Below are 140,570 nucleotides of genomic sequence, written 5' to 3'. Positions count from 1 at the left end.
CTTTAAAATCCTTCAATTAATTGTGATATTTTACTCACTGCCTGCTTGTTATTGTACATTTTATGGTTCCTTATTTTGATTATTACTTTTTGTCTGCAAACAGCAATTCCTATAGGTGAATATGCTGCAGTGACACTTTTGATGTTCTTTGGCCTCAAATCAATCAAAGATGCGTGGGATATTCCATCCAATACTGCTAAAACTGGAGAAAAGAGCAGCAATGAGCTTGGTGAATTTGTCGAAGCCGAGGAGCTTGTAAAGGAAAAGGTAACTTTTAATCCAGTTCATTGCACTAATGGGGTTTCACAAGATATCTCTTATGGTCATGTTTCTTAAAATTTAAAAAGATGATCAGGTTAAGATTGCTATACGTGTATTTAATTTGAGCTTCTTCGAGCTTTCAAATGGAGACACAGACTCTCTCTCTAACCCCCTGTTCAGGCTGTTCATTTTTGGTGTTCTCTAACACGTGTGATAGCTGCAGGTGTCAAAACGGCTTACTAATCCTCTTGAAATTTTGTGGAAATCATTCAGCCTTGTATTTTTCGCTGTAAGCATTATCTCGCTTTGAGTACTCCTTTCTAGATGATCAGTTGTATGCACTTTTTTATGTTTTTCTTACAAATAAACACGCATGAGACACTCTTATATGATCTTAATCTGGTGTTGCTCTATGCCTCCTCCATATCAGCTTGTGGAATCTAATTCCTCTTATTTAGTACCTGCATTTTTTGTTTCCCATTTTTCATCTGTGTACTCAGTTGACTTATTTGTGGTGACATATTCAGATAATAGTCCACCCATAAGCTGCGAGGAGCTCTGTTTTGATGAAGCATTTAAGAAGTGTAATGCCCTTGTGTGCATGTCTAAGTTAATATGCTGTTTGTTTGCTTTTCAGGAATGGGGAGATCGCTCTATGCTTGCAACAATAGCTTTAGGGGCAGCGCAGGTGTGAATTCTGAAATTCATCTGAGTTTTTATTTTTATATTTCTCGCAAATAACTTATACGTTTCAACTGCTGTATCCGGTCAGTCTCCTTGGGGTGTGGCAATTGGAGCCATTGTCGGACACCTAGTTGCCACGACTCTTGCCATACTGGGAGGTGCATTTCTGGCCAACTACATCTCTGAGAAGCTGGTAAGACCATATAGTCAGTCATACACAGTCTATTGAAGAAACCCAGTGATTTGGTTTGTATATATCTTACTGGTTTATTGTGAATCAGGTTGGGTACTTGGGTGGAGCTTTGTTCATTGTCTTTGCTGTTGCCACATTTTTTGGAGTCTTTTAGTGAAGCTTTACATTGTCGACGAAGAGAGATTGTTTCTTACAGCCTCGAGGATCAAAATCAACAGTGACAATTGTTTTGGAGAGAACCCCACAGGACTACCAGTTGCTCATGGACCAGCCCTGTGGGTGCTCTATTCATTAGCTTATAGGTTTAAAATAATGTACTATTTTTTTGTATATTAGATTAGAGGATCCTCTGAGAGTCTAGAGAATACCTGCAGACGCCAGTGAAACATGCAGCAATAACTACTAATTGCAGTTCCAAGAATAAGTATTTGGTTCATGATTGGAAAATGCATACCTGAATGGTAGTATGGAGAAATAGTTGAATTCACCCACAACAAATAAATATTAGACAAATTCTAAAAGAAGACTAGTCCCAAGAACAGATAATGAATGCAAGTCTTTAGTTCAACTCCACCTTTTTTTTTTGGACAAAAATGAACCCACATTAATGTGTGTCTTAGCAAGTACTCGTTAGATAAACCCATTAAAAATAAAGCTATTTTACTTGACTCAATGAAGCATAATCAGAGACCAAATAAAATAAAATGTTATGTAGCATTCAGGCACCTATCAATACCTTCCGCATCTGCATTCAAATTTAACACTGGAATATGGACCCAGAAATACCCTTAACTTGGAAATTCCTGGATGATAGAGCGGAAATGGGATTGGCAATTACAAAAATGAAGATTTCATTGATGATGAATCCGTGTTGCTGGAAAAATTGAAGAAATATCTTCAGCAACTGTGGACATATTTTCTCCTTTCAATATACAACAATCTCGAATACTGTAAGCTAATTGTACAACACCTGAACTAACTACAAAAGAATCATACCAAGTAAACTAATACACAACAAAATTTCAAAGTGGCATCTGTCATGTGAGATAAGTCATCCTGTATATTATGCCTTTTCTCTTGATTCGTTCTTCACTTTACCCAAATTAAACTTCTTTGCATTATCATTCTTGCTAATAATCAATTGACAACACATTGTTGAGACAGAAATGTTTCCTTCGAAAGAAGTTCAAGAAGACGATTTTCAAGCCGTTTTGCTCCTAAACCAGGCTTTAAAATGTCAGCATCTCCCCACACCTTACATGAGTCAAGTCCAGACTCACCTAGACACCATCCACCAGGTACTGGTTTCCTGGGTGCTCGATGGAGAATTTCTTTGTCTATTCTGTCAAGAATTGGATCATCTGGACGAAAACGGGAAGCAAATGCTGCTCCACTTTGGACTAGGTCAGTGTAGTAACTAGAATTGAGCAGGTGGGGTTCCTTTCTCAGGTTTAATGAAACATACTGCAAATTGTGGTTGATAATTGTTCTATTGAATTTCTGAGTGTTGCACAAAATGGTTGGAAAGTAAACAGAATTTGCTGAGGGAGTGTTTGCCAAGTACATCAACACTGTCCGGGGTAGATTATCTGTACCTAAGATGCAGAATTCGATAAATTTGCGACTCAAAATAGCTGATGATGAACCTGTCCAGAGAAAAAAATTTGAACTCCTCAGTTAATGATCTACAGAGACTTTCCTGATTCCGTTTGGCAATCTAAGAAATATGCAATACAGAGCTAGTAAATATCTTGCATCAACAGGATGAAAAAGAACCACAATTTTTAGCCAATCACCAGAATGTTTAGTAACTGACATGAAAACCATCGCATCCTTATCATGACAAAACTTCCTCAATCATGAGCCAAGAAAAGCCAGGTGCACGACCATCATATCGAAATAGACTGAATTGAGCAAATCGACAGGACATTAGTTAATGACAATTTAATGCATCTCTAATCCCTCCAATATTTTAGCAGAATCAATCATTAGTAAAGCTGTAAAATCAAGACCAAGAGGACAATCTTCCAGCTGCAAGTCTGTAGTAAGTTGGTTATTTTATCCAAAAATTGCTTTATCCTGCCGTCTCTAAGTCTCTTTGAAAACCATTAAAGCAAAACAGAGCCAAGACATGTCTTCCATTAACAAAAGATGGCAAGAACCACGTTTACGTAAGGTCGAAAGCTTCCAAAAAATAAGTTAAGGTTGTTTTCTGAAATTAAAGAGGCATAGATATTTATTATATGCAGCTACACCTATCATTCCATTTTCAGCACTTTGTCCATCAGTTTGGACAAGATTACACAGCCAAGGTTTTCCAAGTTAAGTCCTTGAACTAACCCAGTGTCTTCATCCCATTGATCATAAATTTCCAAGTTATTAGAAACATCATAAATGATTTTGGTCCAATGCTGAGCAATGACATATTTTAGTTAATCTCATAATTATGAAAACAGTTAGCCAAATCATACCATCCTCGGAAATATACCTCTTTCAAACCTGTAATTTGGAACTTCTCATGTTAAACACCTTTTTTGTCTTCAAATTCTTTATAACTAACCAAGTAGCCAAATTGTTGATAAATCCACCTTCATTTGAGCCTTGTTATATCCAGATTCTTTAGCTAAAATAATATAATAGAAAGCATATGAATTCTTGCTGTAGTTATCCAAAGTTTCTCTTACTAAACCCTTAACTAGATTAACCCTGATGTACTTGAACTGCATCTTATAACCAAGCTCCATTCCTTAATTTAAGGCACAAGGATTCGTTACCTTCTTCCAGCGATGAAGCTTCTTACCACCACAACCACCACCTTCCCTGACCTCCTCCAACCCCCCCCCCCCAACAAAAAAAAAAGCACCCACCCCAATATTGAAGAAGAAAAAAAAGGACCCCAACCGCAAAACTTTATAAAAGGGAAGGGAAAGAATAAATTTGTTTAACATCATAGAAAGAGAGAATTTAATATTTCTTATGCTGATACTGGCAACATTAATGTGCTTTGGAATCAGATTTCTTACAGAATTAGAAGATAGCCAATATGTATGCAATTATTTGAATTCAAGAAAATTCAAACTCATTCAACATGATAAATGCCTCTATCAGTACAATAGGCAACATGCAATATGCAAAACCCAAAAACCAATATCCTATTCACTGTGAAAAATTTTGCTGTTATGTCCATGTTATAGTAGCATACTTAAAGACTCACCTGTGAACAAACGAAATGCATCTGGCAGGGGCCTTTTTTGAGTGGCAAAAAACACCTCATTTTCCTCCAAAATATAGAGCCCGGGATCAACTATTATCGGTTTCAATTTCCGAGATCTACCACATTTAATGTAGAGACATATTACTTCCATTGCAAAGAATCAAAAGTGGAACTGTCAAGCAATACTCTGTTGAGTGTATGTACATGTGTGCCTGTGCATGTATTTGGGTGTCTGTATAAATGCATTTCTTTATCTAGCAAAAGTGGTGAAAATAGATATCCTTACTCAATCCAGCCAATATAGCTTGTGTGATTCACAAAATTGAGATCCTTAGGCAAGTATGACAATATGTGCAGAAGATCTGGAAAAGAAAAAAAAAAACTCATATGACTAAAAAGCCGATCAACAGATTTCCCATGGTACAAATACAGCAACATCAGTAAACAGAGATACACATTCTTAGAACATATAGATTTACAGTTACGATTTGAACAGAAAAATCATACAAAAATGCACTCTTTGACAAACTTCGTAGGGTAGAAAACAGTCAGATCACACATAGATCACAAGAAGGATTCGGCCACACTTTTCATCCACACTTAAGCTCTCAACTAGCAAACTAACAATCCCCAACACAAAGACACAATCAGCAGAACACATAAGAAAGAAAATTAAGCAATATGTCAATCAGCAGGACACATTTCAATGACCAGGTAATCTCAGAATCCAACATAAAACCACGTAATAAATGGACATTAACATTAATCATCTCTTAAAAAAAAAAGAGCAAAAGATATCCCTTTGAGTTTTGATCATCGTAATAACTACCACTATCCAATGACATTAAGACAATACTCTTTTTGTTTTCCTTTCATTTTTCTCTCATTTCCTTCGTTTCCTTCTCTTTTTTTATCTTTCCCATTCCTTTCCGTACTATAATGCAACCAACATCTAAAGCCAAGCAAAACCAAAAGATCAACAAACTTTCACTAAATTACTCGAGAACCAAACACAAAAGTCCAACAAGCACACGTATATAACAGTCCTATAAATTTTGAAATTACAAAGTTACCATCTTGAGTAACAAGTGGATAATCATCAACAGAGAGATTGATGAACCAATCCCAGTTCTTCGAAATACGTAGGAAAGTAGAAGCCCCATGAAGTATAGCTGATATGGTGGACGACCCTTGTTGATAAACAATATCAGCTTTTCCAACAACATTAACATTCTGGGCAGCTTTAAAAAGTGGGAAAGATTGGATTTTGACCGCTAAATTATCACGTTCAGCTTGGGAAGCTCTGGAATCTAGGTGGAGGAGATAAATGTTCTTGGGGTGGTAGATTGAGAAGAGGAGGCGTAGGATCCGACCCGTTTCATTTGAGGATCCTGAGATGAGGTAGGCTATTGACGGAGGAGGGGGAGGGGAAGGTGGATTTTGCTTGGATTTGTGTGACGTGGTGTTGCTGCTGCTGAGGAAGAGGTGGCGGTGGGGGGAATCAGGTGGGAAGAGTGAAGGGTCGAGTGGAGGAAGGGATGGTGGAGGATGAGTGGAGGTAGAGAAGAATAGTATAAGGAGGAGGGAAAAGAGGATGGTGGAGAGGAGGATGCAGGGGGTGGAGGGTCTAATGCCGGGGGTGGTGGAGGGTGGTTGATGGTGGTGGTTGGGGTGGTTTAGCATTGTGTGTGTGTGTTTTTTGCTTTGGTATTTCAGTCTTGGCTTTAGACACTCCCCGCTACTCTTTTGGGAGTTGATGGCACGATGAAACTGGGAAAGTAAGCAAGGAATATTTGTATCTAGAAGGAAGAGAAAATTGACATAAATGGTTTATTCAGGAGATGGCCTAAATGCCTAATACACTAATGAAACTCTGAAAATTATAGGATATGTGACTCCGCCCTACAAGATTATTATGCCTATTTTCAAATGCAAGCTTATTTGGAGTTACTATAACCAAACATTTCAAATTACATAAACAGATAAGAATTGCTTGGTTTAGTACTGAATGCCTCTGTTGTATCTTATAGCAGTGAATGTTTTTTACATGTGCTTGATTTGAAATCAAAATACATCATTGACATTGAATGCAGTCATATCCATTCACTTGTCTTCAATGCCTTTATGCAACTATTGATCACTTATAACACTTTTGTAGTTTGTTAAAGAGGCATTCTAAGTGTCTGTTTGATAACATAAAAAAGTGCTGAAATCGAATTCATTCAGACATTCAGATGTTTTGAGTATTTGATAAATAAAAATTTTTTTGCTGAACTTATTAAATGGTGCTGAATTTGTATGCATTTTTTTCAGCACAAGAATCATAACTGAATGCTTAATTTGATAAGAATCAAGAGATTTACTTCAACTACTTTATCTTATCTACCAAATCTATTCTTGTTTGTTAATTACATTCAAAATCCTTATCTAATTAAGCAACCTAATATTTTCTATCCAAAATCTTTATCTAATTAAACAACCTAACATTCTTTGTCTAATGGCTTTCTACTTCTATTTTCTCCCTATTTAATGATTTTTTTACAATTTCTCCATGCTACTCACATCTGTCTACTCCTTATCTTTTTCCATCTTTCTACTCTTTCATAATTTTGTCATTTTTTTCCTCCCAATTTTTTTTATTGCTACCGTACTCACCGATCTCAAATTCATTATTTCCAATTGATTATTTGTTGTTTTACGTCAACATTTTTCCATTGAAGTAATTAAATTTCTATATAATTTGGTGTGAATTTAAAACTTCTTTATTGCAGCTTCCTTTTGCTTATATTTGGACTTTTCTTATCAAACTCTGATTTAAAAATATATTTGCATCGATATTTGGACTTTTCCATAATATATTTCTTCTTTTATAGTACTTTGATTTAAAAATAAATATTGTCATTTTCATACCAACAATTTTAAGCGAATTAAATCATAGGTTCTATTTCCTTTTTGGATTAAAAGATAGAAGGGCAAAATTGTACAATTTAGCTTATTAAGCATTAAGTTATAAATGTTTATCAAACAGTATAAATATGTTCAGCATTAAGATTCAGATATTCATATATCTCTTTTCAGTGCTTAATATTCAGCAAATTAATTGTTTCAGTATTCAGAATTCAGAATTCAGATTCAGTTTTATCAAATGGAAACTCTTTATATTTGTATAAGTTAATTCATATTTTAACACAATTAGTTCTAAATTTTCGACTTACACAAACACTAGCAAATAAGTGGTAAATGTGAAAAGATTAGGACTAAATTAAGACAAGTATTTAAACAAATAACCAAACATGTCCATCAATACTAAACATAAAAGATTAAAGCAAGTAAATACTAGGTAATTGCGAAAACACAAATCATCACAATAAAGTAAGTTATCACGATTGATCCTAAATCCCTAGAAATAAATATAAACCATATTCAGTTGTCTGGATAATAAATTATTTCTAAAAATTTATTTGTTTACATGATGAACATATTTTTAATTATATTTTATTTCACATATATAACATCAAAAAAATATTATAGTATTTTTTTAAAAATCATCCCAAATAAGCTACTATCCAAACACACTAAAGCAAACTATCTCTTAGATTTAAAAGACTTTATTTAAAATGTGTCATATGAAATTTAAAATTTGTGCAATGCTTTTGCATGTTGTGTATAACGTATAATCATTTCATAAAAGAGCAACCAATGAAGTGTGAAGTGAATTTAATAGGCTAAAACAAACTAGTGCACAAATTGAGGTCCTGCAGTTGCAATATCCCCATCAAGGTCTCTCTTTTCTATTCTCCATCGGATTATCTCCCAAAATCAAATAGCTAAAAACAAAAAAAGCAGCAAAAATATGGACAACCCAGAAGAATGGAGGCAACAGGCATGGGCCCACTTGACAAAACTCCGGCAAGAGTGCCCATTAGTCCAGTGTATCACGAACTTTGTATCAATGGATTTAATGGCCAACGTGCTGTTATCCGCCGGAGCATCGCCGGCCATGGTTCACTCAATTGATGAAATCCCTGAATTCACTCCTAAAGTTCACGCGCTCTGCATTAACGTGGGCACACTCACTCCTGACTGGCTACCGGCCATGAAGGTGGCTGCAGAGACTGCGAATAAAGAAAGGAAGCCTTGGGTTCTGGACCCTGTGGCAGCTGGTGCTTCCAGTTTCCGGTTGAAGGCTTGTCTTGAACTTCTTGGGATGAAGCCTAGTGTTGTTAGGGGTAATGGGTCTGAGATTCTGGCACTTGTTAAGGGTTCTGTCGACCCCAATTCAAAGGTCAGTTTCAAGATTGAATTTTTTGAAAATTTCTTGAGTTCGCAATTATTGTTTAGACGTGCATTGGTGATGATTAATACACTTTGGTGTTTATTACGTTGGCTGTTTTATTTATGATATGATTCAGAGAAAGACTGGGAGGACAATATAGAAGGCTTTTACTTTGAAGTAATTATTGTTTCATCTTTTATGCATTTCTTGAATGAGTTTCTCTGTGCTAAAAATTATGGAAATTTCGGAAGAGATTTGAATAGTCTAAATCTTTTATGCATTGGAAATAGTTATAAAGTATTCAATTTTCTTAGCTGCTGTTGCTCCATTGTTGATGGATATGAAATCCATGCAAAGTTAATACAAATGGATTTTTGCAGCCTCGTCCTATTTTCAGTGGGAGATAATGCCCGAGTACCTTGCCATGAAAAGGTTGCTGTGCTCATTACAAATCCCTAAAATAGGAGAAAAGGGATAAATTGAATCTTTCATAGGACATTCATGTCCTTTGAGTTTGTTTTTGTTAGTTTTACTTTATCTTCTGACAAGTTTACCCCGGATTATTGGGTAGGTAAGGTCCTGCAGGATTTCTAGATGGGCTATTGTGTTCTTGTATTCTTGTATGAAACTTAGAAGTCAAGCTTCTTTCTTATTGGCTTTGAGAGGTACAGCTCTGTAATCCTATCATATGTCAATTATCTGTCTTGCTTTTGAAAGGGTGAATCTTTATTGCAAAAAGAAATATTGTTTCTGTGGATGTCTGTACACGAACTATACGTCCTTTTTATATATAATTTTCATTGACTTATTGATTTTTAAGTTCTTAGTCTTGTTCAATCTGATGCTGAGAAGAATGGAAAAATAAAATAGATTACTGGTGCTTCATGGAAGCAATGTTTCTAATAAATATGGAACTTAGATGGATCGGTGCCTGTGTACTTTGCATATTTGCTGTATTTTGCTTTGCAAAAAAGACCAAAGTTGTTGTTGAATAACTTGGTTCATAAATTTCACCAAAGCAATGCACGTGATTGGAGCACGGAGTTCATATTCGTGTCTTAGGTGAGAGTGGACTGCAGGAGCAATTTAAGGCCCTCAGTTTCTTGGCATACTTGACTTAAGATTAGAAGCATTTGGCGGTGCTTATAATTCCATACTTGTCTCCCAGACTGCTTGACTGAATGTCATGCTAGATACATTTTGGATACTGATTTTGCTGAGAGCCTGTTTGATTTTGCGATAGGCAAAATATTTTTCTTTAAGGATCATCAATCCCATTTTACTTTCTGTTAAGCTGAGAACTCTCAGCTCCTGATTACTTGGACCTTCACCTTGATGTAACTAAATTAATGCATCAGATAAGTTGGTTTTTAGCCATATTACCCTTCCTTTGGTATCTCCTGCAAGAGTACACGGATTTGAGTGTTTCATTGAGGTGACAGCTGATCCTGGAACATCCAGTATCATGTAATGCTTACCATCTAAACAAAATAAACATATCTGCAATTTATTTTGTGGTTCTGTTGTCTTTCTTGGCTTCCAGTTCCTTTCTCTGGCAAATGATAATTCCAATCTGTGTTCTCAGATGATGAGTTTATTCATTGAATGTAATACAGGTTGTGGAAATGGAAGTCAGATTAGGGCTTGTATGAAGATGCTCGTAATAAAATCCCTATTTTCAGTTTTAGCTATTTAGTTTATTTTGTGAGTGACAAAAATCTTGTTGAAGAGTCATAGCAAGGGTGACTATCTTTGATGTTGAGTTAACTAAACTTCAACATAACATAGTTGGTTAATTTTGAGTTCTAATACATTTTTCTTTTGTAAAAGGGCGTGGACAGCAGACATGAATCTATAGATGTAGTCGAAGCAGCAAAATCCCTGGCTCAACTGAGTGGAAGTGTGGTAGCAGTGTCTGGAGCTGTTGATGTTGTCACGGATGGACAGCAAGCTGTCGGCATACGAAATGGAGTAGCAATGCTGCAGAAGATTACAGCAACAGGGTGCTCGGTCAGTGCTCTCGTTGCTGCGTTTGTTGCAATTGATCCTCTACATCTAGTCGAAGCCACAGCTTCTGCATTGTCTTTGTTTGGTGTAGCCAGTGAGATAGGGATGGACATGGCAAAAGGTCCAGCTTCATTGCGGATGCACTTGATTGATTCACTTTATGGGCTTGATCAAGGTACAGTTTTTAATCGAGTGAAGATAACCAAGTTGTAATAATGCATTAGGTGCAATAGAATGTACATAGGCAATAACTAATCCACCTACTTGTCATTTTTGCAGTCTGTATTGAGCACATGATGCTTGATCATTCTTAGGGATCTGACTTCTTGAAAACTAGATTATGATCATCTTAAGGTCTGTACTACATGAAAATCAGTTCTAGATCATTAGTAGTAAATAATCGAGCTGTATTGTTTTATGCACTTACTACTGTCTTCCATCTTTGAATATAATTTGCAAGCTATTGGAATAGAATTCTCTATACTTAGTTTCAATATCATTGGGCTTTGGTAATATCCATCTTGAAGCTGTTTACATTGAACTTTATCTTCTAATGTATGGAAAGCAAAGCTGCAAACTCAATAATGGAGATCACAGTCGAAAGATGATCACCTTCTAATTACTTTTAGTTTACTCTCTTTCATTCTGTTTATGGAGCAATAAATGAATTAGTTTCCATTTATTACTATGGTCATTATGTTAAGGAAGGAAATGATTAAATGTTGTTTTGGAAACAGTAACTTTAAATATACTGTTATTCCTTCTTCGTTGACATTCTTATTTCTGGTTTCAGTGTTTTACTGTCTCTCTCTCTCTCTCTCAGGCTGCAACATAGGCATTTAATTTTAATGTGAAAATTATCGTTATCCACGATTTTTTGTACAACAAGCAATTCTTAATTTTCTTTGCCAAGTCTGCTGATACAGAAAGCCATTGACAACAAATTCATGAATAGATAAGATGGAAACATAATTTTTTGTTTCTTTTTGAGCAATGGTATGTTGATATGATGAAATGCACAAGAAGCTCACTCAATTTTCACACAAACAAAGCAACATGTTTCTGTTGAGTAGCAAAACAATCTCAATAAGTAAGATGGACTGTGAGCCTCAGCAATGTCTCTGCACCATCTGTAACATGCTGCCCAGATGGTATGAGTGATCGGACTTCCGCAAACCCACAAGCATTCTTGAACTTGCCAGTGCCTCCTGTAACTGACAGACGTGACATGGTACTTCCAATCTTGTAAACTCCAAAGAAGTTCAAGCTATCACCATATTCCCCCCCTTCCATCATAGCTGTGAATGCCATCATCTGTGTACTCCCATCAGCAGAGCTTGCAACATACACTCCCTGGGCTTGCCCCAATGGCTGGGTGCCAAACTCAGGTGAAGAGGTTAAAATATCATCAATCACCGTTATTGTTCCAAAGCCGAGTCCCAGGCCATCAGGTCCAAGTTGGGTAGTGATTGGATTACCATTGTTATTGACATTGTTTTGACCAGCAAAAGTTGTACCTGCTAAGCCAGTACCCAAGGGAATGCCGTTGATGTTGACGGTTGGGATTGCACCATTGGCGTTGGGGATGACAACACCATTCTGAGGTGGAACGAAACCTAGAGGCCTTGCGAAAGGCACTTGGCCACTGTATATGTTGCCTAGCAAGCCAGTGATGGGTCTGGCTGTGGGATTGCTGCCTCCAAGAATGTCATGCATGTATAACTCAAGAATTGGCTCCCCTACCGGTGCAGGATCAACTGCATCTACAATAGTTGCAGCACGTATGGCTGCAAATACCATTGCAAGGAAAATGGATATTGAAGATTGCTTGAACATGTTGAGAATTATGGATTTCAACCTTGGATTTCAAGGGACTTTCTGATGTACGATGAAGAAGAGGATGTTTTTATAAATTCAGGATGCACATTTGTTTATGGTCTCCTGTATATATAGTGATCAGAGAATGTTAGAGAATTTCGTGGAGTTGTTATTTGGCTGGAAATGATAGTGAAGTTGTTGTTTGGCATCATAAAGAAGAGAAAAATGGTGCAGTTGTTGTTTAGCATAAAAAAGAGGAAAAAAAAAAATGGTGAAGTTGTTGGAGATTGGAATATCTTAAACTAGAACGCTTCCACTTCTCCCCAGGTCATCCACAGAGGGAGGAATATTGCATTTCCTGTGTTTCTTTTAGGAAATTTGAGGGCTTTGTTTAGAGATATCATTTTTTGTTACATCCGAGTGAATAAGGCCCTTTGTTGAGTTTATCCACTTTGGTAAATATTTCAAAAGCTATATACTTAGTTCAATCAATTTTTTGGCTATACCAGATTATTGCCTGGTGATCTATTCTTTGCGGTAAACTGTAATAAAAAGGTTCCATTTGGATTGTCACTATTCTCAGGGGGGAAAAAAATTTTGAGAACTGCGTCGTTCTCGTTTGTTTTAAATTATCCAAATTTTGATTATAAAAACTAACTATAGAGAATAATGCCAATTTATAATCGGAATACAATGTTAAAAGAGAACAGTAAAGATTTTGATTTTTCGAAATAATCAGGTAAAATGATCAAATGATAACAAATCCAATACCTCTATTACACATTTCCCTGTGCTCAGTACAGGTAAAAACTGTTTGTTTGCTTGTCTGTTGTGCAGGTGCTGGAACTCTTGCAGGATGAAGTTAGAGCTGTAGCTTAAAGTTGGAGGGGAAAGAAGGAAAAGAAAAAGGAGAATAGAATTCAAATTTTAAGTCCCTTATGAATTTGTCACAATATCTGTTTTAGTTTTGTACTTCTGTTTAGATTCTCTTCTCTAGAGATCGATTAGGTTTTATCCCATTAGTACAAACTAATCCGTTTCTGAGGGTGGAACAAAATAGAGTTGTGACCTCTTAACTGCAGCAAGTTAATGACCACACATGAAGACTAGAATTCTTGAATATGAAGGGGCCGGGGGATCTCAGAACACTCGAATGGTTTTAGTGAAAAGTGCTTATGGAGCCGAGATTATGAGATGTAAACCAAAGCCAATGTTTGACCCAAAAAAAAAAAAAGCCAATGGATTCTGGTCCTTACATGGTTCTTTAATCATATAATTTAGATGGATGTTTCCTCTGTCAATGATTGTTTCTTTACTTCCATATCTGGATGTCATGGTTCTAGCTTCAAAGGACTCGCTTTTAAATTCTGCATTTTTTTTTTGTACGTTCTCAAGAATTGGGTTAGATCTTACACTAAATCTATGAGTAAATCTTATATATATTGATGGTGTATACACTATCACGGTTAGATATACGATGCGTATGTAAAATTTGAATTATGTGTTATGTATCTAATGGTAAAAGTGTATATACTGTTAATGTATAGAACATTAATCTAACATTAATCTTCAATTCTATATTTGCCCTGGAACTTGGGAATTTTGTAGAGGAAGAAGTCGACAAATTCATGAATTATACTTTTGAATATGTGGATTTAGTTTCAGAGTTTACTCTTTAAAGTTTGTTCCCTAATTGCTAATCATGCATTGTACCCTTGACTTCACTTTAATAGGTGACTTTGAATTTAGGAAATTTATGTATTCAACATCCTTAATCCGGTAATAAGCCAATTCCTACAAGACTCCTTATAAACTGTATTAAACACAGCAATAACATATTAAGCCTCTGCAACAATAAGCCTCTGCAACAATATCCAATTTGTGAATTTTGGTTAAGGTAAAACCTTGGTCCTTCAAGGGCAAATTTGTTTAGTATTTGTAATTCTCATTTTTTGCTTTGGTGAAAATTGAAGTGCAACAGTATCCTAAACAATGCTCTCCATAAAGGCGTGATCAAGAAAATGAACATATTAGGACTTCCCTAACATTCCAATCCAAAGGCGTGATTCTGACAAGGGAAAGAACAGCGCCTTCATTTTAATTGAATCTCCTATCTTCGGATCAAAAACCCCAAATCCCATCCTTGCTTCTTTTTGGCTTAGGAGTTAATACCTCTGTAGCAATTTGATGAGGTCCTGAATCATTTACAGCAGTTAAAATCTGCATATAACGGGAACGGGGGTGAAATTTTTGGAAGCCAATTGAAAAGTCAAATCCAGGTCAAAATTGGAGAAGTTTATTAAACTACAAGAAACTCCAAAATGCCACCGCCGTGGTAATTTCCTAAATCCTGATCCCCCAACAATTGTTGGAAACATCAAACGCAAACCTACATCTTCGATTCCTTTAAGAATTAGGGAAAGACGAACTCGTATAACTATAGAACTCTTACGTTGTTATACTTCATATATACAAGTCCCTCTTCAATCAAACCTTTGCTACTCGTGAAACTCTATTATTCTCCAAAAAATTCAGCGAATTAGGGAAAGACCAACTCGTATACCTATAGAACTCTTACATTATTATGCTTCATATATACATGTCCCTCTTCAATCAAATCATTGCTACTCGTGAGACTCCATTATTCTCAAAAAAATTCAGCGAATTAGGGAAAGACCAACACGTATAACTATAGAACTCTTACATTATTATGCTTCATATATACACGTCCCTCTTCAATCAAATCTTTGCTACTCGTGAGACTCCAATATTCTTCAAAAAATCAGCCGAAAAATGACTGGGAATAACAAGAAATCACGGCCAAATTGGTCTGAGCTGAATCAAGAACTTCTTGGAATTATAGCTTCAAAGCTGTTATACCTAGATATCATACGTTTCAAAGCGGTTTGTTCTTCATGGTTTGCTGCTGCTGAGAGATACTCATCACCAGGGCCACTTCTACTTTGTCCTTTAACTCGAGAAACTGACGCTGAACATGTAAGACTTGGTGCATGCAGCATAAAAGACGGAACAATCTACGATCTCAACTTGGAATTCGAAAAACCTGAAGATGTTTTTTCAGCATCTGATGGTTTTCGATTTATAGGTTCCTCGCATGGCTGGATGGTGGCTGAAGACAAGGGTTCGGAGCTTTATTTGATGAATGTTTTCTCCAGAACCTGCATCCCACTCCCTGAAAAAGGCACCATTCCAACAACACAAAGTTATGGGCCTAAGTTTTCTATGATTCAATCTCCCACAATGATTCAGAAAGCAATATTAACTGCTAATCCATCATTAGATGAGAACTACAAGGTCATCATCATATACGGTTGTCGCGAGAAACTTGCTTTTTGTGGCTTTGGAGATCAAGAATGGGTGAGATTTAGCAATTCTGATGGCTATGATGATGTTGTATGCTATGATACGCTGCTATATGCATTGAGGGAAGGGCAAATTGAGGTATGGGAAATTTCTGATTCTTGTTCTCCGACCAAAAAGATATGCCTGGAATGTTGTTACACAACAGACTCGAGTTATCCAAGAGAGATTTGTTGTACTCAATGGTACTTGGCGCCGTCACTGGGGGAACTTCTGCTCATTGAGAGGTTTATCGGGGAGTTCGTGGATGATCAAGGGCAGCTTCATCCTGAGGGAGATCTTCTGACAGATGAAGATAGCCATCCTCTGCTTTTTCCTTATAAAACGTTCAGCTTCCAGGTTTACAAGTTAAATATGATCGAAAAGAAATTGGAAAAAGTGACATCCTTGAAGGATCAGGTGATCTTTTTGGGTGGAAATCATGGGATTTCACTCTCTGTTAAGGATTATCCAGAATTCATGCCGAACTCGATTTATTACACTGATGATTATTGGGATCGGATGCATGAAGATTACTTGTATGGAGGTCATGATTTTGGCTCATACAGCTTAGAAGAAAACAGCATTGCTTCACTTGTGCCTTATTGTGTGGAGAGATTTGATCCAACACCCTTTTGGGTTTTTCCAAATTAGTGAGGCTTGTAACTAGTAGTAATGGACACGTACAAATGAACTTGATGATTTTTTTTCCCTTCCCATATTATGAAACATTTTCTTACTTTCAAATCAAAAAAATTAATTATTAGAAATAGCATCCCAATTTTTCCTTTTTTGTTTAACTAATTGTCTTCAGAGCATATTTCTGTGATGCATCCACAATCTTCAGACCTTAAAACTGAAATGTCAAATCTTGATCAAAACAAGGCCTCAGTTGCATTATCAAAGAAATATTGCTCTGTGATGTTACCTCTCTGTCTGAGTGAAGAACTTGGAAACAAATGTAACAGTCTAGTGGTGTAATATTTGTATAGTATTTCTGGATGGCTTCTGAGATTTCAAATCTCCAAACTTCTTACAGAACTTGATGTCACCTTCTTCCTTCTTCTCATTCCAATTGACCAAAACAGGTATCAATGTAGTATGCAAGATTGGTGAATTCGCAGGAGGCAAGTTTGGCACCTTCTTCCTGTTTTAGGTGTATTAAATTCTTGTCCCTCATTCCATCCAATCTCTTGCAGCCCCCGTCTTCATTCTTGAATTTGCTAATTTATTTGGCCTATTTATGAATGATAACTCGAACAGAAATTTAACAGGAAAAAATTACAGAAGTGAGGATTTGAAAAAAAATATCACTGCAATGAAGTTAATTGCAAGAATGCAAAATGGTTGAGGATTTTGAAAAGATGGAAACAGTGAAAATGATAATAACTATAAAGCGATTGCTGCTGAGATGACATGAGATATAATCCAAAAACAAAAACTTATTGGCAATTTGAGAATCTGAAACTCAAAATAAATGAAATTAATGATTACATTTTTTAATGAGTGTCATTTTATTGAGCAATGTTGTGTTATATTTCGCGCCTTCTACTTAAACGAGTAAAGATTGATGAAAGGCGTGGCAGGATCATCTGCTTGCCCTTCCTGAAACGAGTAAAGATAGATGAAAGGCGTGTACGAAGCATGTTCTTTATTTGCTTTGCTTATTAGGGACATTAAATACTACGTATTGTTTTTCAGGGGTTATCTTTATTTTGTACTCTGACACACAATTTGATTGCCACAACAAATGAAGAAAAAATAGAGATACAAATCTGCCAAAAAAAAGAACTTGTGCTAGATTTATACATTCGTGGAAGAACAAAATCCAAAATCCTGAAGCTAGATTTTATACTCCCCGCATAGGCTCTTCATGGTGCATAACTTTGTTCTGTCTTACTACGGGGGAAATCAATTTCCACACTGCAATGAAAAATGTAAACACTATCAGAAATAGCAAGAATTGCCTAGCATGACAAGGCTTATATTACTTATCTCCAAAATCTAGACTCTGCTGAATTTCAATTTTATGGTGGCATGCAAATCTGTCATTCCTCCTGTTGGAAACCTGTACAGATTATGGGGTACTCTTATGTATTGTCAGTTAATTTCACCAAGTGGCTTGGAACTGGGAAAAGGTAAAGAGAAGCTTTGCAAAGGCCATGATCATGGGGATCAGCTGTGGAACTCCAACAATGGCTAGATGCATACACAAAGTAAATCTGAAACAGAAGCTTTGATCACAGAAGGAATTCGGAAGTTAGGGATAACAGTTAAAATTAACTCACAGTATATTGTGGCTGCAAACCATTCATTGATGATCTTCACCCATGTACTAGCCCAGCCAACATCAATGCACCATCTGTTGTTTGAGATTGATTCATGAGGAGAGTAGATCAAACTTGAGCAGGAAAAGAGGTCTATGGAGCATTGAGAGCATAGTTGTTACCTTTTTGTCAAGCTATCTAGATTCCAACTGATGAATAGCATTGCAAAGTACATGGCCCCCAGGGAGAACACCAAGTGGAAAAAGCCATACTTATATGGGATATCATCCTCCGATTGAATGTCGTCTTTACGAAACTGGAAGACAATGAAAGCAAAATCAATAACCCCTCCGGAAGATGAAGAAATTATCTGCTAAACGATGCCTGGTATTATCAGAATAAAGTGCGCTTCTGGTGCAACAGAATGACTGCATCTGTGGTTTCATTGATAAAGAACCTCAGTTCACCTGAAAGGTTTGTGAATCAATTCCAGTGGAAAAAGTTGCCATGACAATTGCACAAACAGCTATAAAAAAGCCCTGGAAGCAACAGAATGGAGATGTGCACTTCAGTTGAATAGTTGAAAGCAAAGTAGGAAAGTTTTCTTAGCTCTCCATTTTTGGCAGTTACGACTGATAGGGGATTAGGTATATCAAAAGGATGTTTTCTCTTACAATTACAGTTGTCCAACCTCCATGTCCGCTATCTTGGGTCTGAGGGCTACATTTAGCAGTAGCTGGTTCACTGGAAAACATATAGGCAAAAGCAGAAAGCATTAAGTTAGTTTAAAACAAAATGTCAAAAAATTTGAAGATTTTCTTAATCCACATTATAAGTCTGAAGTAACTGTAAATGTTTGAGCTGGAATGAATATAGTGATTTGTCAAGTATCAATCAAAGCTACTATCAAAGTTTGAAGGGAGACTTGATAAAAGTGAACATAGGAAATTCTAACCAAAATCTTTCAACTGAAACAGAAAATAATCGATGCTTATTCAGAATATTTGGTTGCTTTTGCTGGTGAGAAAAGGGTTATTTTTATATATATAGAATTAGATCTTGTTCAAAATCATCAATTTCTAACTAGCAATACTCTCTCTTTATCCACTATGCTAATCCAGCAGAATTGAAAAAATGAAGAAATGCCTACACGTTAAGATTTAAGACGGAAATATTAGGCCGGACAACCTATAATGAGCTTAATATATTAGCAATGTACATGTAGAATTCTCCAGCAAAGAATCTGAAACTCAGAACTTCTTCACAAAATGCTTGTTCTATCTGTATAATTTTCTGATTACTTTCATGCATGAAAACTCTCACCTTCTGATAGCACTCCAACAAAGGAAAACAATATAAGAAGCCATAATCCCTGAAGACAAAAGACCTCTATTCACCTGTCCTAAGCATGGAAATAACCATGAATTAGATGTAAGTATGGCACATCAACATCATAAATGAAGTACACACACACACACACATATATATATATATATATTTTGGACTGCAAACATGGTGTAACTTTGAAGTGAGAGCATATAAGAGAATCTGCACTTTAGTTCTATAGTTGGCAGACAGATTACATGCAATGTATGGGCTGTAACTTAAATTTGGGCATGTACAAGTCAAATAATCTTTCAATGAAGTAACTTCATTATTAGTGGAAGCTTTGTATATCGATGAAGTTACAATACTTGGAAATGCATTCTCTTGGAACTTACCTTAGAATGCAAGGATATAAACATCATTACGGCTAGCAAAATTCCTGTCCAGGAGATGAAGAATATGTTGAGAGTGCAGGATGCCTTAGAGGCATAGAGCACAAACATCAAAACAATCCCGCAAACTGAACCAATGTAGAATAAGGTTGACATGCATATTCCCAGAGAGCAGCTGCAAGGGATGTTAAGTGCAATGCAAGTTAAACATCATAATGGTCAATATATGTGAAAAAAAAATAAAAAAAGGAACTTAATTCCCTTGAGCCAGTGGGGCGCCTGGAGTAAAATAAGCTCCATAGCTGATGTTTGATCTAGGATACAGCCGTTTAAGTCATCATAGTCTTTCAAAAGTTCCCTACTTTTAATTCGTATTCATTTACAAAACGACAGATGATATGAGCTTAGATAGGACTATGTTTACTGCAAATCAAGATCACATACCTATGTTTCTTTTTCTCATCAGGCATCCAGTAGTCATTCCACCACGTGATGAACTCAATAACACTTACAAGTTGGAGAAGAAGAAATATCCTGCAGCATATGAAGTAAAATGTGACTCCAGGAGCCCAAAATCAACAAGGAGCATTTGCTATAATTGAAGCCAAAAGGCGACAATTTCTCACTATATAAATCCAGCAGGCCTAAGATAATTGAGACTCGTACTTAACAAATATATTTGTTAAGGACATGAACAGATATGGTAAATTCTCAGGTTCATTGTGCCAATGGGAAAAAGCTGTAATTCTTTGCTAGGCTTTGGATGTGTAAGCCATCTTCTTTATGTAATATTCATGTGGAAAGATATGCAGAACCAATTTTTGACACATTTAAGAAGGAAAAATACTTGGTACGCTGACTGATTTCAGACATGCAGTTCCAATTTGTGTATAAGAAAACACTGCCTAGAATGATTATATTACAGGACTTGAAGGAAAAGCTCCATCATTAAAATGTGAAGAATTTTGAAGTGGACGTGCAGTTCTAAACAATCAGATTGTTCTAGTGAAATTTTAAGGTAGGAGAAGTTTTGAAGGCTACCCCGCGCCAATGCGAGCAATTTCACCTGCGAGAAGAAGCAAGTAAACTAAATTAGTTCTTGACTAAGAAAGAAAAACGATATAAGACTGGAATTGACTTATAAAGGAAAAGCTTCATGTTCGAAATGTAAGAATTTTGTGTTGCATTAGGTTTAACAACAAAATCAAGTGGTCATGACTCATGAAACAAATCTTTTATATTCAAATTGGATTTCAGCGGACGTACCATAAACTTGAATATAATCGGACGGGACAAAGAATGGAATCACCAAGGAGATAATCAGTATAACAAACTTCAGAGCCCACCATCCAGAATGCCATTGGTTGCGGGCTTGATGCAACTTCTTCGTGTTACATGTTGTAAGAAACATTCCGAAAAAGAATATCTGAATTTCATGTCAAGGTGTCCACTTTTGATATTACGCAGAAGTATGCAATTTAGATAATTTGAATTTTCTAGTGAAGGATGAATAACTGCTGTTCAGTAGCCTGATAAATTCTCATGGGTATACAGGCAATGAGGAAAAAATCCATGCAAGAGAAAGAGAAGTTGGAGCCCAATAGCAATTCTGGAAAGTATTAACTCCTGAAATCATGCATCAATTCTATCTAGACATGATATATTACAGGATCAAGCTAGATGGCCTATGATAATTGTCTAACTAAGACAAAGGTCGCTTTATCTGGCATTCATGCTCCAAAGTCTAACCCTGGTATCGAAATTGAACTCACATTTTTCCAGTAAACACCTAAACAGAACATTTTCAATAATTCACTTACTCAAATATAAGCTGGGAGGCCTTCCCGGTTAAGGCTTTATGCAAACTCAATTAATTCTCAATAAGCAGAATTAAGCACTGATGACTCTTTCAAGAAAAAGATACAAAGCATCCTAAACTGACACGAAGAACACCGAGCGAGTGAAAGCAACCAGTTTGTCCAACTCTACATGCTTTTGAATCTGCAGAAAAAGATGGAAAAGGGGTCAAAACAGATGATACTATAAACGCTTGTTCTCTTATACATGTGTTTGCACATGAATGAGGGTAGTCAAATGTCATGAGTGTATATGAACTACTTCATACGCTTAGATTAGAGGGAAAAAATTGAATGACAAAATCATGCTGTCTTTTCCTGTAATATTCTTATCAAATATGACTTAAATGAGTATATCAGGGACATTCAACACATATATGAACATTCTATGAACATCTGGTAGAAAGACAGAAAAAATGATAGCATCCATCATGGTAAACTTCAAGTAAATTATCCTTTAGAGTTGACAGTTCTTTAAAATAAAATCAAAATAATTAAAAAAAAAAAAGAATGAATTCATGACAACGTGAAACAGGACTCTGGACTTACAGTGAAGTAAAGGGAGAATCTTTTCTCCATAGTCACGAAAGAACCAAGCTGTAAGATTTATTATCAAGAAAACCATGCCATAAGCATAACGGGCTCGAAGAGATTTCTTTTTTTTTACCAAGTTCTCGTAACTCTTCTGTTCCAGTTGTCCGAGCTTTTCTCCTGGATGTATAGCCACATCATCACTTAATTTGACTTCCACCATGGTGGCTTCATCTGGTGCAGCAGACTCAACCATCCTACAATTCAGGCTGCAATTTTCTGAACAGGAACTTCAGATACAACAATCTATAATCATCCAAGGCAAAATGCTCTGGCTAAGTCAATTATCTGCCAATGCCATTGTATCCTGAGCCCAGCAAGTAAAAGTATGCAACAGTGAGCTCAGGCTTCCGATTTTGGAAATCCCTATTACGCTCAAGGACAAATAATGACTTAAGGAACACTTTTTCCACTTGATAATGCAGCTTAGATGTGAAATGAGCAGTTCTTTAAATGGTATGCAAGTTTAGATGTCCAAATAATTATTCTCTGGTAAATTTATCAGCATGCTTCACCAACCAAATCCAATTTTGGAAATCCCTATTACACTCAAGGACAAATAATGACTTAAGGAGCACTTTTTTCCATTTGATAATGCAGCTTAGATGTGAAATGAGCAGTTCTTTAAATGGTATGCAAGTTTAGATGTCCAAATAATTATTTTCTGGTAAATTTATCAGCATGCTTCACCAACCAAATCCGATTTTGGAAATCCCTATTACACTCAAGGACAAATAATGACTTAAGGAGCACTTTTTCCATTTGATAATGCAGCTTAGATGTGAAATGAGCAGTTCTTTAAATGGTATGCAAGTTTAGATGTCCAAATAATTATTCCCTGGTAAATTTATCAGCATGCTTCACCAACCAAATTCAATTTCGCCAAAGTCACAGTAAGGATGTTAAACAAGTTAGTATTAGTTCTCCATATGTAAAAGAAGTTTCAATTGCAAGAACAAAATGTAGCAGAAAAATGAGTCCTAGAACAATGCAAGCTGACTAAAGAATATGTCTGACATAGCTAAACTTCTAGAGGAGGATTGGATTAAATTAAATCTCAGTTTGAGGAATGTAGATTGACTACAAAATTAATACACTACCAAAACCTTGAATTGCACGATTACTTGTAAAACACTCCTAGAATGACAGCTAGCACTAGTCTGATAGTGTTGCAAGCAACTGATACAGAATAGCTGAAGAAGTGTCAAAATGATAGAGTAAATGGCTAACCTTTCTCTGTTTTGGTTTTGGAGAGAGGACTGGGTTGAGGCTTGAGACTTGAGAGTCGCACTTCTTCAGCAAGAAGTTAGTGAGGCTCCTCACATTTAAATATAGAACCAACAAGACTCTCAGCTTCTGATCTTCTAGACAAAAGGCCAAATGGAAAAAGCAATAAACAACAGCCCACATTTGGTCACATGCCTGCTAATTAATCAAATCTCACTAAAGAAGAATATCCTCCAAATTCTGCACCCTCTCTGCCCTTATTTTCAGAACCTTAATTAAGGCATAATTGTTGTCAAATCTTAACAAGGACTCTTGTTTTTAATTACTCTGAGAAATTAATTTAGCTGATATATAATAGTCCACATATAATTGTAAACTAAACCAAGAAATTCACTGAAAGTTGTAGCCTAAAACCAAGTCCATTTATCTAATTTCAAATCAAACGAATTCCCACCATTAAGTGCAAACTACCATCCCGTTAGTATTTTTCCTCCTTTAATAAAGAGTAATTAGCTAAATCCAAAATCGAAGTTTTCCAGTGGTTTAAAATCATTCAAGACCCTTATTCCTCTCATGTTTGTGCTTTACGTACTTACAAGACAAGCCCGGAAGATAAAAAGGAAGCTGTTTTTGCTGACTTACTAAAATAGAAAAATGTAGTTGCATGCAACAACAAATAGAAGAGGACATGTTTGGTTGGGCCAAGCAGGTTGACTATGGATGCCTGGATGGAAACCTTCTTGATTTCTTGAAAGCTGGGGTCCCCATAACGCGTTTAAGGGGACTCTATAGTAACCGTTACAAGAAAGTAGCAACAGGACGGTGCTCGAGAATTGGTGATTAATTATTTAACAAACACCATCACCATTCGGCCATAAGCAATCATCAGTTTCACTGCTGAAACAGAGTAGAGCAAGAAATTGAGGTCCATTGTCTTTATCAAATGAAAGGACCAAAATTAGAGGAGGCATTGATTGCTAGGAATCTGTCTGTTCAAGAAATAATTTTTGTGACCAAGTGGCAAAATCAATTGTTTCAAATGCTATTCTGATGGGTTAAGTAACATTTACAAAGAAGGTGACTACCCCAAAATAGCTAACATTATTGTTATTTCATAGCCGAGAAAATGCCACTTTATACACAATACTCGACTTCGCACGATAAAGATAAAGTAAAAGATGGCACACCTTCTTTATAAAGGATTCTCACGTTTATATCTATCTATCGTGTAAATTTTTATAAGTGAGCTCATAGTTTCCTACATACTATGCCACAGAATATGCAAAAGTGAATATCATTCCACATTGTGGTACAATTTGCGCTTTACTAACACTACTAGCTATAGTGGTGCTACCAAATTATTTGGCAATCTTATGCAAAATATCTGGAGCATGATTGTTACTTAACCCTTTTGAACTTTTTTGCTGTTTTTGTTTTTACACTCGTTGATTATGGGATGAGTTGGTTCACAATTCATAACACTGCTGTACGTGTTGTTGTGTGGTTAGTTGGCCTTATGATTGGATTTAGGTGTGTCCTTTAGGGTGAGTCATTGAGCCCTCTGTCTTTCTGGGCAGGAATCAATGCCAAAAGAGAAAGGCAAAATGGATTTGGTGGAAGTTGGCGGGATTAATGCAGTGAGCCTCCTGAGTGAGGACTTCTCTCAACTCCTTCCACAAGATTTGGAAGAAACACAGGCAAGAAACAGGCAATTCTGCCATGATGATGATAATAAGCTTACAGTAGTGTTAATGCATAAACATCTTAGTTTCTATTTTCACGATAATTTTGCATGAAATGTTGAACCTGCCCTTCCCACATCCAAATGCAGTTTGAACTTAAAAGAGTATTAACAAAAGTTGTAATAGAAATAAAATGTGGGTTATTATCATTTGCCTCCCAAACTAGAAATTTTCTTACATTGACTGGATCACAAATTCAGTTTTAGTTTTTGGTAGACAAATTAGATTAGAAATTGAGTCATGGAAACATCGAAATTTCATTAACTTCCTAACAAATCAGTCATTAGAAATGGCACAGCAAAATCTGGAGGACCTCTCCTTTAAAAAACATGATCATATATGAAGTTTACACTCTTTAATAGCACATTGGCAGCTTTATTATGATTCCTACTCACTCAAGAATTATTAAAGAATGCACATGAGCAACTTTATTATAATTCCTAATCACTCAAGAAATATTAGACACCTCTAAACTTGTTAGCTCCCTTGTAATGTCCTCAATTAGAGGGCCTAAACTGAATACTAATCATGAAACATTTTTGCACTAGAAAGTGAAATTATAACAACATACAACTAGTACTCTCACCCATGGGCCTTTCATTCATTATTGGGTTATGAAGTGCAATCCAGCTTGTTATTTACCAAGAACTAGTTTCAAAAGGTCCACTTAGGTATAACACTTCTGGATTCAGATTTTTTTCTACTTGAGAATTAAAATGAAAATTATTACAAAATTTGAATGCACATGAAGTATAACTTTATATCCTTTTTTTAACAAAAAAAAAAAAAAAAAAAACTTCCTCGGTAGAAAGAAAGGATAATTTCGGACCAGTAAGATGCGTACTTGCATATGGAGGAATTTTTTTTGTTTATTGGTTGAAGAAGTGTTCACCTAGTCGTATGAAACCTTTTATTCTCCGTTCTCGCAAAGAAGGATAAGAGTAAATCTTATATTATTCGTCAAAAACTAACAGTGTATACATTATCAGTATAGGAAAGATTAATTCTAAAATAAAAACTTTTGTTTGATAGAACCCATTTTGTTCCTAAGATTCTTTTTGGTCCATCCCAATGAAAATGTTTATCTTTTAAAAATAAAAATTATGGAGTAAAATATCTAGACGTCATTGAACTATCTGCATTGTCTTTTTGTGGTCACTTCACATCAGAGATTCAACTTCTAAAAGTTTATATTTTGAAAATAAAATTTACAGGGTAAAAACATAGATGTCACTGCTAAACTATGTGCATTATCTATTTGTGGTATACCGTTGATTGTTCCATCTAATGTTGGGTTCCAATAAAACATAAAGGACCAAATTTCCTGCTTAGGTTTTATGACCAACTCCTAGAGTTTATTGAGTGATTAGAGATTGTAATGTTGTTGCAAAAAATTTTTACCAGAGGCAATGGGATAGCGATATGCATGAAGATACATTTTTGGGTTCAAGAGCGAGAAATCACACTAAAGGAAATGAAGTAACATTACCTCTTAGGTAAAAGAGTCTTTTTTTTTTTTTTTTCGACATAGCTCTTGCTTACGTCAAACTAATCCTCTACGGTTATGCAGAATCTACCCAAGATACACAGCATTTTACCAACAGGGGTCGATCTGGTGATCTCAAATAACTACTCAAAAGTGATTACCATACGAGTTACCTATTAGAAATTAGGTAAAATAATTAAAAGTGTAAAATTTCAAATGAGATTTTAATCATTCCCGATCTCTGCCGGCTAAAAAGAATTCAATTGATGATACTACAATACCTTTAGGGCAAAAAATCTATCCTAATGGACTAAAAATATAATAAGAGAGCATCTAACACCATATTAAATGAGTTAATTATATATCAACTGTTTAGCGGTTGAAATAATAAACTAGATATGGATACACATATATGATGATACAGAAATATATCATGGTCAATTTGTGGTATAAGAAACCGATCAAAGTGGGGATGATGGGCTTATTTTATTTGCCTTTTGAACCGACAAAAAATCCAACGTTTCAAATTAGTCTAGTCTTGGAAATTTAGGATGGCCGTGGTTTAAAAAGCACACTTTTGAAAATTTGGGGCTTTCTTGCAATTCTAAGATTTCAAAAAATACCGCCAATGTAACGAACTCATGGCATTCTCGTAATACCAGAAAATGAAAGCCTAGTTTTGTAAATTCAAGTAACTCCATTATCCCCAATCCTATAGTTAGGGCTCAAATCCTAATCCTTCGTGGCTCCAAGCATCAGGAATTTTTTACAAATACGCGAATTATTGTGCTAAATTGCCAACCCAGTCCCAGGAATACCCGGAAATTCCTTAATTATCTATACAATTAGATGTCTTTCATAGATGATTTTCAAGCTAGTATGCCCTTCAACAGCGCCGTTGATATTACTTCACTAAAATTCTCTTCTTTATAATTGTCTGGGGGTTTTTTTAAGGGTTATTTTATTTATTTTACTAATATTATTATTTGGATTTAACAGATTTAGAGGTGCTGCCGAATATTTTACAGAAGAAGTATGCATTGTTGCGGGATTTGGATAAAAGTTTACATGGTAAAATATTTTCTTATCCATTTTCATTTTTAAATCTGTTTTCTTGATTCTTTTAATTTTCTGTTATGAAGTTGATAATAAGTATTCTTTTAAAGGGAAATGGAACAAATTTAAAATAAAGAAAATTAATGAGTTTGAATTCTTGAAATAGCCAGCTTTATTGTTGGGGTTTTTTTTTTTTTTGTTAATTATTTCTTCCTTTTTTTTTTGGAGTGCATGAGCTGTAAGTTGTCCTCAAATTGCATCAACATGATGATAGTGATGTACATTATAAATTGTTGGAAATTTTAGCAGGAAAGGGTTGAGAAGGAGCTTAATGTGGAAAGGGGATTGGAGATGGTGTAACCAAAAACCTCAATCCAAGATGAGAAATAAAGACCCTTAACCACATAGCTCTTTGGTTTGGGAAAACAGGATTGAATGCTCTGTTGTGCAATGTTCCTAACAAATAGGTTTTGTATACCAGCGTAGGTGTCTGTCTGTCTGTGCGCGTGTTTTGCTTCTTCCCAACATAGCTACACTTCTTTCGTATGTGTTTGTTTCTGTGTGTTCCTGAACCAAGGGTTCTAAACATCAAAGAATGATAGCTTTTGGTTACATCCTTATTTCTACTTAGCATTATTCTGACGATATCACTATCAAGTCATTTCTGTTTTTAGTTTGCTATGTAGTAATTAGGTTATTTTTTCCAACTTGAATATGAACAGAAATCCAAAGACAGAATGAACAGCGTTGCGGACAGGAAATCGAGGATATGAAGAATCGTATTAAGGATGGTGGTGTTACGCCTGATTCTTCATTTATGAAATTTTCAGATGAGGCACTTGATGAGCAAAAGCATGCCATCAGGATTGCTGATGAGAAAATTGCATTAGCTCTGCAGGCATATGACTTGGTAGTGAAAATGAAGTTCTGTCACTCCTTATTTTAGTTTGGTTTTGCATAACTATTTTTCTTGTTGCTTTTAGTTTAACTGGAAATACTATGAGAATCATTGAAGGAGTTCTGTATTAATGTATGATGAAAAAATTGCTGGGGAAAAAGAAAATTTTGTTCAAATGGTTGAGGCAACAAACTAATGTAGGGTAAAGATCACATTAGATGGGTCTCCTGAATTTGAGATGAGGTATGAAGGAGTTGTGTGAGGTGGAGTGGGGAGTTAAGTGATTGGGTTTAAAAGCATCTCCATAAACATACTAGGAGAATGTTACAGAATGTGGAGAGGATAAAGAGAGAAAAATAACAGCATGAGCGAAAGAAAAGCCTTTACTTTCTGATTTTAGTATGAAAACACAGACTAGGGCAGAATTGTGTAGTATGAACTTTCTTGCTCATCATATGACTTATTTTCTTCTTTTTGATAGGATTCTGCTTGCTTTGTTGTAAGTTTTCTTTTTCTTTTTTTTTGGGTAGTTTGTTGCAGGATGATAATGCTACCTACCTGTGTCTGCATTGTGCCTATTTTGCACAAAACTTCAGTTTAAAGGAAGGAACCTTGTGGTTTAGTTAATTTTGTGGGCACAATGCCTGTGATAGCTGTGGTTTGTTTCTTGTTTTATCTAGATGGGGTTTGATTTTCTTTGTCATATTCTTTTAACTGGTGCTGGAGTGGACTATTCTGTCCCTGATTTGAAAAGTTCTATTTATGGTGTGATTTTTTGACAGGTAGATGCCCATATTCAACAGCTTGACCAATACTTGAAAAAACTCGATGAAGAGATTCGTCGTGGTAATGTCTTTTGCTATCTTTTTCCTCTGTCCCTGTTTAAGAGTTGTGGTTAATCATTGCTTTTCTTTCTATATGGAGTATCTCCATTCCATCTTCTTGTTTTTTACATCATTCTCATTTTGACCTGTTGCAGAAGGAGATACTGTGGCTTCAACTGGATCTGCTGCTCCAGCTGTTGATAACAATGTGAAATCTGGAAAAGCTGGTGAAAGTAGTAGAGGGCGTAAAAAGTAACTTTCTCTTCTCATGCGCGGCCACCACTTTCTTTATTCTTTTTGTGGAACCTCTGTCTTCTTGCTGCTGTCTGAACCATACTATGTGCTAGGTTTAGCATGAAGACCAACAGTCTGTTAACATCAAAGTTTCATTTTGGCACTCTGCAATTTTTTTTGCCTGTAAAGAATATGACATTTAAAATAGGATGTCTAAAAGCTAGTTTATATCATATTTGACTTTCTACTTGGTTCTTTCCTCCCTTTTTTTATATAATGGGTTAGAGGGATCTTATTGTCATGTTGTACGTGATTGGAGAGGGTAATCTGCAGGCAAATATAAGACTGGGAATTTAATTATAGTCTGAAAATTCAGATGACATTAGAGATCCTTCACCAAGAGAGTGTCCTCTTGCTGCTCTGTCTAGATGCACATAAGGTGTTAACTGTCTCTTAGTTAAGGACATTAGAGTTACATTGAATTACAAGCAATAGATTACACAATACAGTCAAATTGGCAGGGCCTTGAATTTGTAGGTAGACAATATAACAGACACTAATAGCTTCTGTATGGATTGATACGATAAAGTAGCATGCTGGGCTTGGGAAGGAAAACATAGGAACGTGTTTTTGCCATCATATTGATGATTCAAAATGCTTCGTACTCTGGATGGCATCAGGAGAAAAAACCTGGAATGCTCTTAATGACAATTTTTCAGTTAATTAGACATTTGGTTCTCTCTGTGTGGACTAAAAAGCATTCCTTTAGTTGTTCATGTTGTGCTTGCTCACTGAAATTTGGGACATTTGATGCGGTGGCATTTATATCTGCAGGACCCGCCTTGCTACTGCAACAGCAGCCGCTGCCGCCGCAGCAGCAGCAGCTGCAGCTGCAGCCACAACAACATCAACAAATCCTACAGGTGTGGAGTTGGATCTACCAGTAGATCCCAATGAACCAACATATTGCATCTGCAACCAAGTTAGCTATGGAGAAATGGTTGCATGCGATAACCCTGGTGTACGTACCGGTGCCCCTTCAGCTTTTGATTTCTTTTCCTTGTTTCATTTATATCGGTTTGGATTTTGTTCTAATGGATATGCATCTTCAAACAGTGCAAGATAGAATGGTTCCATTATGGCTGCGTTGGTCTCAGAGAGCCGCCCAAAGGGAATTGGTACTGTCCAGATTGTGTTGGAACACAAAGGCGTCGCAAAGGCAAATCATAGAGTTTGATATAACGCCTCAGGCTGTATTCAACTCTCTCTCTCTCTCTCTCTTCTTGCTTTTAGTAATGTTGTATCATTGCATATACGTCCATGTGACTGAATATTGTGAGGAAATTCTTCTATTTCTTGGCCAGTTTATTGTTTGGCGACAAATGCTAATATTTGCAAGTGTGGGAAAAGCTGAATAACTAGGAAAGAATTTGGAAGAAAGATTCATTTTTTCTTACATTTGCATCTTGTTTTTTGGAGAAAATGTCAACCAATAATGTTTTGAGAGAAGCTGCTTAGTGCAACTCAGATGTTTCTGTTTGTATACCACCATCAAAGATCATTTCCTGATTACTTGGAGTAGAAGTTGAATTTCGAATAACTTGAAAAGGTGTACGTCATCTCAAAAATTAACCAAAACGAATTAGTAAGTGGAAAAAATGGCTCAATTTGAAACAATATTCTCAACAATTGTCTAGCGTACTTCCATTTTAGTTAATTACTCTCATCATTGTTCTGATCATATAATTTTTATTTATTAAACTATATGATAAAACAAATGGTGAAAGTGCAAACAACAAAATATAGAATGCAAATAACATTTCCCCTTTTCTATTTTTTATTCTTGTTTTTGTGGTAGTATCTGCCATATTTAAGAAAACAAGACATTCGAAGGAAAAAAGGATAATAAACCCACAGGAACACAATACACGGACGTACTGCATGAGACACTTTCAGTGCTCTAATGGTTACCATTTAAAACAGTTTCTTCATGCACGCGTATTACAGGAAAGTAACTGTTCTTGTTTCTGTTTTAGTTTACGGTAATACATTTTGGCTTGACAAGCTATGATAGTAATTCAATTTTATATAGCATATTCTGCCCCTTCCCTAGGGGGGAAATTTTCCATTATCAGTTTATAAACAAGGTTTTCCTTTTTTTTTTTTGGGACAAAGTGCATAACCGGCTTGAAGAATAGTCAATGTCCAATAAATTGACAGTAGCCAACATATAATCCAACTAAAGGAGAACTCATTTCCTCAAAATCAAGAATGGCAATCCCGTACTGAGATAAAGCAACTACCAATTCTCCCGGTTCCTAGAAGTAATGACTCTTCACTATGATTACAGGGGGGGATGCGTTTGGTCCTACACAGTTTCGAATGGCAAGAACTCCTAAAACTTATTTCAGTGTAAGTCAGCCATTTAGGATAAGTCCAGCGATCAGTAGTCCATATCACCCATGCCACCACCCATGGCAGGAGCTGCCTTCTCATCCTTGGGGAGCTCGACTACCACGGCCTCAGTTGTAGTGAGTAGAGAAGAAACACTGCATATGCCAAAACAAGCAGGCAGATCAGTCTTAAGGCAGCAAACACAACCAAAATTGGAACCTTGATTATGTTATCGGCAAAAAGGGAGTGGTTGACTCAGTTACCTTGCGGCATCAACCAAAGCTGTTCTTAATACTTTCAATGGATCAATAATTCCTGCTTTTACCATATCTACATATTCACCTGTTGTTTACCACAAACACCAGAAATTGAGTTTATGGGATTAGAAGAAAGCAGAACATCATGTTGTTTGACAATATATGACAATCTAGATTAGGACCTTTAGCAGCATCATATCCGAGATCAGGGTTATCTTGCTCCAACAACTTGCCGACAACAACAGCACCCTCTACTCCCGCATTGGAGGCAATTGTATGTACTGGGGTCTGCATCAAGAGGTTCCATGTGCATAGATTAGCAGATGGGATACATTCAGGAATAAGAAGACAGAAACAAACAAAGAGATTCAAGGCTTTAGCCACATGCAAATAAATTTAGTAGTAGTTCCAAACCTTCAATGCATTCTGAATAATCTGAACACCAATCTTCTGATCAAAGTTGGCTGTTTGCAGTTTTTCCAACTCTTTAGAAGCATAGAGAAGAGCTACGCCACCACCTGGTAGAATTCCTTCTTCCACAGCAGCCTTGGTGGCATTTAGAGCATCTGTAACTCTGTCTTTCTTTTCACCAACTTCAGCTTCACTAGCCCCTCCAATCTGCAATAAATTAAAGCTCACTCCTGTCAAACTTGAAGTGGGAGGCAGATGACATGAATCAAGCTAGCTCGACCAATCACAGTCATCACTCTAGGATAGCCAAAAAGGAAAACAACTGCACACCTTCAAAACTGCCACACCACCAGAAAGCTTAGCCAGCCTCTCTTGCAGCTTCTCCTTGTCATAGTCAGATGTACTCAACTCGATACCAGATCGAATCTGATACATGCAGGACAGGGATTGAGTAAATTTAGCTGAAGCATATAAAGAATTGAAAAGTGCTGAATAACAAAATTAGAACAGTAAATATGCAAATAGAGGTAATTCAAACCTGTTCGCATCTTTCCTCTATTGCCTTCTTGTCTCCAGCACCATCAAGGATCACAGTGTCATCTTTGGATACAGTGACCTGAAAGCAAAATCAATTCAGATTCACCATTATTCAACATAAAAGTGAGAATCATCTATGATATTAACAGAAAATAAGAGTTCATCATGTGTTAACTTTTACTGAAAGGAAAACTTGACACATAGTTGGGCAACTTACCTTTTTACATGAGCCTAACATGTCCAATTCAACATTGTCAATGTTCAATCCAAGCTCTTCAGTTATCACCTACAATTACGCATGAATCAACTTGTAAACATCATTCCGACACATCAAATTCATAAAAGCTCATAGAAATGTGGTCTTACTTGGCCACCAGTTAGAGCCGCAAGATCCTGCAGACTGGCCTTTCTATTTTCACCAAACCCAGGAGCTTTTATTGCACAAACCTGTGTTATCCATCTGTTATGAAACCAATCTACAAGTCTAAAAGGAAAGGGAGAATTCAGACTCTGATGAGTAGAGAAAAACCTTGATTCCAGCACGAAGCTTGTTGAGAATCAGAGTAGCAAGGGCTTCACTATCCACATCTTCAGAAACAATCAGAAGGGGTCTTTGTCTCTGAAGGAATAGAACAAAACAAGGTCAATACTTTCAAAACAAATTCTCAGGGCTAGGATATTCTAAAAGGTGAATATCAGTGAACAATAAGGCAAATGATAGTACCTTTAGAGCCAATTCTAACACCTTTACAACAGCATTAATGCTTGATATTTTCTTCTCATGGATCAGAATCAGGGGGTCATCCAACTCCTGCAGTAAGTCAACAACAGTTACAAGTATTCATTTTTCATGCAATAATAGGTCTTACAAAGCAAACAGATCATGTGAACCCAAGAAGAAGAAGGATATTAGGGGAAAAAAACTTACACATTTCTGGGTCTTCGTATTTGTAATGAAATATGGTGATATGTAGCCCCTCTCTAACTTCATTCCTTCAACAACTTCAAGCTCATTAAAGAGTGTTTTTCCATCCTAAAGAGGAGAAAAGAAGTTTAATAGATTTGTTCAGGAGATTTCAGGTACCTACCAACCATTACTCAAAATAGTGATTTATGCAAAAGATAGATGAGACATATTGCATGCATATTGAGAAAATATATAACAACACATACAATAAATGTCCCATACGGATAACATCACTAATAGTATTTTTCTACATGTACTAAACTAAAGATCACTCTTTCAGTACTCCACCTTTAACTTTAAGAACTGCAATATTTTTTACCATTTAAAGCTCTCCGTGCACACAATGTTTGCTAGATTTATACCCACCTAATGCTACTTGACAATCCGAATGTGACAAATGAAAATGGTAACATCACTGAATTTCATTTTAGAACATTAGCATATTCTCTGTATATGAAATTCGAACATAAAGCATCCACATCTTCAGAATGATGGTTGACACTGTTAATAAATCAGGAAGCTCGTGTTATTCAATTGAAAATTTGAGATAAAGACCATTGTGACCCTTCTTTGCAACCACAACCAACAATGTCAAGAGACCCTTGCACAAGACATAGAATACTTACTTGAATAGTGATAACTCCCTCCTTGCCTACTTTCTCCATTGCCTTAGCAATCAACTCGCCAATTTCTCTTTCTCCATTTGCAGAGATTGTCCCTACCTATTTAGATATAAATTGCAAGAAGATCAGTGTACTTGCAAGGGAAAAGTATAGGAGACAAACACTTCTCCACACCCAGGCATTGTGATTTGTTCCCCATCACCTTCAATTCTCTCTTTTGTTTTCGAGGAGTTGGGGTGGCAGGTGAGGGGAAGAGATAGGCAAGGTATAGGCGAATTATCCTAGTACTTGGATGATATGGGCAAGTGATTCCAGGCCCTAACTAGCAATGGCAATTGGAGTTTAAATCCCAAACTCCCAATAGGAGGACAGATAGCGCACGAGGTTAGCATCGAAAACACTTCTGCATCACGGATGAGAGAATCTCACTAGGGCATTGTAGTAAAAAGCCCTTGCAGAAGCAGAGTTCAATTTTATAACATTACTCTAGCATCCCAAGCTAGCAAACAAACCTGTGCTATTTCTTCTGATGTGCTTATCATCCTTGCCCTGCTCTTTAACGTTGTTACTACATCATCTACAGCCATATTGATTCCACGCCTAAGGTCCATTGCATTCATACCAGCTGCAACAGACTTGCAACCCTCCGCAAATATTGCACGGGTGAGAACTGTAGCACAAGTAGTTCCTACAAACACATAATGGAAGTGCTCAATTCACTTTCATGGAAAATACACAATAAATTAACTGGAACAGATTCCATAACGAAACAGCAAGATTTTTATAAACTCCTCCCTTAACAAGAGAACAGAAAGTAATCAGCTCACCATCACCAGCTGCATCATTAGTTGCATTTGCAACTTGCTTAACTAGGCTTGCACCTATGTTCTTGACTTTGTCCTTGAATTCAATACTTTTTGCTACCGTTACACCATCTTTTGTTACTTTGGGAGCACCCCAACTTTGTTCAATAACCACATTACGGCCCTGTACAAAAGATAGTGACAAGAAGGCAATTATCACCAACTCTGCCAATCTTCTGACATTCAAACAATCAACCAGATAAACAATTGAACCACAATACAACAAGGTAAAAGCAACAACTTCTTCCTATTCATTCTGCTTCTCTCCTTTCCATCGATCCTAATTCATCTTTTCCTACATTCTTTTCCTATATTTTAGTGCTGGGCAAGTAATAGATGAAACGGCCAGAAGGAAAATGGCAGTAAGCATATTACTCTGGTCAGTCATAGGCAGCAGCAATAATTAAAAGGACTGCCCTAAGCTCATAGGTGGAATAATAAATTATCACATCACACGTGCACCTTTGCAATTATAGCGCGCAATCAAACTTTTACCAGAACAAGTCAAAGTAAACAAAGAACAAAGCACATACAATTATATCAGTCCCAGTGTTTATGATGGATAATAAAATATTTAAAAGATGAATCTAAAATCACACTAACTTGCGTGTAAATTTCGCTCAAGAGCTTTATAACCAAATCATTGATGTGCACGTCTTCACAATTGAACTCAAACAGGAAAGTGAAACAAATTCCAGACAAGCAATTTGAAATTCAAAACCAAATCAATATTAAGAGCTCCATACACTCAGCTTTAAAAATCCATAAACCCATCAATAATGCAATAGAAAACAATGCTAACCACAAAGATTGATCAAAACAGAAAACAAAATGTCACCTTTGGACCCATAGTAACTTTGACAGCCTCAGCAAGATCCTCGACGCCCTTTAGCATCAAAGCCCTGGCGTCTACTCCAAATCTAATATCTTTTGCCGCATAATTTCTGCTCCATCCCAATCGACTAGAAATCTGCACCAACCCAATTCCACAAATTGATCAACAACACCAATAAAACAATAAGAAGGCACCAGAAAAATCAGTCCTTCAAAATTTCTCACTCAAAATAAATCACCTGTTGGCTGCTGTTTCTGGCAACCCTGCAAGAAAAGACAAATGGGTTTCTCATCAAACAATGATTGGACAATTGGGTTCAATAAAGTTGAGAAATTTAATAAAATTGAAGTGAATATTGCGACTTCTTTGAAGTTGAAAAAGGATAAAGTACCTGGCTTTGGAGGCAAGATTTGCTGCAAACCGATACATGATTAATTGCGAAGACTAATTGGGACTTGGGAGAGCGAAGAACGTTTGTGTGTGAGGGGGAAAGTTAGCGAGTGTATGTACCTGTAATGGAGTAGGGGAAGGAGAAGAATACAGGAGAAGTGGTGGTAATTTTAAAGAAGGGAAGAGAAGGGTCTAGAAGGAGGAACTTCTAGGGTTTTAGGGTTTAATGAGAATTATATAAACCTTCTACCAAAGGGTTTAAGGGTCAAAATAAGTCTTTACATTGCAGGCCAAATAAGTAAGACAAAGGAAAGAAATTAGTAGTGGTAATTTTTAATTTTTAACCTTTTTTTTTTGCTCTTTTCAACTCTAGCCCTTGTCACAGATATTTATAATTTACTCTTTTTTTTGTTTAACTCTATTTCCTTATTTTTTATTTTATTAGTTTGCAGCTTTGAACCCCTCAAATTTTGGCTACTCCTCAATTCACAAGGATTTTTCTTTTTTTTTTTTTGAAATTTTAATTTAAAAAATGACTCTTAACTGTAAAATGAATATTTGAATGAATTTTCAAGTGCCCGATTTTACATAAAATAGTTGAAGTTTCAGAATACTATGCTATGAAAAAGATGAATGGTAAATTTTGTGTTCTGATAACTAAGTGCAAATTGTAATGGCGTATTGGTACCTGGGCTGGAAATTGATTGAATATCTAAAAAGGATGAGTGGTTGAATTTTCTTGATCACCTAAGGAGGGCATAATTATAAATAAAAAAAAGGAGGTAAGAAAGGAGGGCATAATTAAAAGTTTAATTTGGAAAGATGAGTGTGATTTTTTCCAAAATTGGCAAGAAAGGTGAAATGCATTATATCAAATTACCTCATAACGTTAATTAGAGAATAAGGTTAGAAAATGACATTCAAGAAGGTTTATAAGCCTTTCAAAAAAAAAAAAAAAGTGCATAAGCACTATATTTCATTTCATATAGTGAAACGAGGAATAATATAAATTATTTGTTGTAGTTAAAAGGTACACTGATATAAACTTTGCACAATCATGTCTTCACTAATCTTAAAACCTTACCATTTTCTCCTTGGCAAAGAAAGATTTGTAATCTTGAAAAGAGATAATTAATCACCAAGTTGGACCAAAACAAATACAAATGCTTCTGCTTCTTTTACTTAAGAAGAAAATTGACTAAACCATAGAGGAAGTTAAATAAATTTGCCAGAGGTTCTTTAGGAGGTTTTTTATGATAAGCTCCCTTTTTTAAACCTTTTTATGTAGTCATTGCAGTGGAAATTTGTTGCTTTGGTGCAGGTTAAATCTTAAAAATCAGCAAAAGGAGTGCATATCAATTTCCACACGAAGGGTTCAATTCTCATTGCACTATGTAACTGATAAACATGCGTTTCATATACAGAACCCAAACTCTATTTTGAAGTATAGAAGATGCCATATAGCATATTGGTTTTTCATTTTCTTTACAAATGATAAGACATTTGAAGAAGCAGCAAATGAGGTGCTGTTGAATTATGGTTTTAAAAGCAATTGAGAACGTGTGCAACTAAACTTGACAGGTTAGCTAGAAAATCATCATCCCATTTTAGCCAAGAAAGAACATCTTTTTTTTTTTTTGCGTCTCACAAGATGAATCATGCCATATTCAGAAGCCTTTGCTTCTTACTTTTCTTGGCAACTTTCAGTTTCCAGGCAGGCAAAGTGGTTGGTTTCTTCGGACGATATTATCTCTACGTGCACAATGGCCTGCCTGACGATTCTACCCCGTTAACAATTCATTGCGCCTCAGGAAATAATGATATTGGATATCATAATCTTACTATTAATCAGGATTTGACATGGAGTTTTTACATGAATTTCTTTAGGAATACTTTATACTTCTGCCATTTTTGGCGGGGCACAAAATCTGCAATGTTTGATGTGTACAATGACACCTGGGCTTACTATTGTGGTCATTATCATCAATCTGACAAGTATTGCTATTGGCTAGTAAAAGAAGATGGTTTCTATTTTACGGGACAACAACATCACAACGTCCCTGGTCCTTTTGACAACCATCCAGCTATAGGCTGGAGCTGAATATATAATTTTTTTTAGTCTGGGAGCTAATAGCAATACTCCTGCAATTGTTAATGACATTCGCTTCACTTTCTGATCATGTTGTGGGCACGATCATAAGAGTAAATATGACTGCTACAGTATCATTTCCAGTAGAGAACAAGGCTCTACTGGCCTCCTCAAATTGTGAGCTTGCTGAGGTAGTTTTTATGCAATGCGAAGTAGAGAGAAGGGCCACTATAGGGCTAGAAGGTGTTTTTCCTGTTCAGTTTGTAGTTATAGCAAATTGGCAAGTTGGTAAAGGTGTTTTTCTGTTCAGTTAGATGTAAGTTTTTTTCCACTATATAGAGTTATGTTGCCTAACACAAACCTTTGGTTTCAATGACTCGGTAGCTACCAGACACCATTCTTGATCATGGAGATGTTCAAGTACATTAATGTTAAAAGTAGTCTCTTGCTGATGGATTTTTTGTGATTGCATTTCCTGGGATATGCCTTTTGTAGTTTTGTATCTCATCTGGCTATCAATAAACTTCTTACCTATCCAAAAAGGAAAGAAGATGAAAATTAAAAAAAAAAAAAAAAAAGGCAATGCTTGTCACTGCAATTTTACGGAGTTCAAACTGCTGTTCTTTTGTCCTTGAACACAACCAATCAACATTTTTGTGTTACCATTCTTTTTTTTTATCCCTTAGGCATTTAATGTCAAAGGATCAATCCAGATATGCCAGCCTGAGCCTAAAGCATATGCTTTTTAAGGATATAGTTACAAGCTCCTAAAGAGTGCAAGAAATCAAAAAGAATAGACAAACACATAATAAGGATAGAAGTAAAAGCTCCTAAAGCTTTACACCACATTTGAAACAAGACAGACACGTGCATAGATTAATCTACAAAGAACACACTCAAGAACAAAACAGACTAATAGAAAAAACAAGGAAAAAGAGCAAACTATAATTAGAATTTCAAGATTCTATCACAACCTGTAAAACATGTAGAATTGCGACTAGATAACAGCATAATAGGGGCCTGTGCCGTCTTCCTTGTCGGGATCAGGCATACTGGAATAACGACACAGGCTGTTACTCATTTCCCAGCTCCAGTCCTGCTTCCTTGCAATATACATCCGTGGCCAATGATTTACCCTCACATAATGTTCTCTCATGTTCCTGTCAGCCTGCAATCCAGTGACTATAGAATAACATGCCTGGTGACCACCCCATACCTCGTCACCTGGGTCTGCAGTTTGGCTTCCATCTTGATGGAAATAACGGCGCATGGACTTTCCTGTCCCTTTCCAATAAGGATCAAGGTCCCGCCAGTATTCTGGAGCGGCTTGAATACAGAAACCATATAGTTTTAATTGATCAGTAGATTAATATTATGAGGTGGTAGGTATATTGCATATTATAACTTTTAGAAATAAGAGAGAATCACAGCATCATATGTAACAGCAAGCAATTAGTGCTGTTATTCGAATCGGGCAGCTCGCGAGCCGGGCTCGACCCGGCTCGTTAAGGCTCGAACTCGGCTCGTTTATTCTAATAAACAAGCCGAGTTCGAGCCTAAAGACTGCTCGTTAATTAAACGAGCCGAGCTGAGCTCGGCTCGCGGGCTACCCGAAAGGCTCAAATTTGAGGGATAAAAATGTCAATTCATTAATTATGGCTATTTCAGTAAAATACTTTCATCTATTTCCAGAGTCAAACTCCCGAATCCCTAATCCTTCATTCGCTCATTCTTCTTCCGCCTTCACCTCTGGGCTTTTGCCTTCTCTTCGGCTCTGCTCTCTTCCGTCCAGACTTTGGCCCGTCAGGCGTCAACCCTAAATCACCAATTCACCCTTCGGTAATAGCTCTAGCAGGGAGCATCAGCAATCGCTCTTCAGAGGAGTTGACTTGTCGCACCAGCCCACTGCCTTGGTTGCGCAAACACCAGCCGCCACCTGGTGAACCCGTGTATTTTTCTGTACTTGATTTCCGATTTTGGAGTTACGTACATATAGAGCTGAGATCCAAAAAAAAAAATTAAGGTGCATTATCTTCTTCTATTTGGTAATTAGGATTTAGGGATTTTGGTATTTTGCTAAAATATTGTGCTTTTGAGGCGTTATTGGGATGTGGGTTTTGTCTGATACTCTCTATATTCGTGTGGAAGCTGACAAATGATGCAATGGGCTTCTGCGCGGACTTTTTAGATTGTGGAGACAGGTAGTATTTTGAAGATTTGACAAAACCTTTCCATGGAGGGGCTGCTAAAGAAACCAAAAAGAAACTTTGAAAATGACATGAAAAAAAATATGCTGCCTATAGATAGTGGATGTTGACTAGTTTATGTTTGACTGGTTGAATCTTTTAAAAAATTTTGTCCATTACAATACATTAGTTTCTTTGTTAATCAGTTTATCCAATTTTTCATAAACTCTTATTTCTACCACATGACCAACTAGATGAATTGATTGCTTAATCAGTTTATGTAGATTGCTTGGTGTCAAATGGATTTGGCCTTCAATATGAGCAGTAATTATTTTCTCATATTGTAATAGATAATTGAAATTATTGGAATTTTTTTATTTATAATGAAATTTGACATGCAACCTTTGATTTATAATTATGCCTTAAATTTTTTTCTTAATATATAGGTATGTACAGCCCTCTTAATTCCCACCAAGGTTCATCTTCAAGTCCTGCTATGGAGCAATTAAATGAAGTAGTAGATCAAGAACTGGATATTGAAGAAAATCCGGATGAGATGACTGAAGATGAGTTAGAAATAATAGAAGAACATGACAATGAAGGAGGAGGAGTAGGAGAGCAAAAAGGTGATGGCGAAAATGAAGAACCAGCAATGCCCTTTGAGAAAAAGCAAAGGAAAAAGAAATCAACGGTGTGGGATGATATGAAAATTGTGAAGTTAGACAATGGAATAGAAAAGGTGCAATGCAATCATTGTAAGAAGTTATTTGCCAAGAGTACAACTGGAGCTACATCTCAACACAAGCATCATCTAAATGCATGTTTACAAAAGAAGATGGCAATGGGAGAGCAAAATAGGATGAAACAGCAAGTGTTGTCTTTTACCGAAGGGCCATCCGATGGAATTACTTCGATCACAAATTTTTCATATGACCATGCCAAGGTACGGGAGCTTGCTTCTCATATGGTGCTTGCACATGAATACGTATTTTCTATGATGGATCATGTTGTATTCAATAAATTTATGAAAGCTGTGTCCCCATTTTATAAAAAGATTACCCGGCAAACTGTCAAAGAGGATTGCATTTCTACTTATCAACTTGAAAAAAGAAAGCTGAAATCTATATTAAAGAGTGCTAGTCGAGTTAGCATAACTACAGATTTATGGAAATCTGGTCAAAAAATTCAATATATGGTTGTAACAGGGCATTTTGTTGATTCTGATTGGGCGTTACAAAAACGTGTGTTGAATTTTTGTAATGTGCCATCTCCTCATACGGGAGTAATTATTGCTGATGCTTTGAGTAAATGTTTTATTGATTGGGGGATCGAGAATAAAATTTCCAGCATCACAGTAGACAATGCTTCTTATAACGATGCTTGTGTTAGGAGATTTAGGGAGGATTTTTCTCTAAGAAAGAGGTTAAGTATTACTGGAAAAATTTTTCATGTGAGGTGTTGTGCACATATACTTAATCTTTTAGTACAAGATGGCCTCAATCAACTAGGTGATGTGATTGATACTGTTAGAAAGGGGATCAAATACTTGAACAACTCTGAGGGTCGCCTAAATCAATTTGCCAAAATTGCGAAACAGCTACAGTTGCCCTCTAGGAAATTGATTCTAGATTGTCCAACTAGATAGAATAGCACATATCTCATGTTGGCTTCGGCTTTAGACTTCAAGGACGTTTTCCCAAGATACGAGGACATTGACCCTGGGGTTCACTATGTTCCAACTAATTACGAGTGGTTGCAAGTAGAAGAAGTGTGCCGATTTTTGGGTATTTTTCATGAGATCACTGACATGATTTCTGGATCCGACTATCCAACTTCTAACATCTTTCTTGTGGAGCTTTATAGGATTAAAGAGCTTTTAAATGAAAAAGCTCTTGATATTTCTGATCAAATTTGGGCCATGGCTTTGAGCATGTCAGCAAAATTTGACAAATATTGGGGAGAAACCAATGTGTTGCTTTCGTTAGGTGCTATTGTTGATCCAAGGTACAAAATGGTACTCATTTATCATGCTTTTCCGATTATTTATGGTGAGAAAGAAGCTGCTGTGAAAATTGATGAAATTAAACAGCTTCTTTATGAGTTTTACAATGAATATGTTGATACTCACTTCTCCTCCCATGCCGGGGAACCACCGAGGCAGTCGGTAAAACGTAAACATAAGGAAGTGAGTAGTTCTTCGATTCAATCTCAGGGGAATGTTAAGAAACTTGGACTTCCAATTCTTACTGGCAAGGAAAAATTTCAAATGCATGTTAGTGAAATTGACAAGGCGCCAGCTGAAAAATCAGATTTAGATATTTATTTAGAAGAAGGTAGGTATGCTTGTGACGCATCTGCTAATCTGGATGTCTTGGGGTGGTGGAAAGGAGAAAGATGGAGGTTTCCAATATTGTCAAGGATGGCCAGTGACTTACTTTCTATTCCAGTTACAACTGTGGCTTCTGAATCTACCTTCAGTGCTGGGGGAAGAGTAATTGATGATCGGCGAGCTTCTATGTCTGTTGAGACAGTGCAAATGCTACTTTGCGGTAGTGATTGGATTCGCAATCTTCATGGAATAAAAACCAAATCTCGTGTAAGTGTATTACACTTTCTAGTAGTAATATGTGGTTAATTGATTATTTTACTTCATCTTTTATCTCTATAGCTCTTATTTTTAGAGAATATCATGACTTTGAGTCTTTGACATTTTTATTTTGTATGATCAATCTGATATTGCCGAGTCATCTACGTATCATGAAGTTGAGCTTCCTCAAAATTGAAAGAATGCTAAATTTTAGAAATTGCTGCTGCTGTCCTTTGGTATTCTACTTCATTTTTTTAGCTCAGTAGCTCTTATTTTTAGAAAATATCATGACTTTTACATTTTTATTCTGTATGATCAATCGGATGTTGTCGAGACATTTTACGTGTCATGAAGTTGAGCTTCCTCAAAATGAAGGCTAAATTTTAGAAATTGCTACTGCTGTTGCTCTGTAGCTCTTATTGTTTGCTGTCTTTTAGACTTGATTATTGCTTTGATGTTTGTTGTAACTGAACAAAATATGAGTACTTGACTACTTGTGAATTCTCATCAGCAACCATGGCTGAGGTACTATGAATGCCAAAGTGAATTCTCATCAATTTAGAGGAGTAATTTTCACATTTCTAAGTTGCTGGACATTCATACCAAGTCAAACATGGCTCTTTTGACTGTTGGACTGATAGAAAATTTTACATATGCTCTCTTTTGGTGGGACTGCTTGATCTTTTCTCTTTTGCTAAATTGGATTAAATCCATAATCCCCACTCAGCAACAAATATGTATGCCAAATTTGCATCTTCTGAATGGTTACAGACTTACAGTGAACAGATGGCTGCTATGGTAAATATTTTGAGCTTGAGCTCGAGCTTAACGAGCTCGACTCGATTGTGTTAAACGAGTCGAGCTCGAGCTAAATATAGAGCTAACGAGTTCAAACTCGAGCTAATTATTCGACTTGACAATGTTATCAAGCGAACTCGAGCCAGCTCAAAATTCGTACAAATCGAGCTCGAACCACTACTACTCGGGTTCGGCTCGACTCGAATAACAGCTCTACAAGCAATGGGGACAATGGGAAAAGGGAGAAAGCAAATTTTTTTCCACCTTCTTATGTTTGAAAAATCAAAACTTTACTCCCATGAAAGTTTCAGCCTAAAAGAGAAGTTTAAGCATATAAAAAAATCATCCTAGTGCCAAGATCCAAAAGTACAAGTGCAAGTGAAGTCTACAAGAAATCCAAGACATCCCAGAACATACATATCTCAGTGAAACTGAACTCCCAGATATGATTGCACAAGTTATCTCTCATTATCCGGGTCTGACATTAGCAACTATACATTAGCAGATGCATCAAACACAGAAGACATGATTATTCTCAGCACAGGTATCTATCAGACAAATTTATTTGCTGAAGATATATTTACCATGCACAAGAGAGAGAGAAATAGTAAAAGCAAACAGCAACAAGAGAAAGAAAGAAGAAGAAAAGGAGATAATAGTCATATTTTTGGTTACTTACACGTTTGCGATCCTAAGCGGACAATGAGTAAGCAGCTAACTTTGACAATCCCCGGAATTTTGATATGCGAGATATGTGAGCTTTACCATGCCATAACTCCTCACACTACATCAGAAAAGAAATTTCAGCTTATTTCATTGAAACCAAACCAACACCTATCTGTTTGATTCATTTCTTGTTATCAATTCATAGAACCAATGTTTTTTCTGCTGCAAATATAATACAAAAGCATAGATTTAGTTAAGAACATAGCAAACTACAACTAGTTGCAGATGAAACAATGAGCATTTTCAAGAAAAGTCGAATGTGATGAATAATGTGCACAACAATTTGGGCCACTTGTATTTATTCTGTAAATGAATTTCCTCAGATAGTTTCAGACAGGCTTCTTGATTACAAAAAGGAAACTATACAATGGAAGAGAAATCTTTACCAAATTTCGACAGAACTAGTTGTGCCGAATTTGCAACACATTCACTAAAAGCGGGGTTGTTTGGCTAATCTAGACATCATTAACCATTCCATCTAGTTCCCTACTTTCCCATTTACTTGTTATAAGCCTAAAAGAAAATGAGCATAACGGTGAAAATTCCCTAGAGACTTGCAGAATTCAAACAAGTAGAAGATACTAGTATACCAAATCATTGTGTACGCCAATGCATGCTCCCCCGTTCCCCTCCCTCCCTCCCCCGGGTTTTTGGGATTCACTGTCAGGAGTTTGAACTCTTACTATTGCAAGCAGACTGTCCATATGGCATCTTGCCTAGGAGGAAACAAGCATTAAGCCCATCGCTTGTCTACCTCAACTTTTTGATTTCTCTATCCAATCTTTCATTTTACCCAACTAGAGCTTAAACAAGTACATCAAATGGAAATTAATAGAGTATTAGATAGTCCTCAACAGTTTTTAATAGAATGTTTAGAAGCAAAACTTCTTGAACTAAAATTAGATGCGCTGCAGTGACATGTAGCCTTTCATGGGATGAATCAGGCTATATATCATCACAAATTACTGCCTGCAGTGCAAAACTAACAACCTAATATAGCTCTTATCGCATTTTTAATCATATGTACTAGCCGTTAACTACACTATTGCTTCACCTACTCCCTTGGGCTTAGTTGTATAGCTCTACTAAAGAACCCCGACCACGAATAAGGAGAATTACATACCCTCCAAATTATGTCACAACCTCCATCTCCACCCCTCTAAAGACGCCAAAAAAGATTAATAACATCTTTCAATTCTTCCAAATTTATGTACAATTTTTACAATAGCTAGACTACTACATTTTAGAAACAATTAAAAACACCCATTTAAGGCTTTAACAATCAAAATTCCAATGAAAGTTCATTCCAAGAATACCAGCATCATTCTTAAGAATAATACAAAACAAACGCAAAATATTCAAAAAAAAATTAAAATTAAAATCAAGCTTTAAGTGCATGATCCCTGCACTAAGCAAAAGCACCGTTGCAAAAACAATAATCTTTCATATTAGAACCAACCAACAGAAAAATCTTGTAAAATTTTAGTAAATATCAAAACTTTATCAAAGTTATTGCGTGACTCTTCACCAGAAAAAGATAACAAAAAGCTAAAAACAAAGAAAAATGAAACCTTGGGAGCCCAGAGTCTATCACTGCAAGCAACTCCATGCCATCTACAAGAGACAATGAGAGATAGTACCACACTGCGTGCGTCAAGGTAGCCGAATATCATATGCATGATATCATAGCCAAGTACAACCAAAGGGTCCTATTTCTTCACTGATTCAATTGGCAAATCATGACCCTTTTCAACCGTGAATTTATCTTCTTCTTCTTTATCCAATTTCTTTCTTCTTTTTCTCTTCTTCACTCTGTTTTCTACAATATCAATGGATCCACCATCACAGAGATTGTCCCCAATACAAGGAAATCTTGATGACCAATCTCCATTTTCTTCAGTTTTAGTCTTTTTCTGGTGATTTTTTATCAATATTTGGCCATCTTCCTCAGCCATTTTTGTGAAGGCCATTCAAGAGGAACAAAGGATGAAATCAAATGGTGGGAATTGGAAAGATATACACGAGTAGAGTGAGACAGTTGAACAGAGAACCGATTCATCAGCTGAAGATAAGAACAAGAAAAATGGGACTCGGGTGTACTTGGACATATTGTTGTGTGACCTCTAAATTTAGGTATATTTGTTTGATCAACCACCCCTACTGATTGAATCACCTCATTCGGATTAATATACTGATGAAGGTTAACTTTTGTTTGTATTACACTTACTTCACCTTGTCCAATTTGGAAGACGAGAAGAATCATGCATGCAGGCATAGGAAAAAGATATATTTTTACTAATTTGTATCTGTTTCTTTGTTAATTTGTATGTCGTCAAGATTTATAATGAGACAATTAGACTTGATAATTTAATTTTGGATTAATTAGTTTTGTTGAGTGATGTAAACATACAAATGAAAATGAAACTATAATTATTTATTCAATAAATTTATATTTTTTGCAGCGTATGAGTTTTTAAAAAAATCTAATAATACATTTTTTAGAGGGTACAAACTTAACCTTCAAATATTAAATAATTAAAGGAACAACACCACATTGATTTCTCAACTACAGAATCTCAAAAAATACATCTATTGATGCTATAACAATTTTGAAGTATATTATTAACATATTATCCTTTTCCATCAAGTTGTTTTTGTAAATGCTAGTAGGCAAGATATAGCGCTAGTGTAAATCTCATGCATCTCACTTATAACAATTCTTAGCTCTTTCAAGACTTAAAGAAAATAATAAAAGGAGAAAAATGAAATTTTGTGGGCATATATTTTTGGATGAGAAACAAAAAAAAAAAAAAAACTAGCAAATCACTCCATGCTTATGATCAAGTAAATTTCACAAGAATTTGTAACTTGGCTCATGTGTGTTTTTTTTTTTTTTTTTTTACTGAAAATGCATATTTAAGCGTGAAGCTCCAAAACAAAAAATCTATTGAATGTGATTCAATAATAATGGTCTGTGGAATTCTCAATAGCACAAGTTATAGACAAAATCCGTTTATCAAATACTCAAATCAAAGTAAGTGTAATGTAATTTAGTTACTTTATTAATCATTAATTATATGAACTTCCCTTAGTCGAGGAGACTAAAGTCCACTTTGGTATATTTTTTTAAAGTCTAGAGACAATTTAAAGTACTATTTCATATTTCGAAGTAGAAAAAATGATTTAATCTCTTCTAATGAGTTAGGTGGTACAAGAAGAGGAAAATATAAGTAAGAGATCCTGAATTCAAGATTCCGCTTATACTAAAAAATAAAATAAATTAACTATAAATTAAGTTGAAGTATTTAAATAAATTATGTCATTAGTTACAACTTATCATATTTGAACGTGAATCCTATGGCTAATTCTGACATCAACCAAGCAACATACATTATGCTGGTTTGTTTTTCTCCAAAAAATAAAAGAATTACCATATCGATTCATCTAAACTTGAATGTGAATCTTATGGCTAATCTAGGTTCTAATTTGGCAACAAGAAAAAAGATTGGGGGAAAATTAAAAACGATCTTATAACTCGAGGACTAGAAATGTTAATGTTTGTCGTTTAGCACTTAGCAGTAGTTCCCTCGGAATTGTCAACTCTGGCCACCGTTTGTGCCTCCGTGGATTGGTGGAGCAAAAGTCAGCTGACATGGGAAGCTTTTGCTGACGTGGTAAATGGTTGCCGAAAGCGAACAACCCTTTCACGAGAACCACCAATCATGTAACGCCACATGGATACAGAAAATGCTACGTGTCAGTACGATGTCTGAGGCTGCATGTGTGGAGGAGGGATCTAAACCATGCACTTTTGCAGAACCCTTTTCTGGAAAAAAAATTTAATTTATTAAATACATCTGTTTTGTCGGTGGAACCAAAGGTGGGAATGGATTTGGCCACATTTCAATTTAAAAATGTAGTTAATTTGTAACTATCATAAAATACCTTTATTTAATGTAATTTGTTATTAGTGAGTATGATCTACTTTATTCGATAATTGTTTTGATTCACGTTTTGAATAATAAAACTTTTCATGATATTGGTTTATAATTAATATAAATGTATAGTGATTAGTGGTACTCCTAATATTAATGTAAGGGTATTTTAGAAAAAACATATGGCTATATTTACTATTCTAACAAAGTTAACTAATTTTTTTTAACTGCATGAAACAAAAATCAAGACAATCAAAATGGGATAAAGGGGGTATTATTTTTTGGCTCGTAAGTTTACATATCGTTGCAAAAATACGATGGATGTTATATGTTATAGAATCTAATCTAGACACCTAAATTACACTTAAATTATTATGTAATTGGACGCTCGTTGAGACACCTAAATCACACTTTAAGTCACTATGTAAATAATACATACACTCACATTTGTTATATCCCTAAATTGTGATTTTTTTCAAAGTAACTAATTTTCCAGGAAACCGGCACTTGAAAACCCTCTTAATGAGTGCCTAATGATATTTGAATGCTTATTAGTAAAGAGTATGTTATATGATGAAAAAAAATAAAATGTAAAGCTAAATTTGTAGATGAAAAGATAATTATAAATATTCCTTGAATGAGGGAAATATTAAGTTGGATATTAAAGTTATATCTGAAAGATGAATCAAACTAAAAAGAACTATTTGATACTCGAATCAAACTCAACTTGGTAAGATTTTGGTTCACCAATTAGTCAAACCAAGATTGAAAAGCATTTTATGTTTGATAACATTCAAATTTGATAAAAGTTCGTTCAAATTCGATTCGGCAAATAAACATGTCAAATTTGAATAAAATTTCAAACTCGTTAAAATAATCAAATAAACTTGGACACTAGGGTATTTGGTTTGATTAGTCTCATTTACACCTCTAGGTAAGGGTGGAAAGGATTGTAAATAAAAGATCTTATATTCAAAATCTTCTACTTATTGAAAAAAAAAAAGTCAGAAAGGAATACCTGTTCCTTGAATGTATACATGTTAATTTATGATATAGCATGAATGTGTATAAATTGTTGCTTATGATGTCTGTTTTTTGGTTAAAAAGCAAAAGTTAGATACCGTATATTCTAACCGTCTTGAATTGGTACACAAAGTCTGCATATGAGAGAGTGTCTTAAATACATATATTAAATATGAATATATGCATTTACATAATAAGTCAAGTATAATTAAGTATAATTTTTTTAGGGTCACCGGGCACTCGCTTGGATATATTTCATGTGTTATATTTTTAAAAATGTAAGATTAATTGGAGAAAGTAAATAAATATAAGAGAGGGTATATAACATCAAATGGAAAAAATATATATATATGCAAGAAAAGGTAATGATTGTTAGTACGTGTATATACATACATACATGATAGGTTAGGTGAATTTTAAATGTGTTAACGAATTCTTGAAAATACTTTTTTAATTTTAGTATACTAACTACAACTATTAAAGAAATCCGTGCTTATATATGGTATTTTAGTGTCTAATTTTCTTTTCCTAGTCCCAAAAAACAAAATTTCTTTTCCTAAGGTTACCTTCTATGGATCTACATGTAGCTTCCATTCATATTATCCCATCATCATTTTTTAGTGTAAGTGAAAGGTTTCATATTATCAAACACTTTTTAGAAAAATTTTAGTGCTTAAAAGTGGGGTTTTTTTTTTTTGGATATATGCATTGCAACCCCAGAGGGAGCTAAATCATGTGGGACATAAGCTGCTTGGAATCGGATATGTATAACCCCAATAAATTTGTGAAGAAATGCATGAAAATTGAAAAGTTGAAACCCTCCTTAGAACCATTTAATTGGTTTAAAAGTTTGCACCCATTTATGGACGAAAAGTTGAAACCCATTTAAACCGGTTTAGAGCTCCAACCTGATGGAAGCCAGCCCCGTATCTGTCACCTTCCAAACCTCACCAACCGAATCGATAATTTTACACGTGTCCTCTTAGCTTGCCTTCTAATGCGTCACAATCCTAGCTCACCGTAACCAACAGGTGTGTTTAACACCCTCGAATCCAAGAGTACTAGTCTAGTACCTAAATCATAAGGGATAATTGCAGTTATCATCCTTTATGTTTACTGTATTTTGTTTTTCAGCTCACTTGTATTCGTTTAACATTTTCAGGCCTTGTTTGGATTGCTATTTCTTTGGAGTTTTTACAGAAAAATATATTATAATAATTTAATATATGTGAGATAAGAGGATAATTAAAAAATATGTTCACGAAAAATATAAAATTTTTTTGAGAAAATACCTTTCCAAACAGACTCTAAGTTTTTCATTTTTAAACTTTAACACATTTGATCTTTTTCAAAGAGTCTAAGATGACTTAGCAAGTTGTTTGTTGTCCTCCAACAATGATAGATAAATTAGCAAATATGCATATGAGCAAAATTTTAGGTTGTGTTTGGATTGCATTTTCCGTCATTTTTCATGGAAAAATTACTGTAGCGATTTGATATATGTGAGGGAAAAAGGTGATAGGGAAATGTGATCACGGAAAACGACAATATTTTTCGACGGAAAGGAGCAATCCAAACAAGGCGTTAACTAATAGAGTTTATATTTAGAATGCAAAAACGAATGAGAGTTGAATAATAAATGTTTAAAATGAGTAAAGTCAATATTCTTCAATTTGAATTATTTATGTGACGCATGTAAATTCGTTTTTTAAGAAATAACATGCATACAATTCATACTATAATCATACCATAGTCAATTTATTATTATAGTACATAAGGGAAAAATAAGATAAAATCAAGACAAAATTTAAAAATTTTCATTTTTAAGAATACACATATGACAATTCAATTATTGCCTCCCATAGAATTTCCTCCTTATAATGCTCATGTCTAAAAAAATTTTGTTGAACAAAAAACAAAAAATGTTTTGGAATGAAACATTATGGACTAAAATGGAACTAGTATTGAACGTAAGGGACTAAAAGTGAAATTCCTGACCAGCCACCAGGGACGGGAAAAAAAAGCAAGCCGGAAAAAAAGAAGAAGAAATAAATGTACAAACATTACCGGAAAATTAAGAAATGGAGAGAGAACGGGAGATCTGCTCGAACAAATAAACCGAAAAAGGAAAAAGAAAAAGGAACTCTCTCTCTCCGATCAGATCGGATTCGAAAATTTCACGGTTGTTACCCTTTTGCCAGAATTCTGATTTCAAAATTTTGAAATCTTTGGGTGAAAACTCGACCGTTTTTCTGTTCAAAAGAACAATTTATTTTTCGGAATTTACTCGTACCTGAATGTATTTGTATATACACATTTGATTTGATCGTCGCGGTAATATTTGAAACTAGGGTTGCTCTCAAATTCAAGGTTTTTGATAGGGATATAGAAGGGGGAAGGTGGAAGTGGTAAGGGGAAGATTTTTGGAATTGAAGAATTTGAATGGCGTCGGCGCAGGTTATGAGAAAGCAAGACCATTTGGAAGCTGGAAAAAGAAAGGTGCCAAATTTGTTTAATTTCTTAGTTAAAATTTTTGGTTTTCCAATTGGGTTTGCTACTTGCTTGAAGTTACATTGTTTCTCTGGATATATTTTCTGGGATTATATTTGTTGGAAGGTGGATGATGGCTGATTCAATAATGGTAGTTTAAAGATTGTGGTAGCATTTTCAATTTGAATTTATTGATCTAGCTGCATACGTGCTTGTTTATCTTGTATTTTGGGAGATTATGGTTCTTTAGGTGTCTATATCATCTGTTGCAGCGTGTAACTGGTGCTCACAAATAGGAAGACTAAAGCCAATTAAACCTTGCATTGCGTATGTAGCCCATTAACTAAGATTTTTTTGTTCCAAATTTTAAAGTTTCGGAAAAAGTTCCATTCCTGCCGACACCATCCCACCTTTGCTTGGCTACTTCTTCCCTCCTCTTCTATGCTTCTAGATTTTAGCAAAAGTTGGAAAAAGAAATATACTAACATGGGTGCTCTAAAGAGTTTTTTTTGAATAATATCATACTAGTAACGAGAAAATTAGGCTGTTGAAAGAAGTATTTTTTGATACGGTCAAGATGGAGTTTTTTTGTTTTGAAGTCATAGCTTGTTTTGTTAGCTAAACAACCAGGTTTTCCACTTCATTTTGTCGGTCCTTGCTTGGTACTAGACCACAAGACAAGTCTTGGCACAGCTCCTTTATGTTGTGGGCATCAAGGGTGGTTGTGTGGAGTAACTTTCCTATCTAAGGGGAAGAGTTATAAAAAATAGAAACATATACTCAGGCAATAGTGGGTTTGTTGTTCAGTGGATTTGTTCTTGCTACTTGTTGTTCAGTGACCTGTGTGGTAAAGGTTAAGGAATATACTGGTTGGAATAGATATTTCCTATGCATTTCAAACTTTTTCAGATGTTGTCTAGCCCTTGTTAAATAGTTTATCATAGTAAATGACAAATTTAAAGGAATCTTGTTATATAGAAAAGTTGGATACAAACTGTGATGTTTTGATCACTCTGACTAGCTTATTTATTGCCTCACAGCTAGAGGAGTTCCGTAAAAAAAAAGCTGCTGAAAGGGCCAAAAAGACTACCTCTGTTACCCAAATTAACACCTCTGATGGGGGGTCCCATGAGAAGCAACTTTCGGATTCTGAACGTGTACGGCTTGTTGATTCTGATGTAGCTGGTACATCTGATGCAGTTGGAGCTGCTGTTTCAGAACCTTCTGGTGTAGTAATTAACAAAGATAGCAAAGAAACTGAGGCATCCCAGAAAAGTGGCTTTAGTTTTTCTCATTATGAAAGTGCAAACCTTCCTCCTTTAAATGAATTTGCAGTTAACACTTTCGGACCATTGCATTCTCGGTCATCAGACAAAGAATTTAGAGGTGATGACACTTCACAACTTAATGCGGATTATGACCCACAAAACAAAAAAGGAATTGATGGAGCCTTAGAAAGCACATCATCTGGAGTTGCAATAGATCAAACTTTTGCTCTTCTGCTGCCATCTGAGAACATTGACAGTACTTCAAGACCGTTTGGTTATGATGGGTTGTATGATACCTTGCCTAGTAACAGTGATAGTTACTTGAAAGATCTCTCAGTAACTAATTCTAAAAGGTCTCATTCTTTCACTGCAAATGGTTTTCCTGAGGATTCTGGAAATGTTTTTCTACCTGAAAACTCAGGTTATGGGAATCACGGATTTAGCAACCATATGTCCTCATCTTTTGGAGGTAATTCCATTGTTGTTTAATTGGTTTTGTGTCTATACATTCTTGTGATTTTATAACACATAATTGAAATCTCCATTGCTCTTGACTACCTAGAACTTTTCTTGTAAAATGGCTGCTTGTTTTCTCACATAGCTGTCTAAGGTTTTTTGTTTTTTCAATGGAAGTCTCCATGCAGTCCACAATGAGTAATAGTCACTACTTTTCTTTTGTAGTGGAGAAGATGGGCGCTTATGACTATAATAATTCCATGGTTTCTGATCTAGGAGAGAGCAAGTTTAATAGCAGCTCAGCTCAGTTGTCTGGTGCTAATAACTTATCTCCATGGACACTTGACTCTTACAATTCTAGTTTCAGCTCATCAAATTATAGGCAACAAACTCTATCCTCAGAAACTAATGTCAGGAGGTCTCGTCCATCTTTCCTTGATTCCATCAATATATCACGAGGTCCTTCTGCATCACCTCCTGTGTCTGGACCAAAGGTTGAGCTACTTGGTTCAAAAATACACCCAGAGGACACTTTAGGCTCGTATCCTGCACATATCTCAACACAATCTTCCGTTGCTTTGGGTAATGGGGCAGACATGTTCAAGCAAGTTATGGACAAAGGCTTGGATAATAGACAAGAGCTTTATCCACGGAAACAAGATGAAGATTTTGCTGCGCTAGAACAGGTTTTTGGTGTTTTTCCCCCTCTTTTTTGTATTGCTGAACATTACTTCACTATACATTCATTATGCGGGCACTCATTTTCATTCTATTTTGTCTTTTTGGGTTATGCTGCAGTAGCTTTTCTAAGTAATCATTTTCTAATTAAAACTGGGTAGATAAAGGGAGATCAAATTGTAAGGCTTAACCTTTGATCTATTTTAGAGTTTTTGTTTGAATCATCTAAAGGGCATTTTGGGTTAGGTTTTGGGCTTCCCCCTACCACCCCCAAAGAAAAAAATGGAGTCTATGTTTTCTTTTGTGACTGATACATGTATACCTTTGTTGTGGTCCGTTTTTTAGAGGTACATGCTAGTTGAAGAACAATTTTTGGAGATGGATAAATTGATATACTAGTTCATATACCAAAATTAGATGTAAGTGTACACAGGCAGTGAATTGCATAAGATGATTTATACTGCTGTGGCACATGTGCTAATTGTGATTTACCAATTGTTAAAAGATATCCATGATGAAAATAGCCATGGAAGTTGCATTGACATGTAACTGTAGTATGGATTAAAGTGGAATGGCCTCAGGCTTTTCTGGTAACACTCTAACATTATTTTCTTTTCTGTTTTCACTATCTTCTTGATTTTCAGCATATTGAAGATTTAACACAAGAGAAATTTTCTTTGCAACGTGCGCTTGATGCTTCACGAGCTTTGGCAGAGTCCTTGGCTGCTGAAAATTCGGCTCTTACAGATAACTATAATCAACAGGTTATTTCTTGTCAAACTTGTGGGTTTTGACTTTTGTGTCTATTTGTAGAAATTGTTCTTTCAAGTACATGCTACTTTTCTTTAAAAATAGTGTGTTTGCTTACATGACTATAAGTATGTTTCTTAGATTTCTTTGGTCAATGTCTCTTAGTCAACTATATGTTCTGATTAAGCTTGTACAGCCTGGATAAGAATAAGTTACTGACTGTTTTTCTTGCTTGCATTTTATTCATGGTTTACTTATGATGCTTGTACGGACTCTTTCATGTGTATGCTTTACTTATCTTTAAAGGAGGTATTGTGCCTCTGTTACTTTACATCTCTTTGCATATTGTATCCTCAAAATTTTTACTTGGAAGATCTCTAGAAAAATTTGATTGTTATTAGTCTCTCTTTATTATCAGTAAGGTCTTGGAGTCTTTGTTACAATGCCTGCACAGGAGGCAGCCCAGCATAGCTTCTAATTTGGCTGTTAATTTAGCCTTCTGGAGAATTGATAGTGAGAATGACAGGAAAAACAGAAAAAATCTCCTTTGGCTCTTGAAGGGACAAAGGTGGTTCAGTCTTTGTTGTTATTAGATACTGGATTGGTGTTGTGTTAGGGGGTATAGTTTTGGTTGTGCTACTATTTTGGTGGTGTCCACCGCAATACTTAGAATAATTTTTCTGGCTGATGATGTGGTTCAATGTCTATGTATAGCAGCCTTATAGTTTTGATATAAGGTAGATCATTTTGGGGTGTTTTTTGTCCTCATTTTTATCTTCAAGTTGGTTGGATGCTGACAAATGCAACTGTTATACATCATAAGGAATGTTAAGTGCAGTTGTGATTGACTATTTTCTAGTGTATTGATGTTGGGAGTATCTGTAAATGGACTTTGTAAAATTCCATTCACGGTGCTGTGGGTTTTCTTTGTTTGTATTTTTTTTTTAAATTTCAATTTATATGTTATTAACTTTTATTATTCCCACTGGCCATTTTCATTTTATTGTATCCATTTTGAACTTTTGCTGTCACCTGTGCTTTTGGCTTATAAGACTTGTTCTTTCTGTCCAGGGAAGTGCTGTGAACCAACTAAAATCTGACATGGAGAAGTTACAAGAGGAAATTAGAGCGAATCTGGTTAGCATTTATAGTTTAATGGCCTTGCCTCTACTGAGTTATTCTATGCTACTGAATACTAGGGTTTCTTTTTCAATTATATCAGAAATTACTCTGCTTCATAAACAGCATCATGACCATACAGCTTCAGAGTCTCACACTTTCTGGGGCCATTTGCATTGCATCTTTTATTGTTAGATTTTGTAACAATATGAGGATAAACCGATGGAGTTATTGATCAGCTGCTCACATGCTGTTGTCCAAAAACTTGACCATAAACATGGTTACCGTGATGTAAAATTCAACTAAGATTTTCTTACAAGCAATTTTGATGCTAGATTTATACTTTTATTGCATTTTCCCCTACAATTGGTGTGGCTGAATGTTAAAAGATGGGACTAAGCTTTAATGAAGTTGGGTTTTGGCTAGTTCATGACCAGTTCTTGCAGTATTTGATTCTTTCATTTTTGAGAGTGTATATTTCTCTAAATTTTTAAGCTTAATTCAATGTTTGGGTAGATATTCAGCTTTTGAACAATATTAAGGAAATTTAGCAATGTGCAAAAGTAAATTGGAATAAAGTTCTCCTCATAATCTTTTGGCATCATTTAAGTCATCAAGAATAACCGTGTCTTCCTTTGGACATAAAGGTCGGCATGGAAATGTTAGCAAGTAATCTGTTCAGTGGTGGGTTTCTCTGAAAGTTCTTGAGATGTAATTATCAGCTTAGGTAGATTCTGGCAATTAACAGGAGCAGAGTGACAATGAAGCTGATACTAAAGGTGTTTTTTTCATCAATGTGGTTTGGTATTTACTCCATGCTCATTATATGCATAAAATTAACTTCTCTGATATGGCTATTTTTTGATTGCTGACACAACCCTAGGGCATTTGATGCAGATTTTGTTATTAATTAGACACAACCTCAATTCGAGGGCTTACATGATTTGCTTTACTCGGATGTCTGATATGTGTGGCAATAACTCAAACCTTGAGCCAAGGTCAACATTACCAGCCACCTTCACTGAAACTTGTGTAACCTCTAGGGGAATAACATCTATTGACATAGTTGACTGGCCATAATTCCATGCATCAGCAGTTTATGAATGGAACTGCTCTTTTTTGATTTAGGGTCCAAAACAGGTTTGATAACTAGGTTTGAATAATTTTTGTTTACCATTTTTTTTGCTTTCAACCTAGGGATTCGAACCATCTGTTCTGTCATCATTGTATGATGGATAATATGATATCAACTTGTTGTACATTCTTTCTTCAGGTGTATAATTTTTATATCTGAAAATAATTTCTCTTTGTAGGTGGAGCTGGAAGCTGTGAGAATAGAATATGCGAACGCGCAATTGGAATGTAATGCAGCAGATGAGCGTGCCAGGTTATTGGCATCTGAAGTTATAGGGTTGGAAGAGAAGGTAATTTTTTATTTATCTTATGGCAATAATTTGCCAGGTTACATATATGCTTAGGTCCTTTTGATGATAGGAAAGCGCGGCAGTGGTAAAATATAGACTAGGTACTCAGTATAAAGTAATCTCTCTACCAGTGTAATAATTTGAACAGGTGATTGCTGCACAGGGCTAATTTTACTTTTTCATTGGCTGTTTGATTTTATTATATACAAATACATGTGTGCTGTTATCTTGATACTCAATATTTTGATATAAAAAAAGGAAATTAGGTGTCTCTTATGATCTGTGTAATGGGTGTTGTAGTTTTGAAGAGGATGTAACAAAAGGTGAATCACTTTTGATTAGACGCTTTTATCCATTTCCCTAATTTTTGAACTTCTTTTTCAGTCTTTGGAATGCTGTCTTCAATAGATGCTGAGAATGATTAATAGGACTCAAATTTGTCGTCGTCGTTTTTTTTTTTTTTATTTAAATCAAGTTAGAAGATATCATGCTCATGGCTCTGGGAAATTTTAATGGTCATTTAAGGCAATCTTTGTAAATTACTTCTGCAGTAGACTGACATTATTGGAGGTATTATGCAAATAAATACACACCTGATTATCTGATAAAGATTTCTGATGTGGTAACCTCTAATTCTACCCTAATTTGAGAGAATTATGCTAGCATTATATCTCAAGTCGGAAGAGAGTATTTGACTTCAGGTTTGGTGTTGGAATTGCACCTCTTCTTACCAGTGACTTCTTTGTTTTAGATGGACCTTTGGATATTTACTCAAATATGTAGATTCACTTTCCTTGTAAATGGATGATAAATGCGAGTGAAGTGTCTGTTTCTTTCAGAAGTCTGGAAAAAGAAAAAATTCTGTACTTTTTGGAGAATATCCTGATAGTGTCCTTGTTTTATCTTGTTGAGAATAGCCTGCAGTGCGAAGATGATTTTTATTTTGTCTAGAGTGCTGTCTAACATCAAGGGTTTTGAATTTGTTACTCTGTATATGTTTGTATGGCCTGGTGAACAACTTCTTGTGATATTGTGAACCTTTTGGTGATATAAATTTGCTTATTCATTTGTCTAGGCTCTTCGATTGAGGTCTAATGAGCTAAAACTGGAGAGACAGCTGGAGGAGTCACAAGCTGAAATTTCTTCTTTCAAGTATGAATTTCACATTTGGGTGTTGATAACTTCTTTCTCTCACATTTTGGGTGTCTTTTTTTTTGTTGGGGGGGGGGGGTTATATTACCTGGTTCTGATCCGCAAATGTATAAACGATTTATTGACAAATTTAATGTTAAAATATTTGCTATATCTTCTGAAAAAAAGATGATAGTTACTTTATGATAGTTTTCTTTCAGAATAACACAAGGGGTTTGACTGGGTTAGTTTTTGGCCAACAATGAGGAGAATGTTCAATATTGTTTTCCCATGCTCCTGATATTTCTCACCTGTATCTGAAACTTCAGTTGAAAAATTTTCTTATCAGAGGTTTGAATAAACTTGCAAGTTCAAATTGATTTTTGCCTAAAATGTTATATATGTCACTGGATGAAGCATGTAATTGGTCGTATTATATAGTTTTATTTTCTATATCTAATGTGGAAGAGCTGCTAATTCCTTGTGTAAAGGTGAAGAAAAGCATACGTAGTGGGTAAAGGTTTTTGTGGAGTTGTAATGAGATAAAAGACTTGCATATCTAGGATCTATTGATGTTTTATGATTTTGGTAGGTAGGATTAGTTTGGATAAAGTATAAAATTTTTGTGTTTTTCAGCCTCTTATGGATTCTGGCGCTTTTTAATTTCCCATATTGGCTCTGGGTGTTGCAATTTACCATCTGCTTGACTCTTAGAGATTTATGCAAAGGTCATAACAGCATAGATTTGTGATTTTTAAGGCTGCTGCCTTTTTTTCTTATTTTTTAAAATTTCTTTATGTCTGGTAGTTTATGTGTAAAATGTCTTTCTTCCACATAATTGGGCCTGGCATTTATGTTACATGGGCTGCTTGGTCAATGTGAATTGACGCCTTTAACTTACATGAATTGATCTTTCTTGGCATTTTTTCTGCATTAATATCAGTTATTTTTTAAAAAAGTTTCCTTATTGGATTATGCAGGAAGAAAATGTCGAGCCTTGAGAAGGACCGTCAGGATCTGCAATCAACGATTGCTGCATTACAAGAAGGTAAGGCATAACCTTCTATGGTATATGTCCTGATCATTGCATCCACATTAATTTTTCCTTCTCGTGAAATTACTCTGTAGTGCCTTGTAAAACTTGCAGAATTTCACAAATAAATGGTGTAGATGCCTATGAGTTCTGCTGGACAACACCTAGAATTGCTGCAAACAAGATGATTTATTAAAAATTTTCTTCTACTTACAGAGCTTGTTAAATATCACTCTGTTTTTATGTGACTAGCTAGACATAAAACTTTCTAGTAGTGGTTGCTCTTCTGCCCGAGCATTGTCTGAAGAAAAAGTCCAAGAATCTTTTTAAAGGTAATACTGGGAAAGATGTTGAACCTGGCATGTTCTGGACTTTTATTTGTGTAGTTGTGAAACAGTTTTCTGATTTAATAATTTGAAGGCTAGGTGGTTGTGTAGCACATGAATCAATTTATGACTTTGTAAATTACTTGTAGCACATGATTTGCTCATTCAACACTAAGTTTAATTTTTGTAAGCTGAGATTTGCTTGAGTTTGTTTGGTCCGCCATTCCTACTTTTTTGGACAGTTATATTACACACACTTTCTTTTCTCGGTTATGACAAAATCTATATAGACGGGTCTTTTGCAGGAACACCTTAGTAAATTGAATTCACCAGTTCATAAATTTGCATTTGCCTGGCAATATTTTGTCCATGTTTTTCTTCTTTCTATGTGCCAATTTTTTTGTGTCATTTGTTGGTTGGGCAAGATTATAGCATTGAGATTGCTTTCAATGACTAGGCAATGATCAGCATCTCATAAACCATGCAGTGAAAAGAAATTTTACTTTGATGGAAATTCTTGCTAGGATTGCTTGAACTCATAGTAGTTCTGTTTGTATGAAGGTTAAATGATCATATACTCTGCAGAATGTGCTGTATGTGATACTGTAAAGAATTTACGGTATATCTGGTTGAACTCTGATATATTTGATGCATAACAAATTGATGTGGTGGCCCATAACATTCAAGAGCATGGTATTGTAAATTCCATATGCTTCACTAAATATTCTGATCTTGTATCTTTGCCAAGTCAAGTTGATCAGTGGAGATTGCTGTTGGTTGCTGGATTTTTTGATGTATCCAGAGTCATTCTAAGTTATTTCCATGAAATTTGTCACTTATGTTTGTGAAGTATAACCTTCAAACTCGTATGTCTATTTGACTTACTCCACATGACATATTTTAGACATCGTTTTTACTGTATTTAAATTTTTCTTGGACAGAAAAGAAACTGTTGCAGTCCAAGCTACGAAAAGCATCTGGAAGTGGTAAGGCTGTTGAGGTTAGCAAGAGTCCAACTAGTAAGAAAGATGTTTCAACCTCGACGGAAGATCTTCGTATGTTATTCTGATGCATTTCTTATCTATGAAAATATGGATGTATATCTTTTCTTGTTTGAGTTGTATCGATGGCTTTATTGATCCTTTTGCTGTTTGTGGCTGTTGGCGTAACGCAAAACCCATTAACTGAAATCCTTGTGCAATATGTCATATATTTTATTTCAATTTGCCATTGGTGTTGAAACCATTTTCAGGTACCCTGTTGTTCAATTACAAGAAGGTATTGGAAGCTATGATACTTTGATATCTTTCTGTCTGTAGCACTTTATGATGTATGTTTATCTTTCCTTTACAATTAATTTGTCGATCTCCGTCAAAGGCATAATTAAAATGGATCTAGAGCCTAACCAATTCAAAAAACCAATTTGTCAAACCAAGGTGTGTACATCACAGACACTTCAATAATTGACATCTGTTCATTTTACTCATCTGGCTGTGCATCAGGCTAAAGAAAAAGATATGCTTTTTTTTTTTGTCTGCACGTGGGTTTTTCTCCTGCTTTATGCATTGAATAATTTCTCGACACTGTCAATTTGGTGGACCATGTATAGGTTGTGCTGGCACTCCTATCAAAACTGTTTCCAAGCCTCCAATGAGCTTTCTTTGTATTTTCAAGCATGCCATCCTATTGGATCAACCAGCTTACATATTAAAGAATTTAAATATTACAAATTGTTATCTGTTTGTTCTCATTCGGAAAGCTGAATGAGGTAAGTGCAAGTCTCAGCACCATTTGGACAATCATGATCTTGGAGGTTTTAGTTTTAATCAAATAGATTCGCCATGTGTAATGGCAGGTAGACTTAGATCTGCTTAGTTTCATGCAACAACATAATAGCAGGGCAGGATTTTTATATTTCTGAAAATTTACCATCCAACCTTCTTAACATTATTTCCCTGGTCTATATCTTAGACATCATTGACTGGGTTTTTTTACCCAACCCTGCTCTACCATGCACCTTATTTTGATCTATAGAACAGCTTATACACATAAATTTCCCTGCGTAAATATTTTTTTCGTTGTCCTATTTGATCTACATATTGTCTAGAACTTATAGAAAAGCCCAATCCGTAACAGCAAGTATGAGGAATTTTCTGATCAACAGTTAAATGTTAATTGAAATGGTATAAGGCATTGTTTGTGGTATACATCTCTTCATTTTTTTTTTTTAAGTTTTGAAGAAGGTTATTGGGGAGGGGGGGGGGAGGAGAAGAAGGGGTTCTTATACTCACTGAAAGCTGCAGTGGGTTCTGAATTTCTCTCCTTCACACCAAAAGGTCCAAAGAGACCAGGGTGGATCCTGTTGTGTTTTAATTAGCTCAGATTGAAATTGTCGTCCAATTCTTCAACTTTCATGTCTCTCCCCTTTGCACTTGAACATTTAGTATACTAATACTCCAAGTCTGATTCCTTTCCTTTGCCTACTTCAATGTGGAGTAAATCCATCACAGGCTTCTAATTTATAAAAAGGTGGGGAGATTTGGGCTGTGTAGGAATTCTCTTTTCTACCTAGAATGGGTTTATGCATTGGCTTTTTATTTTCAATGCTGTTCACTGTGGTTTTTACTTCCAATGATTGATTGTTTAAACAGGGGTAGTCACCATTTTAAGAACTATGAAACTTTGTTGCTAGTATGTTCCTATGACTGGATCTTACTAGGACTATTTTTTTTCTATTGGTGGCTTTATAACTTATCCGAAGAGGATGCTCTGTTTACTTGTACTTCTTGAATAACTATTTCTGACTCCTTTTCCTTTTGTTTGTCTAGACTTTCTTTTCATGTTATTAATTCCAAAAATATATTATCTCTTCAGGTGAAAACGACGACGTAGATACCAGCACCAGCACTTCTAATATGGAAGGCAATCATGGAAATGATTCTTCCAGTCTTCCACTTCTGCATGATAACAGGGATTTCAACCTTCAAGATTTATCTTTGGCTATTCCTCCTGACCAGACAAGAATGATTGAGAACATTAACACATTAATTTCAGAGGTTGACTTCTGTAGTTTGTCTCCTTTTATTGTATAGATGCTTTTTCAGTTTTGCTTTTCAATCTTATGTGGCACTTCTGTAACGGCAGTTAACCTTGGAAAAAGAAGAGTTGGCACAAGCCTTGTTTGTTGAATCGTCTCAAAGCTCTAAGCTTAAGGTATTACTCTCCAACCAGATTATAATGGTTATATTGTCAAAAAGCTTCGTCAAACATGCTTTGAAGCAAATAGTTGTAGTGTTATAATCGGACCATATATCGGTTGGTGGAGTGGGGTGGAAGTATTGAAAAGAAGGTTACAGAACATTAAATTTGATTATTCGTGGTATCAGTGAAGTTTGAAATAATAGGTAAAGCTAAGTACCTGACTTTCTATACTGTAACAGAGGTCATATCAATCTTATTCCTAAGCTGACTTAGACCATATATCTCATGATGACATGTTTTTCAAACTCTCGCTTGGACAATTATGGAAGTTGGCTTAGAAGGCTATGGATCTCTTCTTTATCTCTGTCATCACGTAGTTCACTCAAAATCTCCTCTTCTTGATGTACATGTATAAATACATGCACGTAAATAAAACTCATTTGAAGAGGTAAGGTGTTGTTCTGAAACTTACTTTTCTTACCTCCTGTCGAGAAACGGTGTTATGTCTAGTGGAGTTTGAAAATAAAAAAAAAAATGACAGAAGGAGGCTGCCAATGATTCAACTTTGCTGAAAAATCATTTTGATGGTTGAGGCGCTTTGGATGCCTAGTCTAGATGAGTTGCCCCTTAAAAAAAACCGAGTGTTTAACAAGTGTACTAGGCATCTTAGAGCTCTGCAAAGCCTTAGCTGCAATTAATTTCATTGGCAACTTCATTTTGTCACCAGGAATAGGGAAAAAAGGTTCTGCATAATGCCCTTAAAAGAATTAGTTTAAGTTGGCCCAAACGGTAGTTGATGGAATTAACTAGCTAAAGGAATGTCTTTTTTAACTAAATGTTATAAATTTTTTTTGTCTATGGTGATAGGTGGATGCTTCCATCTATTGCTTGTTTTCTAACTCGTGTAACTAATACAAAACATTCCTAAAAGTTTTTAAAATAGAAAGTTGCGACAATTGCTTTGGGGCATTTGAGGTTACAAGTATAGTTTGTTTTCCTTCTTGGTGCTGCATTTGAAGATTCCTCTGTAAAATTTGATTGTTGGACTTGTCTCACTGAAGGACTTGAATAAGGAGTTAACTCGAAAACTTGAAGTTCAAACTCAGAGATTAGAGCTTTTGACTGCCCAGAGTATGGTGAATGACGTTACCCCAGCAAGACAACCTGATACTCGTACAGTGAACGATAATACTCCATATGCAGATGAAGGAGATGAGGTACTTAAATCTATTTCCTTCATTCAGCTTCCTTAGACATTTCAGTTACTCCAGCTCTATGATTTTATTTTTAGAAGTCTTCTGATTATAATACCTTTATGGTGGAAGGATTGATTTGAGTCTTATTTACTCATCCTACTGATATTGTGGTAGCGATACTTATTTAATTCAAATTCTACTCAAATTGTCAGGGTTGGGCTTAACCTTTGGTAATTAATTAGTTTTGGACATTTCATTTAGACTGCGAGATATAAGCTTGTAGGTTGGGCATTCTCAGTTGTGATTTGCTAATTAGAGGGAAAGGATGATCCTTAACAGAAGTATTTCTATGAACACCTTTTCCAAAATGGGATCATGTGATTAAAATCTACTCGTGTTTTAAATGTTGTCTTCTGCTCTATGATCTCTTCTCCTTGAATTATGCTCTGTTCTCTCTGGTTTTTTATCTCATTTTTGGTTTATGTTTTGGTGCCTACTGAAATTTCAAATAAGAATTTTGTCTGATCTGGTATGAGGGGTAAGGGTAGACAAAGCATCAGTAGACTAAGAAGCCTATTTAAATAGATAGCCACTATGGAAACCTTTCAGATAGATGAGTCATAAGCTCTATATGTGTTAAGGCAATGAAATTTGTTACTTATAATTACAAGTAAATGGACTGCTATTTACGTTGAGGAGCTGCTGATTTAGTTTTGCTTTACTCACATGATAAAATTTGAAGCAAGTCCTTGATCCTCGAATATTTTCCTTCCATAATATCAGCCAAATTAGTCCATCTTGATAGCTACTAGAATTTCTTTTTTGTGGTCAATTTTTTTTTTTTTTTTTGCGCTGATTCATTTGATGGATTCTTTGAATTAATCTGCTGATTCCTTTGTCTGGAATAGGTGGTGGAAAGGGTATTGGGATGGATTATGAAGCTCTTTCCTGGAGGGCCATCAAGGCGGCGAAGTAGCAAGCTACTTTGATTTTCCAGTGGACACTTTCTTAGTTGGGGCTTCTAGCAGATGTGTTTTGGTTCGAACACAATCAAATTTTTGTACAAGATGGCGGTTGCAGTTGTATATTGTGAGTGACCGATATAGTCCATTCTTTTGTCTCAGAAAGACAATGGTGTTGTTGGTAATATTGGGAAATGCTATTGTCACTTCTTGAAAGAGTTGGCATTAAAGATAGACCCTCATTTTAAATCTACAGATGGGTCTATGAAATGCTATTGGGTGCATCGATTGTAAACCACAAGGTAAACATTTGAAACAGGTGTTAGAAAGATAGATGTTAGTGCAGTGAACGTGAGATTGTATCATAATTTTGTTACAGTTGAAAAAGAAAGGCAAATGTACTTGGTTCTTTTGGAGAAAGTAACTTGTATTCTTTATTCTTCCAGTTACAGTTTTATTTGTAGTTTGTTACACTTACTGAAAGATTAAATCTCAATATATGAAAGAAAGAACATTTGAGAATTTCAGATCTCCTTAGAGATCTTAGATTGTACATGGACTCGTTATCAGGTTTTCTCTCTGCTTTCCCTCCTTTTGTTGAACTTGAAGCTGGACACATCTATTCTGAGAATACAGGGCAGACGTCTTCCTGCCCCAACCCCCAGCCCCTTGAGCAGATTTTCTTTATGTTACGTACTTGCTAAGGGGCAACTTTTCTTCAGTAGATTCATGTAAACTTTTCCCCCCATCTTTTACCGTTGCCTTTGTCTACCTTTTGAAGGGGTGATCCCATCTTTGAGAAATATCTTTCACATTTTAATGCAAGTGTTTCTACTTTCTAGTAATCTGTCCAACCTTAGTAGTCAGTTCATCACTGCAAAGCAAATAGTAAAATGATGTGGGCAATTACTGAAACATGAATTTCCCATTGCCCTATGACACTTAGTCTAATTTTATCTAAACCATCATTATTAGGTCGCCAATTACATTTTAGCCTCCAAACAGAATTATTTACAAGTTTTAAGTTATAGTTATTAAACCTAGTCCGGAGCTTAACTCATAGAGGTCATCGGATCATTGGTTTAATCGGGGGTTGCACAATAGTCTTATTATATAATATAATAATACATTTTAAATTATAAAAATTTAAATTAGTGGTTCAATGGACGATTTTTTTTAATTCATCGATTGAACCGTCGAATCGTTGATTGGTCAACAAATTTGTTGTATAATCGGTTTAATTAGTAATCCAATCCGATTCTATGGTCGGTTCACCTAGTTGATCAGTTCGGCCATTTGATCGAACTGTGTTTTATAACTATGGACTTTCTACCAAAGAATAAATCATGAAAAATGAAAGATTCACATTTCTTCTTCTACATAAAAACCAAAAAAAAAAAAGAAAGAGAAAATATTGAAGATTACTCATAAGATGGATACATGAAATGCCCGCAAATATAGTATTTTTATTTATATGGTTCAATCTTAATACATTAGTACCCTTAGAATAATGTAGACAGTTTAACTTAAGGCATGTTATACATATATATTAATTACATATTAATATTTTCTGAATATATTTTATTCATCTCTTACAATCACAAAACTCTAACATTACAAAGAAGCTTTAAATTTTTATGGAATATCAATAATTATTACCTTAAAAATAAAAATAAAATAAAATAAAATAAATGAATGTAGTTTTTTTTTTTTGTCCTTTTTCTGAGACTAAAAGTATGTATACTGAAATTTAGGCGCTGTCAATTCTACACCTATAGGCCATTACAGTTTACCAATACAGTTACAGGATCCAAAACGACATCGTCGTCTTGGCGTGGCTCATTTTCACCGTTATCCAATATTAATGGCGCCTAAGTAGCTTTTACACACAGAACACACACTTCTCTTCAGTCCTTGCACCTTTCTCCATGGCCGTAGTCAGTGGAACGTACTGCCCATTTCCCTCTCCCCCCTTCTCCTTCTCGGTTGTTTCTTCCTCCAAAGGTCCCTCACTCTTTCTCTGTCACACTCTAAAACACACACAAAATCTCACGCAAGTTATACAGAAAAAGACACGTCTTGAGTGTTTAAGAAAATGTTTGATAAAAAGCTGAAAAATAGTTTCTTTCTTTTCTTTTTTTTCTCTTCAAATATAGATATGTTGTGCATGTTCTTCTTTTATGCTCATTTTTGCTAACGCTGCGGAGAATTTTGCAGAAACAAGTTCAAATTCAAGCTCAAAGTCAGTGAAATTAAGGGAGGACTGGAGGAAAAAGTCCAGACCAATTCCTCCTGGTGGGGTCTATCCAGCAAAGGACCACTGCAGGTTTAAATTTTCGCATTTTCTTGAAAGCCCTTGTTGGGAATCATTGTATTTTTTTATTTTTATAAAGAATAATCTACTTGGATTTTGTTTCTTTATGCTTAGTTACAGTAACGGTAATTAAATTTTGAAGTGGCTGAAATTGGTTCCCTTGATTTATTGGTTTGGCAGTAAATGCGGGTTGTGTGATACTTATTATATTGCCCATGTCAAGAATGCTTGTGCTTTTCTAGGAGATGGCATGTCCAGAATTGAAGTGAGTTTTTCCAGCTTTGTCTATTTATCATGCTTTTTAGTTGTCCAATTTCTGTAGCATACGGGGATAATATTTTGTATGATATGGAACTAATGTTTTATTTAACAGTTTAAACCGTTCGAGCGTGCAATATAAAGCTGGGGGAGTGATATTATTTCTTAATCTCCATCTATTGGAATGAGATAACAGGTGGCAATCATAATTAAAGTGAGAGGCTTATTGACTATTAGTATATTGTAACAGCCCGAACGGAGTGGCTAGCTGGAAGAATACCATCCTAAGTTTTACTTACTTATAAAAGAATCTCTAAGTAATCTATTTGGAATAAATGCAATTTGATCTCCCTCCACAAACTCCCTATGTCATCTGTAAGGATTCTAAAGGTAGCTCCCACCGTGCATGGTGCGGCTTTTAGGATTCTGTAATTCGTAGGTGCATTGTGGTAGTCTCTACAATAGCCAAAGTGGAGCATTAGACAGAAGTCTGTTGGCTCCCACCTAGAACATTTTAGCTTGTCCTTTGGTGGTTCATTGATCTGAAACTTTGTCTCTGAAGTCAAAAAATTCTTGCATATGAAATCTTTGAGAATTGGAAAAATGAAGTACAAATGTTGTTTGATTAAGTACTCTGGAACCTTTAGCTTAGGAAGAAAGTAGTTAGCTATACAAATTTTCTACTAAATCAAAGAATTCTCTCTTTCTAAACTATACGATGTTCATTTTGACGAGCTACTTAGCATGTAAAGATAGGTTTGTCCAACATTCAAGTCTTATTTGTTGTGCCACATTTTCTTCCTTAGGCCTCTGAGCCATCAATAGAGTTTGTACTGGTGCTAATGTTATGCAGCACAGATTCTTGTGAAATATTTAAATTTATAGTCACGTGAAGTAGATGAACTCCTGTAGATATGCAAAAAAACCAGATTCTTTAAGAGGATGTTAAATTTCTCCTTTCTACAAACCTTGTGACTCTACTCGTGATTTAAGTTATTTCTCATTGGCATTTGCTTCAGGATAGAGTTATGTCTAAATTTAAGAATTAAATTTTATGAAGTCAATTAAGCTGCATAGTTGTTTTTTGGATGTGGTAGACAATTGAAATTACGCACCAAATAAATGTTTTCTCACATGGTAAGAGATAACCATAATGCTATATATCTTTACATTCAAAGTGTCCTAGGAATTTCCTCCTAAGCCCTGGTTTAGCAATAGTGACTCTTTGAGATCGGTAAAAAGTTTCCAGTTTTGTGCGTGCAGTATCTTGCAATAACAAATATTTCTTGACTGTGAATTACAGTCTGTGCTGTTTTCTTGTTCGTTTTGCCTTAGGCCTTAGAACAGATGGTCCATGGCCGAGGGAGGAAAGCAGATTCGCTGGATGAGGTGTACCTGGGGGTCTATGAGAATCTTTTGTATGCTCGAAAAATTAAGCCTGTTGATGGTAAGCATATTGAGTTCTTGAACACATTTTATAAGTAGAGAAATTTAGATGCTAGATAACTAACTTGATGCTTTTGTCTTTTATCCGGTGCTGCTACTTCTTGATAGAGGCTCATCTGAGTTTATTTGGAAGGAGTTTGGTGATTCCATAAAATATTATAGCTAATTAAATAAAATGCCCTTCATTTAGTTTTATCATTAATGTTTTTCACTCTCAAGATTTCTATATTCCAAAATTTTTAAATAAATCTATAATATAAGAGTTTTAATAAGAGTTACAAAATTATTGTATGTTACATTTAAACTGTGTATATAATCAATTTGGCCAATAGAAGCGAAATGCAGGCAGCGAGGATCTTCCAGACGCTTTTGTACTTTTCTTCTTTTGCCCCTCTATGTCTGTGATTTTTCTATTCTTGTAGGTGAAAAATTGGCTGAAGTTGGTTTTCTGTCAAAACATACCTGTCTTAAGCTAACAGTTATGATGAATTCTTTTTAATCCGTGTATCTGGCGATTCCGGCTTTGATTTTGAGGCATCTTGAATTACCTGACAGATTCTTTTTGATATGTATTAGGTGATTTATATGTCCTGATTAATGCTGTTGAATAACTCATGGCTCTGGTGATTGCGGCTTTGATTTTGTGGCATCTTGAATTGCTCGACAGCTTTATGTCCTTTATTCTTTTTGAGATGCATTAGGTGATTCATATGTCTTGACTTATGCTGTTGATTTGTAGGAGCTCAGTGGACTGGAATAGTTACAACAATTGCCGTGGAAATGCTTAAAACTGGCATGGTAGAAGCTGTTATTTGTGTCCAGAGGTAGTTTACCATTTCGTGATGTTCCAAGAAGTTTGTTTATTCTACAATGGATTTAATTTTGAAAAGTTTTCATTTCTTCTGTTGTCTGGGTTCCTAATTCTCTCTTTAATTTGCTCAAGTGATCCTGAAGATAGATTTACCCCAAGACCTGTCCTAGCAAGGTTTGCTGAGTTCAATTTCTCACTTCAGCTTAGTCTTCATTTATTAAGAGACCTCTTCATTAAATCTTTTCAAATTGCCTTCTACTTATGTTCTTGTGTCTAATGTTGATGTACATGTAGGACACCAGAGGAAGTCATAGCAGCCAAAGGTGTTAAGCCTACACTATCCCCTAATCTTAACACCCTGGCCCTTGTTGAGGTTCTTCCTACAGCTCTTTAGCATTGTTACTTTCTATTTATATCTTTATACATATATCACACTTGTGGTACTTATTGTTAAACTAACTCAGCTTAGCTGACATTAGATGGTATGCGATAGAGCCTTTGTTGAACTGAGAAAGTAAATTGACAGAGTTGTAAGTGTTGAAGTGCTTCTCATAGAAAAGTGCTTCAATTTTCAATTTCATCAAGAGCAATTTTGCGCCAAACCATTGCCCACAAAATGTGCTTATGAAAGTTGCCACAATTTTTAAATCATCTCGCATGGTTTTTTTTTTGAAGGTCCTCCTGCTGGTTCATTTGAGCTGAGTTCCTTTTTGTCTGCAATGATATGCATGACCAAGTATTTGAGCCTTTAACCTGTACAGAAGGTCCTTCTGCTGGTTTATTTGAGTTGAGTTCCTTTTTGTCTGCAATGATAAGCACGACCAAGTATTTGAGCCTTTAATCTGTACACGAATGTTTTCTTCTTGGTTAGTGATGACAAAAGTCTCAATTGTGAGCATCCACATTTTTCATTTGTCTTCCCATTTCAGTAATTCTTCATGTTTGTTACTTGTGGACTGCGAGATGAATTTTAATTGCTGAATTGCCTCTGTTAGTTTTGATTACATGCATTAAAAAGAGAATACTATGTCAATATTCATAAATAATGCATGAGCTGAGCAATGTTTCCTTTCGATCTTCTCTTGGTATTTCCTGGAAGCATTAGTTTCTAAATCTTCTTTAGTATAGTCTTTCCTTTTTATAATTGGATTTCTGTGTTTCTATGTTTTAATTTGATGAAGTGAGTCATTGGTGGTCTTTCATGTAACTTCTTCACTTTCTGCATATACATATCTTGGTTTTGGTCTCTATTAATTTGGATCTTCCTTGTGACAGGCAGCTGGAGTGAAACGCCTTCTTTTTTGTGGTGTAGGGTGCCAAGTGCAAGGTATTACATGTTTATCATCTGGGTATGTGCTGATTTCTCCAGTTTCTTTTTTGTGACTATTACTATCATAATGCAGAGTAATTTCTTAAACTGCAGCATTGAGATCTGTTGAGCACCACTTGAATCTGGAGAAGCTTTATGTTCTAGGTACTAATTGTGGTAAGTAGAAACTCAATCATGGGAATACATGATTGGAATTGAATTGGAGTTCTCTAGTGACCCAATGTTCTGCTTGCCAGATATCCTTTTGCTTTTAGCCCTCAAGCTTGTGCTTGATCCATAGTAGTAGTTCTGCTTGTTGTTTGAGGGGATTAAAATAATCTTTCCCATTTTCTTCTCCACTATGTTTGCTTAGGTCTTGGATACTGATTCTTATTTTTCCTATTTTCTATAGTTGATAACGGAACAAGAGAAGGCTTAGATAAATTCCTGAAAGCAGCTAGCAGTGAGCCAGAAACTGTCCTCCATTACGAGTTTATGCAAGATTATAAGGTTCTATATCTTTTACTCTTGCTTTTTGTGCTTCCAACCTAACAGTTTGGCAGCAGAATTATATGGTTAATTTGTTTTTTCTTCCACTAAAATTTTAGAACTGAAATAATATTTTCAAGTTTGAAATCTTGCCAATGTTGAACAGTAGAAAAATGTGCAGTTTTGGTTTCTTTTGAACATGATGAACACTAAAGTTCATATCAAACTTAATGAAAATGCTTACAATTATTCGAGTCTAGTGGTGTCTGAAAAGTTTGTGTCTTGGAGTTTTTGGAGTTCAACTGGTGAACTTCGAGATGCAATACTTGGTTGTGAGGTAGTTTTTCAATTCTGAACTATCTCTTTGTCTACCTATAGTTCTATATAAGTGTGTATATTTTATCCTCCTATGACTCATTCTCCTCGACAAAATAAAATCAGAATTGGGTAGCTAATCTAAATTGCTTTTTCCAAATGAATTTGACTTTTAAGATACTTATGAGCAGTTTTGCTGGTTATCTATAAGTACATGTTCTTAAATATCTAGGAAGGAAAAAGTACATATTAGTGCTGCTCCACTATAGTTACCGATGCTTACATATTTCGATTGCCTATGCTCAAGAATTTTCTCTCTCTAACACTTTGATAGGTTCATTTGAAGCATTTGGATGGACATATTGAAGAGGTAACACCCTTATCCTTCTTTTAGCTTCTAAACTCTTGGTAGTATGCCACTTCATCGAAATTTATATTTCACTAAAGCAGGTTCCCTATTTCTGTTTACCAGCAAATGATTTAGTAGATGCCATTGCACCATCTTGCTACAGGTAATTGCTAGTTGGTTATTGAACTCATTGGAATTATTCAACTGCATGATTATCATTTAATTGTAATTACCTCCTAGAGATTCATGATGCATATAACTGACATGTCAATGAAGTGGGTGTCATGCATTTGGTCAAGAAAGATTGTCTTTGCAACTAGGCCTGTTTTTTAAAGCCAGTTAGGATTAGAAAATGGTGATACCTAGTCCTACGTGCTAATTTTGTACCATGATGGTGATTATCATTCACCATCTTAATGTGTAATCACAGCTGTTGATAAAATTTGTTTTTATATCAATTTTATGAGGTTTTTGTTCTTTTAAAATGTTTATATTTCTGTCAGAAAGTTGTGGCACTCTTCAACTTATTCTTTCATATAAGCTCGTGCTAAACTATTAGCTTTTGTTGTGTCTTACAGCTGTTTTGACTACACAAATGGTTTAGCGGTGAGTTTTTTCTACCCGAGTCTGGGATAGAGGCTTGATGTTTATGTAATTCATATATAATGAATGTATATGTGCCCATTTGTTGTTTACAACTGTGCCAAGTTAGAGAATTTGGATTTGCGGCCTTGTTCTCATTTGCTTTAGATTTTGCAAAATCTGATTATGAAAGTGTTTATAGCGAATAATCAAAATCAGCAAAAGCTACTCCTTGGTAGATTAGGGATTTTAGCTTTTTGGATCTGTAAGCTAAATGCAAAAGCAAATGAGAACATCAGAAAAAACTGATTATCTAAAATCAGAATCTATATTCAGCTAAAATGATCAACCGAACAAGCCTACGGGCTTAAACACATCCTTTGTAAGTCTTCTCACTGGATATGCGTCCTTTAAATCTCTTATAGACATATAAGTTTGGGTAGGCCACTTTCTCCTTTTCTGGTTGCAGCTGAAATTTTGAATTTTAAAAACATTCAAAAAAATGCCTTTTTCTAGCTCTGAAGACAGAAAGGGATGGATTGGAGGTTCTGTAATGTAACTGCATTTTCTAGTTTTTCAATTATATACATAATAAATTCTGATGTTTTTTTTCATAACCTTTTACTGTTTTAAATGCACTTCTATATGTTACCTTACTTGATCTATGGCCAGTCACTAACAGTATTTTCCCCTAGTTTGTTATGGACTAGCCCTACTTGTCACCACTCCGTTCCCCCTCCCCCCCCCCAAACACCAAAAAAAAAAAAAAAAAAATTGAAAGAAAGCCGTTCCCCATCTTTCTCTATACACTGGTGATTTCATCTCCTTTCCCTTAGAAAATAACAATAAACATCTTCAGAGGCCTTGTCATGATTGATAAAAATTGTATATCCCTTTGAAATTGTAGCTTGTCTTCTTCATATGTCAAGTGAAACGTCTTACTACTCTTCTTTGACTACATCAGGATTTGGTGGTGGGATACATGGGTGTGCCAAAGTATAGTGGTGTCAGCATGACACAGCATCCACAGTATGTTACTGTCAGGTAAACCAGTGCTAGCAGCTGTTATGCTGTGCATTATGTGATTTTTTTCTTAGCTGGCACATTTAGTATTTTTTCTTCCTGTCATACCTTAATTTGAGATAAAGTTCCTAAGGTGCTGTCTTTCCTTTTATTCAAATGGAAGAAATGAAAGAGGACGAGAAATGCTGAAACTTGTTGAAAACCTTTTGGAAATTACTCCTACAACTAGTCTGGTAATGCACCATACTCCAGCTAGTATGCTTTTGATTTCAAGTAATCCTAGCAGTGAAATTGACTCAAATATGTTTGTTATCCAGGGGAATCGACAACCATTTGTCATGGAGACAGTGAAGGCAGACGATAAAGCCAAGTTGGGTATGTTGTGATTAAGTTTGTCCATTTTATTCAAGAAATGCATCTCATTTGACCTGAAGCAGTAATATATTCACTCTTCCTTTATAGTAGTACTGGCCCTCTAGCATCTGGATTTGAGATCAAAGAATGCCTGCTCATTATGTTTGTCCCTCTCATTTATTTGCTTCTCTAATGTATTCTTTTTCTGATCTGTAGTAACACCATAATCACTATTCTCTGTTTATTTTTCATTCTATGTTTTTTCGATGTGTTTCGTGAGTTTGGAATGTTGAGGGCGTTTTCTCTTATCGTGAATACTGAAATATCGCTTTACTAGGCACATAAGTAATTAATTCCTGAAAGTAGACTTTTTAATGTCAATCTTTAGATCTTCAAGTCAAACTTGGATCCATATTTTCCTTAATCTTCAAGTATCCTTAAACCGTTTAGTTTCTTTGGATATTAAGTTCATCAATGCAGGCCTCCATGTCTTTTTGTTGGTAAATGAGTTGTAATTGTTTTATGAAGGAATGAAAAGTACTTTGGATTTGATTTTATCATAAAGAATTGCTTAGAGTCTCTTGCTTTTCTACTTTCTTCCCTGGTTTCCTGTCATTTTGGCCTTGCTAGTTTCTACAACTAATATTTTGTCAATAAATTCTGTCCATAATCTCTCTTTTTTGGTGCTACATCAATACCTCCAATGGATTAGAAGTTTTAAAAGAGCTTTGAATGCATAGAGTAGAGGCCATTTAATATATAATAGAGCGGTGATAACATCCTTCTACCCTGATTCAAGCTACTGTCTTTTGATCTAACTTGAAGAGAACAACTTTTCCCTGCTTAAAGAGACATATTAGCAACAAGGAAATGCATCTTTTGCCTGTCTTACACAGTCGATGTTGACATAATTCGCATTATCTACAAGGATACTATTGTGTAAGAACTGAATAGCTATCTATCTGCCAGTCAACTCTCTTTTTTAACGACTCTGTTTTTGCATCGGACATGGCAGATAAAAAGCTCCAATTTGATATGCTGATTGTTTGTGGGCATTGGCATAACCTTCTAGCACTACAAGATTTAGTGCTTTTCTCATGATCTCTGTTAGATTCAAGATTAAATTTGTCTTTAAATCATGAAAGAAATGCATGACAACTTGTAGTTTCCAGATTAACTTATAAGTTCTCACTTTTGAATATTTCCACCATGCATATTGTTATTGATTTCCCAGGACAGGGTCCTTCTCAACCTGCCCCAAAGTTTGTTGGCAACTTTTTAGCATTTGTATTGAACTTAGTAAGTAGTAACAATTCCACTTACTTAATTATTTGTCAAGCGGAGTGACTGTACAGAAGTTTACCATTATTACTGTTCCGTTTGCTTCAGATTGGCCCAAAAGGTCTGGAATTTGCTCGTTATTCATTAGATTACCATACCATCAGAAATTATCTGCATGTAAATCGCACATGGGGAAAACAAAGGTATCCTTTCCTGGCATAAGATTGAAGGCTCTCTCTCTCTCTCTCTCTCTCTCTCTAATTTTTCTGGTTTATATCTTATTTTGATGTATGCAGAGCTGATAGGCACATGCCATCATATGCAAAGAAAATTGTTTCTATTTATAACCAGAATGGGGAAATTGATCATATGCTCTTGACTAAGTGATGAAAACACAGCAAAAGGTGGAAATTCCCTTCACATTCCCATGTATGAGGGCTTCCGTGCATTGCTGCTTCCATATATGGTGATGGGCTCCTGAAATGTGGCCATGTAGTGATAATGCCACATTGAAGGCAAACATCATAGTTATTTGAGGTCAGTCTTTATTCCGCTCCAAGTTTCATCAGTATCTGAAGTGGCCAGCATTTAATAGAAGAAAAGGTTTTAAATTCTGAGGAAATGGGCTTTTGGCCTATTTGGTGGACCCTCATTTATCCTGGCAGTTGTAAAATTTCAAACTGTCTGAATTGTGTACAAAATGATATTTTCACTCACTGACCCTTATCATTCCCCAGGCTTGTGTTAGATTGAGTTCAACTCATCTAATTTTTTGCCCTCCATCTTAATTCGTCTCCAGAAAAGAGTAGTACCAAATGTTGCTTTAGATTTTGTAATTAGAGATACTTGACTGTTCTGCACAAAACTCATTGCTTCACAGCAAGTCAAACTAATGCTTGTATGAAAACTTGGATCAAGAAATTCTGATTATCAGTAGTGCACTAATTAGAAAAGAAACCAACCTAGCCAACAACTGTTTTTCTATTATGCATGAACTCCAAACCAATTCAAATGTTTTAGTAATTTTTATTCCAAAGAAAAGTTTGACTGAACCAGTTCCTTTTTTAATGTGCGATTCAATAAGACACATCATAATCTGAGGATACAATGAAATTTGTTTTCCCTATAGTAGTTCATAAAGGCAATATCACGTGATTTTTTTTTCTCAAGTACCTGTGACTTGAGTTTGAGACCTCATGGCACTTGATTCTTAAATTACTGGATGCACACTGAAAAATGGACTTTATTTCTAGAGAAACAGTTTATGGCCTTGAATGGAGATTTTGATCTGTCATTTTTAAATCATGCTATCTCATTCTTCAAGTGATTGTTATTTTTTAATAGAATAGTTTAGAGCTGTTTAACTCCTTTGAATCGTAATTAATTTGTTTAACATTAAAACTTTTGAGATAGATGTCAAAGCATGAATTGCAGCTGTAAACAAATTTTGTTAAGTAATCTATGCCTCGTAAAACAAACTAGCAGATTAATAGAAAAGAAAGATAAAGAATAATAGGAAAAAGTTAAAATTGAATAGCAGTAAACCATATGGGTACATGTGGGGTTATTTCACATAACGTTGTTAATTGTATTGAAATCTTAAAAACAAAAATATTGATTGTTTTATGGATCATTAGTGTTCCAAAAGTAAGGAAATCGTCTTCGGTTTGTTAACAACCCTCTCTTATTTCTCTCATTATCAATTCATTACTTGTTATTTCACCAGAAAGTGAGGGAATCCGTGAGTAATAATATTATCTCAGACATGGCTCACTGAAGATTCCATATATAGTTTTTTTCTTAAAATTTAATTGGGATAATCCATTAATACTAAAAGGTACCTCTCGCTTGTCTCCACTCTACTTATGAAACATTGCAACCTTCCCTATCTAAGTTTTTTGTTTTGTTAAGTCATTATTAGCTTCCACTTGGTGGTGTTAAATTGTTCGGTATTGCTTTTGCATATATCTTGCATTGGCACTTGTTCTTGTGCACCAATAAAGTAATGATGGGTATAATAACCTGTGAACACAATGAAAGGAGGACAGAAATATACTTATATAACCTTCCTTGCCAAGCTCACATAACCATAGTTTGAATTTTGCATCATCCCAATACATGTGTTTTTAAGACAAGACTCTGCATGTTGTTTTAGAATCACTTGGAGGAACCTTGCATTAGGCATGTTAAGTGCACATCCTTTGAAAGCCAGAACATATGAGTATTTCTTTAAGTGGATTCTTGAAATTTGAGTGCATCCACCTGATATCCCATCAACGCTTAGGACAGGTGAGATGGTGGTAGATCACACTGATGCTACTGTGTAGTGCATTGATAGAGGACAACTAGTGAATCCGATGACAGTAGCATGAGTAGTCACCTTTTTTTTTTTTTTTGGGAATCCCTTCCCCCCTCCCCAATTCCCTCCCACCCCAACTGACTGGCCAGGGGATTGATCCCCTGACCAGTCAGCAGGGAAGGGCTTTAACCCCTTCCCCTGGCCACCAGCCCGAGAGCTGGTGGTTGGGAGAGTCACTTGATAATTGGATAGTCTTAAAAAGTCAAATTTATGTGTACTTTTTTTGCTGGGGACATAAATTTGACGTTGTGTATAAATTTAGTCACATAAATTTGACATAAGTTTATGTTGACATAAAAAGTATAAATTTATAGTACCTTTTTTCAACATAAATTTCTGTCCACAGCATAAATTTTTGCTGTGGACATAAATTTTAAAAAGTCCAAACGTTGTGTAGCCAGAAAATGCACAACATGCAGTCATAACCATTTTAAAAAGGGACCATAGCAATCGTCTGATTTGCAATTTGTCTTTTGTCTAGAAAGATAAAAGTGGGCTCAAGCATGTATAGCTTGATAAACCTTCTAACAAGTAGAACAAGTGAAGGAACTGATTTTTCTTCCATGTTGAATGTTCGCTATATCTTACGCAGATGAATGAGCATTGTTGTCAACAATGGTAGCAGCACCTTTCAACTTGGTCATAGTTCATGTCCCATATGTTCCATGTTCCACGCCCTTATAAATGTAAATTTTGTATTTAATCGACAGTTAGTTTAGAAGTCAACTAAGCTGTGTGACTCAGATAGATATTCCACAAATTCTAGCATGGCTAAGAATGTGATAGGGCCATGATTTTCCAGTTAACTTTGCTCATTGTATTCTGAACTTCAACTTCTATTAGCGTTCAGACTAGTTTTTCTTTCAAAAGAGATCGCCATGTTGGAATGTTCACATTGAGCATACTTAATAGAGAGTTTTTAATCTGAAGAATAAGTTTGTTTACTGGTAAATTTTGCATGGATTTCTGTTAATAGCTCAGTGTAGTTTATGCTCTCCAACATCCTTTATCAGGTTTAGTATTATTTGTGAATCTTCCTAGAGGGAATTACTAGTTTACTGAGACAGGTCCTGTATGGAGTATATAATTTTCTTAGCTCAAGTAAATTGGTTTCCTCACACAAATATTTTTGTTATCCTCATGCTTTGACAATACAGTGGTCTTTTATCTGGGGTTGCAAATGACTGCTGATAACTGTTCCGGTTCAGATAGGTAGATTAGTACTTGATCAACTTTGTTGCTTGAAATCAATTGACTAAATCTGTTAAAACTTGCTATTAAAGTTTTCAGTCTGCAAACTAGTTTGAGCTATGTATAATCCAGAGTGCCGCAGCTAGTTCATATTCTTCATTAGGTCAACTGTTCTGCACTGATGAACTCAGATGACAACTCACATCTTACTGGGGAGGGAAGGGAAGTTTGTTTAGTCATGCATAGGAATGGGTTTAGATTCTTTTGTTGTCCTCCTGTTTTTTTTCCTTCTGAAGTCTGAGAAAATGTCTGGAACCTGTCAAGATGGATGCCAAAAATGATTAAAAAACTTCATCCTTGTAAGTCCTTTGACAGTAAAGCTTCTTGATGTACCTAGTTCAGTCCTCTGATGTATTCCTGTAATTCATCTGATTTAAGCTCGTAATCCAGCTAATGTAACCTGTACTATATTACATTGAGATATAGTCAAAATGAAGTGCACGAATGCTTTGGGTATGATTAAGGAAACATCAGAACTTAAATGACCAAAGGACACAAAGTACCCACCGTCTAATTTCTATCCCTTGTAGCCATTAAAGGACAAAATTAAGCGTGAAAACATCTTGGAAATAATTGTAGATATATGGCAACTTGAAATGGTTATATTTTTCGAAGGTAACTCTGGAAGAAGGACAAAAGGCATTTGCCCACCATCAAATTTCCAGGACTTTGAAGCTATCAACAGATATCTGTCAAGATGCATCAAAACAAGTAGGAATGGGGGTCTTTTTTTAATGAACTAGAGGATGTTGAGTAGTGTTTGTGACCAGATCGCGTGTCTTTTATTCTCTTGGAAATAGCAATATTTAAGTAGGACATTGCAGAACTGAGGACAACTGTAGAATGTTCCAATGCAATAAGACAGAAGTACAACTGTAGCTTCCATATCACTGACTGGAACTAGAGCAAAATTCAAACACGATCTTTCTGTGGAGCCAAGTTGACTAAGGTGAGCTTAAGTTCATGTTCATTAAGGTTTGAGGTTGACAAGTTTGTATTTTCTAATGAGATTTTACTGTGTGGTGGTGGAGCAATTTTAGATGGGCCACTTATATAAAGGCTTTAATGCATGGTTGAATCAACAGCATGGGTGCACATATGGGGTGTCTATATTTTTGCACTGCATTTTAACTTTTTCTTCCAAGTTCTATGTTAAAAGAACCCATGTTGGTCGATTGCTCTATCGGAAATGAAATTATGCTGGATCTGCAAACCGAAAATTGAGGTCACTAATTGTTTGTTGAATTTAGAGAGTTTATGAGCAAACATGCGAAGAAATCTACTTAGCTCCTGTTTATATCTGAAGTATAAAGTGATGAAAAGAAAGCAAGATTATGTTACATTGATTTTGTTTTCTGTCTGGATGGAAAAGAATAATATCAGATAAGTTAGCTATTACTCACTTCTCACATGGAACATTACGCTCATGTCTGTTTATGAGTTAGGCGGTATTGACTGTGGAGCATAAATGTTTATCTCTATCCGTTTTGTGCTAGAAATGAAAGATGACATTTTGCAAATTGGATAAACGTATGTATTGTATTTTGACTTTGAGAAAGAAATTTCTGGATGAAAAGGGCTTGGAGCAGTCATATGACACCTTGGGAGTGAAGTGGCTGATCCGTTTAATTGCCTCCATGGAATTGAGGATATGTACACCTCTTAACCATAGGAGGTGACAGTGACTGGCAAGATTCATGTGGCATTCATTCAAGGTATAGAAAGGCTATTTTCCATAGGTGGGAAAACATCAGAAAACTGGGCTGTACCCTTTGTTGTTGAACTTCTTGTTCAAGAATTAAATTAATAGAACTCTGATGATCGGCCTCTCCAGTTTTGACTTGAGAGGAGTAAAGGGATTCTCTCTTCTTTGCCTCCTTTTTCTCTTCTTGTCTGTGGGCTCTATCCATGTGCTAGGCAATATGGATTTTACCAGAGTTTTACATGTACCTCCTGAATAAAAACAGTGAAGAGTCGGTATCGCATTCAATAGGTTAGAGATGCTGGGGAATTATGGATACAGGGTCCACCACATTTAAAAGGGTCCCTAGATGGACCAAATTGTGGAGAGATAGATCCCACCTGCTCTATTTATTACTTCTTGGACCAAATTTGTGGAGTCAGGAATGTGTTAGTCTTTGTCTTTGGTAAATATTACCCTATTGAAATATAACAACTCTCTTGCATTTAAAATGCAGTAGTACAAATATGCCAAGTCTTTGTCAAATTAGGTCTGTCCAAGTGTTTTGCATTGGTTTCTTGATTATGCTATAGAGAGGGTGTAAAGGAGACAATTGAGATAAAGCTTTAGATATCAAAGGAATATGGACTTTTGTACCAAAATGTCATTCACAAAAGCTAGGAGGTTAAAAAGCCTCTTCTTCCTTTTATTCAAAAATGCCCAAATCATGTTGGGATTTTCCCGGAGAGGGCTGCTCTCTGTTTTTTGTGTCCTTTTCTGATCAAACTATGCCAACCTAAACTGAACTACTTTCTTTTACAAAGTACAAATATGCAAAAAAAAAAGAAAAAAAAAAAAGAAAGATGAAAGAAACATTAGACGATGAATTAGAACCTTGACATATACTTGGAATTATGACTTGCATGTTCTTCTATTTGCAAGGGACAAAGCACCTTGGTTCTTCTGTTTTAGTTCCTGTTTCCAAATTTGGCCAATATCTTTTGATACTCTAATGGCATCAAAGGATGCACCAGAGAGGCCCCTCCTGGTGAATCCAACTGCATAAAGCCCTGCTTTTCCTTTCCACCCATTTGGAAATGGAGTTTTTGGGAATCCATCAACAGAAAAGAATTCATTTTCCTGTAAACACACAAAAATTGTCAGGTCCCATCTAGAAAATTTCTCAGATGAGATCTAAACGATAATAATAACCAAAAAAAAAAAAAAGTACGCAATGAAAGAAAAACAAAAAATGTTTCTCAATGTTGGCAATTTTCTTGGGGAAAGGAAACCAACCGACTATTCTATCCATAGAGTTTAACAGTTTAAGGGAAAAAAAAAACACTAAAAACAGGGGTCACATGCGGATCGGTGGCGGTTTTCTGCACATTTTCTGCAGATCAGAAATTATTTGGGAAAAGGATAATTATTAGAAAAGAGAAGCCAACTGAAGACCTGACCAGACTGCTGCATACTGACCCAAGACAAGATTGGACAGAGAATCTAGGAGAAACCAACTTCCATAACGGTCACATGAATCCACACAGAGGTAAAACTGACTTGACTAATTAAGTAGTAACTACACTAGTATTAAACAATAAAACAAAGACACCTAAAAACACATGCAAATTCTAGTTTGAGTTCTCACCTTCAACCATGAGGGGACATTGCTGCGATATCCAGTTGCCAGAATTACAGAATCAATTTCAAGAAATTCTCCATTTTCCAACTCAACCCCCCCTCTGAAGAACTTCTTGATCCCAGGGACAATCCTGATCTTACCAGATCTAATTTTGTCAAGTGTCCCAATATCCAGAACAGGGGTCTTTCCTTCAGTATTCTTGAGCTCCAGAGGACCTGTAGATGGCCTTTTTATACCATACTTCTCCAAATTTCCCAGAATCAACCTTGTTGCAGTGACCAATATCTTGTCCACAAGCCAAACGGGTAGCCATTTCATGAATGATACTGCTAGTTGGAATGTTGATAGTCCTAGAATTTCCCTTGGCAAGACATGAACCTGTGGATTTGTGACCAAAAAGAGTTAGAATTTTGTTATGTAGAAGTTAAGTGTAATTGCTTGGTTCCTCAAGCCAGAACATGAGAACAAATGTTCCATAACGTCCTTATGTTGCCTTCTGATATGCCCGCTTTTGTTTTTTTTGGGAAAAAATGAAGTGAATCTAATTGCTCAATGTATGATGGTGGACTTACCGAGCTTCGAACTACCATGGATGGCATTGCATTATAGTTGCAGAGATCAAGTGAAACCTCCATGCCTGAATTGCCACAACCGGCCACCAACACACGTTTTCCTTCATAAGCCTCGCCTGATTTATAGTCACAAACATGCATGACTTCGCCAAAGTCTTGTAAGCCTTCAAACTCTGGAACTACCTTCTCTGCATTCTCTCCCGTTGCTGCCACCAGCCAGCTGCAGATATACTCGATCTCTGAATTATCGCTTGCAACGACAGTCTTGATTCGCCATGAACCACACTTCTGATCATACTTAGCAGATTGTACTGATTCATTAAACCTCGGGATAATTTTAAAGTGTTTAGCATAAGATTCGAGGTAGTCAATGAACTGATTCTTGGTGGGGTATTCTGGAAATTCTTTGGGAAATGGAAAATAGGGAAGTTCACAGAATTGTCTTGGAAGATGAAGTTTAAGGCGATCATATGTTCTGTTTTGCCATAGAGAGGCAATGCAGCTGGCCCTTTCAAGTATTATGAATGGAACACCTTGCTGTTGAAGGCCAGCTGCCACTGCTAAACCTGACGGCCCTGCACCAACGATGACAGGGCCATTCACCAGTATTCGTCTTCCTGCAAAGAGTTCATCATGTTCTGAAGCATCAGCCATAGGTGGAAGACAAAGATTACATTGATTATTCATCAAGAGTTTGTTGGAACTTGTGATGGAGCTTAAAAAAGAATGAAAATTATCCGAACTGAGTCTACTTTCCAAATATAGCAAAGCAAATTTGTCTTTAATCTTTGTCAAATGATGGATAGAGGACAAACAAGAGCAGAAGGAGAAGAGAACTGGGAAAGGAATGAAGTGAGGAAATTGGTTTCAACTTCCAAGAGAAATGTGTGGAGGGGGTTTAGACGAATGGAGAGATTTATATAGGGGAGGTCAGGGCATGATGGCAGCTTGTAATTAGGATATGACAGTGATGTTTTCATTGTCCTTAGCAAATGTGACACTCACCTATTATAGTCTTATATTTGTTTACTGAATTTAAGACACATAAGAGGATACCTAAGTATCCAAATCAATTTTATTTCTAATACTGCTTTGTGGCATACATACATACCTGCTAGACGATTAATTAGTTTACAGACTTGCTCTCCATTTCTACCCAAAATTTTGCTTTAGAAAAAGACTTGATTTGGGATATGGAGTCAACTTCAGAGTGTACCATACAATAGTTATTACGTTTTGAAAATTGAAGCCTATGAACAGATGAATCATTACAACGTGTTTCCTCTCTGAAATAGTTAGTTGGCAAATGGCTATGATTTCTTCATGAGTTTTACAGTGAGAACTACTTTCTAGCCTGGAAGTAAAGTTGCCGGACTTGAACATGTTTTCTCTTGCAAACAACATCAGTAAATGTAGGGGAAACTAAGAAAGACTATGACAAGAACTGTACAAGACCTCTACTACATTCAGCCATAATTCTCAAAACTTTTTGGTAGTCTTTAAAAGAAAAAAAAAAAACTGAGCGTTGCAATTCTATAATTACCTGATATATAGAAAGCTATACGCTGCAGTTGTTAATAAACTTCTTAAAACTCCATAAATTTCTCAGATACAATGCGGAAGAGACAAAGAGTGTTAAAGAAAATGAAAAGAAAAAAGAAAGAAGAAGAAGAAGACTTCTCCATAAATTAGATCCAAAAACTCATATTTATGTGAAGGAAGGAAATATGCAAGAAACTAAAACTGACAACCATAAGAACTACATCACTTTTTCATGGAAGTGATTTACTACTTTTACACTACCCAATAGTAAAAGGCTTCTGATCAATGCTTCAAGAGTCAAGGTTCAGGATGAGAAAATTAGAAGTTTTCAGACTGATCTATTCCTACAGCTACACTGTTTAAAAAAAAAAAAAAAAAAAGCTGATGGTCCCCTTCTCTCAACACCATCAGCCAAGCTTATCATTCTTCAAGAAATTGTTGCTGATCGAACATTCAGTCTTTTGCTGATGATTGATTTATATTTTAACTGATTATTTTCTTGAAAAAAATTCTAATTAAATTACCCCCCCTCCCCAACCCACAAAATACCTGCAAAAGGAAAAAAGGAGTGATAGTGATCAGACATGTTTCCTACTGCTTCTTAAGCTGACTAAATTGGTAAGTATCACGTTTTTATTTTTCACTCTCTACCAGCAACAGCCCTTCATTAAACCATTTCTTAAGAACTACTATAGAGTAAAACAGGGATAGGGTAGGTATGATTGGCCTTAGGCGCAATTGATACAATTGTAGTGCTCTTTTCATGATTTGGTGTACATCCATATAACTTTATTGTATTTCATAATTCGATATATAATCACATAACTTTTGCTGTACGTCATGAAATATAACAAAATTATGTGAATGTACACCAAATCATTAACTATGCATGCTCCAAATCCGAATAAAAATTAAGAAACATTCGTGTCGAAATCGAGTTTAATTTAATAAATGGCATAGTTTCTCAACACATCAAGAATACCATATATAGAGGTTTTCCTTTGAAAATTAGTGAACTACCATCCACATTAAACTTTTGGTTCAGGTTTTTGGATTGCATTGCTTCGCTCAGCAAGTGGCAACCCCCGGCGAGCTCTTTGCAAAAATCCGAAGCTATTTTGGATATGAAAAGTGAACATGTTTGCATGGCTACAATGGCAGATTAAACAAAACAACTTGTACTATTTATCATAGTTGCACTAAAGTGGTGAGAGATATTCCAAAACTTTATCAAGATCCAAAAGAATTCGTTGGCCTGGCTGCAAAACAAGGGGCTCTTCATCCAACAGATTTTTCAGATAAAAAATTCCTGGACTATACGGACTAATCTTCCTACTGGTAGAGCTCATCAAACCCCAATAATTAGTAATAATAATTTCAAGATTTGAATTCCAATTCTCATGATGCAATTCTACAATTCTGTCCTTTTGAGCTATGACGGCAATTCCTCGAGTTAATGCTGTCTAATTTACTTGTTTATTTTAAGTGGATATAAGTGCATGCTTATTAGTTAAACATACAACTAGACTTTGCTAATGATGGCAAATTTAGAAAAAGTTTTGTAATCATGTTGCATCAGTTACCTAATATTTTTGTAGAATTTCTTGGCAATAGCATGCAAACAGTCTTTTAAAAGATCAATACAAAAATGTAGTAACAAGTCAGATGTGTTTTGCTTTTAGGAGAAGCAATAAAGTGGAGGGACTGTTTCATACCCTATGATTTATGAGAGATATGAAGATGTAAGTTCAAGAACTTGGATTCAAGTTTCCATGTTGGAATTTGCATTTTGACATCCTTGATTTCAAGAATTATATACTATCAAGATTCTTTTTACAGATATTAGCATAGAGACTTGCGCATTCCGGGGATGGCAACCCAAGAAATTTTGTAAAATATTTTTTTTTCTATTTTGTGAAAATATATTTGTATATACATTAATTTGATTTACTAGGAGAAAACTCCATCAAGGTTTTGCTTTTGAAAATTTTCATAATTGAATTTAACACTTTTTAACCTCTTAGTATTGAGAATTCTTAAATATTCTTGTCCAATTTAATAGAAGATTTTGTGCTAAAAGGGGGATAATCTTGTGATCCAATGAAGTATAATGAGGACGAAGAGGTGTTGACAAAGGGTTGTGATGATCGAAATGGTTGTTAAAATGGTAGCAAGATGGAAGTATTTGGAGTGGTTGAGGTCGTGAGATTATGTACAACTAACATTATGCTATTATTTTAATTTGCATGAAGCAATTTTCTTTAAAAAAATAACTCTACCACCTTGAGAAAAATTAACAACATACATGGCGTAAATAAAAGTTCTATTAAGGAGTTTTACTTGGAATTGTGCATTCTTTACTTTGTAAAGATGCAATTGAATAATCCATGTAGAGTGAAGCATAAATTGAGGATACGGGATCAAATAAAAAAAATTTTGTTATCTAGGTGATTTCTTTTTTTTTTTTTTTTGGTCTGTCTAATAGGTGCCTGTTAAGAAATATTGCAGGTGCCATATTTTTTAAAATGCATGATTAATTAGTTAGAGAAAATAAATAAATACAAGGGAAGGTGGGTAAAATTAAATAAGGAAGGCATATAAATGCAAGGGAGAATAATAATTGTTAATATGTGTATATACATAGTAAGTTAGGTGAATTTTACGTGTATCAACGAGTTAGAAAAACTTTTTTTTTTTTGGCATTTCATTAGGGAACTTACACCCTGGTTAGAATTAATACATGTAATCTTCGAACCTCCAAAATGTAGGCTACTAGATGAATTTACAATAGCTACATACACACCCCTGCTGACTAATCTATTCGTCAAGAATTATAATATCTATTCGGCTAAAAAAAGTCATTTCAAGATAAGATTTATTCTTGCTTCAGATAAAGGAAAGAGATCGTTAGGTATGAAAGGGGCCTCAATAAGTTAGATAGGATGAATGTTTTTCACATTCGAATCTGTAAATGGCTTGAAAAAGAGATAAGACTCTATATCCCGGGTACTGTAGTAAAGTTTTAGTTGTTAAACACGTTGGTATCATTTATCATTAAAGGGTAAATAAACAGGCATTAAACTAAGTGTGTACATATGAATGTACTAGGTAGCAGAAATCTAAAAATATAGAGGCTTACTTTCGGCCGTTATTGTCAAACGCAAGTTAATCTCACGTGCTTCCTTGTTTCCTTGCCTTCTTCTGGTCCATTCTAATAAAATAAAATATACGTAAAAAAAGAATTAGCGCAAGGGAGCCTGTAACCTATGTTTAACCAAAGAGACTGTTTTGTAGATAGAGTATCACAAACTGATTATAAGTTAGTTTAGAAACTCTTCTGGCAAATACTAAGGGTTTTCTTCCATCAATTCATAACTGAAAATAATAAATCTGACTAATTAATTAATTTGATTGATTATTTGATTTAGTGAGATATCAATTAACAGAAGATACCAATCAATCATTATTAAATAGGAGATATTAATCGTTAACGAAATATCAATCAATTAATTAGGATACCAATCACTTTAAAATCAATCATGTAGGTCATAACTGCCTCTAGAAAACACTAGTCTTCCAACGGTCACCAAAATTATTCGCTGGTTTGATATTCTAATTGCAAAAGGCCTAATGACACTTCTCAATTTGAAGTTTTGAGCATTTGAATCCACAAGATCCAAAGAAAAAGTTGATTAAAAAGATTTCATTTGAAAATGATAGGATTGTGCATGACACGTTTCAGACTGAAGTGTGCTTAAACGTTTAAAAGCTAAAAATAAAAACCTCCAACGGCTACATACTGAAATCTCCAAACAAGTTGTAAACTTTCATATGTATCCTTTAAAAAGAAAAATCTTTAGTCCACTTTTATTAGTCAAAGTCAAGCACATAAAATCTTAGTATGGATATGTCGAATTAACTCTGCAGGACGTCGGCAACCAGTTTATGTTGACTTGAAATCTTAAAAGTCACAAGTGACGTTATTAGAACTTGCACATCAAATAATAGAAAGATTGTAGTGTGTGTGATGGCGCTTTCTTTTCTTTATCATTTTCTTGTTGTCGCCAAAAAAAACAAAAAATGGAGAAATGCAGGTTATCCTACTCAAAAGCAAAATAAATCACAAGCATCACCCAATATTTACAGTGATATTTACAAATCACTATTTTTATCAACCGATAAACAAGTGGAATTTAAAAAACAGAAAGGAAAAAGGGACTTAAATTCAAGGTTTTTAATTCTTAAAAATTAATACAGATCACCTATCAACAAAAGATTATGTAAAAGTAAGAAGTTTGATCATAAACTCAAGAAAAGAAAAAGAAAAAGAAAAAGAAGGCGTCCAATGCTGATCACAAGGTGAGCCAACCTGGTTTTGGCGGTGGGAAGCTTCATTTCTTCCTAGTTCATCCCCACGAGGTGAAGCTGACAAGGGTACGCGCGATGCGCCCACGTGAAGTAGGGCGATGAAGGCTACCAGTTGCACCTGGGGGGGCTCACATTCCCTGTTGGAATTTGGAACCACGCCTCAGCCCCCAACAATAACACCTACTTTCACTCTGTAGCAGTCACCATACTTTGAGATTGCAGTTTGAAAAAGAAACCACAATCAAGCTTTGATTTGCTACATCTATTACCTATCACACATTCACATCTGCATGGAGATTATAAATGTTGTTTTGGTGTACACAATAAAGTCCAACTCTGCGCCAACCAAAAACCATGTTTCAATATCCATTGCAGTTTGTAGCATGACTACTAGAAAGCTTAGTTAATTTGATCGATGAAAAATCATTCAATCTCTACTAAATGACCATACTTAATTAGACGGCTCAAAATCATCTTCGTTTCATTGATCAAACTCAAATCATTTGTTTATACTTGTGTACGTATGTGATTTTGTGGTTCTAGCTTAGGGTAATGGCAAAAGAGTGGTTGCCAAGAAAGTGTAGGTGCATGTGCATGCATGGAACCTTGGCTAAGAGAGTCTCTTCTTTCCATGCAAGCATTAGATGGTAGTCTTTGTTTCTTCCTCTCATTGGGATATAGTACTATCTTATATCCTTCCAATGGCTTTGGAATGAGAGTACAATCATCATACCAAAATTATCTTCACATCTTTACACTTTTTTTTTTTTATGCAGAAAGACATAGCACAGTAAAGCAATGACATTTCACTCTTAATGCGTGCGCACTATGTTTGGTACTATTTGGGAAAGGTTCTTGTTTAATTAAAAATAATTTAACTTAATAAATACACCTATTATTAGTGTTTGAGCAATTAAGTTACTTATAACTCCTTTTTTTTTTTTCCTTCATTTGGTAATATTTTCTTTACCATGATTTTCATAACATCTTGCTGCCCTCCTAGCATTGCTCTATTCTTAATTTTCTCTTTTTTCTTTCTTCATTTATTCTTTATTAAGGGGATGTGTACTTTAGCTTTACCATAGGAAAGCTGTTTTAGACAGCTTGAGAGAGGGCCACTCTATTACTATCCACTAGTCACTTTTGGCATTAATTAAGAATGGGTCACAATCCTTTTTCTTCCCATAATATTGCTTCTTTAGCCTTCAATATATCATCAAAAGTCTTTGTAATCGTACCTTCCTTTGGTGGCAATACTTTGCATAAACCTACGTAGCAAACGTGTAGGTAGATTCTTAATCATTCGTCAATGAATATATATTAAGCTCACATCCACGCGTAATCAAGGGCCTATAAAGTTGCAAATTCTTTAGAATCTTACAAGCTTCCTAGAAGATGTTCATAGAAGGCTTTATATCAGACTATGAAGCTCTACCGCTTGATAAGATTTAGATGTTTTTTTTTTTTTTTTAAATCTTTCTGGGTTGATTTTATTTGGCACCCTTGAACTACACCCTAATTTCTACTTTTGTCCCTGAACTAAAGTTTGGGATGTTTTACTTCCTAAAATGCTAAACTTATCCTATATATTTTAGTCTAATTGGGTTGATTTTATTTAGCAATATGAAATTAACCATTATTTTCCTTGTAGTTTTTTTTAGCTGTATTATACTCATTTTGCTAGTATTTATTGATTTAAGGCCAAGGAAGGCATCATTTACCTAAAACCATAGACAAAATGTATCTATTTCTGCCATTAGTGCAGATTACTTTGTCAAGCAAATTGTGCTGGATGATTTTCAACTATATTATTAATAATATTGACTTGTGTTTTATATAAAAAAAATGTATCTATTTACTGAATAATCATAGTATACAAAGCAATTATACCGCCTAGCAGAACATGGCAACAACATTTATGCTTACTTAGGTTTCTGTTGCAAAATTATACTAAAGAAAGTAAAACCCAACTAACTAAAACTTCTTTAATCACTCTCAAAGGTGAACCAAAAGTATAGCCGATGCATGCATGGTAGCAGATGCATGTGTACTAATACTTCAAATTATTTCTTAGAAAAGAAAGAAAAAGAAATATCTTTGGTGGAATAGACGCCAGGGGGGTAACGATTGGATACTAAACTCTGAAGTTGTGAAACAAGGCTTTAATCAATCAGTGTATTCAGTATATCAGAATTGCTTTGACCTAATGGATCAAATAATCCCATTTTGCTTCCATCTTATCTTTTTCCAATGATGGATATAATATTAGAGTCTTGAAGCTTGATTTATTTATCTGTATAATAACTAATATTATGCGGTCCCTCCACCGGAATAAAGGATCTTCTTCCTTTCTACAACAACTTCATCATCATCATCTTCTTCTTTCTTTCTTTCTTTTGTTTTTTTTCTTTTTGTGGTGCTTTCAATTCATATTTAGGCTTTTAGCAAAAAAACCCTAAAAAATATTGGAGGAAAGAAGGCATAATCTATTGATCTTTAGCTTTTGTGATTTATTGTCCTTCTGTTTGATTTCTTGCCTTTTCCTTTAGTTGATCACATTACGCCCCAAATGGTAGTTAAAATTTGTTCTTTGTGAATGAACAACTAAAGTAGTGTGGAAACAGCATAAAAATGGTTGGTCATCCTAGCTAGTCCATGATTAGGGCAGGGCCCATAAGATTTCCTCAAGTCTCCAAGTATACTTAAGAGTACTTCCCTTTGTTTTCCTTTCTTAATTCATTAATGGCCTAATAAATTATTAACAAACCAATTTAATTACAAATGTTTTTCCTTTTGGTCCTACAAGATATATCTTAAAAGACAATGAAAGAAGGGAACCCTTGATCCCTTATTTTTATATACTCAAGTGTACTCATTGCAACCACTAACTTAATGCACAAACTCAATTAAGTAGATGAGATCCACTCTACATCCTATAGGCTTAAATTACTTGCATCACATTGACTAACATTGTGCATTTGGGATACAATACAGTTTTAATAAAAAAAAATTACCCTAGCTTCCACACATTTTTTAGCTATGGTCAGCAAAAATGTTCTTCATTCTTTATCAAATTCAAAGAAAGTTCACATGGACACATGACAAGTCTTTGAATACACCAAAGGTCCTCCTCTCCCATCATTTCCGCCAACAGTCAGAAAGTCATGATTTTTCCTTCATCCAGACTCGTGATCATTCATTTGACTTTGGAGAGTAGCAACAAATCCTCATGTTGGTATTTGATTCACTACAGGGTGTGTCTTAATTAACTTAGCAAAATTTATTTCCTTTTGCCCCAGAAAAGAAAATTAGCTAAACTTATGGTGGGCATTGTGAAAATGGTAACTAATGAATTTGATGCATGTATACCTACCAATAATTTACACCTATACTAGTTAAAAACCCTTTTAGTTATAGCTTAAGCCATTGGTTATATTTCACGTAATACCAAAAAAAAAAGCCATTTATGCAATCCCAAATTAATGAGGGACAATTATGATTGATGTTTGATTTGCCACACAAGTGAACAAATCTCAACCAAATAATTATATGGTGAAAGAAACTAGAGGTATCAACAAAATTAAGTAATAGAAGCTTGCCATGATTGAGCATCAAACTACATGTTTGAGCACAAATAACATAGCATTATCATCTTTTTTTTTTTATCCTAAATCATTCCACATTCATTTGACTCAGTTTTCAATAATGAGGTACTATTAATACAGCCGATGGCTAGGATTTAAATGAATGAAGACTGTTTTGTTTTGTACTCAAAGAAAATCAACCACGCCCAACATGGCGCACTTGCCCTGGTCAAAATCTTCCTTGTGCTTCCCACAAAAAGATAACTAACTTTGTTTTAATATCTCAAATGTTAGTCTTTGCCTTGATTAGTGCCTCTATTCATTGATGATCATCAAAAAAATATTGAACTGTTTGAAAGTTTGCAATTCCCTTCCGCCGTTTTGATCTCTCTCTCTCTCTCTCTCTCTCTCTCTTTTGGTCTTTTATATCTAACATGTGCTAAGCTTTGGTTAAATCCTTAAAATAGTTCAATAAGTTGATGGAGTAAACTTGGACAAGATTTGATTGAATTGAGGAAACAAATTGGTCCTAGTGCAAAGGTGCATTTATACTCAATTTTCCGTGGTCTTCTTATGATTACTTTTGGCGTACTAATTGAGAATTAGATGTAGATCATTGCTCAAGGCTTCTATTGTTCCTCTTCTTAAAATGGTTATCCACTTATCTCAAGCACAGTTGGCTGCATGCATCATTTAGTCATTCAGCCCAACAAGTTCTTCCTCCTCTCTTTACCTTCTAAAATAACCCAAAAAGTCATATATATATATATATATATATATATATATATATATATATATATAAAAGAAGAGAAAGGTCTTGCATGTGAAATTTGCTTCAAATCAAAACGTACATTGTGCATGAGATTTCCTACTAATTACACATTAATGGGTCATAATTATCTTTTATTAGAAAATATATGCTAACAATTAAGAAGGTAAACAAGACTAGCATAATAAAACATGGCCAAATAATGGAGTAATTTAGAGTGGAGAAACCCCCATTTGCTCTTGTGGGTCCTATTTTCTCTCCATATATAAGAGTTGATGTACAGAAAAAATTCAGCAACCAATGTGGATTAAGGGGGAACTCTTAAACACATTCAATTGTCTAATGATTCTGCCTTCTTGGGGCAAGTAAACCTTTCAGACTTGAAGTCTAGATTTGTTCATAGTTCATTGTATTAAGGTTTCTTCTTCTGACAATGCACTCATATTAATGGCAATTAAGATTTCCAAATTGGCTTTTAAGCAAATCCATAGATTTTTTCTGTCCCATAATATACTTTTTTGTGTACACTAAAATGTCTGCATTCATCCAACTCCATGTTGATTTCCCAAGAAGACCATGTAAATTCTGTCCACATACGTCATCTACATGCATTGCAACTAACTGCATAACTGTAATAACCGTAATAACCGTATCAGATAATAAAAATATAGAAATTAGAATAATTAGCCCCTGGTCCGAGAATCAAAATTCTGAGAACAAAATGGATGAAAACATGTGATCACATGACCGTCAAAAACATGGTCAGCAGAGGATCCCAAAAGGAAATTACTATAGAACTGGATTGGCATGTGCCTCTTTATTGCTAGAGAAAGTTTCTTTGTTTCCCCAAAAGGAAAAAAAAAGTTAAGGAGAGAAATATTTCTTTATGTATCCATTTCTTTCTAATCAGTCTTGAAAATGTCTGTTGGAATGAAGCAGAAGAAGAAGAAAATAAATTCAGGGATTGCATGTCTGGACTGGTTTTCATTTTTTTTCTCTTCTTTTATTCAAGGGTTTCTTGTTTAATGAGATTTTGTTTGATTTTTTTTTTCGGCGCAAAAAAGCAACTCGGTGAAGAATATTTATGAAATTGTGGTGTATTTACTAATTAGTAGGAGCAAATAAAAACAAAAGATACTTGTGTTAAAGACAAAAATAGAAGTGGCGTGTTTAATTATGATGCAGAATCTCTATCATAAAATCCCTAATCATTTTGGACACCGACAATTACATGATCAAATCATATAAAATCTAGTCAATTGTCTTAAGCTCATAAAAATGACAATAGATTGACCTTGAAATATACATTTTTGGATAGAATATTATTTGAAATATTAATTGAAATAATTACTATGACACTTTTTATGAAGTGATATACATGAGATAAAAAATTATTGATAAGATAAAAAATTAATTGGGTATTGTAACTATGATGCAAGCAAAATAATATTTGAAAAAAAATAATGCTATCTAAAAACTCACGATGAAATGTTAAAAAGGAAAATAGAAAATCACTGCTGATCTTTTCCAAATTAGAGAATATATAATTTCATTCCTCCATTGCTTCCTATCAAGAATTTCAAGCAAATAAATATATTCTCTTTTTTTTTTTTGTACTTTTCTGATGCTGAAGAAAAGAAATTCAGCCGTGTCGTATATTGTTGAGATGACAATAACAAGTAGGGGTGCTAATATTTTGGGAAAAAAAATTGGTCAATCCAATCTAGATCGAATTTTGGATATCGGTAAAACAGAATTCAGAAAAATTGAAATATTATGTTCAATAAACTGGTTTGGGAATGGCTATTAAAAATACAGTACCAAATTACTGATTACTGGTCGAATTATCGAAATTTTTATAATATAATTATATATATATTACTAAATATAAGAGTAAATCTTAATCTTATCACTAAATACTAGTAATTAGTAATTACTAATTGGCTAACTTAACTATAACTATTCTTGGAAGTCAAATTTTGATGGAAGTTGACATGTTGGAGTGTAGCTTGACAATTAAATTTGAAGTTCTTATTTATTTCAATATTGTTTAAGAATTGAGATTATGACTTAGGATTTAGGATTATGAACATAATTATTAATTTATTTTTTTGCATACCATGTTTGTTTGAGTTAAGTTGATTGAATTTTATTGGAAAAACATATGGAATATTACTTTGTCACAACAATTTTTTGAAAAAATTAATATATTTTAACTCACTATTGACATTTTGAATTTCAGATATTATTGAATTACTAGTTCTCCGATCCAATTTACCAAACTAAAGTTTGGATGGTAATTGGATATTAGTCTTAAAAAATCAATTCCATATAACCGAAATTTTTTTTACAATGGGAAGCCATGGAGTCTTGGCCAATGCATGGAGGCTCTTCCAAATGTTATTAAAAGTATGTAGAAAGCACTCTAGATTGTCCAAGAGACTTATGGAATAGTCTAAAACTTTGTATATAAGAGTTTGCCTGCCTTATATAAAAGAATCTAGAGACCGTGTGTAGGAAGACTTGACTATGTGTAGGAAGACTTGATGCAGAATTCTCGATTGTTTTAAATACAATTATTATCATTGTCTTAAATACGAAAATAGTGAAAATGTAATTTAATAATTTTTCGCTCTAAAGTCTGACGAGTTCTCCTTCAAGAATTTAATCCTTGGCTCGCATACAAGGCTTTACTGACCATTACCTGTACAATACCTTGAAATCATCTGAAGTTTTTGTTTCAAGTTCATTTCTGATGTTTAAGAGCATGAAATCATCAAAACAGGGTATTGGGTGGCATGCATGACAACCTTAGCATATAGGTTGCTTTCTCCTGAAAATCGAGTTTTGTTTTTAAATGATGCAAAAATGGAAACCAAGTCCTCTTGCAAAGTTCTTGTTTAACCATTTTTGCACATTTAGCTATCAACTACCAAGACTCCGTAAACTAGATAAATTCTTCAACAACTCCGATGATCTCTAGCACATAACTAGATAGAAGGTATAACAGCAGGTGCAAATGAAAGAGCAGAGGATTTTCCCGAGAAATGATAGAACTAAAATAACTCTACCATTGTAACTGTTTTTTGTACAATTTGATTTTGGAAGGCCAAGCAATGGCAGCTCCCTGTGCAGTACAAGAATTCGATGAATCATTGATACAAAAAATGCTGGCTGAAGGTGATCCTAGACAGAAAAAAGCTAGGCATAAAGATTTTATCCATGCCCCTTCTACCTATCTCACAAAACCTATCCTCTAATTTCAAAAGAATTTTACATATGGGGCAGTAGAAGTCATTTCTAGGAAAACCATATCTAAATCAAAGCTATTGATGGATGGATATACACAATGAAACTAACCTAATAAAAGGATCCAACAAATCCTTCCACTTTAGAACTTCAAAGTCTACCCAATGAAACCACAGCCTTATTCCTTTAAAAATTCGAAGGCTGGATTTTCAACTAGTTCTTCTGCAGGTTTTACACCTGTAAAATCTACCCCCTTCAGGTCATTGGTAATATCATCAACTGAGAACGGGATACTGCAGTCAAAAAGTACATCGGTCAAGAGATAAGAATATTTTCTTCCAGAATCTAACCCCTTTTCTTAACACATTACCTGGAATCATCGTCCAGTAAAAACGAACTGGTATCAGCTTCATTTGAATCTTCTGTCATTAATATCTTCATGTTGGAAATCACCTACATGATGTGAAGGAACAGAACCACAGTTTAATCAATCTCAAGTTGGCATTATGCAGTTTCCGGAAACTATCGGCAAATTGAGTGAGGATCTTAGACAATGTTCCAAACTTCCAAGGAGGATTTAAAAGGTCCCAGCAAATCGACTTACAGCACCTTTCCACCCCGTCTCTCACCAACCCCCAGAAAAAGTCAATTTCAAAATATAGAGAGAGACTCACATCTGTGGATACACTTGGAGTATGGTAGTTCTCATCACAGTAAAGCGTGCATATTCTATAAAGCTGTTGAATGCTCAAGACCTGAAAATGCAGAACATGAGTGAAATATGCTACCATATCACACCAATGCTAACACTGTATTAGTTCACATAACCGCTTTTTCCAATTAGCAAAGTAGAAAGCATTGAGAGACCAAATGTATATGTTTAACAATTCAAAACATATCTTGCTAGCACAACTGCCCCAGAAGCAAAAAACAAATAATTAATGATCCAAAACAGACTACGTACAGGGCAGAGATCATTTGTAAGATCATCATAGGTAATTCTAGACTTCTGGTGAATAACCTGCAACCAAGAGATGAGCTATTCAGTTAAATAACAAATAAGCAAAAAACGAATAACAAATGATCATATGCACCATAACTAGTTAAGCAGCTTTAGGAGCATGAGAAGTTTCTTTTATATGAAGAATACATTATTACAGTTTCTAAGTGCAATATTGGATCAAATACCAAGCTAATTGGTTTGCCAACAAGTGCAGCCTCATAGTAAGTAATTTCCATTCAAAGAAGTGAACCATACCAAGAAACCAACAGCTTGCCTTGTATGCTTCAATTCGTCCCATGAAGATCCTGCATACTGCAGCACAGAAATGAACAAGGATTCACAATCTTTTTGGTGAAGTATATTCAAGACCTAGCCTATTCAAGCAATTGTGAAATGCAGCAGAAGAGTTACAATATCCAGTGCATATCAGTTTTTTTTCGTGGACAGTCTGCCATGAACTGCACAATTGATGTTTACCTCTTCCGTTGCATGCCCGCACCAAAGTTCCAATTCAGCTAACCCAGATTTCACATACTCTCCATTATTGAATGTGCAACACTCTCTACGGAGGAGAAGACTGCAGAATTGGTGTAAGAATATTAACATTCTTACAGCAAAGAAGTGGCATGTAATTTGCATATTCCTCATACGATGAAGGGTAAAAATCTACCTATTGAAAAGTTGCACATTTATGCAAGAGAAGATCTGGACAAAAATTTTCTGAGCAAGAACTGGAGGCACCTAAAATGAAAAGAGATTCACAAGATTAGATGTCTGTCTACATGAAAGCATCTTATCATAAACAAGGGAGAATTTACTCACGAAATTTTCTTTCAGAGTACTCAGAAGTCCATTCAAGCTATCAATGATGCACTGCCAGTGTCTGGCAGGAGAACTACCACTAAAAGACTGCCCAGATGATCTCAAAGAGTTCCCTCGAGGTGTTCTGGATGCCTAAAAGAGCAAAATTACACAAAATATGAGGTGAGGCTACTAATACTGTCAAAGTATAAGATGAAAAGTCAGGAACAGAGCTAAAACTCAAAACCACACTTTAGTCCCAAGTAATATCCACAAAAAATTTACAACTGATCAAACAAGGCAAGGACTCCTTGGAAGATCAGGCAGCCAAATGGATCTTAATCATAAACTGCAACACATTTAATTGCATATCCATAAAACATCGCCTAACTAGGATATTAAGCGTCAAGATAATAAGATGCACTAATCTACTGTTTAGTCAAGCTTATATAAATTTAAACCTGACAGAAAAAATAGGAAAATGGGACGCCCACACATGAGAGGAAAAATGAACACTTTCAACATAGTAAACAACAATTTCAGCAATGAATATATTCAACAGTGTATCATTTTTAAGCATTCACAAATAAATCAATCTTTTTATTTATTTATTTTTCTTTTTTTCAAGCATTCACAAATAAATCAATTTCAGTTTCAAAGAGTTCTACAAATTTAGGATCATAAATCTGAAGTATTGCTGGATCAAAAAAAGGTTCCTGTGGTAGCATCCAAAACTGAAAGAAAGGCTGTATTACCTGGATACAAGAAGAAATAAGTGATGATAGGTCCTTCTTCAGATTATCTCGAATAATACCATAGATCTTTTCAACATATGCAGTAAGTTGTTGCTTGAAAAGCAAAGCCGGGTACTTGGCGTCAACTTGACGTACGCCATCAAGACCACCAATAGAAACATTGGTGATAGAAGAGGATGAACGGAAACTCTAAAAAAAATATCAATCTCACATTGAAGCTTTCATCAATTAATGACAAAGAAGTAGTTTCATTTCATATTACACTAGAATATAACATTGAGTAAGACAACCAATTCATACAGATGAAAGAATCAATCTGAGAGAGAGAGAGAGAGAGTAACAATGATCTCTTCACCTGGGTCATCCTTCCAAATAGTGATGTTGGCTGGGGAGGTTTTGGTGGAGTTGAACCAGTAGCTTTTAGGGTTTGCTGAAGTAAAAACAATAATGTTGATGTGTTGGAGAGCCAATAAGCCATGTAATCATTGTTTGTCTCATCCTGAAATTAAAGGATCAACCAATATAGAAGATAGCTTCAATTAATCAACAATGTATAACAAGAAATGTTTAAAATTATCTTGTCTCAGTAGAAAGTATGTGAGAGAATTCAATGGTTATGAATAATGGAAAACAAACAACCAGCTCAGCATAGAACTAGAAGCCTGAGTGAGATAGCATAAGTGATTGTGTCGAAATTTAACCTGTATGGCAGAACCAATCATCTGAATGAGACGATCAAACACACTAGTCTTTTCTGCTTCAAAAGATCTCCAGTTAACAAGGCATTTATATATGGTAAATGCAGCGACTGGTTTTCCTTCACTAAAGCCAAGATCTTGAGAAACACAAGTGATCAGAGCATCAACAAATTCCTGGAATATAAGAAACTTAAGTTAATTGAAATCAAATGCATCAGTGGCTGTGAATTGTCTTGCTGAATGCTTTCGAAGGCCAACAAGAGCAGAAAGGAACAAAATAAGACAGTGGATGCACACATATGAGGAGTTTTGAGCACATACTCGCTGCCTTTCAATATTGGATCTCCTCATTGACTCACTGCCAAATCTTTTCGATCCACTGCCAAATCGTTTTGCAGGTGCTGAATTCTGTGGTTCCTGCAGCACAGGTTCATTAAACTTATCATACTTGGAAAGTGTATTTTCAGGCAATTATGACAACTAAAAACTATTTTTCCTTTTGGAACCATAGCTTATAGCATAAAGTGCACTTACATGATAACCATTTTCAGTAGGCTGCAGGAGGCAAGAAACAGAAAGAGTGAGATGTGTATGCCCAAGAGAGTCTGAAGAAAGAAAATTAAATTATCCAGCATCTTAACCTGATCTTTTAAAGCCAAATGTCCAGACATTTTTCCAGCTGGTGCGTTCAGCAATGCTTGCTGTCTCAAAATCTGGTCCTCAGTTTGCATATCCGAAAGTTTTTCTTCAAGTCTGAGACAAAGCAGAACTAAACATTAGATTTTAATTCAAAATTCTAAACAAAAGCAGGACAGAAGTAAATTAAGGCTTCACCAAAAATGAAATGTTATGATCTTTTTGAACAGATACACATAAAATTGCATATAAAAAATAGTTTGTGCACAAGTGTGTGATACTAAAAAATTGAGCCAATGCTTTCTAAGCATTGAGTTCTACGTTCAAAAGAGTTTTATGGTTTGACAATTTCTCTGCAATAACCTTTGCATGGCAGTTTTCAACTCAATTATCTTTGACTCTGCATCCAAAGCTTGTTTCAATCTCTCCTCACTAAGCCGACTTGTTTCCTCATACTTCTTTTGGGTTTCATCAATTCTGTTTTCCAGTGAATTTACTAAAGCCTGCAACACATTATAACAAAAGCATTGTAGTTATTATATTATTTGCATCTTAAAGAATAAATTTTTAAGAAGTGTAAAATTGCACGTTTTAATCAGGACTTTAGATAAGTTCATAAAAAAAGGACAAACAAACAACTCATTTTCATTAATCAAAATGGAGAAATAAATTAATGTAATTACCTTGAGCTGCTCATTTTCTGCAGTAAGTTTATTGACAATTTCATGGTCAAAGACTGAGACCTCTTGAATTACAGGAACTTTCTCAGCTATCTCCTTTGCAGCCTCCCTTTCCTTCATTAGCAGTTCTTTGGTTTCATCAAACTGAAGCTGCATCTCTTCGAAAGCTAACTTCAATCGTCTGTTCTCTTGGGTTTTAGCTTCTTCCATGTCCGCCTATGAAAGGATCAATAACTTAGCCAAGAATGAATTTATGAACCAAGAATTAATTTCTTTCTTCTTCCATGATCCACACATCTTAATTCCGTTCCAAAGTCTCAAGATAAACAATTTGCAGAAAACAAGAAACCATGAGATGCAGTTTAACTACCTATAGTTAAAAGAGAACTAATTGCTCAAGATACATCAATGCTGAATCATAAGATGAACAGAAGGCATACTACATAACAAGTCAAATAACATAGGTCAAACCATATTAAATTTAACATCATCCTTAATTTTTTTTAAGGGTACAAGATTCTATCAAACTAGCATAAAGAAGTTACATCTCACTAATATCAAGATATGACTTAATAAAAAGGAAAATGACTTAAATCTTAAAAAAAAAAAAGTTAATAATCATTGAGAAACAAGAGAAAGAAATTGCTAGAAGAAAGTAGTATAATGTATTTACCCTCATGCGTTTCTCAAGTTGTAGACGCCAAGTCAATTCCTCAACTTGCTTTTCCAGCATACTTTTGGCAGCTTGGAGAGCCCCAGTTTCCTTTGCAGCCTGAAGTCCCACCACAATTATTCAATACCATCAGCATATGGCATAATGAAAATTGCAAAGCACAAGAAATATAAAGTTAATCTAATAACTTCCAAGGACAACATAATAGAGCTAGCAGAATACAAACAAAAAGAAGATACCAGTCTCTAGCATCATAGAAATCCTTAATCCTTGAGTAACTCATAAAGATATCTTCAAAATAATCCCATTTCATACTTTCAGTGGGAAACAAAATGTAAAGATAGCTACTTAAACATTATAGGTATCACCATACTGTTAAACTTAATTGACTTAGTCCTAGACTAAACTAAAAGGCATACCATGTCCTTGCAATACTACAATAGATAACATCAAAGTGAAAAAGGAAAAAAGAGGCATTAAAATGAGAAGATCAATTGATAGAGATACTTTTACATATTCTTGATAAATATCATTAGCACATAATTAAGACAAACTCACGAAAAAAATATGTTGCAGCATTACTACTTTTTTGTTCTGGTCTATGAAAACAGCACAGATGAAAAACATACATAATCTAAATGAAAATGAAGTGGGTTTATCACCAAAATAGCAAAGATACAAATCAAATTTGAAACATAAAAGTCAGAGAAGGAAATAGCAAGTAACTACATAGAAATACGAATAAAATGTGCATCCTATCTCATAAATGAAACAAAGAAATTATAGTAATAACCTCTTCCCAAAAAGAAAAAAGAGTAGAATCTTTATGTAAGTGCAATTAAATCATTTTATTACTTCTTCAAATTGCTTGTCCTCTAATAATTTTTTGCACCCAATCAATTGCATAAGTAATCCTGAATATAATCCGGAGAAGGGCTTGGGAAAAGGGATTTTGAGATTAAATGGGATGAGCATTCCTGTCTCCTTTTGCCAAAGAAATGCAGAATAAGCCTAGACACAGATTGTGTATACTCCCATGAACCAAACATACACAAAGTGGAGGGAGTGGAAGACACAAGCAACTCTTAAAATTGATTTCCGTGTTAATCTTCCATTAGGGCATTCAGGTTAAGACTCAAAAATGAACTAGACAGCCTTCAAAAAACAAAAGCAGACAATCAAGTTTCTTAGAAGTAATCTCACCATTTTAAGCTTTCGTAGTTCTCTACGGGCTATTTTCCCTCTCCAGGCACATTGAGTAGCTACTGCAGCTTTCTTCATCTTCAAGTAGCGAGCACGTGCTAAATATCCACGGTAATGACACTACCCAACCAAAAAAAAAAAAAGACATGTAACCTAAAAAAAAAAAAGTTTATCTATGAAAAAATAACAGGATATTACACACTTTGACAGAAAAGGAGCATGAAATTCTGTAAGTTCAAACAAAGACCAGCAAATAAATAAGAAAAAGCAATTCTTTTAAAGTCCAATTCATGGAATTGGGTCAAAGAAATACACTGGCTTTACTGATTTCCCTTTGTCAAACAAGAAAAGCAATCAAAAATAAAATCTATCGCATTCAGTTTTCAAAAGTTTTAAGCCGACACAAAAGTAATAAAAATCTACAAATGAATGGCCCTATCTAAATTCCAATTTTGAGATATTCAAGAGTCGGACAAAGCTGAAGCCCAAGCTGGAGGGAAGGAAAAAAAATTCTCACAGCTTGCCATTATGTGAAATGCAAAGTTTTAAGTTTCTCTCATTTGTCTAGGGAACACTGTTATAATTTGCAAATCAAGAAGTGCAGTTTCCATAATATGTCAGGAAAATGAAAAAGTTAACTTCAGAAGTTGTAGAAAGATCCTAGCAAGGCACAGAACAACTCAGGAAACCTGAAACAATTGTCCCAAAAGCATGATACCCATGGAAGGACGAGGTACAGATCACCTCTTGTGCCAGGAAAGATATACACATCAACCAAACATGCATATGAAGAACATCTTGTAATTCTGTAATCTATAATGAGCCATTAGCATCAATTAGTTAACTCTTATCCAGAATGAAAATGGAAGGTATGCAGCGCAACATAAATGCCATGGATGACTTGAAAAAGAAAATGATTAGATGAAAGTGTTGCAAATGGAGGATAGAACTACGTAAGGCCTTTGACAAGAGGTTAAATAAGTATATTTTTCAATAAAATGACCTCAATGCTTCTAATGGATGAAATGAATAGCATACAGAAAACTGTGGAGGCACAGCAGTAAAATCTTTACAGGTCCTGGCATAAAATTACAAAATTACCAATCAAGAGCATCTCTATATCAAAGTTATCTGCCACCCATGAGCAATATGATTCATGATGCTCGACTAATAATGGACCAGAACAAACAAGTCGGAGTAGCAAACACACCACTGACCTATTTAATCAATATAGTTAAAAAAAGAAAAAAGCTGACCTAGATCTACTTATGATATACACCTTTCAGCAAAAACTCCTTTGCAAATGAACTAAAATAATCATAAGCACCTTAAAGTTCTCCTAGATGTTGATTTCCATTCAGCAAACAACTAATGGTTACCTGGATGTATATGGCTGCTTGTGTTTGCTTTCTTAACTGAAGTTCATGCCGAGCAGCCATCCCCCGCATTCCAGTTTGAATAGATATAGATGAGGAGTACAAGGCTCTATAAGCTTTCTTTGCAAGAAAGGTGCGTGCATCTTTCTGGATTTTCAAGCAAGCAGCTTCTCTCCTCATCAGCTGGTAGCAATGGCGTGCCACTTCACCTGTAGTCCATCAAGAAAAAGATGAACTGATGACCGTTCTTTCCTTGAAAGCTACTAGCAAGTTTATAGACAATAGCAACGAGAACATCAGGCATCAATCATACCTCTGCACACTGCTTGGATTAGTATTGCTGAAATACGCAACTCAATAAAGCTTTTGCGGGCAAAATACGAACGAACTTTTCTCTGGATGACACAAGCAGATTTTCCAAGAACCTTACTCCTGCAAGCATCTAGTTCTGCCATCTGACCAGCTCTCAGAAACACTTTGGTTTTACCAATCTACAACATTATTAATTAGTTAACTTTAGGTAGATCTGAATCTATAATCAGTCACAAATGTAAAAATTCTATGAGGAGATGAAAAATTCACTTATTAAAAAATTAAACATCTAAACTTTGACAAAAAGATTTGTTGGAAATTGGATGTCAGTTCCCACAGAACTTCCATTATATTTATTGATTAATCCTTTTTAACTGTATCTCCTGCACTCACCAATTTATTTGCCAAGCAGAAATGAGGGGAAAAAAGCATCATTATCAAGACCAAGTACCTGATAACCTTTAAGGTCAACCCTCTCTAAAATCGTCTTGCAGGCACTAACCTCCTCGCAGCTATTGATAACAGAAATAAGTGAGAAGAAAAGAAGGAAAAAACTATTAAGCCATGGGGAAAACCGTATCAAGAATTAAGATACTTCAAAAAATATCACTATACATCGCAAGCAGTTAAAGCAAGTACCTTCCATCTAAGACACCAGGTGCAAGGATGCCAAAACGACTTACAAATTCATCAAATGTCTTCCGAGTGGGAAATCCAGCACAACTTATCCTGATTGCTTCCATGACTCCCTAGAATTACAACTTTCTAGTTACAATACTTGCAATTGTAACAAAGCCTCATCACAAACAGCAACAACTATCAAAACTCACCCCACAGCGAAGCTGCTGAAGTACATTCTTATTCTCAAATATAGATGGTTTCAAAACATTATTTGGTTTCACGCAACGAACGTAATGAGGCTCAGTGGCACTCAGTGTCTCAAGCAAAGTTTGCAGTTGTTGCTGCATTAATTACAGAAAACTGGAGTTAATCTCGGGGGTGAAAGAAGTTAATAACTTTCACCGAAAAGTATAAAACCAAATACCTTAAATTGAGAACCAATGGATGAAAACTTTGATGTTTTAGACGATTCTTCAGGTAAAGGTGGGAACAAGCTAGCTACAAAGGAGCATCTTGAAGCACTAAGAAGTGCTTGGTGCTCAGCAACAACATAATCTTTGTTCTTATCCAAAAAAAGTTCAGTTTGATATGTCACCTGGAATGATATTTTCTCAATCAAGGAAAATAACCATAAAACCTGTATTTTAATACCAAATATTCTAGTAAGTTAATCACATACGTCACCAGCATAATGGCAAATGGTGAAATCAGTCCTTGATAACTTTGGCTTGCTAAACCGTTTGTGATCTTTGAATGTCTGGTAAAGCTTCTGTGCAAATGTTTCATGAGTTGATCTTGGAAACATGCTGTAACAAATTACACAAGCATTTCAACTCGAGTATCTAGATTTGCGGGTGCATATTGATACTCAAGTATGATTGAGGTTAAAAGTTTTATCGATACATACCAAGCCTCATCCACAAGAGCTATTATACCACCAGGTTTCTGGAAGTACAGAACACGTTAGGAATATGACACTAAAATACAGCAGATAAAATTCTTAAATTAAAAAAAAATTCCAATGGACAAAATGTCACCGGAAGAGATGCAACATGACCTCAATAATTTTGAATAGTAGACTCAAGAAGCAAATGGTGTTTTGCCCAGTGGCCAAGGGGCTCTTAGAGTTCTTCCCACTGCCAGGTTCAGGGTTTAAACCCTGGGCTTGGCAGTTTGTGGGTGGGAAGGGTATGCTGAGAGGTGGGAGGTAATTTTTTTAAAAAAAATCAAATGGTGTTTATGTGTTTTATCATTTTCTATCAGCATGACTATACTGATGAAATGAAGATGAACATAAAATGCAGTGCAACAGGACAGAAATATTCAATCTAACTAGCTCAATGTATGACCACTAGAAGGAACCACATTAAATCAATAGATCAGCAATGTCCAAATATCAGCACACAGGAGGGATCAGGCTGCTTGCACATGTTATGGCTCAAAATGATAAAGCTCGGGAAAAAGTAAATCTCGACACATTTTTTACTGGACGTATGCATATATTGCAGAGAGAAGATAAACTTTTGTACTGTGTTAAATTAAATCCAAAGCTTCATGAAATCATAAATCAGAAATAAAAATCCTTTTGTCTAAGTTTAGGAAATATAATTAGCATAACTTCACAAGAAGTAAGGCTGATTTATTTTTGAGTAAATCTTATATACACTGACAGTGTTTACACTATCATCGTTGGATCTATGACATATGTACAAAACTTGAATTTCAAATTCAAATTTTGCATAGTTGTCATCTATCTAACATTGGCAATGTATACACTGTCAGTGTAGGAAACATTAATCCTTTAATTATTTAACAGCAAGAGTTTTTATATTTGCTTCCATTGTGAACTAAAGCAAGAAGAAAGAAATAACTCACACCAACATATAAAAAAGTTATATTCAAGTAAAATATATTCACGCTGATGTATATCAACCTTTTCTATAAGATCAAGAATGTCCTGATTATCTACAAACTCAATATAGCTCCAGTCAATTTCTTCTTTGGTGTACTCTTCTTGCTCCATTTTGAAAACATGCTGCCAAAGGAATAAAAAAAAAAACAAAAAAAGAGTTTCTATGAATCATTTGATACATTTTTCTTAACCGCACTGCTATATTTCCAGATTTAAATTTTATAAGCAATAATGCAATAGAATGTGCACATTTACTCTTGGCAAACCTGATTGAAATGCTGCTGCAACTTCTCATTTGTCAAATTGATACAAAATTGCTCGAAGCTGCATAGATGAGATAAGACCAAACCGAATAACATATCAGCAAAAAAATTAAATTAAATAATCTCAGATATAGAAGCATCAATAGTGAAACTACAATGTTTCGCAAAAAAAATTTAGCAAAACTCTTCACCAAGAAATTCAGAAGAAAGCAACAAGTTCTTTAAGGTCAAAGTGTCTCCTCAGAAGCCATAGCCTATATAAGAGATTTAAGATTTCCAAAGCAAAGTGGCTAGTTAGGTGTCATTAATGTACTAAAAAGCCTATGTCATAACAAGGACATGTAGATCTAGAAAACCTGACAGGATGCCCAATCAGTATAAAATAGAAGCACAGGTCATTTATTACTTAACCATACATGCTTTTGATCTGCAAAATTATATTTGCCAACTATTTAACGCAATTTTCAGAAAAATTCAGACACAAAAGCACCCAGAAAATCTTGTAGATCCTATGTGTATGTTAAAAGGGATCTCAAGCAGTTAGCTGCAAGAATTAACATCTGCAAATGATGAAAACAAAAGCATACCAGTTAAGCACCTGTTTGTCTTGAAACTCTCAAATCCATAAATATCCAGGACTCCAATTAAGCATTTTGAATCAGGATCTTGGCCAATGGAATTGTTGATCTTGTTAACAAGCCTAAGATGACAAGATATAGAAGGTATAAGAAAACAAAAGGACAAGCTACACAAGATTCAATCATATACTCATTTTCATTTCAGTCAAACTAACCAATCAAACAATCTTGAATACACTATTTTAGCCAAAGCATCTCTGTTGACTGCAGCAGCATTTGGATCAAGGCATTTGGTTATTGCCTCATCGCGAGTTACAATCACACGTTTGCACAATGAGTCTTCAAGAGGCTTCTCATCACACCTGGAGGTATTACAAGATTTTGGAGTTTCTATCAAAAGCCACCATAAAGTTTCTAATTTGAATATCGCTTTTTTAGGTACAAATAGAATCAAATGACTTACATGAGGAGCTCTGCTGCAGTCTTTAAATGGAACCGAGACTGCTCGTCCTCAGGTTCAGAAGAATCTGTTTCATTTCCTTTGGCAAACTTAATATTACCCAGATGAAGAACAGCAGCCACAACTCGAAAAATTGCATCCTGAAAAGGACATTTTAACAAAATATACACTGTTCCTGTTCCATACTCAGTCTATGAGGCGCTGCTCCTTAAAACCAGTTACAAGATAATGGATATTTCCTCCCTAGATGCACTACATAATAAGACAACACTATTATTACCTGCTCATCAGAGCTGATGCCAACAACATCCATCGCCCTCCTAGTAGCTAGGTATTCCTTGGAATCATCAACTCCACTCAATTCATAACAATTCGATTGGTTCAGATAATGGAACATCCTTGGATCTCCCAATTTGTATTTTTTGACATCCTAACAGCAAGGGGGGAAAAAGTAAACAATATGACAACAAATCTTCTATTGAAAATCAACCAAAATATATGTTAATTTGATTGACACTGGCAATATTAGGAAATTCAGAGCAGAGAAAGAAGGCAAAATAATTCAAGATCTTTATGCCTGGTAGTTTTAAGTGTAAAGTCTTGTGTCAATTGGCCATATACTTTACAAATCGCATAAATTAACTGTTGTTGTTTGCGTTTCTGTTCGGCCACCACATACTTGGAACTAGTTTATACAAGTAAAAACATGTGGCCTTCACTATTTCTGCGAACATTTTCCATGTAAGATACAGGAAATATGTTACCTCGATTGGTGCAGCACAAAGCATGTAGAAACAATGGTAATTTCTCTCAGGATCAGACACCTGACAAACCCGAGATCTTTCCAACAGGTAAGTTCTGATTGCAGCACCAGAAATTCTCCCACGTTTATCAAATTGAATCTCCACAAATTTACCAAAACGACTGGCGTGACAATCAACTTTGTTATGTAGAGAAACTTTTGATCACTTAAAGGGAATGGTTAAACTAAACTGCCAAGTAAAACAGCTATGCTTTGCCCACCTTGAATTGTTATTTCGGACAGTCTTTGCATTACCAAATGCTTCTAGAACAGGATTTGACTGCAAAGCAATGAAAAATGTCAGGAGAAAATCAAAAGATGAGCGAAATATCTCCCCATCTGTCCTGTTAAATGATTCATTTGTGAAAGGACCTTCCGGCACTGCATTATTCAGAGTACAATGTTTTTCTCTAAGGACGCACAATGACAAAAATCAGGAAGGCAGAGCTCTATACATGATTTCAAGCAACACAGAATCTGCATGAACATATTTCTGCCGCAATGAAGGCCTCCAAAGCTAGTCGTACTGACATCAAATATGAAGTTATACATGGTCATTGGAATAGGAAACTCACCTATTTAATACCGCTTTATTTTAGACTTTAATTTAGCACCAATAAAGAATCTTATTTTAGACTTTAATAGTTTGTTAGGGGCATATTGGTGCTAAATTATAGATCCTCCTAACTGGTGGTATCCGTCCCCCATTGACTATTATCATAAGAGATTACTTTTTGAATAGTTTGTTAGGGGCTTGTATTCCCATGAGAATCTCAAAATTAGCTAATTCTTTTAGAAAAAGTGGGGTGCTTTTGTCTCTGATCTTTTTTTGTCCACAAGAAACAAATGTTCAATTATTCCTGGCCTTTGATCAAGAGGAATTTTCTAAATCATGTCATGAACAGTATAATTTCTAGTATAATCTAATCTCCGAGACCATTGACAAATAAGTTCAAATGAATGATTGCACTCTCAAATCAAATGAAGAAAAAGAAAGCTAGCACTCTGCAGCAAATGCATCAACATCAAAGTTATAACACAGGAAATGAGGCTGTGTTATTGTAGGGTCTAAATACATGGCCATTCATCTTAAGAGTGTAGAAAAAGATTATTGAATAATATGCAAACCTCAAGGACTTGCTGCTCAACAGTCCGTCCCTCAGCTACAGCTCTCCCTCCCATAAAGGCAAGATATTGCATAAGCATTTTTGTGCTTTCAGTTTTACCAGCTCCACTTTCCCCACTAACCAAGATTGACTGGCTTATTCCCTCATTAATCATTTGCCTGCATTTTGAAAGTGCAGAGTTCAGAACATTTTCAGGATCCTACAAGACACATGCTTAAAAACTCATCAGCACAAAAGCTTTGCCTGTATGCAGCATCAGCAATAGCAAAAGGGTGCGGGCTCAGCTCACCAAAGGCGGCTCCTTTGTACTGTTCCATCATATGATTGTCGTATAAATGTAGTAACCTCTGGAAAGGGTTTACAGCTATCAGTATATTACCTGTATAAGTCTGAAAACAAGATTTGAGAAGTTAGATTGAGAAATAGGTATCGTTACAGAATTAGCTAAAAAAAATCGTGGGACAACAAATCCTCAGGTCCTGAAGATTAAATTCATGGTTTACACAGGCCAAATGAATAAACTTACAGAGAAACGGAATTGAATGGATGGTGATAGATAACAAGGAGCAAGTTATTAAACTCAAAAAGATAAAAATGCATACTAAGATCCGAAACATACACAATTAAGCAAACAAGATTTCAGAAGCTGGCTTACATAAATTTCATTCATGTCATACCGACACCTCAAATTCTGCAGAACACCTGGTTCATGCAGGTAGGCAAGCTTTGTCATGTCATCTACACCACATTGAGGAGCCTCAACATCTTTGGCATGTACATTGGATACATTAGCAACAACCTACAGCATAGAAATTTAAATAAATAAATAAAAAGCAGATAAGATATACTATGATAGTCCTAAATTGAGTGAAGCAGACTAAAATTACCCAGTAATAGGAAAGAAAAGTTAAAACACCAGACAAAATTTAGCTGGAGGATGCATACAATCTGATTTATGTAGGCTTTCTTGGAAAGGCATTTGATATTCATCTACTATGTCTTGTCCGTTTCACAACCTAAATTAGACTAGCATTTCATAATAACAAAATCACTGCAAACCAGACAATTCATCAACCCTAACTTTTGCTAAGCATGCTACTTTTTGGAAGTCATGTTCAGGAAATGCTGTTATGAAGTAATCTTTATGATCTAGTATTATCAAGGATATCATCTCTATCGATATTGGAAGGAATAAAAGCATATCAATTTCATCCCCATGCATCAACACATTCCAATTGACAGATAACTTGTATATCGATGGATTAGCCAATTATCCATCATTACCTATAAATGCAGAGAGCATGCACATTGACACGAATTTACCAATGTGTATCCCTCCAAACATCCCAAGCCAAAAACTATAAAAACTTGATCTTAGTCTATCAAATTGCCAGGGCAGTCTAAAGATCATAGGAAGTTAAATTAAGGGCTCTGAGAGCTCATCCTTGCAGAAACAATCATTTGGTTTTTGGAAACAAGAACAGTGTAGGTGCTAGCATGCACAAATAAACATACATGCCATGATACATAAGTGAGTGAATGTGAAATACCTATCTACAGAGAGACAATTTTATTCCAAGAACTGGAAAAAACTACAGAGGTGGTACTTACAGTCTTTCCTGATGTACAATCCACCGTGATCTCTTCACCATCAACTTCCAAGACGATTCCATCTATCCAAGCTACCTCACGATCTTCTACCCAAACATGAGATCCTACTGCTATACCAGTTGAAACAGTCTGCAACAGAAGTAAATGTTCAATAAATTGGCTATCTATGTAAACGAGGAATTGAGTGCCAAGATGCAAAGGTGAACAAAATATCCTTTTATAAACAAAGTTACTTCTTATTTCCAATCTCAATATTATCCTTTTCAAAGTGCCTGAATCAAATCCAAAGAGGCCTAACCATAGTAAAGTCAGTAATCTTTTATTGATTCAAACCAATCAAGTAGCTCCATTTTAGGAACTAAACTCCCAATCTCATAAAATTGAAGCTCATTTCAGAATCAGAATTCAGCTGCTTGTCCGCAATTTTCATACTTGATACCAACTTGGTGGACATCAGAGACTGCTATACTAATCACATTTGTCCACCAAAAATGTCGAACACCATTTACCAGCAAATGTCCACACCATTAAGAGAACAAGAAACTCTGCCATTTGAAATGTTAATGCATTTGCCCACACCAATCATTAAATGCAAGCATTTCTATGATATGCAATTCACAGCAGTTTCAACATAGAAGTCCAACATCCCGGAGAAAGCAAAGAATGAAGAGTAGTAACTTTGGAAAAGATATACGCTATATACATACTACTATATATATATATATATATATGGTCACATTTTCAGCTAATAATGCCTACAATATGCTATTTTCTTGCTGCTGCAGAGGATTCAATAGTTCTCATTGCCTTTCAATTGACTTCAGCATAGAACCGCAACAAAAGTCCAACTCCTTACACAATATCTTGAATTCAGGACAAGAAAAAGTTTTTATGCTGAGCATTTTCACAGAAACATCCAACAATAAATTTCAGAAATAACCTGTTACACTAGTAGTCTTGCCCACCAACTAATATCATTTCTTCTTTCCGGCCTTAAAAATGGCAAAATAATTATATACTTTTTTCATTTGAATTAAAAAATTCTTAAGCAAAGTAAAACAGACATAACTCAATTTTTAAATACAATAATAGAAGTATAATGCAACAAGTTCAAATTTTATCAGAAGGAAAACAAATTTTAAACAGTTTGACATGCATTTCTAAGTAACCCAAAAAGTGAAAAACTTTATGACATTTCACCAGCTTTCACTCTCAAAGAAATCTGCTTTAAGCCACAAATTATTAAGTTCAACTCACAAAAATACAGAAAACACATTCAAACATTTTAAAACAAAAATGTACTAAAACACAGCCATAAAAGTTACCATTTCTTGAAGCCAATTCAACCAGAAAGCAATCACAAAACCCCAGCTTCACCTCAATGCCGCAAATGACACCGAAATCATCAACAATTTTCCGGGAAAACTCAATAGAAATAACTCAATACAGCCTAAATTCGATATAAACAGGCTATGCAAGAAAGAGGAAAATGAGATACAATGAGAAAATTCGTGATTAGGGTTTAGAAAATTGAAATGGTTGCAGAGGATGCAATGGAGTATTTTTTTTCCCCTGGGAAAAAAAATCCAAAAATCCAGAATTGGACCAAAAGTACCAAAAATTTTCCTCTGCAACTTTTTCCTTTTCCTAGATGGAAATGGAAAATGTCTTTCCTCTTTTTCTTATTTGGTCCCTTTTCTTTCCTTTTGATTCTCCACCTTCAATGTGTGTCTGTGTGTGATTTTAACGTCAAAATGCAGAGAGAAGAGAGGAAATGGAAATGCAGAATGTGGCGTCATTTTGCGGGAACGGAGTGGGGAGTTCGTTGTTCTTTTAGTTTCCGGAATTACCCTTGGTCATTGCTGAATTCTCCAACTTGCACTTTTTTCTGATTTACTTGAAATGTCTTGTGATGTTTTCTCCTTTTCCGTTATTTCATTTTTTTTTCGTTTTTTGAATTCATTTATTTTCCTCTAAAATGAACGGACTCCTTTTAATTGTTTTTTGGGTCATAATTTGTCTCTTTCTTTTCCTCTTCTTTCTTTCACACAACTAGGAGCATAGGAAATTTGATTGTGGCAATGGCTCTCTCTTTTCCATCTTTAGGATTTTGTTTTTCAAAAGTCTTTGTAATGTTTTATTCTAATTCTATTTTATAAGTAGATACGAAATTGGGAATCTTTTCATAATGTGGCATAGTTGCTCTTTATTTATGAACACTGATCTTTGAGATTAAGATTGAGCATATTAATTAGACAGGAAACATTATTAGTATTTAATGATGTTGGAAGAATGGTGGACAATCTCTTGTGAAAAAATTGACCTAATCTGGTTAAGAAAAATATATAGGATGTTACAAGGAGCTTGAATTTTTTTTTCTTAAATTTATAGTAACACGTTGTTTCATTGTATGTGTCATATTCTGCAATTTCATGGCGCTAAATGCAAATATATATATATATATATATATATATATATATATATATATATATATATATATATATATATATATATATATATGCCTAAACACCAAAATCCCTGATTAAGAATCATTGTATTGGATATTGTGACAAAAATCCTTCTCCCCCTGGCCCCATCAAAGAAAGCTTTCCTTCTTAGGTTGTAATTGCAGCATTATTGAATTTGATAAATGTAAATTGAAGCTTTCTATTCCTAGTTTGTCACAAAGATTAAAGCCTACAGGTAAAACAAAATAATGCATCTTGAAAGTCAGTGTCACTCAAATTTGTTCAGACAAAAAAAAACAAAAAAGAAATAAAAGGGGCTATCAGAATGGAAAAAGGATGAGAAGCCAAATGCAGTTTGCTGTTGCAAGATTCCCTTGAGTGCCTCTAACATGACTCTTGACTCATATGAAAGTCACATATAGAGTATGTGAACTCATACAAATGGATGGTTACAATGGAATGAAGACAAGATTATCAGTTTCAAATTAGATTGTTTATAATCAAACTGTGGGAAAAGCTTAACAAAGAAATATTTTTAACATTTGTCAACCAGCCATATGGAGCAAAAAAAAAAAAAGATTTTAAGTCATGTCAACTTTATTTTCCTTTTCCTTCTTAGCATTTCTTTCACAAAATTACTATGCCAAACCTATTCTGCTCTTCATATCCTCAATGTTTTATTTCATGCTTATAATTTTATGCTCATGATCATTTCTTCTTCAGTTTTATATATTGAGTTGACTGCTAGAGCCAGTTAATCCTATTAATTAACATGAAATTAATGGTAGCCCACTTGCATTTAGAGTCCATGGCAATGCTAAGCTGCACGTGGATTTGTTCAAATCTTTTCTTAAATGGAAAGCCTTCGAAAAGGTGGTGATGCCAAGAACATTGATCGATTATTTGTTGGTGAGTTTTGACTTGTCCCACATGATTAATTTGGCTTGACAATTAGGATCTAGCCAAAAATGGCAACATCCCAATAATGACATTCTTTGTTATGCTTCCATTTGTGCAAATATAGATCTTAAAGGATTGTTTTTAACTCATTTTCTTGTTTAAAATCACTACAAAGTCGGTAACTATTTGACATTAATTAGAATTTGTAACCCTTATTTCTCAAGTACATAAAACTCACCTTTTTGCCTTTACTTCTAGTGATGAGTTACATAAATCATTAAAAGTTTGGAATACATGAATCTTAAAAACTATTAAGATCAAGTATCATTAATGTGTGATTTCTTAACGAAAGCAACTCATAGGTGGACACTTAATTTCTTAAAGAAGAAACAACTATTAGAATTCGTTTTTCCTGAGATAATAGATCAACTCATGCTTTCAGATTATTTTGTAAATTAAGTTCCCACAACAAAAACTTTTTGTAATAATAGCATTTCTTTCAGAAATTTATTTAGGCCCAATGACCACTCACTATCTAAACGCATTAGTTATTAGTTTAATCTACTTTTTTCTCATTGGACATTAGAGAATTTATGGAAGAAGGATGGAAATATATATCGAGCAGTAGCAGTTAGTACTCAAAAGTATTGAGTCAAAACCTTGTGAAATTAAGCATGAAGGGTATAGTCGTTAATCCAATGCAAAGCCATGGATATTTTCGGAATCTCGTTCAAAGCCAACAAACTCCTTTAGCACCTTTCAACGATCACGAAACAAACTCTCGACCGTCGGAAAAATTTCTCCGGGTCTGACAAGGACTTGATCGGACGGTTAAAATTCGACCCCGTGATTCTAAACGGGGCCCACTAATCAAGTTATGTGAAAAGGCGCCGAGAGTTCCGGACATCATTTGTTTGTCGGAAATGCTTACGTCATGTCTCTCCCGCGCTTTTCATAAACTTTCGAGTTTCGTCTGGATACGACGTCGTGACGACGGATTTTGCTGAGATTAATTTACTAGTACTTAACTAATTAATTAGTGAAGGAATGAGCATCCACGGTTGAGAGATAATGTGCGAGATTCTAGGCTATTGTGGCCGCTGGATTGGAAGAAAAGGGAATTGATTATCTAAACAAAGATGGTTGACTCTAATTCTGCTGACGGAGCCAAGGAATGTTATGTCTGAGGTGTACTTTTGGCTTTGAGGTGTGGAACGTATCCATGCATGCATTGACCAATAACTTAAGATAGTGAAAAACAAGAAGAAAAATGGATGGTTCTTTTGATTTTTCATATATTGCCCCTAAATTACGTTGACATTATTATAATTTAGGTTTTTAAATTATTTTTTTGTGGTATTTGTATCTATGTGTTTCAGAAATGCACATGGATTAGAATTTAATGATGTTAGCTGAGGATAGATGGTTTTTGTGCCCAAATATAATCCAAAGTTAATATAAATTACATTATTGAAAGATATATGAAAGCAACAAAAATAAAGCATGATATAATAGCACATTAAAGGTTTTGTATTACTAATGGGAATGAAGAAAGTGAAAGACTTTGTCACAGTAAGTCATGCTAGATTGTTTTAGCTGTATTATCTTATCGTCTTTAATATAATAGGTCTATCTTTACGAGACATTTTGAAAATTAACACTGCAAAGAAGTGATTAATTTATTTAACTTAATAACATGCAGAGGATGGATAGGTTTGGTGGTACAAGTTTTAAATTCGAAACCTCTCATTTATACTTGAAAAAAAAAAAAAAAACTTAATGAGTTACATGCAATACGCCATGTAGATTTTAGGCTAATTGCCTTTTCATAGGGTGAATTCATTTAGTAAGCCCATAAGTCCACCAAGTTAAACATATGTAAAGGTTAGTCTTGCAGTGAATGTTTAGACCTTTAAAGTAAAGTTCTAGTTGCACGGCCAAGTTTTCTAGTAATGATTATTCTCACTTGCAAAAGGTGATATCAGACTTTCCTAAGCTATATGAGATGTTAATAAGTGAAATGCATATAATAGAGATTAAGTTTCCATAAACAACTAAGTCTATCTTTGAAAGTTTCTCCAATCTACTTCCACTTAAACCTTCTCTAATGATGACTAAAAGAATAAATTACTTTATGTTACCTAAAGTAGGTTCTCTCTCATATGTGACTTTTTTCTGTGGGATCGTTGAAATTAAACGTCGAGATTAGTGCATTTGGTCTTGCACAAGTAATTGGAGCATGAAAGATCAAGAACCAGTAAATGGAAAAGAGAGGGGAAAACATTCACAATTAGTAACCTTACTGGTTACTAGCATGATTCCATATCTACACCATCTATAGGAGTCATAGGCCAAAAAAAAAAGAGCTACATATGATATTGTTCATTGCCCTCTTTGGTCATTGTAATATATCTTGGCTTCCTTATTTTAAAGAGCTCTCTCAAATTCAACGTTCAAAACTCTACAATTACAGGCTTGTTTAGCAAACGAGTTATTTTGTCAAGTTTTTTCTTATAAAGTTTAACAACTTTAGTTACAATAATTTCAATAAACTTCTTAAATTTTGTAAAATACACACACCAAAATGTACAAAAAAATTTCCTTACTTCCTTTCTTCTTTCTACTCTTCTCACCTCAACCCACCATCACCTCCGTCATCAGCCAACGCCAACATCTTTTTTTTTTTTTTTCCTTTCTTTCCCTTTTCTCTCTCCTTCTCCTTCCACCTCCTCTCCTTCTCATCTCCCTCCCTCTCCTCTTCCCTTCCCCTCTTCCATGCCACCCTCTCCCTCTCCCCTGTCGCCATCTCCCTCTCTCCAGAGCAATTTGGTTATGTGACCAAATCGCACTGGGGAGAAGGGGAGACTGGCAAAAGAGGAGGGAGAAGAGGAAGGAAGGAGTTGATGAGGGATAGAGGATCTAATCGCGCGACCAAATCACATTGGGGAAAGTGAAAGGTGGTGGGAGAAGAGGAGGGGAAGGAGGTGGCAAGGGAGAGGGGATTTGGTCATGCGACCAAATCGCATTGGGTGGCGGGATGACGGACAAGGGGAAAGGAGGTGGTGGGAGAGAAGGGAGGAGAAGAGAGGAGAGAGAAGGAAGAAGGAGAGAGAGAGGGAGAAAAAAGCAAAAAGTTAAAAATAAAAAAGTAAAAGTGTTGTTGGTAGAGGTGCCAGTGAAGAGGGCGTAAGAAGGAAGATCAATGGGAGTTGAGGGTGAAGAAGAGGAAAGGAAAGAAAAAGAAAAAGAAAGAAAGAAAGAAAAAGAAAAAAAAGTTTTACACATTTTAAAAATTCTTTCTATAAATTCTACGATAAGATATAAGAAAATTTTAAATAAACATCTAAAAAAACTCATTTATCAAATAGGACATATCTTTTCTAACCTTTTAGACCTAGTACTAGAGGTATGATAGCTTCGAAAGACAAGGCATGTAAAAATCACACTCTTTCCATCCTCCCCCTCAAGGAAAAAAAAAACAAAAGAAAAAAACAACCCACCGAATGGTGCCAAACCATATTGATAATCAATAGCCAAAATTTCATAGGATGTATGTACAATTCTATCAACACATGGTGACTCCCCTCCCCTGTTTGGGGAAAAAAAAGAAAAGAATAAAACACACACACACACACCTAGTGACAACAAAATGCATTTCAGTTCGGTCTTGTGTCCAACGCGCATGAGTTTTAGTTAACTAACGCAGCAGTTGTTTGCCATTCAACCATTTCAACAAGAAGAATGGAGTAACCAATTAATTTGGTTGAACGCTAGTTACATCGTGGAGAGAAGTGTTCAATTTTCCATTGAACTTTCAACCGTTACTGCACTCACCTACCCAATTTGGTCTTACATCCTTTCGTTTTTTTTTTTAAAAATAAGAAAAAAAATTTATTATTAAGATTACTGGAAATCGCGCAACACCAAATAATTGACAAACAGTTGGGAGAAACTTCCAAAAAGATTCAACATAATCAGATGATTTGGCATAAAGAAACAATTCATGAGCTACTTAATTTGCATCTCTAGGAACTCAATTTACATGAATAGAGTTATGATGTAGTAAAGCTATTTAACTTGGCCTATTAGTTCAAGAGCATGGTATATTTCACTTCAACTACCGTTCGATCAGGTAGGTAATTAAGGTATTACATCACCATGTCATGTTTACACTTCACCAAATGTACTATAAAAGTACTTCATGGTTAAGAGGGTTTACAAGACTTCTAGATTGACAACAATTTACAAATTCCCAACTAAACATCATTCTCTTGATTAAATTGGGATCTTTGACATCATTATCTTAGTCGATCAAAGACCTCGTTATATTTTTTTTTTCGTTTGCACCTTTATATGTTAGTGGTCAATTTTGTAATTTAAAGAAATTTTGGGTACTTTCAAAATAACCAACCACTCTACATAGTGATGAGAGAACTTAGGGCAACATAATAATATCTTCAACTAGAAACTGAAGCTCATGAATTATAAAGTATCCCAAAATGATTTGTGAACTGCTATGGAGTCTCATAGGAAAAGAAAAAGTATTGTGCATGAAGTATTTGCTTAAGATCCATTTTTCCCCACACAAAAAAAAAAAAAGAAAAGAAAAGAAAAAGAGCTAGAGTTTAAAGCTTTTTATCTAGTAAAACCAGTCCCATCAGTTTCTGGGCCCATTGTGAAGCAGAACTAGTCCAGGCTGTTGGTCGACCATGGTAGGCCGAGCCCAAAGTTGGTTAGCTGCTTGTGCGAAAAATGAGAATGTAGGGACATCACATGATGGCATCCCCTCCCGTGCCCAATGCCATCATTTCCATTTGTCTTCTAAGAAATTTAGAACCCATTTGGAAGAGTTTTTTTATAGAAAAATATTCTCACTTTTTTAGATGTGCTCTATATGAGATAAAATATAAATAAAAAGATAATTAAAAATTATGTTAAAAAACATTCTTACGAAAACTAACAAAATTTTCTACTAAAAATTACAATCCAAATCTTACTTTGCGTCAATTACAACTGATTACAAATAATAAAAAAAAAGCCCCCGCTACAAGAGATGATTCAATGAGATGAAGAAAAAGAGAGAAATAGAAACAGCAAGGTGTACTTTTGCTCCCTCCGTCCTACTTTGATAATTTTGTTTTCCTTTTTCATCCGTTCCAAATTATGGTGCACCTTTCAATTAAAAAATATATTTATTTTTTAACTTCTCTAAAATACCCTTATTTAATATATTTCATTATCAGTAAATATAGTCTACTTTATTTAATACGGTCAACCTTTTCACCCAATAATTGCTTTGATATACGCGTTGAATGGTGCAATATACCATCATTATTATTGTTATAATTAATATAAAGGTATAGTGATAAGTGAAACTCTTAATATTAATATAAGGATATTTTAGAAAAACAATAGGTTAGATTTATTTTTTCAACAAAATTCACTAAATTTTTTTAAAACTGTGTGAGAAAAAAAAATCAATTCTATCAAAATGGGACGGACGGACCACTAAAATCTTTGAACAAATTACGAGACATAAGTAAATGATGTATGATTGGACCAAAAGGTGAGTTGCTATTAACTATTTTTGGGAGTCTACTTTTTGTTTTCATAGTGTCATTCATGCGTCCTTCTGTCAGCAATTTACTTGGATGCCGTGGGCTTAATGCTTTACTAATCTTTTGCACACACGCTAAATCATGTCTTATCACCTCCATGCTAGGCAACATTTTCACGTGTTAAGACATAAAAAGGATAAGGCACTTTCTCATACAAACCCTGACACCATAGGGCCAAAAAGAAAAAAAGGTATGATTGCTGCATTATTCGAATCATCCTTGGTAAATTCAGAAATCTGGTTGAACCAATTCCAAGGTATGGACTAAACTAGTACTATCAATTATTTCATCCAAAATGAGATAACATCCTAATTAAGGGCCAATCAAGAAAAATTCAGTGAGTTTTGTTGGAGCTTTAATTTGCCAACCTTTCATCATTGCCTAACATGGTCCAGTAATGTTGATTTTTGTTGTCAGTCTTGTATAATTTCCTCATCCACCTAACTAACTTGGACAAAAGCTCCTCATCACCAACCATATATCCATATATAAGTAAGCAGCCTCAGTGTTTGCTGCAGTCAACATTCCTTAACTCAGCAAACAATGTGGACCTATATAAGTTGGGCAGCATGTTGACAAGTGAATCCAAACCTGTACTGCTAAATGTCCAGGCTCCCTGTAATAATTTTACATGTGACTTACTTGAGCATGATATGAATATTTGCATGCACCAATTTCAACCTCATAAATACATCAGAGTTCAAAAAGCAGCCATCATCACGAGCATCTTCCACAGTCCCATAAATGATTGATTGATTTGATGATAAGGGAGCCTCCATTATTCTCATATATCCCAAGTGACACATATATCTGGCTGGAGGACTTGACATTCATGTAGGAGCCTCTCTTCTGATCAAATTCATCCCCAGAAGCTCCTTTGAGTGATCCCAGCAAGCACAGAAACCTGCAGCAGCTATGGGTGGTTACCAGACCAAGGATAGGACCATGCCTAGTCGCAAAGCTGTTGAAGGGCTTCAGTATAAGGTTAAGCTTCTCCAAGGGGAAGTTAGCGAGATAATCTGCTTGAGGGATGCTGAGATCGAAGCTTACGAACGAGAAATGATGGTTTTTGCGTTTAAAGAAGCTGAGTGGAAGAAAGAGAGGAAGAAGTTGAGAGAGGAGGTGAAGAAGTTGAGGAAGCAGCTAGAATGTAGAGAAGAGAGGTTTAAAGGGATGGAAAATGAGTTTGTGGTGGACAAGAGTGGTAACAAATGGCACTTTTTGGGGCCTAGCTTCTTGTTCGAGGAGATACGGGAGGAACAAGCAAGGCGAGACGATGCTGTAGAGAAGTGGAAGCAGCTTTACTTTGCCATCAAGGTCGAGCTTGATGATCTTATTCAGAGAACAAATCAAGGTACTGCTACTCTCAACCAATCCCTAATGTAAGACCTGATAATGGTATAACAAGTTGATATTACTGTTCAAGAATCATAGATCATACCCTGATTATTCTGGTTTGAACTACAATGCCATACTATAAGCTGCAACATGGTTTTCCAGGGGAAGGACTGTTTTGGAGAGCTGAGGCAGAAGACATGTTGGAGGAACTGCAAAGGGAACTGATGGCCAGAGAAAAAGCCATAGAGCTTCTGCAAGCACAATTAGCTACCATGAAGCAAGAAGAATCCAAATGGGAGAGAGAGGTGGACATACTGAGACAAAGTTTGAGAATTGTCTGCCACAATAAGAAAGGCAAGAAAGATAGGTAAAACACATTTTTAAAGAGCATAGAGTTGGATATATAAGCTCAGTCCAACATCAATGTTCTTCGAATAATATCATGTTTAAGTTCCCTGTGGCCTCTGTATTCCTCTATGTAAAACATTAAAATGGTTGATGTAAAAACTCTTTTTGCAATGATTTCTGCATTTTGTGGCTATGTCAAGCTGTCGCCAGCATAGGCGGAGTCAATCATTCTGTGATGACACCTAAAAGAGAAAAGGCTTCGTAGATGATGCTCCAGACCTCAAACATCGAGAAAACAAAAACCAAGCCATAGTAGAGCTTGAAAAGATTATAAAACTTGGCTTTAATCAAAATTTGCAGAAAGAAATTACAAGACACCATAAACAGGTTACGCCAAGACTCATTTTCTGTGCAAATGCTGAGAGATTCTTTAACCAAAAAAAATTTGATTTACATGTCGATGCCTGTCCTGATGTTTTTGCATGCTGGAGTATTATCTTGATAATAAATGAGCAAATACAAGAACTCCAAAGAGTGAAATTCTCTAGGAGCATTTGCTTCTTCTCATGTAGCGGTTGTACAAGACAACTTAACTTCCTCGGTCCCAGGGCTACTAGTGAGAGCAAGCATAACATATCTTCAGTAGCTACAATAATCTCAGATTTTAACTAATTGATACACTCTTCTCTTCATTAGATTGTGATGTTGCAACAGTTTGGTAGTTCGATTTGACATTCTGGAAAAATTAGAAGCAAAAGACCATGTAATTAGCCAAGAAAATAAGGAATATAAAAGGATGGTGTTGCGAATATGAAAAAGGATAATACCTCCAGCAAAGTAACGTAATAGAAATCCTCCATGTGCTGCATAAGAGCACTGCCATCTCTAATTGAGAGAAATATATTTATTTCTGTGTTCAGGATTTTCTCAATGAGCTCTCTTTCACCTTTCATCTGGACATATGATTGGCATCATAGAGAGCAACGAATCACAATCACATAATTGTGTCTGAGGCCAACAATTCAATTGTACAGTCTATAAAAATAATTAGCAGAGCATCTGCTTCAGCTTTGATAGGCATGGAAAAAGTGTTGTGGAAGATGTAAAATATAAAATCTCTACTCAAATAAATGTAGCCACACAAATCATGTGCAAGGCAGTAAAATCTTAACTAGTAAGCGTAATTTATGTCATATTCATGGGTTTGGTATGAAAGCACATTCATTACAATCATTTATAAAGATCCGATGATATTGAAATATCCTTTAAGGTTATGTGTCCAAAGTTCATTCCTAAAGCAGTTAAGCTAATACCGCTAATGTGATTTAAATAGAAAGTAGGAGGAGAAAAGACTGGAAAATCAACAAGCAGAAATCACATATAGCTATGTTGATATCTACAATTTTCTGGACTACATAAACTACAAGCATGGCACAAAGAGCCATAGTTCTGGTACACCAGCCAATTCGATGATTTAAAGGCAATGAAAGACATCCTGAACTTCTATAGTAGTTCAATCTTAAAAATTTAGTGGGAAATAATATATTAAGTGTGAAAAAAGACCATGCAATTATACACAAATTAAAAGAAGTTGAGAAGGATCATACAAATTCATTGACAATAACATCTGGTGTGGATTCTCCAAGCACATCACCCTGGTAACCATCTGCCATGAGACTCATATTCTCCTGAATATAGCATGTTATGAAGTTCATTAGAACAAGCTTTAGCAGGTCAGCTAATTTGTGGTGAAAAATATCCGCATAGTTACAATCTGCTTATTTCCTGAAGGAAAATTAAGAACAAAAACACAGGATATTGATTGGGAGGAAAATACTTTGAGAACAAATAAACGGGATCACTGAGAACATTGCAAGTAGGTTGATTCTTATGATCATGTTATTGGTGAAAAGACTTCATGGGTCAGTTAAAAACCGATAATGCATTCAAACTTTCACCAAGGCATTTATCCAAAAAACCAAAAAAAAAAACCAGTAAATATTTTATGTCCAACAAGGCTCGCTTATGGCTGAGTTAAACTTACTATTCTTTAAAGTAAGCAACATGTTCTCAACTTTTATTTTAAGTTTACAAATGAGCTTACAATAAGAACTTACTAATGCATTTTCTAAATCTCCAGCAGCCAAATAGACAGGTTGAGCCACGTGGCAGTAGCCCATCAAACGTGGAACTGTAGGAATTATATCCCTGTGATTTACTACTCTCCAGCTATCTTTGACTTTCTGTAATGCAGGAAGCAATGAGTGACTAATACTTCATTTGACTTCTCACGTAATGTCAATGCATAAGGACCACAAAGAGCATGGATTCACTGGTGTTAGCTACTTAAATCTTCTATAGGTTAAAAAAGAGCTAGTATCTTATTCCTGGACGTTTAGAACAATTAGATGAGTACTTCATAGTAGACACTGAAGGCATGATGCACGTCAGATCCCATTCAGGGTGGCAAAATTAAATCTGCTTCTTTAGGAGACAAGCTAACCATAGAACAAAATGGAACAAGAGTTGAAAGGTTGGGGAAGAGGAGCAGGTTAATTTGGAGAGTTTCATGTCACATTAGGCTAAAAAAGGAAGCTGTTTCTATATCAATAAGCTTTTTCTCATCATATAGAGTCCTCCAATGTCTAGTTGAAAGTGTGAGTAGCCAGAACTCAAAAATTTCAATCACGAGCATTATGAACTATAACCTGAAAAGAACAAAGGAAAACAAAAGGAACCTTGTTGTAAACTTCGGCAAATTTTTTGTTTCCAACTCTAGGAGATCCAAAATTGTACATTGTGACACAAATAGCACCATGCCTGCATCAAATGAATTAAGAAAATAATAACACAAGTTAGAACATAATTCCAAAATTGAAAACAAACTAAATGACCACATGCTACAGCAGAGATAATACGACCATTTTTCCATGGCAGTGTTTAGATTAAGTAGCCTTGCTTACGAAGTGATAGTTGTGGGAACTTTCTCGGATGTATCAAACATACTCAACCATCATGATTATCAGATTTACTCCATGCCATTCCTTTACTTTTCTGATTCATATTTGTACTTTTTTCACGGAGATAAGTATAGACATAGAGACCAAAAAAAAAAAAAATCATTCTCACCACTATGGTTTACATGACCTACTCCTTGGTAATAAAATTTCAAATCGATATTGCTGGGAACACTATCTCCCTATCATGCCACTCTGAAATTATAAACTGTCGTACTGATAATTGATGTTGGCAGCAAATGTGTGGCAACCAGCTCTATCCTCTCTTTTTCTTTCTTTTCCCAAATTTGCCCATGGAATATGGAATTATGCATTGATCCACCAGTTCACCAAAATGAAAAACCACTGCCTTGTAATTGAAAAGATAATGACTCCATTGTTATTGAATGACACCTTATTACATCAACCACCTGTACCTGTCTGACAGCAGAAGTGCCTCTGCTTTACCCCTTCAATTTCCCACATGAACTTAAATAGTCATTCCCAACTTTTGGAAGTAATCCAATTAGAGACCAACTACTGAGTATCAGCAGTATTAAATTGAGCTTGTCATGTACTTCTGTGCACATAAATTAACCATTGAGCAACAATGATGTGAGGGAAAGAGAAGGATAGTGTGCAAGAAAGAACTTACTTTGCTAGTTGACTAGATGACAGTTCCAGAGCTAGTAGGGTAGCTAGTGCACCACCCAAACTATGACCAGTCACATAGACATGCCATTTGGATAGTGGCTGAAAATCATCATCACTGCAATAAACACATCCAGCCTTTAGAGAGAATTTTTTAGTACATAAGATACAAATGCCATAGATGCTTTGGGAATATATGAAACTGAAATTATCTACTGCCAAAATTTAGAAAGTGCAGCCATCAAAGAAGTTAAACAAAAAAGAAAAAGATTACATTTCATAGCGAAAATAAAAGCTATGATATATTGATAACCCTGCTAGTGGTGTCATACATAAAATCTTAGTCCCAAAGCCATCCTTTCACATATAAAGGAAATATGCTATATAGTTAACAATAAAAACTGACAACTTACTTATAACCAACCACCTGTTTGATGAGTCTAAGGATCCTTGTCCGAACTGAATCATATGCACTCAAGAAGCCACTGTGAACCTGCATAATGTGCAACACTAATTTCAAATCCAAAGATGTAAACACATGCACTTGAAAAAGTCCACAAAAAGTTTCATACTTGTAGTTCTTGCCGGGAATCACCACCAATCCTTTCAGGATTTAACCTAAATAACATGATATGTCAGCAAAACACCAAACAGAATCAACAATTATTTCACCTAATACTCAGAAACATCATTAAGGGTTGGAAAAACAGTTTGAATATGCAAGGTTATCATGCAAAAATCCAATATTGCTTGTGTTTCAGCCATTAACCTGGATTTGATTCATCCGGGCCCAGAATACATTTCCAAAAGGATATGTATATGCAAGGACAACAAACTCATAAAAATCCCATTTCATTATGTACAAGGATGATGAACATGTCAAGAATAACAATCAGAACTATATGGCCTGCATATTCTGACAGCAATACTGTGAAACCAACTTTTAATACATGCTCTTATATTTAATCTAGAGGCATGTCAAAAGAGAAGATGAGAGTAGTTACATTCACCAATATTGGATGGTTACAATTACCAATACTAGCTTGCAGGTTGATGAGTCACAAAACAAATTCTACGCATATCCTACATTGACAAAGGTAATATCAACCACCTTTGAGCTTGAAAATTTAGAGCTGAAACTTTAAAGTCATAAGCTATATGCTGATCACTGTTTTGAATCAATTGTACTCTGTAATTTGTGGGGATGGAAAGGAGGAGGAGATGTGAAGCACACATTATGTTTAGCTCATTTTCCTCATTACCAAGAAAACATGAAGAAAGTAACGAAAGGAAGAGGCTTATGAATCCTCCAAGCCCAAAATATAGAACTTGAACCCAACAGTCAGGTAAGTCAAACAATGTATGAATAAGTGCAACAAGATTTAACTGGTCTAATGTCTTGATATTTCTCTCTCATCCTTCTTCCTCTTCCTTTCCTTTTCCTGTGCATGAACAAAACAATGGTACCAGAATACACTACATTAAAATGAATACTTTTATTGCTTCTCCTTCTCTGATCGTTCAATATGCCATATGTTAACATTTGGACTTAAAATATCAATTTTCTCTCTAAATCAAAGAATTATATATTGATTGGCATTACGACTATACAAAGTACAAGCAGTAATCTTCCTTTCAAGTTCAGTTATCGAAGTTTTATCTGGTTAGAAGTTCAATGAGGATGAAGAGAAGATATGTAGAACGAAGACATTACCCTGCAGGAACAAGCATTAAATCTGTCCGGAGGTCCTTCCATCTAGCCTAGACAATTAAACAAGTCAGATAATGAACTGCAAAGCCATGCATAACTAACTAAATCGATTTGCATAACCAAATTACTAACTTGTTCTGTTCCCCTGAAGGCAACAACTAATCTTTTCCTAGCTGAATCACGCCAAAGTGCTACCTGCATGGGAACATAACTATCAGTTTGACTTCAGTAGGTTTGACTATATTGGTTTATAAGTGCACGCATTTATCTATGTGTCTAGACTACTAAACAATATCCTACACTGGAATATTGACTTGCCTGTGTGTCTGTTGATGGGTTATCCAAGAAACATATTTTTTCAAATTCAGACTTGATAAAGCTTGGGTGACCCAACGAAGTGGCCAGCATTGCCCAAGCCTCCATTGCACTCTCTGCTGTTGAAAAAAGTGCCCTCATCTCCTCAGCTTTCTCCTCATCCAACACTAATCCATCTGGTGGACTTGCAGATGGTTCACTAGATTCTGTTGAAGCATCTGTTTTGTCATCTTGTTTTCCTAGCAAGCCTGACCTTTTACTTATTTCAGAAACTGTGGCATTAAGAACCATTAATGCTCCCAATACAGCATCAGTTTGTTGTAACAAATCTTGAGTCACCCTCTTCATATTTGAAAAAGATGACTGATCGGTGTCTGGAGAAATTGGTCCAGTGTTTGCATCACCATTACCACTTTCCAGATTTTCAGGAGTGGCAAGTCCAGATTCAATATAACCTGCCTCTGCAATTTTTCGTGATTGTAAACCAATTTTGTTTAATAAATCAAATGTATCCCATCTTATTATGTTGGGAGCAGGGAGACCAAGTTTCTGAACAACATTCTGATTGACTGTTTCAGTAAGTTTGTGCCAGAATTGTTTATCTGATTCTAAGGTCTCGCCAACTTGATCGATGGTTAAAGAGTTCTTGCCATCATCCACACCACTATTTTCTGTATTATTTCCTGTTTCATTTTCAACTACCTCGTCAATTCTATCATTTGAAGAAAACTCTGAACGGCTCTCCAGTTGAGGAGTCATGTCTGACTCTGCAGAAGGATCACTAATATATCTGTTGCCAACTCTGCTGTTTGAAAACCAATTATTAGGAAGGTACTCATTGTTCAGTGACTTTATCTGACCAAAAGCAAATTCCACAAACTGGCGGGCTTGCACAGTCTCAGAGCCAAAAACTTTTTTCACAGCATTTTCAATTCCATATTTCTCAAGAAACTCAGTGACAAGGGGGATCCTCCACCATTGCTTTTCCTCATCAATTTTCTCAAAACTTTTGTACCTAATCTGAGCACAGAAAAGCAAGATCACATGTTTTACGGGAGGCTTTTTATAGATTTACAAAAAAATAAATTAAAAAAAACACACACACAAATCAATCCGTGCATCAATTCTAGAGTAACAAATAGAATGTAAATTATTGCCAAACCTGATAAATGTATAACTAACTAATAAAACCATTAGATGTAGTTTCAGGAAATTAATTTCCAGAAAATCTGAGAATGTTTTTCTCAATCTCAAAGTATGTACATCTCCTAAACGTTCTTGTCAGTGCCTAGCTTGTACTATGATTCTCCTACACTAAATGAGAAGTGCCTCCCAAGGTACTTAAGATTTTTTTAACACCTCTCTGTTTCTCTATCCCCTCCCCCCCCCCCCCCCTTCACATCATCATCTTCCTTTCCTTCTTTTTCTTCCTCTTCTGGCAATGGACCAGGGTAGAGACATCAAAGAACATATAAGAATAAAAATTTGTAGCTGAAAATTTTAGTAATCTCAATGAATCAGTCCAACTTAGGATTTCGAAGCCGAAATCACAATGGCCTATTCAAGAAAAAATTATCTTACTTTCACCCAGTAAGGTTGTTCCGTGTCTGTTAGTGCAGATAGAGCAATATTCCTAGTCCTTCTATTAGTGGATCAAACAGTGCCATGAAATGATTGTAGAGTCTACATGTAATTGGTTGTTATCAGGAAGAGGTATTTAAGATACATTGAGTGTGTGGTTTGGACGAGAAAAAAGACAAAGAAATCCCAAAGACAGAGAGGGAGATGAAGAGCCATCAGCCATTGTCTTCTTGCACACAGAAGATTGAGGCTCATTATGCAATATTTTTGTATCCAGTACCTCAAAAGATATAAAATAAAATTAAATCCTCCACCAAGAAACAAACCTCAAGTTCTATCTGTCCACCACCTCCCATTCCTTCCAAATCAATCAGCACCTCATGCAGATCTCCTACAAAGAGATATGCTTGTTATTTTGCTACTCTGGTTTAAATTTTAGCCCCTGAATCTAAGATGTGTAATGTTTAAAATCACATAGGCATCAATAACCATTAATAATTAAACTTAAAATGATATGGATAATGGGTTGTTCATGTGGATGGAATATAGATAGGCGTGACTGAATTTTTGTATAGCTTCCCTCAGCAACAGGAATAAACTGATGTGCTGGCTGAAGGAAAGCTGATCAATGCTAGACAACTGACCAACATTGATGTGTTATCACATGGGTTTTGACAATCGTTAGATGCTGATCAAGCATGACTTGCATTGAAATCTTACCATCAAAGAGCGAGTCCAAATTAATGCCAGAATTTCCCATGCGCTTGTGAGGAGTCACAATATTTGCATCCCAAGCTGCGATCTGAACTTTAAATGAACATATCAGCGAGTAAGAGACAAAGTTCAGAACAAATATGCTCATCCCTCTGAATTTGAGTGATCATATCAACTGAATGAAAGCACAAATAGGATGCATACATAAATCATGAGATTTGTTCTATAGATTGTCTCAATTTTTCTATTCAACACTTTGGCAGCTGCCTGTACTGCACATCATGATATCTGCATTAACATTTCTATATAACTTTTACTGTATTTGTTAATTTAGTTTTTTCTGTCAACATCTCAAACCAATCCTAAAAAGAAAATTAAATGGATTGTGAAATTTAGGATCTCAAGGAACTGCATGGGACAATGAAACGAAGATTCCCAAAGATTATATTACAAACCTGAAGTATCTGGTTTGGCAACTGCTTGATATTTAGAGCAAATTCCTCATTCCAGGTTGGTTCTTTAGTCCTGCCAATATTCATAACTGAACTCTGCAGTTCTGAGAATAATTGACAACAGAAGAAATTCCAACATGTGGAGAGATAACCTAAAAGTAGATAAAGAACTAAACATACATAATAAAAAAGATTTAACTATGTTCGAACCAAGTGAAGCCAAATCATACAATCTCCATTGAGGTTTCGTTGTCTCTGTTGAGACACTTACAAGGATTAATAGGTGAATGAATCTTGAATGCAGTATCTTCAACAGCAGATAGCAGAAACAAAATCTGATGTTAATAAAATAACAGCGAAGAATCAAAGAAGGATATAATTGCATTACTGTTACTTCAGTCTATGTTGTCCCAGCTATGATTATTCACAAGAAATGCATTAAAACACAAAAACTATAAGCTCCAGAACGGCTTATATTCATGTTATGTTCTTTTTTCTGTCAATCAGCGCTCTATCACTTCACATAAACCAAAAGTTAATTAACTGAGATATAACCTCAGAAGCATGCCTCAAGTTGGAAAAAAACAAACGGTCATTTTTACATGGACAGTTTCTTAAGAATCTGTAACAGAACTTCGAAGCTTACCCCCATTTTGTCTTACTTTTTACAACCTGACTATCCAGTTGAATGACCACATATGGATCACTTGTTCCCTGACAGGAAATGTAGGTAATATATCACTGAAAGAAGAAAGTCTTATGGGTGATAACTGTTTTTCATTTGGCAAGAGATTGCCAAAAGAGATAGAGAAGTTCAACCACAGCTAGAAAAGGAGTTCTGAGGGCAAGCAACCTACCCATGGATCCATAGCAGGAAGGTTGATCCCCTTCTTTAGCTTTATGAACAACTGACCATCATAAATCTCTCGCATAAAAGACCTGAAAATGTTCATCAGTCCTTACATATCGATAAAGAAACTTATAACATTGACTTAAAAAGCTTTTTGCCTAAAGAGGGAAACTAGTAAGCTATCTTGATCAAGTATATTAAAGGAGTATAATTACAGAAACCCTTTCTATTGAAGTAATAGGAACTGTCAAAATGCTCCCAACAACTTGAAGGAACATCGGCAGAGCCGAGCATAGCTTCTCTGCTTTGTTAGTGCTCTTTTCTAAATGCACCCTTAGGCTTTACTAACAATGGTGGAAGAGGCATTTTCAGCCTACTACAGAACCAAATGGTCAGCATTGCCATGGTTCCTGGGATTAAAAGAATATGTTCCAGAGCAATGGAACTACAGCCCAATAATGGGTGCCAAGCATTGCTACAGGGAAGATACATGGGCAAAGCCAAAGTAGGGGACTTAAATCTAAGTCAACAATGTTAAGTGTAAAGTGCAAAGACATGGCCAAGCAATTAACAAGAGAACAAAAGAGAAATCAATAGTTAAGAATATCCAGAACTCAAAGAACTATTTCTTCACCCCATCCAAAGTGATCTTTCTTAGTTGATTGTAATATTAATGACTCATGACTAGTCGTAGGGTAAGTTTTAACTGAATGAGATGACTACATACTTTGAAAGAAAAACTGTCTGACAATTTGCTCCGTCCACCTCACGCTTTCCAATATTTTCCTGATTTGAAAGGAATCGCATAACAGTTAAAATCAAATCATACACATCAAACAGAAACTTGAAATTTCAAAGATTATCTTTTTTCTTGGTTAAATCCTTTCTGCAAATTTGGTCTTTGCTACTTACAACACAGAGACAATTGTGCAACTACATTTGTACACAATTCACCTTCATTAGTTCAGGGGAGCATCTTAATTGTATTAGTAGAATTGGTTTCTCCTTTATATCTTCTCTTGCCCCTCTCATCAGCCACATTAATTTAAACATCAAATTCATAGTTGTGCCATCAGACATATATCTACTTAAAAGTAGAAATTAACTGCCTTGTTTTCGTTGCAATGGTATAAGATAAATTGATTCTTAGTTAAAAAGACAGATTTTTTCTAACAACATTGGAATTTGAAGCACGAACAACATTAACTGATCCCATTTGGTTCATTCTAACAACAATCAAAGGAACAATAACCACTAAACACATGAATAAAATAGATAAAGCTGAGAACTTTACAGGTGGAGTATAATAAGCTTCAAAAGCAAAGCCAGCAAGAATAACAGCCAAGTTGATATCAAAAGGAGGCCTTTCATTTTCACTTTCAGACTCCTGCTCTTTAGCTAAAACGGTCTCATTTTCTGCATTTCCCTTGCTAAAGCAACACAACAAGTGGGGCCCGTTAACGGATTTCGCTCTAAAATAGCTTGAATCCAAGAACCCAGATATTCTCTTGTGAAATAAAAGCTTTCTTGCATACGAAAGTGAAACGGGATTCTTGAAATGGAGCAGTTTTGGCCCTTTTGGGGTGTGAGCAGAGTGAAGAAAGTAAAGGTGCAGTTGAAGACCTGCCATTGAAGATTGGGTGAGGGTTCAAGAATTTTCTTTCTCCGCCTTCTTGTTTCCTCAATAAAGGGGCTTTCACTTTTCAAGAATTTTGCCTTTAGAAGGCAATAGAATTTAGCTTGAGATTTGGTAGTAAGAAGGTGGAGTATAGTGGCGTATTATTGGATGGTGGCAGGGAAGCTGGGAGAAGCCGCGGGAGACAGTTGGTTAACGGTCATTCTAGATTCCTGATTTGGTTTTCTATTTTTTTTTTATTTTTTATTTTTGGACTTGAGAATTTAACATTTCATAAGAGGAAAATTAAGATTTTTTTTTTGTGGTGTATAAATACAACTAAAGAAACATCACTATAGGTGTGTTTTTTGATGGAAAACTTGAAAGTGACAATTATTGGATCGGAGATGAATTATGATATCAAGAATGTGTTAGTCTAGTGGTTAAAATTGAAATTTCATTAATCAAAAGTATTTGTTAAATTTCACCTCTCCTCAGTTGAAAGATTTTAAAAACAAAAGAGATGAATTATGAAATTTTCTATTGAGAGTTATTTTTAGAATATTGGCATAAGATTATGAAGATTAGCAATGGGCAGGATCCTAGCACGAATTCCAGGAGATTTTTGTGAAACAGTATTTAATTTTAATCCAGTTTTTTTTTTGTAATAAAGTATTTAATCTATCTTCTTTTTTTCCGGCTACTGTTTATATAACATAATCTATCCTACACTAGGGGGAGGGGCAGACCTAAAGAGACCTAGGGATAAATCGGAGGGGACTGAACCACCATCGGACCAGACGGATGCACTACATACCCGTTTGGATTTTTCAAGCAAAGCCACTTTGTTTTAATGTGGCAAATTGGTGGGCCCCATCAAGCTTTTTAAAGCTTTGGTGGTGGCCACCTGCCGGTATAATCTAGCTAGGATTCTATAAATGTTGAGTATCTGTAATGAAAAGAGATATATGGGACCTTACGGAGTCATGGTAGGGGCTGACATGGTTCGGATACCTATTCTGTGCACCATTCGACTTACTCACTTCGCATTTTACGAGTCAGCTATTTTTTTATCCTTATCCGCCCCACATATCAGCGAGTACCTAATTAGATAGGATCGAGTCAATAGATACTCATTCTATCCGACTTATCATTTAATTTTTCATAAAAAATGATCTATACTAATTTAATTTTATATTTTACATATTCATATAAAATTTAATAAAGATTTTTTCTCAAAAAAATTATCCCACCAAGAAACAAACATGCGAAGAGAATACAAGAAAAAAGAAAAAAATTAAAAGAATTCAAAATCAATAAAAATTGAAAATAAGTAGTATCTTTTTTTTAGATATATATTCCACATTAACTAAACTCTTTTCTAAAAAACATATAATCATGACCTCTATAAATGAAACTTGTAAACAAACTATAATCTCCTATATTTGTAATACTATTTGCTCAATGAAATTGCTTATTTAACTCTAGAAACATTATTTTATAGTACGTGAATAAAAATTAAAAATAATATATATGTGTGTGCGCGCTAGACAAGTCAAGTATTCGCGAATTTTCAATTATATGACCCTAACCCGCCTAGAATCTAATTGGGTACTCGACCCTCTTTTGAAACCATCAAATAATACAGATCGGATATTCTAATTTTCGGATTGAATTGGATCGAATATAGTTGGTTTTTGAGTCAACAAGCATTTTTGTTCACCCCCTATCTTGTGGCCCATAGGTACAATATTTCTTAAGCATTTTTTTAATGCAATATTTGTTATATTTAGTTTGCAAATAAGCTCAATGGAAAAAATTGAGCCAAAAGTCGCAGTGCCCCTCCTTGGGTATAGGTATGAGATTCAAAATCCCTTGCTTATATTTTTCGTTTAGGACTTCTAAAACATTTTTGGAGATAGTTTAGTTCTTTTTGAATTTTCAATAATTTAGTTACGTCCATTCCCATTCTCCAATATATACACAGGACCAGTTATAAAATGTTGCATTTAAAAAAAAAATTGTCCAAACCAAACACATGATCAAGGTAGTTTCGAATTTTTGTCCTAGCAAGTACATCGAGTAGTTCAACGAGAATGGATTTGGAAATTATTTCCTGAAATCTTCAGTCCCGAGTAGGCCTATCAACGAGTTGGGTTCGGATCGAAATTGAAAATTTCGGATCCAGACCCATTTTAATGTACTAGCCTCGGACCCAACTCGTATACCAGATGGGTCTTGTGCTTAAGATTCCAGAACCAGATTCGACGGGTCATAGGTCGGGTCCAGATCTATCTAGAAAGAAAATGTCCAACATGTATCATTCATTTTCTTTTGTCCATGTTAGCAAAAAGGCCTAACATGATCTCAAAATATTTAGTAAAAAGTACTTATATGCAACTTGTGATAAACACATTTCTGGTCAAACAAGTTTGCCTCTACCAAATCCTAATTTCTTAGATGTTTCATCAAGGATACGGGTAATTTGGTAAAAGAATACTTTTCTTAATTTAGTAAAAGAATATATTTAGAAATATTTATATTTTATAATTATTAATGTATTGTTTGTGTCCGAGTCTGATAAGGGTCGGAATCCTAGATTTCGCATTCGATCCGCTTTTTTTTAGAGTAAATGGGTACTGGTTCAGATCCGAGTACCGGAATTATTTCTCAACCCATACTCAGAAAAATTTACCAGAACTGGGCCAAATTCGGTTTTGACAGCCCTAGTCCGGAGTCCTTGACACAAATTCTGTGAATCAAAAAGGTGAATTAATCTAAGATGCGTGCAAGTTAGATAGAAAGCTTATTATATAGCAATGACAATGAAAGGGTAAATAGATAATATTAGTAGTCAATATTAACTACTACAAATCTCCATTTTGCAAACCTAGCTGTAATTTCAAAACGTTGGACTTCGGTTCTGTAACTAGTCTTCTTGTGGAAAACCTGTTTTGGAATCTTAACAAGAAGTCAGAAAAAAGACCAAATTGTCTCATTTTCTTCATGAATTCAATATATCTTTTATTATGGTCAATACTACCTTGTTACACTTGAAAAAGAGTTCTATGTGTCAAGAGACTCTTCAGATCAATGGAAAATTAACATGCTTCCAACTCTAAATAAGCTAGAAACTGAAGCAAATCCTAAGCTAACCTAAAAATCATCAAAATGGTATAAACTCCACACTAGCAACAAATTGCAAAAAGCTCTTATTACATCATCTGAGAAATCCCTAAAAAGAAACCCCTACTTATGATTTCCTTATACCATTAGAGTATAGGAAACTCCTAATTATTGGAAATGACCAACAAATAAATCAACCAAGTCATGATTCTCACGAATGACGTGTTTCTTTCACTTCTTAGTGTTGTTGTCACCAACTCCAAGTGTGTTCTTCACACCATCAACAGCTCCCTGAGCCATGCTCTTCACTTGCTCGCCAGTCTGAAATAAAAAACAAGCAACAATAATGAGAAGAAGATGACAAATAATTGAGTGTCAAGAAAAAGAATTTTAACCCCGAATTCTTCTTGGACAAAAACTGTAAAAGTTGAAAACCTGCTGAAGGAATCCGGCACTCTGATTTGCAGCCTGGGCAGATCGGTCACGGGCCGCATTTGTTGCATCCTTGCATGAATCAACCCACTGCTCTGTCTTGGCCTGCGTATAAAAACTTGTTAGTAATAATCTTGGGATGGAGAGTCCTACTAACGAGTCTTCAAGAATTCGTCCCAAATCAAGAATTCTCGTTTTCTTATACTTGATGATTGATAAGATATCTCGAAAATAGAAACATATATCAGCTGTATATGATGATCTTAAATTAATGCAATAGCCGTCTTATACATGTAATTGAGAGGATAGAAAACTCATCTAGCATCTTATATATCATCAGCAAGACAAATTCTTTTTCCAACAGAGGAAGAATAGTACAGCAGTTTTATGCCATGAACAAAAAGTAGAATAATACTACAATGTCTATGGATAGCCAATCATTACAAACAGGACAGGGCCATGAAATTTGCTGCAACAACGAGAAAAGAATGATAATTGCTAACACTTAAATGGAAGAGGTTCAATCACCTGAGTTCTGCCATGGGTTTCGCCTGCATTAAACTGTGTGCTCGACATTTTTCTTAAAGATGAAATGAAGTGACTAAATCGTTTGATATCTTTGTAAATAAAACCGAAAGTCTGCATTTTTGCTTGAATTAAGCTCTTGAATTTATAGTAGAACATGATTGCCTTTTGAGGTATGAGGTAATGGCTCGTAGGAATAGCAGGTTGTTAGGTGTTGCATATTATGCTGCATTTGACCTGGACAATAGGCTTGTTTCATGTGGCTGTGGAACTTGAAGAATTTTCTTTTTTCGCCTTCCTTTTTTATCAATGAAGGGGTTTTCACTTTTCAAGAATTTTGCTGTTAGAAGGCAATAGAATTTAGCTTGAGATTTGGTAGCAAGAAGGTGGAGTTTAGTGGCATATTATCGGATGGTGGCGGGTATAAGTGGCAAACAAACACATTTAACTAAATTTACCCATACTCACCCATGAATAAATTGGTATGAATATCTTAAATTTTTGTATATAAGTATAAATGGGTTATCCAATAATACCCATTTAATAAATGGATATTATTGGGTAACCCATTTAATCTAATTAACCCATTTAAAATTGTCTTCCCCCAAACTTCTTTTCTTTCTCTACCCTTTTTGTCAAAATTTTCATTTTATCATGATGTTAACTACTTTTGTTTAATTATTATTATTTTTATTTTATCTTATCATTTTAGTTTCTTTTAGTTTGTTAATTTGTTTATTTTTCAATATTAGCAATTTATGACAAGTTTCAGCCTCTTTTCCTACCTTTCCAAAACGAAATTTTAAATTTATACACGAAAAAAATGCTAGGGTTTCAAAATTTTGGATTTAGTTTTTTTGTTAACTTTTATCGTACTTAATTCAAATTTTTATATTCTTATTGTTCAATTATTAAATAGTATGTAATTTTGTGACATAGATTGCGGATGCCAAAAAAATTAGTAATTAGGCTTATTGAGCATTAGAAATAAATATTTAAAACTAATGATATGTGCAAAGGGTAGTATAAATTGATAACTTAGTTTGCAAAAATGAATTTAAATGAGTTTATAAAAAGTTAAAATAAATGGCTTATAAATGGGTAATTGGATTATCCAATTCATTTTTGGACTTACTCATTTATAACCATCTAATTAAATGGGTATTAATGGTTTGACTCACTTATACCTATTACCCATTTTAACGAAACCAAACCCGCCCAAGTCACCTATTTTGACACCTCTAGTGGCAGGGAAGTTAGGAGAAGCTGCGGGAGACAACCGTCATGCCAATTGATTGACGGTCATTCTAGATTTCTTATTTGGTTTTCCAATTTTTTTATTTTTTAATTTTTGGTCTTGAGAATTTTGGTTAAAATGTCTTTCATTGATTTTAACATTTCATAAGAGGAAAGTTAAGATTTTTTTTGTGGTGTATAAATACAACGAAGAAACATAACTATAGGTGCATTTTTTGTTGGAAAACTTGAAAGTGGCAATTATTGG

At 35.2% G+C, this 140,570-nt stretch overlaps 14 protein-coding genes and 1 long non-coding RNA gene across 29 annotated transcripts in view; 7 read left to right on the top strand and 8 right to left on the bottom strand.

The window, feature by feature from the left end:
* Positions 1–1,349, top strand: part of LOC113734399 (protein PAM71-homolog, chloroplastic-like) — a 6,063-nt gene extending 4,714 nt beyond the window's left edge. For 2 of the 3 annotated variants that reach the window (XM_027260927.2, XM_072082093.1), the window contains exons 6-10: positions 104–267; positions 479–550; positions 899–949; positions 1,034–1,138; positions 1,227–1,349. In XM_027260927.2, coding sequence (XP_027116728.2) covers positions 104–267; positions 479–550; positions 899–949; positions 1,034–1,138; positions 1,227–1,292 — 458 coding nt within the window. In that variant the 3' untranslated portion in view covers positions 1,293–1,349. The remainder of the gene's footprint in view (positions 1–103; positions 268–478; positions 551–898; positions 950–1,033; positions 1,139–1,226) is intronic. The other variant, XM_072082094.1, reaches the window with a different exon arrangement.
* Positions 1,350–1,972: 623 nt separating this feature from the next.
* LOC113734398 (beta-glucuronosyltransferase GlcAT14A) lies at positions 1,973–6,188 on the bottom strand. 2 transcript variants are annotated; one of them, XM_027260926.2, is made up of 4 exons: positions 5,426–6,185; positions 4,639–4,714; positions 4,353–4,468; positions 1,973–2,784 (listed from the first exon to the last, which is right to left on the bottom strand). In XM_027260926.2, the coding sequence occupies exons 1-4, from the start codon at positions 6,033–6,035 to the stop codon at positions 2,276–2,278; spliced, it is 1,311 nt and encodes a 436-aa protein (XP_027116727.1). In that variant the 5' UTR covers positions 6,036–6,185; the 3' UTR covers positions 1,973–2,275. The 2 variants fall into 2 exon arrangements, with proteins under 2 accessions (XP_027116727.1, XP_071938193.1); XM_072082092.1 differs by lacking the exons at positions 4,353–4,468; positions 4,639–4,714 and having other exon boundaries at positions 5,426–6,188.
* Positions 6,189–8,162: 1,974 nt separating this feature from the next.
* LOC113734396 (hydroxyethylthiazole kinase-like) lies at positions 8,163–11,129 on the top strand. The gene is made up of 2 exons (XM_027260924.2): positions 8,163–8,637; positions 10,459–11,129. The coding sequence occupies exons 1-2, from the start codon at positions 8,206–8,208 to the stop codon at positions 10,846–10,848; spliced, it is 822 nt and encodes a 273-aa protein (XP_027116725.1). The 5' UTR covers positions 8,163–8,205; the 3' UTR covers positions 10,849–11,129.
* A 439-nt stretch (positions 11,130–11,568) lies between these two features.
* Positions 11,569–12,616, bottom strand: LOC113734397 (dirigent protein 18-like). Its single transcript, XM_027260925.2, has one exon. The coding sequence runs from the start codon at positions 12,469–12,471 to the stop codon at positions 11,719–11,721; it is 753 nt and encodes a 250-aa protein (XP_027116726.1). The 5' UTR covers positions 12,472–12,616; the 3' UTR covers positions 11,569–11,718.
* A 2,630-nt stretch (positions 12,617–15,246) lies between these two features.
* Positions 15,247–16,467, top strand: LOC113735462 (probable F-box protein At4g22165). Its single transcript, XM_027262466.1, has one exon. The coding sequence runs from the start codon at positions 15,247–15,249 to the stop codon at positions 16,465–16,467; it is 1,221 nt and encodes a 406-aa protein (XP_027118267.1).
* A 980-nt stretch (positions 16,468–17,447) lies between these two features.
* On the bottom strand, positions 17,448–22,631 carry LOC113734816 (uncharacterized). Of its 2 annotated transcripts, none has more exons than XM_027261550.2 (12): positions 22,204–22,631; positions 21,723–21,799; positions 21,065–21,224; positions 20,840–20,864; positions 20,243–20,332; positions 19,802–19,973; positions 19,404–19,477; positions 18,755–18,824; positions 18,548–18,619; positions 18,263–18,396; positions 18,102–18,175; positions 17,448–17,881 (listed from the first exon to the last, which is right to left on the bottom strand). In XM_027261550.2, the coding sequence occupies exons 1-12, from the start codon at positions 22,439–22,441 to the stop codon at positions 17,862–17,864; spliced, it is 1,206 nt and encodes a 401-aa protein (XP_027117351.1). In that variant the 5' UTR covers positions 22,442–22,631; the 3' UTR covers positions 17,448–17,861. The 2 variants fall into 2 exon arrangements, with proteins under 2 accessions (XP_027117351.1, XP_071939315.1); XM_072083214.1 differs by having other exon boundaries at positions 17,448–17,736; positions 22,204–22,630.
* A 4,787-nt stretch (positions 22,632–27,418) lies between these two features.
* LOC113734395 (PHD finger protein ING1-like) lies at positions 27,419–31,168 on the top strand. Its single transcript, XM_027260923.2, has 7 exons — positions 27,419–27,577; positions 27,700–27,771; positions 28,479–28,666; positions 29,437–29,500; positions 29,634–29,730; positions 30,547–30,733; positions 30,829–31,168. Exons 1-7 carry the CDS (start codon positions 27,550–27,552, stop codon positions 30,940–30,942), a joined length of 750 nt encoding a protein of 249 aa, XP_027116724.1. The 5' UTR covers positions 27,419–27,549; the 3' UTR covers positions 30,943–31,168.
* Positions 31,169–31,899: 731 nt separating this feature from the next.
* Positions 31,900–37,183, bottom strand: LOC113734394 (chaperonin CPN60-2, mitochondrial). The gene is made up of 17 exons (XM_027260921.2): positions 36,991–37,183; positions 36,838–36,862; positions 36,603–36,734; positions 35,729–35,888; positions 35,414–35,589; positions 34,905–35,000; positions 34,240–34,344; positions 34,036–34,122; positions 33,841–33,930; positions 33,678–33,758; positions 33,529–33,597; positions 33,313–33,390; positions 33,105–33,200; positions 32,778–32,981; positions 32,546–32,651; positions 32,370–32,448; positions 31,900–32,261 (listed from the first exon to the last, which is right to left on the bottom strand). The coding sequence occupies exons 1-17, from the start codon at positions 37,026–37,028 to the stop codon at positions 32,156–32,158; spliced, it is 1,728 nt and encodes a 575-aa protein (XP_027116722.1). The 5' UTR covers positions 37,029–37,183; the 3' UTR covers positions 31,900–32,155.
* Positions 37,184–39,865: 2,682 nt separating this feature from the next.
* On the bottom strand, positions 39,866–47,665 carry LOC140037601 (uncharacterized). Of its 3 annotated transcripts, none has more exons than XR_011841525.1 (3): positions 46,947–47,664; positions 45,329–45,433; positions 39,866–40,404 (listed from the first exon to the last, which is right to left on the bottom strand). It is a non-coding gene; the product is annotated as an uncharacterized lncRNA (long non-coding RNA). The 3 variants fall into 3 exon arrangements; XR_011841524.1 differs by lacking the exon at positions 39,866–40,404 and adding an exon at positions 40,945–41,076; XR_011841523.1 differs by lacking the exon at positions 39,866–40,404 and having other exon boundaries at positions 45,079–45,433; positions 46,947–47,665.
* Positions 47,666–52,390: 4,725 nt separating this feature from the next.
* On the top strand, positions 52,391–66,889 carry LOC140037600 (protein BLISTER-like). 2 transcript variants are annotated; one of them, XM_072082090.1, is made up of 14 exons: positions 52,391–52,515; positions 52,715–52,832; positions 53,864–54,560; positions 54,773–55,233; positions 55,870–55,989; positions 57,047–57,112; positions 58,408–58,518; positions 59,594–59,670; positions 60,630–60,697; positions 61,950–62,063; positions 63,883–64,064; positions 64,153–64,221; positions 65,271–65,426; positions 66,314–66,889. In XM_072082090.1, the coding sequence occupies exons 2-14, from the start codon at positions 52,776–52,778 to the stop codon at positions 66,392–66,394; spliced, it is 2,259 nt and encodes a 752-aa protein (XP_071938191.1). In that variant the 5' UTR covers positions 52,391–52,515; positions 52,715–52,775; the 3' UTR covers positions 66,395–66,889. The 2 variants fall into 2 exon arrangements, with proteins under 2 accessions (XP_071938191.1, XP_071938189.1); XM_072082088.1 differs by having other exon boundaries at positions 52,414–52,832.
* A 1,331-nt stretch (positions 66,890–68,220) lies between these two features.
* Positions 68,221–77,680, top strand: LOC113735457 (7-hydroxymethyl chlorophyll a reductase, chloroplastic-like). 6 transcript variants are annotated; one of them, XR_011841522.1, is made up of 19 exons: positions 68,221–68,371; positions 68,585–68,693; positions 68,862–68,946; positions 70,275–70,386; positions 71,125–71,209; positions 71,329–71,370; positions 71,491–71,569; positions 72,472–72,523; positions 72,620–72,682; positions 72,918–73,015; positions 73,644–73,679; positions 73,760–73,821; positions 74,237–74,264; positions 75,205–75,284; positions 75,427–75,496; positions 75,581–75,638; positions 75,729–75,779; positions 76,852–76,916; positions 77,007–77,065. XR_011841522.1 is itself a non-coding variant. In XM_027262461.2 (19 exons), exons 1-19 carry the CDS (start codon positions 68,296–68,298, stop codon positions 77,283–77,285), a joined length of 1,386 nt encoding a protein of 461 aa, XP_027118262.2. In that variant the 5' UTR covers positions 68,221–68,295; the 3' UTR covers positions 77,286–77,680. The 6 variants fall into 6 exon arrangements, 4 of the variants coding, with proteins under 4 accessions (XP_027118262.2, XP_071938185.1, XP_071938187.1 ...); XR_011841521.1 differs by having other exon boundaries at positions 75,726–75,779; XM_027262461.2 differs by lacking the exon at positions 75,729–75,779 and adding an exon at positions 77,195–77,680 and having other exon boundaries at positions 77,007–77,101.
* A 5,193-nt stretch (positions 77,681–82,873) lies between these two features.
* LOC113720285 (probable indole-3-pyruvate monooxygenase YUCCA3) lies at positions 82,874–85,277 on the bottom strand. The gene is made up of 3 exons (XM_072082087.1): positions 84,404–85,277; positions 83,838–84,209; positions 82,874–83,329 (listed from the first exon to the last, which is right to left on the bottom strand). The coding sequence occupies exons 1-3, from the start codon at positions 85,088–85,090 to the stop codon at positions 83,102–83,104; spliced, it is 1,287 nt and encodes a 428-aa protein (XP_071938188.1). The 5' UTR covers positions 85,091–85,277; the 3' UTR covers positions 82,874–83,101.
* Positions 85,278–97,701: 12,424 nt separating this feature from the next.
* Positions 97,702–115,264, bottom strand: LOC113734390 (myosin-8-like). The gene is made up of 39 exons (XM_027260917.2): positions 114,752–115,264; positions 113,427–113,555; positions 112,471–112,614; positions 112,059–112,204; positions 111,817–111,973; positions 110,910–110,968; positions 110,651–110,810; positions 110,167–110,316; positions 109,890–110,026; positions 109,642–109,788; positions 109,447–109,548; positions 108,852–108,909; positions 108,607–108,708; positions 107,581–107,618; positions 107,353–107,479; positions 107,098–107,268; positions 106,883–107,014; positions 106,692–106,801; positions 106,504–106,564; positions 106,054–106,231; positions 105,744–105,949; positions 104,365–104,484; positions 103,162–103,260; positions 102,492–102,704; positions 102,172–102,311; positions 101,814–101,925; positions 101,707–101,727; positions 101,494–101,589; positions 101,176–101,346; positions 100,830–100,973; positions 100,475–100,663; positions 99,741–99,872; positions 99,589–99,659; positions 99,396–99,495; positions 99,174–99,230; positions 98,880–98,936; positions 98,590–98,670; positions 98,286–98,368; positions 97,702–98,208 (listed from the first exon to the last, which is right to left on the bottom strand). Exons 1-39 carry the CDS (start codon positions 114,752–114,754, stop codon positions 98,094–98,096), a joined length of 4,518 nt encoding a protein of 1,505 aa, XP_027116718.2. The 5' UTR covers positions 114,755–115,264; the 3' UTR covers positions 97,702–98,093.
* A 7,724-nt stretch (positions 115,265–122,988) lies between these two features.
* LOC113736256 (uncharacterized) lies at positions 122,989–124,291 on the top strand. The gene is made up of 2 exons (XM_027263144.2): positions 122,989–123,766; positions 123,913–124,291. Exons 1-2 carry the CDS (start codon positions 123,328–123,330, stop codon positions 124,119–124,121), a joined length of 648 nt encoding a protein of 215 aa, XP_027118945.2. The 5' UTR covers positions 122,989–123,327; the 3' UTR covers positions 124,122–124,291.
* Positions 124,292–124,501: 210 nt separating this feature from the next.
* Positions 124,502–135,181, bottom strand: LOC113734388 (uncharacterized). 3 transcript variants are annotated; one of them, XM_072082080.1, is made up of 18 exons: positions 134,663–135,181; positions 134,096–134,154; positions 133,376–133,457; positions 133,165–133,232; positions 132,522–132,591; positions 132,073–132,154; positions 131,679–131,743; positions 129,771–130,791; positions 129,589–129,647; positions 129,460–129,506; positions 128,318–128,363; positions 128,159–128,238; positions 127,750–127,863; positions 126,837–126,918; positions 126,216–126,341; positions 125,706–125,786; positions 124,926–125,051; positions 124,502–124,834 (listed from the first exon to the last, which is right to left on the bottom strand). In XM_072082080.1, the coding sequence occupies exons 1-18, from the start codon at positions 134,996–134,998 to the stop codon at positions 124,763–124,765; spliced, it is 2,616 nt and encodes an 871-aa protein (XP_071938181.1). In that variant the 5' UTR covers positions 134,999–135,181; the 3' UTR covers positions 124,502–124,762. The 3 variants fall into 3 exon arrangements, with proteins under 3 accessions (XP_071938181.1, XP_071938182.1, XP_071938183.1); XM_072082081.1 differs by lacking the exon at positions 126,216–126,341; XM_072082082.1 differs by lacking the exon at positions 134,096–134,154 and having other exon boundaries at positions 134,663–134,881.
* Between the last annotated feature and the right edge of the window lie 5,389 nt (positions 135,182–140,570).

The sequence above is a fragment of the Coffea arabica genome, chromosome 3c (assembly GCF_036785885.1).
Source record: "Coffea arabica cultivar ET-39 chromosome 3c, Coffea Arabica ET-39 HiFi, whole genome shotgun sequence".
Classification (NCBI taxonomy): domain Eukaryota; kingdom Viridiplantae; phylum Streptophyta; class Magnoliopsida; order Gentianales; family Rubiaceae; genus Coffea; species Coffea arabica.
The sequence above is the reverse complement of the archived record's forward strand: the minus strand, read 5'-3'. Positions and strand labels throughout refer to the sequence as shown.

Excerpts from the sequence above, each read along its gene's own strand:
- LOC140037600 (XM_072082090.1), top strand. The coding sequence starts at position 52,776 with ATGGCGTCGGCGCAGGTTATGAGAAAGCAAGACCATTTGGAAGCTGGA. Across the intron at positions 59,671-60,629 it reads GCTGAAATTTCTTCTTTCAA|GAAGAAAATGTCGAGCCTTG; the intron begins GTATGAATTTCA and ends TGGATTATGCAG. Across the intron at positions 65,427-66,313 it reads ATGCAGATGAAGGAGATGAG|GTGGTGGAAAGGGTATTGGG; the intron begins GTACTTAAATCT and ends TGTCTGGAATAG.
- LOC113735462 (XM_027262466.1), top strand. The coding sequence starts at position 15,247 with ATGACTGGGAATAACAAGAAATCACGGCCAAATTGGTCTGAGCTGAAT.
- LOC113736256 (XM_027263144.2), top strand. The coding sequence starts at position 123,328 with ATGGGTGGTTACCAGACCAAGGATAGGACCATGCCTAGTCGCAAAGCT. Across the intron at positions 123,767-123,912 it reads TATTCAGAGAACAAATCAAG|GGGAAGGACTGTTTTGGAGA; the intron begins GTACTGCTACTC and ends ATGGTTTTCCAG.
- LOC113734397 (XM_027260925.2), bottom strand. The coding sequence starts at position 12,471 with ATGTTCAAGCAATCTTCAATATCCATTTTCCTTGCAATGGTATTTGCA.
- LOC113734396 (XM_027260924.2), top strand. The coding sequence starts at position 8,206 with ATGGACAACCCAGAAGAATGGAGGCAACAGGCATGGGCCCACTTGACA. Across the intron at positions 8,638-10,458 it reads CTGTCGACCCCAATTCAAAG|GGCGTGGACAGCAGACATGA; the intron begins GTCAGTTTCAAG and ends CTTTTGTAAAAG.
- LOC113734394 (XM_027260921.2), bottom strand. The coding sequence starts at position 37,028 with ATGTATCGGTTTGCAGCAAATCTTGCCTCCAAAGCCAG. Across the intron at positions 36,735-36,837 it reads CCAGAAACAGCAGCCAACAG|ATTTCTAGTCGATTGGGATG; the intron begins GTGATTTATTTT and ends GGGTTGGTGCAG. Across the intron at positions 33,759-33,840 it reads AGCTTCGTGCTGGAATCAAG|GTTTGTGCAATAAAAGCTCC; the intron begins GTTTTTCTCTAC and ends TGGATAACACAG.
- LOC113735457 (XM_027262461.2), top strand. The coding sequence starts at position 68,296 with ATGGCCGTAGTCAGTGGAACGTACTGCCCATTTCCCTCTCCCCCCTTC. Across the intron at positions 68,947-70,274 it reads ATGGCATGTCCAGAATTGAA|GCCTTAGAACAGATGGTCCA; the intron begins GTGAGTTTTTCC and ends GTTTTGCCTTAG. Across the intron at positions 75,497-75,580 it reads TTACTCCTACAACTAGTCTG|GGGAATCGACAACCATTTGT; the intron begins GTAATGCACCAT and ends TTTGTTATCCAG.
- LOC113734395 (XM_027260923.2), top strand. The coding sequence starts at position 27,550 with ATGTCTTTCATAGATGATTTTCAAGCTA. Across the intron at positions 29,501-29,633 it reads CGATGAAGAGATTCGTCGTG|AAGGAGATACTGTGGCTTCA; the intron begins GTAATGTCTTTT and ends GACCTGTTGCAG. Across the intron at positions 30,734-30,828 it reads TTGCATGCGATAACCCTGGT|TGCAAGATAGAATGGTTCCA; the intron begins GTACGTACCGGT and ends ATCTTCAAACAG.
- LOC113734398 (XM_027260926.2), bottom strand. The coding sequence starts at position 6,035 with ATGCTAAACCACCCCAACCACCACCATCAACCACCCTCCACCACCCCC. Across the intron at positions 4,469-4,638 it reads AGCTATATTGGCTGGATTGA|ATCTCGGAAATTGAAACCGA; the intron begins GTAAGGATATCT and ends TAAATGTGGTAG. Across the intron at positions 2,785-4,352 it reads TGCATTTCGTTTGTTCACAG|GTTCATCATCAGCTATTTTG; the intron begins GTGAGTCTTTAA and ends TTCTCTGGACAG.
- LOC113734816 (XM_072083214.1), bottom strand. The coding sequence starts at position 22,441 with ATGGTTGAGTCTGCTGCACCAGATGAAGCCACCATGGTGGAAGTCAAA. Across the intron at positions 21,225-21,722 it reads GTGTCAGTTTAGGATGCTTT|ATATTCTTTTTCGGAATGTT; the intron begins GTATCTTTTTCT and ends CATGAAATTCAG. Across the intron at positions 18,397-18,547 it reads TTGATTCACAAACCTTTCAG|TTTCGTAAAGACGACATTCA; the intron begins GTGAACTGAGGT and ends ATTGTCTTCCAG.
- LOC113734390 (XM_027260917.2), bottom strand. Across the intron at positions 109,789-109,889 it reads ACTGCAGCAGAGCTCCTCAT|GTGTGATGAGAAGCCTCTTG; the intron begins GTAAGTCATTTG and ends TAATACCTCCAG. Across the intron at positions 106,232-106,503 it reads TTGACCTTAAAGGTTATCAG|ATTGGTAAAACCAAAGTGTT; the intron begins GTACTTGGTCTT and ends ATAATGTTGTAG.
- LOC113720285 (XM_072082087.1), bottom strand. The coding sequence starts at position 85,090 with ATGAATAATCAATGTAATCTTTGTCTTCCACCTATGGCTGATGCTTCA. Across the intron at positions 84,210-84,403 it reads CCATGGTAGTTCGAAGCTCG|GTTCATGTCTTGCCAAGGGA; the intron begins GTAAGTCCACCA and ends ACAAATCCACAG. Across the intron at positions 83,330-83,837 it reads ATGTCCCCTCATGGTTGAAG|GAAAATGAATTCTTTTCTGT; the intron begins GTGAGAACTCAA and ends GTGTGTTTACAG.
- LOC113734388 (XM_072082080.1), bottom strand. The coding sequence starts at position 134,998 with ATGGCAGGTCTTCAACTGCACCTTTACTTTCTTCACTCTGCTCACACC. Across the intron at positions 130,792-131,678 it reads GTGGACAGATAGAACTTGAG|ATTAGGTACAAAAGTTTTGA; the intron begins GTTTGTTTCTTG and ends TTCTGTGCTCAG. Across the intron at positions 124,835-124,925 it reads ATTACGTTACTTTGCTGGAG|AATGTCAAATCGAACTACCA; the intron begins GTATTATCCTTT and ends TAATTTTTCCAG.